Source organism: Microtus oregoni, unplaced genomic scaffold (assembly GCF_018167655.1).
Source record: "Microtus oregoni isolate MIOR12 unplaced genomic scaffold, Mior012 000001F_ref0000356, whole genome shotgun sequence".
NCBI lineage: Eukaryota > Metazoa > Chordata > Mammalia > Rodentia > Cricetidae > Microtus > Microtus oregoni.
In genome coordinates, this window is record NW_024543060.1 from 6,562,783 (window position 1) to 6,706,961 (window position 144,179).

The window sequence follows — 144,179 nt, forward strand, 5'->3', positions numbered from 1 at the left end:
ACCAACAAAATCCGATTCTTTACCCTGCACTGAACACTGAATTTTGTGCAACTCCACCACATTTCAGATTCAAATTCTAACCACAGTCCCATGCTTATGTGGGGGTGAGGGGGTGCTGTGGTTGAATCCAGGACTTAACAGAACAAGCAAACTCCCTTACAGTGAGCTAGATCTCTGGTTCCATAGTCCCATGTGTAATGTTGGGTCAGCCCTAATCATATTACAAAACCCAAATGATCACCCACTACCCTTTGGCTTGCTACCACTCGAATGCAAACTTCCCAACAGGAAGGCTTCAACAGCACCACTTCTTACCCAGTCAGAGACTCTGGTCCTAGTAAGTTCTCCATGGGAAGGGCTTCATGCAGAAATAGAAGGGAATTTCAGGCAACAAGAGTGACGTCAAAGTGATATTCCAACAGGCAGTTTTTGTGAGAGCTTTAATGGCACAAAATGTTTATAGCTACAAGTTACACGTGTTCTGTAAACTGTAAGGAATGACGCAAGTGCTGACGAGACAGACGAGGGATGTGTATCACTCTGGCTCAGTTAATGCCAGGAGCTCCACCAACTGGTTCACTGTGCGGTTCGTCTCATGGCCGAGTCCCCACTTCACTCTCTACTGTAATCGAGTGACTGCCGTACTGTTCTCTGTGCCGCTTTCCTCTTGACTTACAAACATCTGAGCCAGTTTTCAAACTTAAAACGAAGCTTGCTTCTCATTCCAAATTGTAAACAGGAATAAAGCTTTTTAAACATTATCTTAAATTTCAACTCGTGGTTGAATTCTGCTTTGCAATAGGACAATCTGTTTTCATTCAACAAGAATCTGTGTAGGAGCATAAACATCCCGTATGTCAGGGCTGCAAATCAACACCTTACAAGCTCCCTGATGGACAGTTGTGCTGTGACATGTTCCATGATCTTACTGATACTTTCAAAAATGGCGAAATTAAATTTACTTTTAATGTTGAAATAAAATCATACATCCCAGTTCAATGGCACTGCTGACAGGCTGCTCCTGAATTTATCAAGGAGGTGTCTGCCTGGGAGATCACTTAGTGAACGACTCTGCTGCTCGTTCACACAGGAGCACTCAACTGTGCTACAGTTTAGCCTCAGTAGTCTGGCCAATTTGATTCAGGCTTTTCAAAAACAAACAAACAAATAGGCCATCAGATTTACTTTCTTCCTAACGAAATTCAAATACAAACACTTGAAATAAATAAGCGATAAGGTAAATCAAGCGTCACCAGGTTTAAGAGCAAGATAGGAAAAGGGCAAAAGACGCCCATAATCATTTAGACATTAAATGCCAGAAAGAAAATAACTCACAAAAACTACTTTGGATATATTATCTTTCTTAAAGATAAACAGCTATGTTCTTGAAAAATGATAGAAATGTCTTCCTATCTGTGTTACTTTCCATTTCCATGTAACACCAATTTTATAACCCTTTATGTGAGAGAGGAGTTAGTTTCTGCAGACTAGCAAACCCGGTTGCCATATTTATTCAAGTCAACTTGGTACACCATGTAGGTTGCTAGCTTTGAAATTCACAATGGTTCTGCAACTATAGCACAGTCTATATCATAAACAGTAATTATATATAAAACATAGAATCCTTCAGAGTTATGCTATGTTCTGAAATCCAACAGAATCTACTTGAGATAATCTGCAATCCTGATGCCGTCTAACAGTTTGGTCCTAAAGCTTCACATTGTAGAAACAGACAAACAATGTCTGCCATTCAAAGGCTTTTCTGAGTATTGCGGATCATCAGGAGTTTGACAGAACTGAAAAGACAACTGCATGAGAAAGTCACCAGGGCCTGGGAGATCCTAGGGACACACTGGGAAGACCATAGCCAACAACAGGAAGTAAGGGACCACAGAGAATGAATGGCATCTTTCCAGAACTTTGTCAACTGTTTCCACACCCCAGATCTGCTGTGTGAAGTTACACAAGTGTTTGAAATAACTCTGAAGTTACTCTTCAGAGTGTAAAGGCTCCAGGGTGTAAGCAAAGCTTCCTAAAACAAGAAGCCTCTATTAACACCATGAATCAGACTCGTTCCAAGTCTCTTCTGAGAAAAAAAAAAAAAGAAAGAAACTAGAAAGACAAGTAAAGAAAGTCATGAGAAATTCACATGCAGGTAACACATGAAAATACCAAACGCACAAAAATCTCAAAAACAATTTTGTGTATGTCTAGATCTGAGGCATTCCTTAGAAATAAAGATTTTCTATCATAGAAAAGAGAGCATTGCAACATCCTAATGTTAAAATCTGCCAGCATGTTCTATTCTTCTATATCCTATCTGTCACTCATACAGGCTGCCTCCTACGAACTGAAGGCGGAACAGGAGGCTTAGGAAAAGAGCGGCTCCACAGCTGGTTTAAAGTAATTTTTATTGCCCAGGATATATTTTTCCTTATGTCTTGCTTTTTTTTTTTTTTTTGGTTTGGTTTTCTTTTGTTTTTAATAACTATAAATTCAAGCTTAGGGAAGCTTATTTTTGTTCTGGAAAACAAAAACTAAACAAAGCTTTTATAGTACTGTTTGCAAACCTGACCTCATTTAGAAAGAGATGTAGTTGCATGGCTAGAATTCAGCTTCTAGCATGAATGATGTAGGTGTGATTCTGGTGGTACTAAGAGGAAATGATGGTATTGTTGACAAGGTTATAATCTGCTGGTGGCATTGCTGAAAAAAGCCCTTGCAAATTTCTAAACGACAGGAAATTCTGTTAGGAATCTCTAAAGTGTCTTACAGGCCAAAAAGGGAAGAAGGTTAGTAAAATGCCTCAATAGAGTTTGAGTAAAATACTGGATTTGAGAGTTACTGGGATTGGGTATGTAAAAATAGGGTTGTAGGTTGGGGATCATGCTTACAATAGGTCTCAAATTCAAACTACAATACACCACTTCACAGGCCACGCGCATTTCCAGGTGCTTTTCGTTTCCCTCAGTAGGTGCTGGCAGAAGGTGTGCTCAGTCGTTTTCCAATATAGATGCTGAAAGGAAGCAGAGTGTATCATGTTCCATCTATCTCCACAATTACACCAGCCTGGTCCATAGGGTGATCTCTAGTTGGTAAGCATCTGAGAGCCTCAGCGCACTCTTCCCAGACTCCCTGAGCCACCACTCTTTTCTCCCTTCTATCTGTTAAACAAGCATTCTCCCACTGAGCTACAGCCCACTGACTAGCTCAGTCCAGATGATTTCATAGGATTCTGTCTACTCATTAAGTCAGGATTGGAATCACAAGGGCAGTGATGTCAAGACCAGGTAAAGCTAGGAAAAAGAAGCCCTTTCAAAGCCCAAAGCAGTCTTCTCCAGCCCCCACATGTTTCTATTTGGATAAAAGGTTCTATTGCTAGTTCAGATTGAGAGAGAAGGTCATAGACAGTGTTTTTAAGATGGGATCTAACATGACTTTCCAACACCAAGCAAGAAAATGACCCCTTTCACAGCAAAAGCAGAGTGCCAAGGGTAACAAGCAGCAAAATCCTCAATTAGTAGTAGCAATTTTTAAGCCCCTTAAAAACATTCACCTGTAGCAAGAGTTAAACTTAAAGCAACAAAAACAGTTTAAAGATACATGAAAGCAAGAAACACTGCGAGGCCCCCAAACCAAGCTTTCTAAGGTAGATGAAGTGAACAGGTGGCAGATAGTAAGAGTCCTCCCAAGCTCCACAGTGCCTTTCACTCCACTGTCCCGTCTTTACCAGCAGATCCTCTACCAAGGAGACAGGAAAAGATGCCCACACGCCCATGCTCCAGAGCAGGCACTTCCCTCTGCTATGCTGAGCCACTCACAGCAAGATCAGGAATGATCCACTTTCCATGCACCAGACACAGAAAACGACTCACTGGGCATGCTCAGAGTGCATGCAGCAGGTAAGCTAATGCTTATAAACTGAAATCTTTCAGAAGTATATTTTCTTAAATACTCAAATCAAGGGAGAAAAGCCATTAATTGAAAAGACATGCCACAAGTTAATGAATTAAGTAAACATGAGGCTGACTTTAGAATATAAATGCCACAAAGTTAAAAAAAAAAAAAAAAAGGACAGTACCTACAGTAGCCTACCAGCATATTCAAGAATCATCCTCCACAATAGTGTGTTTTACCATCTGGGGGGGAAACCATTTTGCATTTATTCCTACATTTGTATTTAATAACAAATTACAATTAGCTAAATTTTAAATAACTCAGAAAAGTAATCCTGGGCAGTAGTGCCCAAGGAAGGACGCAGGGCAGACGGCTCTTTTCTCCTCAACACCTTGCCACCCACCACCATTAAGTAATGCACTGTCAACAGGGTACTTACCCCAGCCCCAAAGCCAACACATGAGAAAGAAAGAGAGACGGGATGAAGACCTTCAGGAACTCTGCAGAGAAAATGCCCCCTTTCTTCATGGCTCCACTCTTCCTCATGCTTAGAGAGACAGCACGTTTAGGGTGTCTGAAATGGAACTCTCTGGGGAAGAAGACAGGCTGGTTTCAGGACACAAGTGCTGCACGTGTCCTGGGGACTACACAGTCCCACAGACAGGCACATAAAACCCACCGCCAAGACAAAGCAGGACTTACTTGGGTGGGATGTTTTCGGGTCTACTGGACCAGTCTGATACCCAGTCTGCACTTTTCTTCAAAGCCTCAACTTCTTTCTCTCCTTCTACAACTTCTTCTTCTGACTAAAAAGAATTCAAACAATGAGAAGGGAGGAACAAGAGAAAAGCAGGAAAGGATAAACAATTCTTTTAAATACAAAACAAACTAAAGTCATGCGTCTTTATTTAGGAAGCAGCCTATTTTCGGAATGGGCTCAAAACTGCCCTAAGAGCATCCCAGGATGAGAAGTGAGCACGATGGAGGCCGCACTGAAGGACAGGCTGTGCCCTGCAAAAGCCCCCTTCAGAGATGTGAGGAAGCCATGGAGTTGCTGCTGCTGAACCTGAGGATGCACAGTGGGGTTTCACTACGTCCCTCTCAACATTATATTTCCCACACTGTACATAGTTTCAATTGCATTTAATTTTTTAGAACTAGAAAAAAATAAAGAAAACACACCAAAAAAGACATGGAAATAAGTCGATAAAAAAGTTGGCAGAGATGTGGTAAATCATGATGCTGCCAAACACCTGCAAGAGCAGCATCTACTCAAGCTGCTCACATGCCCTGATCTTGACCTTGGTCAATCCCCAAACAGAAACTGCTGCACTCCATTCTACTGAAGAGGGCAGGGTTTATGTGACTTGCTGAGGGCCTCACAGCTGAAGGTAGAGGCCACTGGTTTCCAGCCCAGGTAAGCTGCCCCAAAGGTCCCACTCATAGAACCATGTTTCTCACTTTCTGAAAGGAGATTGCTTTTAAAGAGGAATTAATGAATGTTTCTCAAGATTCTAAAACTAATTTTTTATTGGGGGGAATAATCTATTTTGAAGTGAGTCAGAAGTTAACATCTAATAAATGAAAAATATTCTTTCTATTGCTAGTGAAAACCTGAGATGTCAGGCTAGAAAAAATTGTATTTCCACAAGCTTTTTCTTGTTTTTGGTTCTTTAAGACAGTGTCTTATTCTGTAGCCTAGGCTGACCTGTAATTCACTATGTAGCCCAGGCTGGCCTTTGACCTCCCAAGTGCTGGGGTTCTACACTCAAGCCCGGCAAACTCTCTTTTAAGAGAAACTAAAGGGGTGAGAAATTCCTAAAAATGACACATTAGCTGTATTTATTCAGTCTTGAGACTGTAAGGCTGTGACTCCACAGTGGAGTCACACTACTGAACACTCTGATTCTGACCAACAGGTCAAACACCTGGCCCACTCACGGATACTTTCCACAGCTCCACCTCCTAGTGACTCAGCTGTCTGGGAAGGGAGCTTAAGCCTGGCTCTACACATAACACCCGTTTACTACCAAATCCAGGTCAAAGCTCAGGGGATGTTTGTGTCCCTTTGTCAGCATGGCCCTTATCTAGTTCTGCTGAAGTTGGCAAATTCCACCGAATAGCACAATGCTGCATTTAGGACTGAGCTCTTTCCAGCAGGCACTGAGATTACTCAGAATCATGAGCTGGCTCTCTGGAGTAACCCTGAAGTCATCTCAGGCAGAAACGAATCAGCAGACACAGGGCAAGCGCTGAGCAGCAGCGTTTCTGAGTCTTCAGCCTGCTACAGTCATTCCTTGGATGTTAACTCTGTATCTGTATTTATTATGAGGGGTGGTGCCTGTGTAGAAGCTGTTTTTCTCCTTCCACCATGGGGTGCCAGGGCTCCAATGTGGGGTTGCAACTGAGGTGGTTAGGCCACCTTGATGGCCCTCTGATTCTTTTGGTTTGGTTTCAGCAATGTGGAGACTTAAGCCTAGGGCCTCTGACATGCTAGAAAGACTCTGCCTCAGTAACTGCACGCCAGTCTTATAACAGTATGTTCTGCTTAGTTCCTCCTTGGGCCTCCTAGGATTCTAAGTGCTTCTGGTTTAGTTCAGATTTTTTTGAACAAGTTCATACTTTATCCTTTTCAGAGAAAACAATGTGAGATTTGTGCTCTGAATTTTTCAAGATAATGGAATTTTCTCCAGAGGACTAAAGCAAAGTTACCTTTGGATTCATACAGTTGTTTTAATCCACAAATATATTTCTCAACTTACTTTAATGTTTACTATAGTTCATTTTCTTTATTAATCTTAAACTTGCCAATCCCAGGGTTTTGGGAGAGAGATGGTTAGCAGCCTCACCAAACACTCCATGTTGGCCTCAGGCTTCTTTATAGCCTTGGCTGGCCTTCAGATCTTACAATTCTCAGCCTCCTGAATTCAGAAACTACAATAAAGATCTGAACACATCATGTTTGGCCCATTTTGAGGTTTTGAATCATCTTCCTATAATTAAAAAAATATGGCAAAAGGGCGCCTCATCTAACCATGTACAACTCTGTTCTTCCCTCAACCACCTCAAACAGTCCTGGGAGGTGGGGTGGGTTGCAGCGAGCTGCATGGAATCACACCTGATGGAGATGTATAATCAACTCCTGAGATGGCTAAGGCCTGACCTATGCTATGATCACGCAATGATTATCAGCTGCCTGCATATGCGTGACCCTATGGGCACTGCCCACCTGGCAATCCGGGATTGGCAGCCCATGCCTACTTAAGGGCTGGGAGAGGGTTTGCCCAAGGAGAGAGGAAAAAGGAGAGGTCAAAGAGAGAGAGAGAGAGAGAGAGAGAGAGAGGGGAGAGAGAAAGTGAATAAAGTCCTGGAATAAACTGCAGCAAGAAGAGCTCCGGTGGTCGCGTCATTCCTTGCGGGTCGAGGGTGGCCGTGACAGTGGGTGGGTCTTTATTTTATTACCATTTAATTCTTCATTATCTGGCCCACCTCCAGTTCTCTTTAGGTCTCTAAATAGGGGTATTAAACTGCATGCCTGTATCCATGTACAGATAAACCAGCCTCACAAGACAGAAAGGAGGCTATTTCCAAACACAGCAACTCCATGCTGGGCCCATCCTAAAAAACAATGCCTTCATGGACTATAAGTCTGCATGAGAATGAGTCTATTTCTTGCTACACAGTGGAGTCGCATGGGTCCCATCACCTTTAAGGAAGAGGGACACTGCACTGGTGAGCCTGCTTAGGAATCGCCACACTGGGGCTCTGCAGACCCGTCAGCTCATTCACATGCCTAGTCTCCTGACTAGGGACTGACTCCCCTCAGAGGTCAGCTTCAGTGAAGGACTGGACCACAGGCTCAGGTTTGCTTTCAGTCATGGCTCTAACACTGACTTGCTTAGTCATCATAGGTGATAACCACATGAGGACAAAGTGTCTGTCTCCCCATCTCCCCAGCAGAGTAACATTACCCTGTCCCTCCGCTGGACTGAGAAACTTATTAGCATCAGAACATATTAGTAAGTTCTGGTGTCTTTCCTAACTTCTCTGGGTAAAGCTGGATCATGACATCTCATTTATCACCTCACAGACACACATAAAGAAAATGGACAGCCTCAGCCAGTTCTTCTTAACTTTCTAACAAAAAACTTTCTCATTCATGAAACTCATTTTCCTAAACCCTAGTGACTAGCTTTTCAATTACTTCTTCAGTCTTAAAAATATAAATGCTTTATATACAATATAAAGCATCTACTAATATATCTCCTTTATTTTAAAATTTTTACCCCACAGACCCAACTTTGTCTTTATAGGCATCCAACTACTTGCAAAAACCCATGCTTGTCCCCACTGGTCAGTCTAATAATAACATGGCTTATCCCCTGCTTAAAATCAACCTCAGACTATCAGAATCTCACAAGCTCGCTCTCTCTCGCAGATTTCTTTCCAGTTTTATAATGGCTGCATTCAGTCCTAAGACTGCAGTTAAATTCAGTGACCTCATGGGCCTGATCACACTCATTTTCTTGAGTCAGGGCTGCACACCTAGCTTTCACTGAGCTAGGAGGAGAAATACCCATGGGGGGTGGGGGAAAACGGAGCTCTGAAGGAAAATGAACTCAGGAAAGACTTGGCTCCAGCTGGTGTCTTTCTTTGGACTCCGCACAGCCTGAAACAGCAACTCATGGAGCAAGGATGCAAGGCGCCACTTATCTGACTTCAGAATAAGTTCATAGAGAGCCAGGCGGTGGTGGCGCACGCCTTTAATCCCAGCACTCGGGAGGCAGAGGCGGGCGGATCTCTGGGAGTTCGAGGCCAGCCTGGTCTACAAGAGCTAGTTCCAGGACAGGCTCCAAAGCCACAGAGAATCCCTGTCTCGAAAAACAAAAACAAACAAAAAAGAATAAGTTCATAGAGCTTCCCAACTGAGTAGTACTCTTGAAGACACTCTTTGGAAAATGTCTAAATAAAATCAATCAGACCAAAGACCCCCTACAACAGAGTATCAATTCCCTCCTCTCTTCTGTCCAGGGGATACCTACTTGCCATGAACTTCATGTGCCTTTTTCAAACCAGTTACAGCATCCTGCATATGGCCAAACTCACACACACAAGCCAGAATTTAAACATTTCAGCCATTTATCACCAAGCTTCTTTAGACAACAAAGTGCATCACACAGAGTAAACTAGTATTGCAAGTCTCAGCATGTGAGCAGCTAAAGTGAGCTTAAGTGAGCCAGTGTGGACTGCATGGATTTCCCAGCTTCAGAAAATAGCAAAAGGCAGAGTAGTGAGGTGTGGAGAAGCGGTGCTGTCTTCTGGCAGAAGAGTAGAAGCATGGCACCAGACACACAGCTCCAGCACGGCAGCCTATGCTTATGCCGTGAGGGAACACCACAAATAAGGCATCATCAGTAACTTTCTAAGAGTTGACACAATAGAAAATTCAAGAAACAAGGAATTCCCGTCTTCACTTATTGCCTGTATGCTTGCTGTAGCATCAAGAAGCAGCCTTATACAACTGGTACCAGGCCCAACAGTCAAAGGTCCATGAGCTCACAGACAGAGCTGCACTCTGGGCTACAGACACCGATCTTGTTAGAAAAACACTCCATTGTTAAAATGCAATCAGGCTTGGAGCCCAGCACCCTATTTTAGCCAACAAACTTTAGAGACTCTTGTGTGTTTTCCAAACCAAAACAAAACCCACACCCACCTGAGAGCTATGGTCCCTGCTGGTGTGCATCTCAACATCAAACATGATCTGTCCATCTTCTTGTGGTGAAGGGCTAGGAGAGAAAAAACTTAACATTATTTTTTGTTTTTTATACTTTATTCTTTTGGGCATATATGTTTGTGTGTGCAAGTATTTCCTGGTGCACATGTGAAGGTCAGTGGACAACAACTGGCAGTCTATTCTCCCCTCCCCCCACATAGGCTCCTGGGACTAGAACTCAGGTCATCAGGCTTGGCGCAATCACCTTTACCAACTGAGCCATCTAGCCAGCCTAGTTCAGTAGTTTTAATTCTTGTTTTGTCACATCTTAAGAATGTACTGAAAAACAGAAAATGAAAGTTACAGCAAGATAGCTTTGAAACAGGAGCAAATCTTAAAGTCTATCGAATACCAAAGAAGCAAATCCTATGTTGAAAGTAAGTAGCACAATGTAACGGAGTAATCTTACAGAGAGCTCAGACTCTGTCAGTGGTAATGGTGCCTTCATAGTGACAAGCCACAATATATAACCTGAAGATGTAGAAGCACCACATGTTCTTGTTGTAGTGCTGTCCAATGACGGTGACATGATCTTCAAAATCCAGACTGAGTTCTTTTGTAACAAGTTCCCAAACCTTAGTACAACTGACGACATGCTGGAGGCACCATTCTGACCTTAAAATCCAGCACACAGGCCCCAACACCCACCAAAACAGGAGCAAAGACCTAAGCCATCAAAAACCTAAAGCATATTAATTCCAGGAGCCAAGAAAGTCCCTAAATGTACTAATCTTGCTTTCTAGCTCCTACAGTTTCAATTCTTGTTAACTGAAATGTGCCAACCAGAATGTGGGTTTTGTGCATAAAAGACAAATGGTGAAGGTTGGGGCTGCATGATTTTTGCTAGCTCCCTGTGCGGCCGCTGTCTTTGTGCTGGTAACACGATGTCATCAAGGGCCAGTCTCATATACCGATGACCAGGCCTGACAGTCAAATTGATAGGTCGATAAGCCCACAGAAGTGCTGTTTTCCCTCTGTACTGTGCTGTTGATACCAATCTTGTTAGAGAAAAGCTCCCTTCTTCACTGGTAAGCAGTTCACACCTGAAGATTAGGAATGCCATCAAGCCTGGAGCCCAGCTCCTCTCAGGTTCAGCTGGGGAGCCTGTTAAACCACAGTGATGTATTTGTCCTGCACTGACAGGCAAAGGAGGAGCTCTAGGAATAGGTCCACACTGCGCTTTTAGAAACTGCTTGGGACGGCAGGATACAACACAAAGTAAGGCATGCTGGGATATCTTTTAACCACCACGGCAGTGTCTGTCCTAGAACTCAAAGTCCCAAGTGCCTCTCTGGAGTGCTGGGATTAAAGGTTTGTACCATCACACCTGACACGGGATAACTTTTAAACAAAACATCTTTAAAACAGGCTAGGCCTGGTGGTGTAGTCTGAAATCCTAGCTATTCTAGACCCTGGGGCAGAGAATTTTCAAGTTCATTGCCCAGGCTATAGGGCAAGTTTAAACCCAGCCTGTGCAACTCAACAGGACAGTTCCAAAACCAGAGTCACAAGAGGGCTGGAGATGCAGTCAGCAAAGCAGCTCTTGCCCAGCACGCTAGAGGCACTGTGTTCAGTACTCAGCACCAAGACCAGAAAGTAGGGGGGAAGAGAAGACAAAAAGGAAAGGGGAGAGAAGAGAACATGTCCATCAGCTGAGGTTATATCTAACAATCCTAGGAACTCCTCCACTGATAAGAAACACTTCCCATCACTTCAAACACAAGTCAAATCACACGAATCTTGAAGCCCCTTTTCTGTTGTACTGGAATGCTATGCATGTCTGGTGTATACATGTGTGTGCAGGTGTAAGTGCATGTCCTTGTGGAGTTAAAAGTGACTCTCATTTACTTTCCTCTATTGTTCTCCATCTTATTTTGTGAGGTAGTGTCTCTAGCTGGACCTGGAACCCACTGTCTCACTGAGATTAGATGGCCAGGAAGTCCCTCTGCTATTCCTCTTCACATTCAGGAACCAGAACTAAGCTGACCCCGGGAAGATGAAGTCATAGTTCATCACACACATCATTGTCATCACAAGCTAAACAGGATGCCCAACAAGCAAACGACTTCTTAGCACCCTGGGAACAACAGACTCATGTACACACAGTACCAATGATCAGGCTCATGCATGCACATGTACAAAAATAGGCTACAGAGGACAGAAACACCAGAAACTCAGAGAAAGCTCTAGAAATCCTTCAGCAAGTCCCTAGATATAAAACTTTATTCTGGCTGGGCATGGTGGCACACACCTTTAATTGCAGCACTCAGGAAGCAGAGGCAGGCAGATCTCTGTGAGTTCGAGGGCAGCCAGGACTATGTACAGACTAACAAGCAAACAAAACTACTGAAAAACAGCCTAATGCTGCAGCCTCCAGAACTGATGGCAACTGTCCAGAAAGAACCATGTGCTCACTTCTGCTTGTGACAGGAGACATGGCAACAAGGCAGAGATAACACGGAGGTGGGGCAGGATGCTCACTGTGCCCAAAAGCCATCGGACCTGTCTTCCAGCTGCCTTAGAGACAGAACTGGGTCATAAGGCATGCGGGAAGGTCAGATGTGGTTTAACTTCTTCCTCTATTTTCTCAGACGCTAACCATGTGCTATAGACAAAATTACTCCTGTAGATATAACCTACCCTGCTTCTCCCATTTTTAAATGCCCCTCAATCTTCCCATGCACGCGCAACTTCACCATGGTGAATCATCAGCCAGCTACAAATGAGCCAGACCATTGTGGCATCGAGCATCCTATGAGGCTATCACCCTGCAGGGAACTTCTCACTACTTTTGGAGATGGGTTATCATTATGTATTGTTATGTAGCCCAGGTAGACCTTCAACCTATGGCAATCCTCCTGCTCAGCCTCTTGAGTGACGAGACCATAGGCATGTCTTACCTATATTCAGCATTACAATTGTTTTTTTTTAAATATTTGTTTATTTATTATGTATACAACATTCTGTCTGTGTGTATGCCTGCAAGCCAGAAGAGGGCACCAGACCTCATTACAGATGGTTGTGAGCCAGCATGTGGTTGCTGGGAATTGAACTCAGGACCTCTGGAAGAGCAGTCAGTGCTCTTAACCTCTGAGCCATCTCTCCAGCCCCCAGCCTTATAATTGTTAATGTTATTTAATACCTAGTCTCTCAGGAAGTTACAGGGAAAAAAAGGCTCGGATGAAAGTTAATGAACCACTTGTTATCCTTTCCTTTCTACATCTTTCTGTATATTTACTCCTCAGTTTTCCAGAGGCAAAGAGCCATGCAGTGAGATGTAAGTAACATTTTCTCAGAGGGAATGCATGGACCTCACTCAGCACACTGCTTATTGAGAGCCACACAGACATGGCTGGAACCTCCATCAACTTGCAGGTCCTGTGAGCAGAGCATTTACTGAGTGCCCCATGTGTGCCAGCCTGTTACTGTGAAGGGTGCAAAAAGGCCACATGGCTCTACCTCTGGCTGCCTAGAGAGGGAGAGAGAATGTTACTGTGACTCACGACCTCAAAAACAAAGGAAAATGGGAAACTCAGATTAACTCTGTAAGTTTACATTAATGATGCTAAATTTCATTTTGATTTTGAAATTGCATTTAGTTTGTGTGTGTGGATGTGCATGTGGAGGCCAGGAGACAATTTGAGGAAGTCAGTTCTCTCCTTGCTCCAAGTGAGACCCAGGATGAAATGCAGGTCTACAGAACTTAGCAGCAAGTGCCTTTATCAGCTTAGCCATCTGTTGGCCTGCTACTCAATTTGAAACTGATCAACATCTGAAAACAATTCAGTCTGAGAATAAAAATGACAATGGGGGAAGGGTGACAGTGAGCACTCAGGTGCCTATCCATTAGCTATTGGGTTTTTAATTTTTCTTGAGACATGATCTCACCATAAGGTCCTGACTGGCCTGTAACTCGAGATGTAGACCATGTTGGTCTTGAACTCACAAGTCTCTGGCCTAGCTATAGTTTAAACATGCATGGTACAATAAATCTGGAGGCCTATTCTCTTAATGACTACTTAAGCAAATGAGCCTTCTCCTCATGAAAATTACCTTCCTACCCACTTAACTCCTGAGTTACACCATCAGCCTTCACATACCTGTCACAGTGAGAGCTGCCTCTTGAGCTGCTCTGTCCCGACTCATGCTGTGCGTCCAGAAGGATCTTCTCCATGTCTCCATTGTGGATTGAGGAAGAGGAAGGGACGTGCTCCAGCCCCCCATTCTTCCCGTTGCCATTATCATTGCCATTGCTGCTGTTCATAGGTAGCTCCACCCAGGAACCTGTTGGACAGGTCAGATAACAAGTCATAACCACAGTGGGGCTGAAATCCCTCCTGTGCACACAGATGTCCATATGCTGAGTTCAGATAAGAATTCTGACTCGACTCAAACTGAAGCCAAAGTATTCTGAAGAAAATAAACACACAGAAAGTCAGAATCCATGTTGTTCTGCTCCCAAAGGAACTCATGCATTAAACCTGCCCAGAAGGTAGAAATCTAAAATTATAGAAGACGGGCTTTCCTGCCAATTTTTTTTTTTCTGGTTAAAGCTTAATTTGTGTCCAATCAACACTTTGGTGAAAACTCGGGCTCTTCTTCAAAAACGATATGCCTCTTCCTTTACTAGACAGGCATCACCTTTAACACCTCAGTTACACACACACGACTTGCCATGGGTGCCACAGGATTTGCACCTAATTAAATCACCAGATGACTTAGCAATGTCGTACAGCCCATCTTAACAGGATGACAGCTGTCTCCTAACTAACACAAACTGAAAAGTTCCTAAAGTAAAACCAAAATTTAATCAAAAAGTTCTCAATTTGTTCCCAAACCCAGAGCATGCATTAATACAGCTGGTCCTTGAAGAAACCAAATAAAATTAAAAATTGGGGTGGAGGGAGACCACCAATGTGTCTCCCCTTCCCCCACTACACTTTTAAGTTTTCTCTTCCACGCTGAACATACCTTATCAGGTTGTTCCTTCCCTTTTCTCTCCCAGGACCTCTACTTCCTAGGGTTTTCATTAAGTCCTGAGTGTGTGGAGGAGGGAGAAGCCACTGCAGATGGGCTACAGAGAAGTTTGGGATAAATAGTTGAAGGGGGTGGGACCATAGGAAAAGGGGGCGGGCCTTTCTAAGACGCATGTTCTTGAAGATTCTTATTGGTCCAATAAGCTCAATAAGCATCAGTAACACTGGCCAATTAATCAACTTCTCAGAAAAGACATCCTCTACATCCCTTCTGCACAGCACTTCACTTTAGGAAGTGTGACCAACAGCCAGGCAGTGCTCAGACCTGCACTTGGGAGTGGAGGCAGGATGACTGATGATCAAGAGCCAGTCTGAGTCTGACTTGGGCTATGAAAAAACATACAAAATCCCTCCCAAACCAAAACCTTACACCTCCAAAATGTAACCAAGCAGGTGAGCATGGCCAAATCTCTAAATCCTTAGCAGATTCGTCAGAATGGCCAAACAACACCTCAAACCCTAATGCACTCTAAACGAGGCAGTGACACCAGATCCAGCAGGAGGGTGAGCTCACCTGAGGGACAAGTTCACATGCCTAGCTAGGAATGGGACTCCCGGCACTTTAACCCTTCTCGTCCTCCATCTCATCAGTCAACAGAGCTGGTAACAAGAGGGGATCTACTCCCCAGAGCTGTCAGAACTACCCAGCAACATCAACAACCAGCAAACAGCAGACACTCACTTATATGTTATGGAGTTAGTATCTGTTGCTAAAGAGTTGCCCTGTCCTCTCCATTAAAGGCAGCCCACCCCCCAGCAGTCCTGAAATCACCAATTAATTCCAAACAACAAAGGCACACAACAGCACCTGGCCTCATTCTACACCTACGTGAAGATGGGCATGGCTGAGAACACAGGAAGAAGAGCAAATAAAACCAGAATCACTAGAGAGATCTAGTTTAATTAAATATTCAGAGTGCTCCTGGAGTGGGTACAAATGTGCCAGAGCACATCTAAATTTAGAGATCTGTAAAATATTCTAGATGGAGGGACAGAGAGAATAAACAATCTTTCCCTATTCCCACTGCTTCTAGGGTTTTCAAATGTCTATTAAAACCAATGGGCTTGGTTCTTGTAGACAGACAGCCCAATGCACAAAATAAACAAAACCAAAGCCCAGGGCTGCTCTGGCAGGAGCACTAAGGACCAAGGGTTCCAGACAGGACAACCAACATGTGCTTAGAGAATCTAATCAAAGAATGGTGCCCACAGAACCTGGGTTTGTGCTCCTCACTTCACTGAAGGAATTCCAAGCCCACACCAACTCTATTTTCTGCATTAAACGTAAACAGTTGCTACCCTAACATTAGGAACTTGAGAAGACACACCTAGAAAGGCTTAAAAGTGACTCCTGCTGTGCCTGCAACAGTGGGGAATACAATGCCCCCATTCCCACCATAAAGTAGAATGTATTGGAGTGGCATATACCAGCGCCACAGTTAACAGCGCAGCTGAAGTTACACCCCATACTAATGCTTACAGCTTATACCCAGTCAGGTGCCTTAGCCTCTGTGTCTTAGTTGCCTTATCTGTAAACAGGGATAACAGCTATATCTATTTTAAAAAATTACAGCTGGGTGGTGGTGGTGCACACCTTTAATCCCAGCGTTCTGGAGGCAGAGGCAGGCGGATCTCTGTAAATTCGAGGCCAGCCTGGTCTACAAGAGCTAGTTCCAGGACAGGCTACAAAGCTACAGAGAAACCCTGTCTCGAAAAAAAAAAAATTAAAATAAGAAAATATAAAAAATAATTAAGATGGTACAAATAACGCACACAGAAAACTACAGAGAATTAATTGCCACATACAGATCAGTCACTATGGTAAGTATTCTTCAAAATCACTGGATTACGAAAGTATGTTCCTTGAACACAGAAATGTCAGCACATAAAACTAAGACTCAGGGCAGGAGGGGTGGCTCAGCAGTTCAAAGCACGGGCTGCTCTTGGAGAGGATCCAGGTTCAGTTACCAGCACCCACATGGAGGCTCACAGCCATCTGTAACTCCAGTTCCAGAGGATCCCATACCTTCTTTCTGGAACCCTTGGGCACCAGGCACATGCAAACAAAACACTCACACATAACTCTTTTTTTAATCTTAAAAGCAAAATCCTAATAATTATTCTCTCCTTCCTATTTCTAGTGCCTTGTTTTGTTGTTTTTCTGGTGCCGTGGACTTGAACACAGGTGCAGCAGGCCTATTAAACAGGTACTCTAACTCTGTGTATATAAGCAAAGCTTTGATTTTGATTTTCTGGGAATGTCTCATGTAGCCCAGGGATATTTCAGCATCCCACATTGTGTCTGCTGGGAGTATAGGACTGCACACCACTACACCTGGTTCCCATTCCTATGTCCAGAGGAAATCACTTTGAATAGTTGTACACGGAAATTTCTGCAAGTTTATTGTTTTTCTTATGAAATATTTTTTGGGGGCTGGAGAGATGGCTCAGCAGTCAAGAACATTGGCTGCTCTTCCAGAGGATCTGGGTTCCCAGCACCCACATGACAGCTTATAACTTTCTATAATACCAGTTCCCGGTATTACAGACATACATACATACAGACAGACATATATACAGGCAGAACACCAACGTACATAAAATAAAAATTAAAAAAATTAAAGAAAATTTATTTATTTATTTATTTATAGTTTTCTGAGACAGGATTTCTCTATGTATCCCGGGTTGTCCTACAACTCACTCTGTAGACAAGGCTGGTCTCAAAAGAAAAAATTGTTTTGTTTTTCGAAGACAAGGTTTCTCTGTGCAACTGTCCTGGCTGTCCTGGAATTCACTTTGTAGAGCAAGATGGCCTGAAACTCACAGAGATTCACTTGCCTCTGCCTCCTGAGTGCTGGGATAAAATAATTGTGCCATTACTGCCCAGCTGAAAAAAATTCAAATAAACAACTGGAATTGTACTGTATATATGGTCCTCTGTGTCATGGTTCTCAACCTGTGGGTCATGACCCCATTGGGGCCGTATATCAGGCAGCCTGCATACCAGATATTTACACTATGATTCATAACAGTAGCAACATTACAGTAATGAAGTAGCAAGAAAGGATTTTATGGTTGGGGTTCACCACAACACGAGAAACTGTGTTAAAAGGTCACCATTTTAGAAAAGTTGAGAACCACTGACCGACCAAATATCGATTTGCACTTAAAATTCTGATGTGCCTTTCAAATGTTAGTATGTGCGCATTCCTTTGAATATTCTGAATCTCATTTTAAAATTTTCTTTTACAATTTCATGTGTATGGGTGTTTGGTCTGCATGATGTCTGCACCACATGGATGCCTGGTGCCTGTGAAGGGTGTCAGAGCCCCTGTGAACTGGAGTTAACAGTCACGAACCCCATATGGGTGCTAGGAATCAAACCTGAGCCTCTTAAGAGCAGTCAATGCTCTTAACCATTGAGAATTCACTCTCCAGCTACTTAGAATCTCACTTTCCATAAAGACAGCACATTTTTAACCATTATCTAATGACAATGCTTAGTAGTTAGCCAGAAGACTATATTCCAAATATTTTATTATGCTGAGGGCTTGAGGAAACATTCTGAAAGGTTATCTGGCTATATGTAACAAAAGTCTTTAAAAGTTATTCTTAACTCAGCAGCAGTCTTTTAGAGACAATTTAAGTATGTGTGCATGTGTATCTGTATGATTGCGTGTATGTATGGAGGTCAAAGGTCACCCTCAGGCAGTTCCTCCTTGTTTTCTGGGACCGGATTTCTCACTGACTTAAAAGTTGATAATTAGATAATGCTGGCTAGCCAGCAGGCCTTCTTGCTGGGATCTACCCATCTCTGCCTCCCCAAAGCCAAGATCTCAAGTGTGGAGCATCATGCCTGGTATAGGCTCTCGGGAACTCAAATCCTCATGCTTGCAAGCATTTCAATGATGGAGCCATCTCCCTGACCCCAGAAATACTCTCTATGGAAGCATGCATAGTCACAGGGAAAGTTAGGTACACATTCCTTATAAGGAATCCTGTAATCTTGGCTGCAGGATCCAAGGCAGAAGGGTTGCTACAAACTCAAGGTCATCCTTGGCTGCACAAGAAGACCAAGTCTTAAAGCAAAACTAAATAATCTGGTGTTGATAACAGAAATAAAAACTTTGTTTGTTTGTTTGTTTGTTTTGGTTTTTCGAGACAGGGTTTCTCTGTAGCTTTGGAGCCTGTCCTGGAACTAGCTCTTGTAGACAAGGCTGGCCTCAAACTCACAGAGATCCTCCTGCCTCTTCCTCCTGAGTGCTAGGATTAAAGGAATACACCACCATGCCCAGCTAGAAATAGAAACTTTTAAAACATTAACTTTATCTTCTGAATATGAGACAAAAAAAGGAAACAGGTGGAGGGGCTCGTTTCTTTTATTACTGTCTTTCACTACAAGCCTAGGCTGCCCTGGAACCTCACTCTAGGTTACCTTAGGCCACGATCTTGCTTCAGCCTTCCCAGTGCTAGGATTATGTCTTAACAGACAAACAACACACATTCTCTCCACCTAAATTGCTCATTTACAATCAGGTCCTCTTAATGTGCTAACTCGGCCCAAATCCTCACAAAGTCCCCTCTTACTTGGAAAAGAAACACTGTAAAGATTTCATGTCATCCAAGAAACACACAAAGGAAACCACCTCCAGTCAGTACTCTTCTTGGCATGCAAGCTTTTAAGAAAGAGCCAAAGCTATCATTGTCAAAGAACTGTTTACATGTTGGAAGTGCACAAAGCCATGCTGACTTATTTTCTAGTTGAAATCTTCTAGAATGGCAGAAGTGGGCACACAAGTTCCTGACCAGTAACTGATCGGCTTGCAGACCCTAAGTGTCCACCAACAATTAAATCCTTACATATCACAGGAAACAGTTATTTTCTTCCAACTTTTCAAGGCTTCTGATGTCACTGGAACAGTTAGGGGTCCTCCAAGCCTTTCTTCTGCCTGCTTGTTTCAGGTACTTAATGCTAGGACCCCAGGTAACCCTGTAACAGTCCCCAGCATTCTTCTGCGCTGTAGGCACAACACACTACAGACTGGAAAGGCAGTACCACAGCCCAAACTTCTTACCAGGGGAACAGCAAGGGCACTGTCTGTGAAGAGTTGTCAAAAGGAAAGGCAGTAACTCCAATTACACAAGAATTACAATACTCTGATGTTCCTTATGACATTTCTGTAGTGTGTCTCACTCATCCCCTGAGAAACTTGACAGTTTTCTTAATCAGAAAAGTGACTGGAAACATTCTTTTAACTTTGGGAGAAGTTTGGGTTTTGTCTTCCAATTTGTAATAAAACTGAACAGTCCCGCCACAGCAGTAAACAACAGAATCGGAGAAAAGTTTCGCTGTTCCATATGCATCAACAATTTGGGCTGGAAAGATAGCTCAGCTGATAGGAGCATACACTGCTCTTACAGAGGACCAGAAGTTTTTTTTCGAGACAGGGTTTCTCTGTGTTAACAGCCCTAGCTGTCCTAGAACTAGCTCTGTAGACCAGGCTGGCCTCGAACTCACAGAGATCCTCCTGCCTCTGCCTCCAGAGTGCTAGGATTAAAGGCATGTGACACCACCACCCAGCCTAGAGAACCAGAGTTTGAGTCCCAAACCCTCAGTTTGTATTCTAGCTCCCAAGGATCCAACGCCCTCTTCTGGCCTCTATGGGTATCTGTACTTGATACATAGGTAATTTAAAATAATCTTTAAGAAATTTCAATATTTGCTATTAAAACTCTGCTGTGGGGCCAGGTGGTGGTTAGCGCACGCCTTTAATCCCAGCACTCGGGAGGCAGAGATAGATGGATCTCTGAATTCGAGGCCAACCTGGTCTACAAGAGCTAGTTCCAGGACAAGCTCCAAAAGCTAGAGAGAAACCCTGCCTCGAAAAACAAAACAAAAAAAACCCTCTGCTGTGGGGCTGGAGAGATGACTCAACAGTTAGTTAAGAGAAGAGTCTGCTCTTCCAGAGGACCTGGGTTTGATTTCCAGCATGACATAGAGCTGACTACAACCATCTGCAACTCCAGTACCAAGAATCTGATGCCCTCTCCTGGCCCCGGTGGGCACCAGGCAAGAACACGGAGTACATGCATACATGCAGGCACATCCATACAAAAATCCCTCTGCCATGACCCTTAAACTAAAGACAAAAATCTCAAGCCAGAAATAATCTGCATTCATTTCAGCTCCTGTTTTCGACAATTGTGGAACTGCAGCCAGCAAAATACTTGGACTTATCAGGAATTCAGATAGTATTAGATGCCTGAATAAGTTGTTTCACTTAGCGCCTTAAAAAAAAAAATCACTCAGCGAAATCAATAAAGCTTGTTTTGTTCAACTCAGGGCTATGTGATGAGCTTTAGAAGGCAGACAAAAGAAGAGGCAAGGCCAATAGTTAAACCTGGCATCGCTCAGCAGACCTCTGATGACTCTGAGAAGTGCAGCCTGGCCCCGGTATAATATTTTCTGTCTAGCAGACTTCTCAAAGAACATCTGGTATCACATGGAGGCTGGGGCTTCACCTGCTTCTGTAAGAACCACTAAAAAAGAAGCAGAAATGAGCATGCCCAACACAAGAGAAGGATCCTGAAAGCTTCATGGGGACTCAAAACAAGAGCCACCGCTTCTACAAGTAACACAGACCAGGGATCTCTTTAGCCTAACCATTTCTAAAAATGTACGCTAAAGATGGGTAAAAAAAAATCTAAATCCTGTATTATGTGATATGAGTAACATTTGATTACACATTGACTAACTCTTTTTTAAAGTCAGCATTTAGAGACGAGGCCTATCAAAAAGATGGGACAGGGCAGAACACCTTAAAATATCTTATTTCTTTTTATTTACTTTTTTTTTTTTTTTTGGTTTTGTTGCTTCCTGAGACAGTCTTACTCTGGGGCCCATGACAGTGCTGGAATGACAGATACGTGCCACTACAATGGGCGAAGATAAATGTTCTTCCCATCCTGGAGGCTGAGCAACAGCTCTTACCAAACTGTTCTGGCTACGCCTGAAGCACCCCTCTTATGAAAGACACTGCCTGACCTTTAAGTTTCCAAATGGCTTTTAAACTTCGTCTCGCCATATGCCAACCCCCCCACTACCTCTTTCATAAGACACGAAGCACATACAGAAAGGTTGGGCAAGAAGGACAGTCGATCTCCCAACAGGGGACACTCTGGGGACAAGATGTCTGTTAAAGGGCACTACACTTGACTGCAACTCCATCCTGACCGGCAGCCTTCAACTGCCAGTGCCTCTGCCCTGCGTCTGTTGTGTTGTTTACTGTATTTCCTGAAGTCCACTGCCGACACCTGATGGTGTGATCTGAGGGGATGTGCTGGGCACTCAATCCATTTAACACAAAAGCAGCACTCGAAAAGTCCCTGATATGGTGGCTGTCGTGCCAGAACTTGGGAGGTGGAAGGCAGGAGGATCAGGAGTTCAGAGCATCACCAGCCACACAGCGAGTTCGAGGCCAGCCTGGGCTACATGAGACTGTCTCAAAACAGAAAAGTAGTAAAATAAACTAAAAATTCATGGTTAACCACAACAATAAAAAAATTAACTTAAGAAACTTTGGAAATTTTCAGGAAAAAAAGGGGGGGGGCGGAACAAGCACCCTACACAAAACTTCAGTGACCCCTGGACTGGCGTGGGGAAGCAGGCGAGCCCCGCACACCTGCGCTGTCGCACGTCCACCCGCCACGCCCGGCCGGCCGCGTCCATCTCCTGGCGTCCCCGCCGCACGTCCCCAGACCCGCTCCGCCCGCCAGCTCCAGCCCGCCGCCCTCAGCTGCGCGCGCCGCCCGCCCGCTTCCGACGCCCGCCGCGACCCTAAGCCTCAGCGCCCAGAGCGCAGGCCGCGAGCCAGCGCCGAGCGCCTGCTCCTGAGCGGAGCACGCCGCTGTCAGTCACACGCGCAGCCTCGGCCTCGACCAATGGCGCTGCCGTCTGCTCCCGCCCCCTCCCGTCCCGCACGGCGGCGGCGGCGACCGAACGGCTCCTCCTCCCCCATCCCTCCGCCGAGCCCGGCGGCCCCGCGCTCACTGTTGAGGCCGGCGGGCGGCGGCAGGGGCTGCTCCCCTTCCTCGCAGTTGTTGTTGTTGTTGTGCAGGGGTGGCGGCGGCTCAACTAAGTGAGACATGGTCAGGAGACTGGGAGCGCCGCGGCCGCAGCACGACAGTATCCGGCTCTCGGGCAGCAGCAACACAACAAGTCGAGTCCCCCCGCCCCCTTTTCTGCGCCTGCGCAGTCCCTCCCCGCGTGACATCAGGACCCTCCCGGACCACGTGATGACAACACAGGGGGCGGAGTCTGGGCGGGAGGGGGCGTGTCCGGTTCGGGCTGGGGCGGGGCATTCGAGGGCTGGTCCGGACCTGCGGGTGTGGGAGTAGCGCTGACACCTGCGCCGGGAACGAATTCCTGACAGTCGCACTAAGTAAGCCAGGAGGGCTGAGCTAAGCAGTTGGCGTCTTGTCGAGCAGAGGGAGGGAAGTGCACCCCGGAAGCGCGGGGCATGAATGGAGCCCCTCCCACGCCTGCAGCGTATACGTAAGAACTCAAGCCTGGCTTTAAAGAAGCAGAAAACCCTAGTTCCTCCCCTTGGTGAAACATCTATCCCTGCCTCCCACAGGACACCACGTGAAGTACCTTGGAGCGAATCACCTTGCTGGAATTTCTGAAATTTTAATTGCAAAGATAACATACGATCCTAGTGACGAAGAATCAATAATAGCTGGGCGTGGTGCACACCTGTCATTCCAACCCTCCAGCAGGCTGAGGCAGGAGGATAGCGAGTTCCCGGCAGCCTAGGCTATACACCAAGCCCTTACCTTCTCAGTGGTGGCGCACGCCTTTAATCCCAGCACTCGGGAGGCAGAGGCAGGTGGATCTCTGTGAGTTCGAGACCAGCCTGGTCTACAAGAGCTAGTTCCAGGACAGGCTCCAAAACCACAGAGAAACCCTGTCTCGAAAAACAAAAACAAACAAACAAACAAACAAAACAAAGACAAATTAAAAAGCAAACAAAACAAACAAACAAAAAGATTTACCCAAACCCTGACGCTGGCCGGTCTGTGAAGGTGCTTGCCTCTAACCCCAGCACCCGGGAGGCAGAGGCAGGTAGATCTCTGTGAGTTCGAGGAGGCCAGCCTGGTTTACAAGAGCTAATTCCAAGACAGGCACCAAAACTACAGAGAAACCTTGTCTCTAAAAAAAACAAAAACAAAAAACCCTGACACCTATCTCTGGAAATGACCTACATCTTATATGCTCCCGACTCTGTTACTTAATGTTCCTAAATACTCCAACATTGTATCTTTGCCAAGTTTCCTTGATCCTATTTTTGTATAGGAAAATTTCTCTCAATAGGTACTTGTCTTTTGTTTCAGTCTGCAGGAGTTGAGATTTTTCAAGTACTTGTCTTTTTTTTTTTTTTAAATGGTCTGGGAATATCCACACACCATTTTTTTTCCCCCAAGACAGGGTTACTCTGCTGTGGAGCCTATCCTGGAACTAGCTCTTGTAGACCAGGCTGGCCTCCAACTCACAGAGATCCGCCCGCCTCTGCCTCACAAGTGCTGGGATTAAAGGCGTGCGCCACCACCGCCCCTCCACACACCAAGTTATTAAAGCTAAGACTAACCAGAGAGATGGCTCAGCTGATAAAGGTGCTTGCTGTACAAACTTGGTACTGAGTTCTTTCCCCCAGAACTCAGGGTAAACGGAAAGCTAACTCCACAAAGTTGTCCTGTGACCTCCACATATGCCCCATAGCATGTGCCCTCCCCCTATGATCACACACACACACACACACACACACACACACAATTTAAGATTTTTTTCAAATTATACAAGTGTGTGTGTGTTGGAGTGGAGGTACTTTTAGAGGTCAGAGGTATCAGATCGTGCTACCACTAGACTTCCTGGAAGCTATGAGCCACCCCACTGGGGTGCTGAAATCAAATTCAGCTCCTAAGAGTGGTACATGCTCTAAACTGCTTCATCATCTCCTGCCCCATTAGTAATAACTTTTTGTTTATTTGTTTGTTTTTCAAGACAGGGTTTCTCTATAATTTTGGAGTCTGTCCTGGAAGTCCCTCTGTAGACCAGGCTGGCCTCGAACTCAGAGAGATCCACCTACATCTGCCTCCCAAGTGCTGAGATTAAAGGTGTGCGCCACCACTGTCCCACTAATAATAACTTTTTAAAGATTATGAATTTATTGTAAAACCCTAATTCTCTCTTAGGCTTAGTTTTTCATTAGATGCTCTCTCAATTCTCCTGAAATTAAGTTGTAAACTGTCTTTGATTTTTCTCAACTTCATAGCCAACTGACCCAATAACATCTATCTATTGATCTATTTCATTTGCTGGCCTTTGTGAGACAAGGTCTCACTTTGTAACCCATTCTGGTTTGGAACTCACTATGAAGTCCAGGCTGATCTCCAGCCTTGACAGCTCTCCCTCGGCCCCCTACTCACCAGTATTACAAGTGTGAGCCACCATGCCTCTGTGTACCCTGGCTGTCCCAGAATTTGCTCTGTAGAGCAGGCTGCCTCAAATTCAAAGATCCACCTGCCTGTCTCCTAAATGCTGGTATTAAAGTGTGTCACAACTGGAGCTGAGACATGGCCTCTTGAACGAATGCACACGACTTCCCCTCATATTTCTCAGCATTTGTTAATTTTTTAAAGTGCTCTATCACTTTAGTTATATTGCCAGCCATATTTCTTTTAGATACTTCTCATTAATGATTTATTTTTAGCCAGGCATGGTGGAGCATGCCTATATTCCCACCAGAAGCTAGCCAGATCTACGGAGCCAGTCCCAGGACAACCAGGACTACACAGAGAAACCATCTCAAAACAACAAAAACGAACAACAACAACAACAACAACAAAAAAGACTTATCTTTTTAAATTATGTTTGCCTGTGTGGGGATGTACACTGGTGCAGGTACTGTGGAAGTCAGAGACATCAATGGCATCCACCTTGAACTGGAGTTAAAAGTGGCTTGTGATCATACCCCGTTATGTGTGCTGGGACCACAACGCATGTCCTCCGCACGGAGGGCTGCTGCAAGAGCACTGTGCACTCTGCCACTGAGCCATCTTTCCAGCCCCCTTTTAGATGCTTCCTTTAAAAAGTTTAAAGTATTTTTAAATGTTTTGTTTTTTACTACCCACTTAACTACCAAACCACGATTTTCAGTTGTTAAAAAAATTACGTTATTTTGATCAGAGGACATATTCACAGATCAATTCTAGTCTATTGGAGCTTGTCCTACCATTTTAGTAAGTGTTCTGTGTGAGGACTTGACTTTTTGTAGAAAGAAAAGTGGGAATAGAACGAGAGTGAGCTTTCTCTTTCTTACATACACAAGACTGAATACGACACTCCAGCTTACTAACCACTCAGTTCTTCATTATTTGAGATAATTCCATTACCAAGTAAAGTAGTGTACAACAATTCAATTTAGATAAGAAAGCAAAGTATCACCAGGTATGGTGGCACACGCCTTTAATTCCAGAACCTAAGAAGCACAGGCAGGTAGATCTCCGTGAGTTCGAGGCCATTCTGGTCAATATAGTGAGTTCCAGGAAAGCTAGAGTTACATAGTGAGACCCTGTCTCAAAACAAATAAAAAAATATTTGCATGAAGACAATCGTAGGTTTGTTCCTCAGCGTTGTGGGAAAAAAAAAACTCAAAATAATGCTAATATAAATTTTTTAAAGCTGTGTATAAAAATATGTAAAGAAACTTACACAGTTGGATACTTTTCTGAGTGCTTCTCTCTTTGGTGCCTATGTCTAAATCTACTGAAACCTCTGTTTTAAAAAATGACGACTATATATGCATATCTGAATATGGGTTTGCGCATGTAAAAGCAGTACCTGTGGGAACCAGAAGGCATCAGATGCCGTGGATCTGGAATTACAGGCAGCTTCAAGCCATCCCACCTGGGTGTTGAGAACTGAACATGGTCCCCTACAAAAGCAACCAGCGTGCTCAACTTCTAAACCCTTTCTCTAGCCTCCATGAAAAAAAAATTATGAACCACCTCCAACTCGGCAAAGAAAAAAAAAAGCCTAAAATAGCAAAACAATTTTTTAAAAAAATTATTCATATATATTTTATTTCCAGATTTATTTACTACAGTAATCAAGACAATATAGTGTTGGGGAAGACATAGACCTATCTATATATTAATGGAATATTTCAGGTGTTCTCACAGGTGAATAGTTAATTGAATTTCAAAACATTGTGAAGAAAAATGATCCTCCATCACTTTTCTCAACTTTCATGTTTTATACAACATGTCAAAAAAAAATCTCAAATGAGTCATAGACCTAAATGTAAAATCTAGTCTTTCAAATCTTGAATTGGGCAAAAATTTTAAAAGACATCAAAAAAAAATAGTCCATATGAAAAAAAAAACAACAAAAAAACGAATGAACCATGAGATTTAAGAACTCCTTTTCAGGACCTGGCGGGACGGTTCAGGAGTTAAGCAGGCTAGATGATCTTGTAGAGGACTCAGATAAACATCCACACAATGGCTCATAGGGGATTCAATGCTGTCTTCTGGGGATGAGACACCCACACGGTACACAGACATACATGCAGACAAACACTTATATTTATAAAGGAATACAAGCATAAGAACATTTCTCTAGTTTTTCTCATTGTGAGCTAATCTCACTGTTTAAATTGTTTATGCATTTGAGACTTACTTAGTATGTATTTCAGGACACCCGCATCTTGTATTCTTTACTCCACAGACATGCCTCTTTCCTCAAATAAATAAATAAATATAAAATTAGCATAAAGGCCCATTTTTTCCCTTCTTTATTTTTATTTATTTATTTATTTTTATTTATTTATTTTTTTTTTTGAGACAGGGTTTCTCTGTGTAGCTTTGGAGCCTATCCTGGCACTAGCATGGCCTCAAACTCACGGAGATATGCCTGCCTCTCCCTCCCAAGTGCTGAGATTAAAGGTGTGTACCACCACCACCACCCGGCTAACCGTTTTTTAAAATTTATTTATCTATTTATTTATTATGTATATACTATCCTGTCTGCTTGTATGCCTGCAGGCCAGAAGAGGGCACCAGACTTCATTACAGATGGTTGTGAGCCACCATGTGGTTGCTGGGAATTGAACTCAGGACCTCTGGAAGAGCAGGCAATGGTCTTAACCTCTGAGGCATCTCTCCAGCCCACTAAGGTCCATTTTTTCAAAAGACCTCATTAGGGATGAAAAGAAACAAACCTCATACAGAGAGAATGTACTTTATGAAGCACATCCTATAAAGGTCTATTCAACACACAAGAGTTACATTGTTTTCTTTCTGCCTTCTTATGATTTTTTTGTAAATGAGTGTTTTGCTTATATGTATGTATGTGTACCATGTGCATGCTCTGTCTCAAAGGCAAGAGGACACTGGCTCCTCTACAACTGGGATCACAGATGGCTACGATCCACCACGTAGGTGGCAGAAGCTGCACCAGGCCCTCTGCAAAAGCAACAAATACTCTACAGCTGAGCCATCATTCCAGCCTTCGCCCAACCTTTTTGATAGTGGCTCATGTAGTCCAGGCTGGTCTGAAACCTACATACCCGAGGAAGACTTTGAACTCCTGATTCTTCCTCTTTCCAAGGCTACTGTGATTATAGATGATACTGAGTTTGTCACTATTTTCTCAGATTGATAAAAATAAAAACACAGGTGTGTGCAGTTAATAGGTATGAAAACATGGGTGATATAATTATGGTCCAAATTTTGGTATCTTGAAAAGTATTTTTAACATGTTCCAGATCTTAAATGGCTGTTTCCTGTAAGGTACTAATTCCGTCTCTAGCACCGTACACTAATTTAACATTTAATTTCAACACTGAGACTGGCATACATATTATTCTAGTATTTTCTACCTGCAAAATAAAAACAAAATTCAATTAACAGGAACTGGCCATGGAGCATGCACACAAGTGAGGTTATGTCGACAAGAAAAGTGTTTACAGAAAGTACTTGAAAGTCAGGCATGATGGCACACACCTGTAATTCCAGCACTTGGAAGACAAAGAAACAAGATCATGAGTTCAAAACAAAATTCTCAGCATGGGAATCTGCTCAAGAGGTCAGGTGGAGAAATAAGAAGATAATATGATTATATTGGATGATTCCAGTTCCTATAGAAGGACAAGTCTAAGAACATGTGAGTGAATGGCCTCTCTGCTAAGGGATTTTAACTATCCAAGGAAATCATATTTACACATATTGCTTCTAACACAGTGCAAGGGACAAATACTAAGTTCTTTCCCCGTGAGGCTGGTACATTCCAGCAATCAGATGGCTTCAGGGTCTCCACTCACTACAGGGTAGCAGTGAAGAGGGCATTCATCTGGACACAAGCACCCTTTAGATTTGCCCTTCATTTCCTCTTACTTGTGATTTGTTTTAATGGGTCTTTCCTAGATCAGAAACCTAACTCTCCTCTCTATAGTTTCAAAACCATACCACAAATACCACTATTGCCCCCTAGTGGGAAATTACCCAAATAACCTGCTGCTGGTCTTATTTCTTAAGTCTTTTTATGCTTGGAGAATTCTTTGTAGAATTCGAAGTTTTGTGGTTTAATATTTGAGAAGTGAGGTGTTAGGGACATTTTATGTTAACTTCAAGTCTGTAAAGTGTCTAATTCAAACACAGACAGGGCTAGTGGGTCACACAGCCTCATACCACCATAAGAAACTGAAACCCAAATTACTCAGTATCTTGAGAACACCGCCAGGCTCTATGGATTCACTAGACACCGCACCTAACTGCTCAGTGCAATGTTTCTATTCACATGCACAGATATAAGATGAAGTAGGGCAGTTGCCAAGAGTTGACTCAGAGTGCTATATAAGAAACTCGGTTACATGGTTTCAACTCTCCATGCTGACAGATTAAGGCACCTGAGACAGATTCTCACATAGTGAGGAAAATTGTAAGATTCATTACTTAGAACACACTTCATTTAAAAGACAAAAGAGAGGGTCTCCATATGTAGCTCTGGAACCTGCTATGTAGACTAAGCTGACCTTGAATCGAGAGATTACCTAGTGTCTTTCTTGTAGTGGAACTGAAGGTGTGCACCACATCAGACCCAATATATATGTAAATGTGTATGAAGGAGTGTACATGCAGGTGTGGAGGTCATAGGACAAGCGAGTCACTTGTCTGTTCCTAGCTGGAATGAATGCAAATCATCACGTTTGATTCTGAATGTCTTTACCCACTGAGACAGCAGGCAATTTTCTTTATGGGGGCTAGGGTGACAGTGGATATTGTTTTCATTTGAAATCATGTTAGGTAGAAAAGATGGGTATTTCTAAATAACCGGATGGTTTAAATTGCTTTTGTCAGTAGTACTTAGCTCTACAGGCACACAATTTTCTAAAAAGAAAGTCATAAAAGTTACAAATGATCGTTTTGCATTTCTCTAGGTTTGGTGAGATGGTCTGTGAAAGCCTGATGACCTGCAGTTTGGTCCCAAAATGCACAGTGGAAGGAGAGCCAATTCCGGCAAGCTATCCTATGACCTCCACACGTATTCTGTGTGAAATGTGCACCCACTTCATACATAAAATTAAAACAAAAAACTCTAGCCATGATCAAGTCTCATGTGTAAGAAAGATTTGGGGATTAAAAACCCTCAAGAGAAATTTAATTTTAAGAAGGGCTATACCAATTAATACCTACAAGTTAGTTATCTAAGTATACTGTAGGTTAATAAACTACCTCTTCTTACTGCCCAGCCACCACGTGAATTGTCGTAACAGAATGAGCTCTCCCATTCTAGCATCAAAAACACTGAAAGGAGCCGGGCGGTGGTGGCGCACGCCTTTAATCCCAGCACTTGGGAGGCAGAGGCAGGCGGATCTCTGTGAGTTCGAGGCCAGCCTGGTCTACAAGAGCTAGTTCCAGGACAGGCTCAAAAACCAGAGAAACCCTGTCTCGAAAAAACAAAACAAAATAAAACAAAACCACTAAAAGGATAAAATGTGTCTTGGTTTTAAAAGAGCAGGAAAATACAAACAAGTTGACAAGACTAGGTTTATTCTGTAATTTTTATTAATAAAAGTTGACGATATAAAATGAGTGGCTGGGCTTATAGTTTGCTACACCAAAGAAATTAAAAAGCCACTTAAGATGTTACAATAGTTTATGATAGCAATCCTGATAGAGGCATCTTAAGTTTGGCAAGTAGGTTTCCTTTGACTATATAAAACTAACCCTTACAGTTATGAATGAGAATCACAAAACTACCATTTGAATAATAATAAAAAAAAAGTTCCTAAGAACTGCTTGGTGGTTTCAAGGCCAAACTGTAGGGAAACCGCCATCCCGAAAGATCCGGAAAGTTGCCCAACCAAAAATGAGTAAAGCTGATCCTTCTGGGTGGACAACTATCTACTTGAAAGCCAAAGGAATAAGTAACAAGACTAGGACTCCACCCAAGATCCCAAAATAAATTAGTAAAAGTGCCATTAAGAATCATCAGACATATCATCATTGTTTAAATACAAATTCAAATTTAAGTCCAAAAGATACAGTAACTTTATTACATAAAATTTCTCCTGTGTGCTAAAAATGTTAACGTACAAGACATATTTGTGTAAGTGTAGAGGGAACTGTGGTGAAGTTGTTTATAATCATTTTTCATTACTGAAGAACAATAGGCAGTGGAAATATATAAGCACGCAGAGTCCTCTAAATTCAACATTGTTATATTACTGTTCAACCAAAATATACTACCATTCTCATATAAACGCCTGCTCATTCATCTTTTAAAAATAAAGTCCATTCTCTCTCCATAAAGCTTCCTGCAGGACTGACCAAGGGCAGTTCCACACTAACTGGGGCACTCTCCATCTTTGGCTAGGGCCTCAGCACTGGGACAATGTGGGCAGACACCCATCTGGTACTATGCAGCTGAGGCAGTCCGTGCAGCACTGTACCTTTAAAAGCTTGTCCCGAGTATACCTTTGGAAAACCAAAGAAAAGGTGTATCTATGGCAAAGTACAAACAATTCCTTCTGATTCCATAGCAAGCAGTACAAAACAGCTCTTCAGTGCAGCATGGGGCTTCATCTACCAAGTTACTTCCAGATGGAATTCCACTCTGCTGTGCCACAACAGCGAGAAAAGTCAGCTTGTCTACTTGGTATTTCCTAAGGCAAAATGAAATTAAGCGCTGGAAGAAGACTTCAAAGTGAAGCTCTACAACCGTGGTTCTCATTTACAGCAACTTCATGAACAGAAGAATTAAGCAGACACAAAACACAGAACCCTCCAGCATCTCTAGACTGTGAACCCTTAACAATAATGTATGTTCAACATATGGGTGAACAGAACCACACCTCTCTCTGAGGCTCCACGGAAAAGAACACTTGTTAAAAATAGTTCATAAAAATACCAAGGAAACAATAGAAACCCATTTCATTTCACTGCACCCAAGGATATGACACAAAATATTGGTGGTTTAAAGAGGTAGAAGAAAAAGAAAAAGAAAACCAGATTCTCCATTCTTTGTCACTTTTATTCAGTAGTAGGTTTTTTTCCTTATTTTCAGTGCCAGACATGGCAAGGAGTGATTACAGCCAACTGTTATTAAAACATTTGTTCGCAACATATACCCCCATTACCACTGACCCCAGACTGACTCATTTTGTGTGCTTTCTTTAGTTCTTCCTTTTTTTTGATATGCCACCACCGAGACCAGGTGGAAAGGGCAAGGATAAGAGATGGAGGGGGAAGAGTCCAGGAGGCCAGAGAGGAGGAATGCTACAAGCCACAGTAAGAATGAGCTGTATTTAATTTAAAAAAGAGGGGTGTACCCCACAAATGATACAGTAATGAGGATACACAAATCCCATAGCATGACTGAAGGCGTTCACTGTGTTCGACGTCATCACAATGGAAGGCATAAAAAGTGGAGTACAACAATGCTGACACAGTCCAGTCCAGTCCACCAGGCAAGATGGTGCAAGAAGTCATTAAATTAAAAGTGCCCTTCCCTTCCCTAAATGGCTAGCAGACATGGAGAACAGCCTGGAACGCATCCACACGGCTTTCTCCATGAGGCTATCAAATGTGTTGTCGAATGGCACACTGTCAAACACTGGAAAGGGGCGCCACAATGGACCGCTCTCTTATAGGTATGAATGCTAGATTCAACTATCTCACTAAGCAGGAAGTGGCTCCCTCTGCTAGGAATGCCAGCCTAATTCACTTTGTCTTGAAATATGTACAGATTGTTTGTAGTCGCTACGGCAATGATGTTCTCCTTGGGGTGCCAAGCTGTATGAAGGATTTTCTTGTTGAAATCTAGGCTGTCAACACTTATTTCATCTTTCTTTCGTTTGCCACTCGCACAGACTTTGCGTGGCTTCAAAACTGTGCGAGGCTTATTGTTTTCTCGTGATGCTTCTAGAGTTATATCCCGCTTTGTGTTCCGGTCGAACATTCTGAAGAAATTATTGTAGGATCCAGTCATGACAACGCTGTAAGGTAGAATACCCAATCAAACTGTTAACAAGAGATTGTTTACTTTAACAAATCAGTGAACATAGTGGACTAGCACTCTGCAGGAAGCAACTTCTTTAAACTTATCTGAATTAAGACAATCAATCAAATTCAGGATGGTGCGTGTCACTGACAACCCTAAAACTGTCTTTTTTTAAATATGTATTATATATACAAGGGGCTGGAGAGATGGCTCAGTAGTTAAGAGCACTGACTGCTCTTCCAGAGGTCCTGAATTCAATTCCCAGCAACCACATGGTGGCTCACAGCCATCTATAATGAGACCTGGCGCCCCCTTCTGGCTTGTGGGCACACACGGAAGGAATGCTGTACACATAATAAATAAATATTAAAAAATAAAAAAATATTATATATACAATATTCTGTCTGCATGTATGCCTGTAGTCCAGAAGAGAGCACCAGACCTCATTACAGATGGCTGTGAGCCATGATGTGGTTGCTGGGAATTGAACTTAGGACCTTTGGAAGAGCAGGCAATGCTCTTAACCACTGAGCCATCTCTCCAGCACTAAGATGGTGGTGGCCCCTCGGTCCAGGTTTGTAAAGTTTGTATATAATCTTTATTTAATGAGCAAATGCAATGCTCACACTAAGAAACAACCTATAAAATAACTGTTATTTTATAACACAAAATGCCCAGATTATGAAAATCAAGAAACTGAAGAACTCTTTTTAGAATAAAGAGAGCAAGTTATGACGCCATGTCACTTTAAGACATGAGCAGGTTTTACTCTGCCACAAAAGGACTGAGACCACTTGGTGAGTCTCTGAGCTCTGGACAGCACTGACCAAAGCTGTTTTTGAAGCCATGATTGTGGCGGATGGGGGGTCTCTGTCCTTTAGGAAGTGGTGAGGGAGTTGGGAAGGGTTTAGTAGTTAAGGACACTTTCTGCTTTTATAGATGCCCAGGTATCTGTTCCCAGCAACCCTTGGTTGCTCACGACCATCTATTACTCCAGTTCCAGTAAAGTTCCTGCCCTGTTTTGGCCTCCATGGGCACCAAGCACAAACATGCTACACAGACATACAGGCAAACATTCATACACATAAAATTAAGATAAACATCAGAAGAAATAGTTTGAAAAATAATTTTTCAATACGTAATTTGATAGGAATTAATTCAAAAGCCTTTCATGTGAGCGTGTGTGACACATGGAGTCAGAAGACAAGCTGTACAAGTTGGTTCTTCCTTCTACTATGAGCACCAGGAATCCAACTCAGGTCGTTGTTTAGAAGCCTTTCTGCTACATCCATCACCCTGTCTGCCCTCAGAAAGTATTCTTAATGTTGAGAATCACCATACAGCTACCAGACATGGGGAAAACTGGCTGTATAAAATGCCATACCTACACATCACTACGTTTTCTTGACATCTGTCCTTACTGGCCTCACATTTAGCAATGACATCACAGGTGCTTACCCTGAAGCAGGCATCTGAGTAGTGTAGCGTGACCAGCCTATTATTGGGCTTCATGTAAAACTCGGGTACTTATAACTTAAAAACCAGATAAAAGACAAGCATCCCAAGTTCCAGGGCTCGCTGTAACATCTAACACCAAGAAATCTGAATCATATCAAGTGTTTTAAATTCAACTAATGCCAAATAAAGCACCTGTAATTGCTTTAGATATGGCCTACAGTAATTTCAAAACTATGCTATGCTTTAGTCGGAATAGAGTAAGGAGTAAGTGCTTACAAGATCACTTGCAATAACTTCTGTGAAGTGGGCGGAGGGGTAAGAGACACTGAAGTACAACACTGCATGAAGTACCTGCTGCCCAAACAGTTCTCCAAACACTAGAGTAGCAATCAAAAACAAAATCCACCACTTTAGTTAACTGCTGGCATATCAGGGTTGTGATTTTTGATTTAAATGTTTCTTGAAACATGGTCTGAGTTACTCAGGCTGGCCTTGGACTCCTGAGTGCAAACATTCCTCCTGCCTCAGCTAGGACTATACAGGCACACACTGTCCTAGCTAGCAATGTCATTTATCTGGCTCATAAAAAATGGGGAAAGATTTTAAAATGATAACCCCGGTATAGATTTCTTATGATTTGCATTTACTTTGAAAATCAATACTTTGTTTTTGTCATTATAGCTCTATCCATGATTACTAGGTTTATTTTACAAGTACCTGGGTGAAAATAACTTATAAGTTCTGTTTTTTTAAAAAAAAGTCATATTTTTACCTAGTGTGACAAGAGGGATGAACACATAACAAAGTTTCTTTCCTTACCTGTCAGACCCATTCCAACAACATTCAAATTTGTCAAATATGCAGTCATTTTCATACAGTGAGCAAAGTTTACTTCTGAGGTATTCATGTACCTGGGGAGAAAACATACTTAGTTTATTTCAATCTCTTTTCAAATCAGAAAAATAACTAAAGCTCCATTTAGAGAGTGTGTATACAGAATCACACACCCTCTATTCTTACTTCTAGTCCTTACATACTCTTAGGCAGGCATATTTTCCATGGCACAACTAAGGAAAACCACCTTTCCAGGCAGTGTAATATACCCTGACAATCTAAACTCAAGCATCTGTGATTATTCAAATAAGAACGTACACCCCACCACAGGTTCATATATTTGATGTTTGGTCCACAATTGGTGCCTATTTGGGAAGGATTAGGTGGTATTGCCTTTGTTTGTTTATTGTGGCTACTGTTCCAACACCATGCTTGACTGCTTGCTGCCCATATTCCCCACCAAGAAACTGTAAGCAAGACCCCAATTAAATGCCCTCCTCCATTTTTCCCCCAGAGACAGGGTTTGCTCTGTGTAGCTCTGGCTGTCCTGGGACTCCCTCTGTAAACCAGGTTGCCCTCAAACTCAAGACATCCACCTGCCACTGCCTCCCAAGTACTGGGATTAAAGGTGTGTGCAACCACGACCCATTTTAAATGCTCTCTTTTGTAAATTGCCTTGGTCATGGTGCCTCTTCACATGAATCAAACAGTAACTGAGACATCTAAGTCAGAAGGTATTTGAAAATGGCAGATAAGACACTAACAAAAGAATGTTGCAGAGAAATTTAATTTTCACTTCTTGACACTCATTACATTCCTGCTGACCTGCTTCCTCCCCTTTAAGTACTATTTTATTTTAAATTGAATAGACAGCACAGCAAGGCTTTGGCTTGACACACTGATTTCTCTTGGCTGTCTGTCCCCATCTCCTCACTCTCACTTACCAATATCATTTAAAAATTCAATAATGGGCTATGAGATATGCTTGTCATCAAGCCTGAGTTTGAATCCCAGGATATGCACATTAAAGAGAACTGAATCCTCAAAGTCATTCTCTGACGCCCACATGTGCGCCCTGCATGCACACACCACTCACTCCGACACACACACACACACGATAAAACATGAGAGTCACTTCCTATTTTTATTCAATAAAAATGTATCTCTTTTTTGAGTTATAGTATTTCACAAAAGGCCAATATTGGAAACTATGATGGCTAAACTACAAAGTAAATCTGCTAGTTAAAAGGTAATCAGAAAGCATAGCACATCTCCACAAGATGGTACCAACAACAAAGACATTTCCCACGCCGGGCGGTGGTGGAGCTCGCCTTTAATCCCAGCACTCAGGAGGCAGAGGGAGGCGGATCTCTGTGAGTTCGAGACCAGCCTGGTCTACAAGAGCTAGTTGCAGGACAGGCTCCAAAACCACAGAGAAACCCTGTCTCAAAAAACCACACACACACACACACACACACACACACACACACACACACACAAAGACATTTCTCAGTGTTTGCTGAGATCAGAGGAAAAACAAGTGTTCATCAGCCATTCCCTTTTTGCAGAATGAGAACCTTAAGAAGTGACAGTCACCAGGTTGGTATCAAACTTGGGGACTCTATAACAAACCTCTGCATCATGTTTCAGAGTTCTGGGATTTTATGTGTATATTAGCACACTCGGATCTAAGTTCATTGCAAATGTCCACCTTACTTCAAGTATTGATAGATTTGAGTCATGTCTATGACAGTAAGTATTTTAACTCTCGGAATTGAAACTGATGAAGGGCCAGGACAGGATTAGTAGACAGAAAGCAATCAGAAATAGCCTCCAGTCTCGGAGGCCAGCAAGATGACCATACAAATTCAAATGATCTGTTATTATGTGACTTCATCCTCAATGGTTAATCCAATTCTATAGGCAGAACAGCAAGTCAAGTAACATGTAAGGTAGGAACCAAATCGAGCATTCACAATGGTGCAGGGTCTCTCCCCCAAACAAAAAGAGACTGTGAAACTAGCATCTCAGTGTCAGGCATGGGGAAGACAACCAGTAGCTCTCCTGGATATCGCCAACACTTTGAAAATAAAACACTATTTCACTCACATTTATTTTGAGAGTTGAAAAATCAGACTCTTGAGATGTGTGTTTGCCCTACTTTTGTAAGCACCACACATTTCCTAAGGATGCTCCAGATCACTGCTTTCTACACCCTGGTCCACAGGCTCTGCTGGCCTGTGCTGAACTGTGTACCTCAGTCCCACCTATCTCTGACATTGGAGACATGGGTCAAGGAAAGTAGCTCTCTGACAAGGAGAGAATACTGAACTTACATTCTGCACTGAAGAAACAAATCCAAAAGCCATCAGTCAAGAATTCAGGCCTTTTTAAACTTGAAAATGAGGCAGGAGGTAGATGAGTCATGTTTGGTGGGTCAAATTTAAGCTCTGGCTCACTGTCATTCTACACTACACACTACCTGGTGTACATTCTCTGCTGAGAGTGTTAGCTAGCTCTGCTCCAGCCCACACTTCTTCTGTATACAAAGCAGCATACCAAGTGGCCAGTATTAAAATTAAGTAACGAAATTAAGTTCCCCTGCAATCCTAAACGGACATCATACACTTTACACAGGCAGGAAGAATAACACATCCATACACTTAACACAGGCAACAGCAACATCTTCATGGCTCTCTGAGAGAAATGTACCACTCCAAACAACCTGCAAGAAGGACCTCTATACACGGCCCACAGACACACACCCTTCAAAAGAAACAAACTGAATACCTGGTATGTCTCCACAGGCCTGTCTTCCATATTCAAGTCCCAAATTTTGACTGACAAATAGTCTCTAGTCATCATATAGCGACCACTATGGCTGAATTTTACATCAGAAATAGAGGAGATGATTTCAGAAAAAAATGACCTGTTGCTGGGATCTTCAGGTTCTTCAAACACTGAAAACAAAGGGGAAAAGGTTTAATATTTGGGATTGGATAAAATCATTTTCTAAAATAATCATTCAAGAGAGGGGGAAAATAAAAATCACAGGCTAATTAAAAAAAAATTCTGCCAGCTTTGGGGACACATTTCCTTTCAAAATTTCTTAAGAAAATGAATGATTACTACAAAGTGCAGAACTCTGATGATGTAGGGTCTGATTTTGCACAAGAAGACTCATGTGGGACATTTTACCTCAGTGCACAATCTGCCTCACTGTCTCTATTATTGTCACTCTTGAAAACCACCTCCCACCTCACCCATCCAAACTTCCAGTTGCCTTATAAAAGGATGTTATTGACTGGTATATATATCTGAGCTTTATTTTTTTTTTAATGTAACCAAAGACAAGAAAATAGTTCTGTAACTCCATCCCTTCTTATTTTATGTGTATGGTGTTTTTATATATCATGTGTGTGCAGTGTCAAAGAATGCCAGAAAAGGATGTTGGATTCCCTAGAACTGGGGCAAACATTTAGACAGTTGTGAGCTGCCATGCTCTTAACTGCTGAGCCATCTCTCCAGCTTCACCCATTTTAATGCCACTGTTTTCCCAACATTTTATAAAGAGAACCTTTCATGAGGAGAAGGGGGCTTCCTAGTAAGTTCCAAAGGTTGAGGAAAGAGGGATGAAAAAGGAGGGAAAAAAGAAAGAAAGCTCTGCTTGAATACACAGTTGGAGAACTTAGCCACACCTCCACCTCCAGACACTCCAACCCCATGTGCTTCCTGTAGAATAAGTCTCATGGGTCGGGAAGCTACCCACAGACACACAAGCCTGGCAGAGTCTGAGTAGACCATTTTAAAGAAAGGGCAGACACAGACTTACATTTAGAATGCCTGTCACAGAGTGCAGATGCCCTCATGTCACATAACCGAATAGTTCCTTTACTGCTGCTGTACACAAATGTATTACAGCTGTTGGGATGGAATTCTGCTGCTGTAATCACCTCTGTGAGCTCTTCCATATTGGCAGGCTTGATATCCACAATATCTATACAGCATTTCATTAAGGAATCTCCACTCAGAAAAGACCAAATAACTAAGACCAAGTATTTCTTCTTAATGACACTCTACTCTTATACAAGCAAACCCAGAAATGTTAAAAAGTGTTTTGTATTTTTTTTTCTTTTTATTGAGAGGCCTCATCAATTATATAGCCTATGTTGGCCTGGAACTCCTGGTCTGCCAGCCTCAGTCTGCTTAATGTTGAGACTGTTAAACAGTACTATCGCACACAAGCAGTAACAAATCTTTAGATCAGTTTCAGGTTTCAATGTTAATATTTTGGTAATTAAAGCCTTAAATATCTTACAGGTATAGCAAAACACTCAGATTCAATATTCAGGGCACAAAAGAAATTCCCTAGAATTCTATAAATCTATTTTGGGATCAGCTCATATGATACTTATTTCTATTTTCTCATGAAGGTAACTTTTTCTCAGTTTTAATTACTTAAATTAAGAGGGACTGGGGAGATGCCACAAAGATGGAGAGATATTACAAAGCAAAGAACTCAAATACATTAAGGAGAGAGAAGATAAATCTAACATGACACAGTGATTTCTTTACCAAACACCAAACTAAACAAGTCAAATGGATACTAAAACTCCTGTCTGTAATTTCCAGATGCCAGAGATTAATCCGCAAATCATCCGCTGATAAGTAGGTTTCATAATCACTATTGATAGAAATTGAGTTGATGTGGTAGGTATGGGCATTGGCAAATATTCTCCGTGGACTGGCCTCCACCATTAGATCCATGGGTCTAAACACTGGCACCTGTCAACAAAATATGAAAAACCAGATTCACAAGAAAACAAAATGTAGGGGAATAGATTAAGAATGAGTTTTTTTTAAGCCACTGTTGTTGGTTCTGTGTAAGCACCAATCTGAATTCCCCTATATCCAAAACCAAACAAACAGTACTAGGTTATAAGCAGTATTTCTGGTATATACCAGTACATTTATGGTTTGAATTAACAAGGCTAAGAAGGAAATGAAAACCCAGTTTCTTATTCTTAGGATCTTTAGCATAAAACTGTAAGATTCTGTCCATTTCTACTCTCTGAGCTCCAAAGAAAATTACTTTGCAATGACTAAGATTCCAATTCTGAAAGCCAAAACCAGTGATAGACTAGTGTTAAACAGTCTATGTGTGTCCTAGCTCTGCCTCTAGTAGTGGTAAGACCTCGGCAGAGCTGTTTCAATGAGAAACATGCAATGTCCCATAAGGAACTGTCCACCAGTGGGGCCAGGAACAGAGGCCTTAATGGTATCTGTTTGGAAGCCAGGTTATACAAATACTGACAAAAATCCCATCAAAGGCATTTTCCTTTCTTCAAATTCAGGGTTTCTTTATAGGCCTGGCTGCCTTCAAACACACACCATGTAGATCAGGTCGGACTCAAACTCACAGAGATCCACCTTCCTCTGCCTTGCTGTGCTAGGATTGAGAGTCATTTTTATTAAGTGCTTACCCGTAGTGTAGTGACTGTAGTAGGATCTCTATACCTTCCATCTTCCTCTTTCAAGTTATAGCCTTCTGGTCTTTTGTCTCTTTCACTGATTTTCCATAATTTTATTGTTTTATCTGGGGAAAGAATTAAGAAAGTCTTCAAAAATCCAGAAATTACTTTAATTCTGATAGAAAAGCTATTTTAAGTATGCTATTTAATAATCCACATAAAGGAATTTTTAACTTTCCTGCCTACCCCCTTTCTTTAGTGAGACAATGTTTCAGTAGGTACCCCTGACCATCCCAGAACTTGCTATACAGATTAAGCTGGCTTCAAACTCAAAATGTTTTTCCTATCTCTGTCTCCCAGCTGCTGGAATGAAAGGCATGGGTCATCGTGGCAGGCTCTTTTGTTTGTAAACAGGGTTTCACTCTGTAAACCAGATTTCCAAGAACTCTTATGAGGTTCGGGTGCTCAGATTAAAAGAGCACCCCCCACCCCCCAAACACACACCAACTACTCTTAACAACACCAAAAGAATCCATGTGCCTTTTCATCTTTATCAAGCTGAAGTCAGGTCTCTCGAAAATAGAACTGTTTCATGTGTAAAATAAAGCTTGTGTGCATACTTGCCCAGTATTCAATGTTAAATCTAGAAAATACACAATGGACTCAGCACTGTCTATTCCTGAGCTCCCTGGATCTCAACCCAATATATCTTATGGAAGACCAGAATCCCTGATGGTATGGAATGATTTCTTTAAATTTGCCTTTTCTCCTCTCGAATCAGTGATTACCAAAATACAAATGGAGGCCTGGAAAACAGTGTTTAAATGCAAATCCTCACCAGGTAATAGTGCGATAATCCCAGCTCTTGGGAGGCAGAAACAAGCATATCTCTGTGTGTTTGAGGCCAGCCTGGTCTACAAAGCTAATTCCAGGACAGCCAGAGCTTCACAGAAAAACCCTGCCTTGTTATATGCGTGCATGCAAATCCTCTACCCCTTCAAGATAAAAATTCCTATAATTCAAGGATGTATACAATAGCCCATTTAAAAAATTTTTCATCTTGGAATTAAGTTTAGACAGATAGAAAGTTTCAAAGATAGGTGTCTTCTCATATACACTTTACCCAGTCTCTCTAATGTCAACGTCTTAAGCAACAATGACATCCTTAGATTTAACTAAGTTTCCTACTAACTCCCTTTTTCTGTTCTAGGATTCAAACACCACACAGCATTTAGCCATCAAGCCTCCTCAGTATTTAAATATGCCCCTTAATTTTGATCGTTTGTCTTTAGATAGCTGTGAGCAGTGGTCCCTCAATGTTCCTCTTTGGATGTTTGGAAGAACACAATGGTAAGCTCTTATACAAAGGTCTTATAGACTCTGTCAGCATAACTTATGGTTGGTAGCTCATGTTACCAAGCTTCTTCTCCATGACACAGTGGCACACCTGCTCACTATATTCTTTGGAAATAAAATCTACCCATGTATTATTTGTAATTATTTACTATGATATGATTATACTTTATTATAATTCTAAAATCATATTTTTATTCAAAAGCAAGACATCTCTAATGTCTTACATAAGCAAAATTGAATATCCTAGCTTTAAAATAGCTCAGAAGCCATTTAAAAGCAGTGCAAGTCAATTGCTAAAAGGGAGATATCAGTGACAGTGTGGCCATTTCTACTGCCTGCTTATAAACTCGATACGAAATGAAATGTAAATAGAAACTGCTAGCTTCAGTAACCTACAATCCTACGCTCTAGTGTAGATCTTGTTTGCAATTCTCTTGTATCTGTTATGTGTTTCCAATGCACTATTATTTAGTTCATAAACCGACAGTTAAGAAATAGATGCTCAGATACAAGTCATATATATACATACTTTCTTTTCTTCAGAAGATGTAGACATCTGCTTAGAAATCCCCTTCTGAAGATGAGGATGACAAATCTGCCCCACCCCCTCAGCTGTCTTCCGCCTATTGAAATCCATCAACTGTATAAAAGGTCCAGAAAGGAAACTTGCCAAACTTTCAGATGAGATGAATTAGTTAGTGTTCTTTTTTTTTACATTTACAAGGGAAAACAAAACAATATGAAAAAGCCCTCTAAAGCAAACAAACCACCCTGAAAAAGTTGGATATTCTTTTTAGGCATATTTTTTCTTAACTGTGAAGCTTGTGACTCAGAATGTAACTATTTTTATTGTCTCAGGAAAAAGACACACAAAACTGAAGTCCTATGGTATGGGACAACCAAACAGGAAGTAGAGGTGGGTCAATGAGAACAGGAGAATTCTGGGAAGAGGGAAGCTTCCTCTGCAGTCCTGTCCAGACACAGAGGCAAGATATGACTTCACCGCTGAAAAAGGTACTGAGCCACGTGGCTAACACAGATAAGAATAATGGGCTAATGTAAGTTATAAGAGTTAATAAGAAGCCTGAGCTAATGGGCCAATCAGCTTATGATTAATGTAGACCTCTGTGTGATTTCTTCGGGAATCGGGCAGGACAGAAACCTCAGACAACAATCCTAGGATAACTACATGGTCTCAGTGTAGTGCTCTGGGGAGCAAGCAGACAGGAAATAAATCACCACAGAAAATCCACTTTTACCTAGCATTTCTGCCCCATAGCACGTGCTGTGAGAAGGACCAAGTCCACAGAAGTACACAATGGAGCATGATGTTATAGCTCTTAGCAAATGACCATTCATCTCTCAAGCTTTTTTCTTTCTAAAATGTCTCCTCTTGCTATTTTCCTAAACTGCCAACAAATAACTCAAGGTCTCTATAACTTTCCTGCTACAAGCAGAGGGTCAGAATAAGGAAAACCATGTGGCAAAGTTCCTTTTGTGGAAATGTAGCTTTACCTGCAGTTTAAAACTTCATTCTTGCCAAAGGCTGTGAGAACAACCTATTTACTAGGGGCTCTTGTTCATCATGGTAATCAGGTATCCTGGGTGTAGAAGAATTAGCAGGACTCAGTAGAGGCAAACAAAGTTTGCTTTTAAATTTATGCTTCATTTTATGTGTATGAGCTTTGTCTGCACTGTGTATACACCGGATGCCCATAGAATTCAGAAGAGGGTGTTGGATCCCATGGGACTGGAGTTAGAGATGGTGAGACACCATGTGGGTGCTAGGAATCAAACAGTGGTGCTCTTTAATCACCGAGCCATCTTTCAGAGTCAAGGATTTTTTTTTTTAAAGAACACTCAAAGAATATAAACAAAATGCAGTTATCCCAAGTAATGTCTTTTTATTGGTATAAAGACCCATGTTGGGCGAGGGTTAATGCTGTATGCCACATTAAACAAGGACCATACAATGTATGGATGCTGACATCTTCAAAGCATTGGATGTAACTCTTTCTATACCTCCCCTATCCCTTCATACTCAAACACAAATGTTTATAAAATGCTAACCTTTTTAATACTGTCATAGTATAAATATAAACACTTAACTCCCTGAGGTTATCTTAGTTCTCTTAGAAATCAGCAGTAATGCCCCCCAAAAAGCAAACACAAATAAACTGTTCTATCAGGCCTATAGTAGTCTGAACTGAATAATCATGGCCCCCATAGGCTCGTATATTTGAATGCTTAATCACTAGGAAATGTTAGTGTTGAAAGGATTAGAAAGTGTGGCCTTCTTGGGGGAAGTGTTTCGCTGGAGGTAAGCTCTGAAGTTTCAAAATCCCATGCTCAGTCTGTTTCTCTTCCATTCACCCACAAACCCCAGCTTGCTGATCAGGGTGTAGCTTTCAAATACTTCTCCAGCACCATACCTGCTGCCACGCTTCCCTCCATGGTAACAGACTAAATCTCTGAAACTATAAACAAATTAAATGCTTTCTTTTTAAGAATTACCTTGGTCTTGGCATCTCTTCACACAATAGAGCAGTGACTAAAAAGGCCGTTAAATAATATGTAAAAGTAGTATTTTCAAATGTAGGCATCCAGTATTTAGAGATATTCTCCACTGTCTACAGATACAGAATACAGACCCCTGGACAAGCCACGGGAGTTCCTATTAGCCTCAACCTCAAATGGTCCCCTAAATTAAGGGTCATCAGAGTTGAGCACCTATAACCCTCATCTCAAAGCCAAACAAAGAAAATGCTTATTCGGTGACACTTTTGCTAGAAGAGCAAAAAAGGCAGTCTATGGAAGCTGCGTGTGGACATAGTGAATGATAACTAATGATCTGCAATGAGGTAGGGAGGGAGTCCTGAGCACTCACTACGCCCCATTACACTACCCTCTCTGCTTGAACTCTTGAAGGCCTGTACTTGATCCCTAACTTTAGAAAAAGTAAAAAATCCAAACTGCCATGAGGTAGGCCTTGTGGCCCAAGCTTGCAACCTCAGCCTGGGAAAGCTAAGCCCAGCCTAGGCTAAAATGCAAGACTGTCTCATTATCTCCCTTGCCTTGTACGTGCAAAGAACCATTCACATGAAAAGACAGGAAAACTAGTGTGTGTGTGTGTGTATTGAATTGGGAGAAAAATAGGTTCCCAAGGACACAAATGGAATCATGAGTGGTAGTATTTTATGTGCTGCATTCCCCAAAATTAATATAGTAGACTACAGGGTATAATGTGGATAATCTAAATCATCACTAATGATCTAAATATTTCCCACTGTTATCCTAAGAAGTCATGAGTCTACACTCCACAAATAGAAAGGTATAAGTGCTAAAGGTTTGCTTCTATTAATAGTTAGATGAGAAAACATGAGATTTCTGCTAACGTGTGTCAGTCTCAAAAAAAGTTTTAATCTAAATTTTTATAGGCCATGCTACCCAGATCTCCAACCACCATCCTCATCTCTTTAATCCGAAGGTCCTAGTATAAACCAAGTCACATTTTAAGTGGTGGAGAGGGGGGAGAGAGAATCACTCAACTTTGTCATACAGGGCTTCAAATTTTTGCCTCCATTTCACCTAACTCTAAACCTCATTAACAACTTTCCTTGCAGTTAATACGAGAAGATACTTCTTCCAGGCATGTGGTTTTGTGAGAAGAAAGTGATATGCTAATGTAAGCCAAGGAAAGAAACTCTCCCAGAGATCATCCTGGCACAGAAACCATCCTTTGCCCAGTTTAGCAAGGAAGAGTAAGGAAATGAACATTTTCTGAACCCTGGTTCTGCGTGCCAAGGTACCACATTACTATGTATTCATAACAGTACTGCAACAGACACTGCTCTCTCTACTCTACAGGTAAGGAATAGTCAATTCAGTATTCTGGATCAGCCCAAGGCCACAAGGCTGAAAGGAGGCAGAAAACAAAACAACAAAAAACCTAACAGGCTAAATAAAAATTGGTACTCTAGAATCTAAAACTTGCTAGTAAACAATAAAAGAAGCTAACATAGACTTTACGTTCTGTACAGGGAAGGGTTCTGCTAGCGTTTCTTCACAAAGATCTCAAGCAGAAGTCTTCTTGGAAGGGCCTGTATCCTCTACAGGACACGGCCACTGAGTGCCTAAAAACAATAGGTGTACACTTACCATTGGTAGACAATAAAAACTGGGCAGCATTTTTCTGGGGTAACCACCTAATTTTGTTGATCTTCTCTTCTATTTCTAAGCTTTTCAAGTAGTCAAATTCTGGCTCATGGCTCTGGAAGGTGCTGTAAACATTGTATTCTCCTCTGCTATGAGACTGGATTTTGTTCTACAACAGAAAGAAAAATATTTGGACTATATTGAGAAATATATTTAACCATAATCAACTCCAACAGACTCTGAAATTGTCGATTAGCTTACTAGGCGGCTCTATCTTATACGTTATTACACCACTTTCTGCATTTAAAATCCTTTAAGAAATAAAAAGGCTTTACAAAGAATAGAAACACTTCATAAGTTCATTCAATAGGCAAAGAGTGGACCAAATAAATACAGACTGGTTTGATTAACTTGCCTACTAAATAGCACAGTTATACTATTAAGAAATATGAACACCCACAATAATGGATCCCATGTAAAATGTAAAAATTAGGAAGACAATGCTCAAAAACAGTTGGTGTTACCTAATGTGATAATTGGTCTTGTCTTTTTTTTGTTGTTGCTTTTGTTTTTGTTTTGTTTTTCGAGACAGGGTTTCTCTGTGGTTTTGGAGCCTGTCCTGGAACTAGCTCTTGTAGACCAGGCTGGTCTCAAACTCACAGAGATCCGCCTGCCTCTGCCTCCCGAGTGCTGGGATTAAAGGAGTGCGCCACCACCTCCCGGCTGGTCTTGTCTTTTCTGAAGCCTCCTTGCTGTATTTCAGTGCTGAAAGGGCCTTTAAAAAAGATGCTCTCATAAATCCACAATGTGACCCTTACATAATGCCTAACCTAAGAACACTGTTAGGGACAAATCTGCTACCAATCCTGTCTGTCTGTATCAGTACCCTGGCAATGCCTGCCCGAACCTCTGCTACACTCTCCTGATCTCATCACAGGAACCCTACACCCTGACACTTATAGTTCACTTAGTGTCAGTCTGCTGGCATATCAACTGAAGAGATTAATATGAACACTACTTGAGAAGGGTTTCAGTTAACACCAGCAGTCCAGCAAAAGTGAAAATTATAACCACACAATTAGAAACACTTTCATGAAAACCTTTGTTTTTTTAATCTTATTCAAAAAAGAACTATTGGAAACGTATAATTTTACAAAGAGACAATCGTTTTAATGAAAACCAGGACTACTTAGTCAGTCATTCTTGCACACATCAATTATTAGTGAGTGGGCTGACCAATGTTAAGAATGCAGAGCATACCACTAACATGCCCAGCTCTGGAAGTATGTTGATGTAAAAGTCAATTTTAGTGTGTGCCCCACTGTCATATTCATATGCCAAATTCCATACGGTGAATCATTTATTTTGTATACTCAAATATCACGTTAGAAAGAATGCTGTCAAACTTCCACCTAAATTTATCCAACCAGCATCATATGAAATAATAAATGAGACTATAATTACAGTAGTGAATATTTAGTTTTTATAGCATATTTAAAAAAGAAACAGTGGTATATAGTATTACGACTATCTAAAGCTTAAAGGGGATAGTTAGCAGAATCCGGAGTGTTAGAAGTATACACTTCAAGTACAAAATGTACAGATTAAGGAGAAATTACAAACTGCATTAAAAAATGCAAACCTATGAAATCAAAATTATCAGAAACAGAACCAAAATACTATTCTACAGATTGTTCAAGAATCACACAAGGTCCACAGAGAAGACCCTGTCCTAACAAGACTCAGAGTGGAGTAAGGAAGGAGGCGGCACACTGAACAAGGACAAGAACTTATGCCAGGAGGCAGGCTTGGACTCTGACCATAGCAGACTTGCTGTGTAGCACCAGGTCTACTGGTAACTCAGTCCCTATCACGAGTCATAAGACATATATTGCAGAGACAAAAATAAGCAAGTATACCATAATTCTAGAACAACTCTGTTTTCTACCTGCCACACATTAACCACTGGCCTCACACTGAGCATCTACAATACAGATACTAAAATCAAAGGGAAATTCATTCACTTACTTCTTCATTCACTCCAGTTTTGCTAATACAAACCAGGAGAGCCTCAAACCTGAAATTCTCCCACACCAGCCTTCCATGTGGTGGATTACAGGTTCGCACTTCAACTCTTGGATGGGATTAATGTCTTGCTAGTTCGTTCATTCATTCATTCATTCATTCATTCATTTTCTAGCTTTTTAAAATGGATTTATTGTTTGTTTGCATGAACAACTATACCACTGAAAAATCCAAGCCCATCCACTTCTACATCTTACATACTCGAGCATTTCTAAGACCACATCCCCATTGGAGCAGGAGAACACAGTGCTGAGAATCTCAGGAAGAGGCCTTGGGAATATTAGCAGCCTCATTACCACAGCCCTAGCTATCATATGTTATTTTCACTTTATTTCATCGCCATGACGACAGGGAATTTATCTATTCTTTAATAAACTTAACTGAAAATGGCCACATAACCAGTGGCTATATACTGAATACAGCCATACTTAAAGAGAAGAATCTTGTTCTAAAGGCACAGAAAATATTCTCAAAAGAGAAAAAAATTTCAGTTAGGAAGAGATGATACAGGAGACATTCACAACAGACAGACAACCAGAAAAGAAAATCCCTCATCAAACCATAATTCAAATAGCAAATAAAGAAAATAAAGAATCTCAGTAGCAAGAACAAAAACATAAAGTCACTTATGAAGGCAGGCCCATCAGAGTAACAGCAGAACAGCAACTGACACTTGCAAAGCCAGGTCTCAGTTCTGAAAGTAACAAATGCCAACCCAGACTACTATATCCAGCAAAACAATCTGTCATAACAGAAGGAAAAATAAATTTTTTTCCCACAATTAAAATAAACTAAGCTGAGCTGGAGAGATCGGGTTATGAGCACTTCTAGAGGTCCTGAGTTCTAGTTCCAGTAACCACATGGTGGCTTGAAACCATCTGTTGAGATCTGGGACCCTCTTCTGGTGTGCAGGCATACACACAGACAGAAGGAAAAAAGGGAAGGAGGAAAGGAAGGAGGAAGAAATAAGGGAGAGAGGGAGGAAGGCAAGCTAAAGCAATGTATGACCACAAGGTCAGCTTTACAGAAGATATCTAAAGGGAGAGAAAAAGCAAACCCATCTACAAGGCCATAGGAAGAATAAGCAACACTAGAGTAACGGTTAAAACAAGATGAAAAAAGCACTACACACACCAAAATATATGCATTTTCATAACGATTCTGAATATTAATGATCTCAATTCTCCCATCAAAAGCCACAGAATATGACTGAATCAAAAAAAAAAAATCAGGTGTCATCTATTTGTTGACCCCAAGACATGAAACTCACCACAAAAAAAAAAATCACCTTAAGGTGAAACAATGGTAAAAGGTATTCCAAGCAAGTACAAGCAGGTGTCACTAAAGCTGATAAAAACTGGCTTCAAGCTAGGTGGTGGTGGCATATGACTTTAATCCCAGCACTTGGGAGGCAGGGGAAGGCAGGTATCTGAGTTCGAGGCCAGCCTGGTCTACAAGAGCTAGTTCCAGGACAGGCTCCAAAGTTACAGAGAAACCCTGTCTCGAAAAACAAACAAAAAGGCCAGGCTTCAAACCACAGCTGAGAAAAGATAAAAGGCCACTTCACACTGACTGGGAGACAATCCATCAAGTGGACAGTGTGATTCTAAAATCATATGGCCAAACACAATTGCACACCCAACTTCCTACAACTACTGACGTGAAGTCACAGAATAACCCCAGCACAACAGTCATTACTTCAATGCCCCACTTTCCCCAACTGAAAACAGAAAAACAGCACAGATCAAATGAACTCAATAGACACCTATAGAACATTCAGTCCATACAAACACTGTAGGATATAGTTTCTTAGGAGCTGATCACCTCTCTGTTTCAGACAGGAAGCAAGTCTTAACAAACACAGGAAAACAAAAACAACTCATTGCTTTCTATTTGATCACAATGGAGTAAGGTACAAAGTTAACAGCAAAAGAAACTCATGAGGGGCTGGCGAAATGGCTCAGCAGTTAAGAGCACTGACTGCTCTTCCAGAGGACCAGGGTTCGATTCCCAGCACCCACACGGCAGCTCACAACTGTCTGAAAATCCAGTTCCAGGGGATCTGACACCTTCACACCAATGCACATAAAGATAAATCATAAAAAAAAAATTTAAAAAAAAAGAAACTCATGAGCATAGACAACCTCATGAAAATTAAGTAGCACACAAAAATCAAGAAGAAAAGCATTTCTGGGGTCAAATAAAAATTGTGGCATAATGTCCTGCAAGCCTTGCGCCAGAGAGATGGCAAACAACCTCCACTAGCCATGAAACCCCACTAGGCCATATCTGGAGTTAGCCTTATATAAGCCTTAATCCATCATTTGTGTTACAGATATCTTTCGTTGCCCTCTGTGAATCTTGTCTGGATACAAAGCCAATGCAAAACTTGGTTTAGAGGGAACCAGAAAGACCGTGTTACCTCATGAATCAGGTATTTGCACTTGGCATTGTATTTTTGTAAGCTTCATTCAGTATGTTTTGAGATATGGAAATCTACTAGTTAAAGTGTAAACACAAGGAAAAATAAAAATTCCAAAGGGCTAGGGAAAGTGCTTCCATTCACCGAGTATAAGCCCCCTATAGCTGCAGAAGCTAAGTTAATTCTCAAGAGCCTGAATCTTCATTTCATGGACCCGCATGAACCCACACCCCCGTGGCAAAAAAATGAAAACATTAATACATCCAAACTTATGTGATATGATGAAGACGGTCTCAGGAGGTTAAGTTTAGAGATCTAGGCACCTGCATTAACAAGTGGAGAAATGGCTCAATAATGCTGGAAAAAGAACAAGTCAGCAGGTGGAAAGAAATGGTGATGATCAGGGCATAAATCAGCAAAATGAAAACAACCAATCAACTAAAGAGCTAGTTCTTTAAAAGATAGACAGACATACCCCTAGCCAAACTAACCAAAAGAAGACCCAAATTAATAAAGTTAGAAATGAAAAAGGAATCCATTACAGTGATACCAATGAAATTCAGAACCTTTTAAGTCTTACCTTATAGTAAAACATATAGTCAATAACTTAGAAAAGTCTCAAAGAAATGGAAGAATTATTAGGTGACTGACTGTTCTACCAAATAGATGAGATAAACAAGTTTAAACACATCTACGAGGAGCAGTGAGACTGAAGCAAGTAATTGAAAATCCCAACGAGGGACAAGGAGAGAACTCCCAAGTTGTCCCTTGATCTCCACAAGTGCATACGGCATATGCACACACACCCAGAAACATATATAAATGAACGAAAAATATCTGTCAAGATTGTTGGCACATACCTTTCAGTAGGCAGAGATAGCCAGATTACACAGTGATACCCATTTTGTGTCAAGGTGCTAAAAAAAAAAGTCTCCCAACCAAAATATGCCCAGGGCCAGATGGATTCATTGGAGAATTTTGCTTCTCTATCTATTCCATAAAATAGAAAAGGAAGGCACAGTACCTAAATCTTTTTATTATATTAGTATCGCCTTGACACCAAAACTGTAACTCAGACCAACTACCCTGATGATATAAGTCAGTAAATGTTATTAACTGGATTAAAGGACAGATATCCTAAGGCCACCAAAAGAGATACAGAAAGGGCGTTTGACAACACCCCTTCATTCTAAAAATCCTGATGATAACTGGAACAGAAAGAATCTATCTCAACATAATACAGGCTATATAATACACACTTATAACCAACATTAAATGGGGGAAAACCTCAAAGTATTTACAATAAAATCAGGAATAAGACACTCCTATTCAATATAGAGATGGAATTCTTAGCTAGGGCAATATGACAGGAGAACCTGGGGCTCAGTGGTTAAAAGCACTGGCTGCTCTTCTAAAGGATCCACATCCAATGCCCAGCTCTGTAACTCCAGATCCAGAAGATCTAATGCCCTCTTCTAAGCTCCACAGGCATCACACATATATATGATGCATAGACAAACCACTCATAAACAGGGGCTGGTGAGATGGCTCAGTGGTTAAGAGCACTGGCTGTTCTTCCAGAAGTCCTGAGTTCAATTCCCAGCAACCACATGGTGGCTCACAACCACCTGTAATGGGATCTGGTGCCATGCAGGTATACCTGATAGAGCACTCATAAATAACCCCCCCTCAATTGCTAACACCAAAGATGTCTGAAAAAGTTCCAGGACTACCTTGCAAGCTAATTTAAAAATGTAATTTTAATCAAGAATGAGTTTGAAGGATAGTGCCATGCATAAATGGACAATGATGCTTCCAGAAAATATAAGTTATGAAATGAAAATCTCAATTAAAAAACTGGGTTATCTCCCTACACGTCATTAGTTGGGGAGTTCCCAGAAGCACCCAAAACAACACGGGCAATGGTTACTGCTCTTTATTATCCACCATAACTAGATGCCAAAACACCACTGACTAATTGCAGGACACAGAAATGAACAGGAACTGATAGAGAAACTTCCCTGCTTCCTTACAGGAGAGGTACTGCACAGGCTGCTGGGGAATAAAAGATATCAGTGTTTTGGGTTTTTTTGGTTGTTGTTGTTGCTGTTGTTGTTTTTGATTTTTCGAGACAGGGTTTCTCTGTAGTGTTGGTGACTGTCCTGGAACTAGTCTTGTAGACCAGGCCTGCCTCTGCCTCCTGAGTGCTGGGATTAAAGGCATGAGCCACCAGCGCCCGAGGACATCAATGTTCTTAACCAGCACTGGGCCTTGCATGCTATACCACCAACCTTAACAAACAAGATATGCCTACTTACCACAGTGTCATGGCTGTTACACAGGTAACCAACTACTTTGCAGTTGAATTTAAGGTCTGTGCCACAGGAGGTAATTCATGCCTGGTGCTGTAAACTTGGTCAGAGGCCCATAGTTTGGAAGGTTATAGGTTGAAGGTGGGAGGTCAGGGGGTGGTTCTACTATGCTGTTTGGCTAAATGCTCATGCTGTCAAACAGCCTTCTAAATGTTTGTGCTTACACCCATAGATCTGTTACACTCTCAACTTTGGTCAGAGAAGCTTTTTGCAATGGGCAGAATATAGACTAGCTGTTGTGAAATATTATTTTAAGATGTGTTACATTTGTTTATGCTGTGGAACATGTTTAATAATGCAAAGATGTGTTGCATTCTTTTATACTGCATTTGTTTAACTCTGAAGCAGTGTTATTTTGCCTGTTTAAAACACCAGATTAGTCCAATAAAGAGCTGAATGGCCAATACCTTGGCAGGAAAGGATAGGTGGGGCTGGCAGGCAGAGAGAAATCTGAAAGAGGAAGGGAGAGGAGGAGGATCGCTGGGTGATGGACTCTTACATGGAGTAAGAAGTAAAGAAAGGTATACAGAAACAAAGTAAGATAAAAGCCCATAGGCAAAAGGTACATGGGATAATTTATGTTAAGAAAAGTTGGCAAGACACAGCTAAGCTAAGGCCAGGCATTAATAAGTAAGAATAAGACTCTGTGTGTGATTTATTTGGGAGCTGTATAGCGGGTCCCAAGAGAAAAGAGTAAAAGAACAATTTATTACAATTAGTAACTGATTAAAGGGACTGTGAGTTTCAGCCATAAATATATTAACTCCCTACACCTACCCTCGCCTTAATAAACATCCCAGAAAAGATGGAAGAAAATGTAAGAGCCAGAAATTGGGGAAGAATGCCATGAAATGTTTTCTGGACATGATCAGACCACTGTACCAAGTAAATACACAGGAGAAGTGGTGGTTACCTGCACAAGATTTAAACAAAGCAATCAGCATTCCAGCACAGATGAGAGAGGACACCTCTCTCCACCTCTAGCTGAAGATCTACTGGCAGCTGGTGAATGCTGGAGGAGGGAGGAATCAGTTTTCTTTCTGGATATAGCCAGGTAGTTTGCACAGAATTCAGTGGATGGCCCCACGCACTAACTGGACTTTGGGCTTATAAAATAAGAAGAGAAAGAAGGTGACAGACAGGACAGGTCAGAGGGAGCTTGAGGGAAGGGTGCAAAGTAGAAATGTTCAAAAATATGTGCGCAAGAATGAAATTCAAGAAATAAACAAAAAACATTGGTTAAAAAGAAAGAAACCAATAAGGTGTGATGGTGCACACCTTTAATCCCAGCACTTGGGGCGCAGAGGCAGGAGAATTTCTGTGACTTCAAGGCCAGCCTGGTCTACAGCTAGGTCAGCTAGAGTGTCAGTTAAGACGAGACCCTGTCTCAAAAGAAAACAAGGAACCCAGTTACTCCAACTGCTCACCACCTCACCTGAGCATCCATAGAAACAACAAACCCATTACAAATCAAAAGGCAGCTAGCTGTCCAGTCTTCTAAACCTATACTGTTAGCATCAGGAAAGGAAACTTTCAGATTTCTTTGATGTCAAAACCTATTTAAACTTGTAAAAACAGATTAGGAAGATGTTTCATCTGTATCAGGATACACCCAAGAATTTGTTGAACACACCATGGCTGTGATTGCCTCAAGGAAAGCTCTTTGCTTTTGTGCCTCAATTTCCCTACTAAAATAAGCAATATGACCTTTTTACAGAACTTTTGAGGATTTAACTTAAAAATTAGGAAAAGATTATCTTACTTTATATGAATCCCTCAGATCTTGCGCACTCATAAACAGAGACCCAAATTTATCTCTTAAGACACAGCTTAAAGTATGCAAAATTAATTAGCAGGAGTATCTCGATTAATACCAACAAGATAAAGTTTCAGATGGAAAATCACCACTGTTACATAACCTATAACTTAAAAACATGTTTCATACTAAGTAATTCTGAAAATGCATATTAACCAACAAATTATTTTCTTATCATGGGGTAATTACCAAAAGTTAGCAATTCTGCTTATTTATTTGTACAACAGTACTTAATTTCAAAAAGCACTTTAGAATCTTGACAGAATTTTTAGAAAATTTCTTTTCTTAAAAGAACATCAGTCAGCTGGGCAGCGGCGGCACACGTCTTTAATCCCAGCACTCAGGAGGCAGAGGCAGGCAGATCTCCGTGATTTCAAGAACAGCCAGGTCTACAAGAGCTAACTAGGGCAGGCTCCAAAAACTCCAGAGAAACCCTGTCTCAAAAATCCAAAAAAATATTAAATAAATAAATAAACAAACAAAAAATTTTAAAAATTAGTCATTTCTTTCTATTGTGGGTGTGCCACATAAAAAACCTAGAGGAACCTGTCTGTGTCTCTTCTCCTCCTGCCATGTGAGTCCTGAGGATCAAGCTTGGCTGAAGGACCTCTACTCACTAAGATGTCTCACCAGGCTGAAACTACTCTCTAACATGGATTTCTGGGCCATTTCCTAACAGACTATTTAAACAATTTCCTGTAAGTATGTCGTGTTTTCAACACCCATCACTATCACTGGGGCTTTTAGAAAGATTTTAGAATACTTTGAAAACTAACAAACTCACATAAAAGCAATCATTTGCCCCACTTTGTCCTAAATTCTCACCTTTTTATATCTGATTTGACTTCTATAACAATTTAACACTTACAGAAGGTGGAAATGACTTCACGCAAAATATTTCCCAGTCAGCTTTTAGCTGACAACTTCCACTTTAAAATAGCAGCGACACAGTGACCTCAGTGAGGAACCTAAACCCCAGAAAAGCCTATATACATTACCCTTTGCCATCTAGATCAAATATAGTAATCATAATTGATTTTGAAGTTTCTCTTTAGACTAGCTGTAGTGGCACACATGCATAATCCCAGGACTTAGAAACTTAGAAAAGTCAGAAGACCCAAGGTCAAATTCTCTGCCAAATTCATCTTTGACCTCAGCTGTATGATATACCATCTCATTAATAATAACAAGAGTTTCTTAAGGGCAAAGAATGCCTACTATAAAGTCTTAAAGTAATAAAAGTAACATTCACATTTTGGGGGATCTACCACAAAAGGCAAAGGAGGAGGGAATGAAAAGATATGCCAGAAGTACTGGACACTGGATATTCTTATTTCTAACTTGACAATTTAATTTGTGAAAAATAAAAGAAGCAAGTTCCATTACACCTCAGTATTTAAAGATAAGTATGGTCAAATCTCTAGCTGTTTGCAACTACAACAATGGGCTGGGGGGTGTGGCTCAGTTGGCACACTGCTTGCCTAGCATAAAGTCCTGGGTTCAATCCCCGCCACAAATAGAACTGGGCACAGTGGCATAGACCTACAATCCCAGCACCCCAGAAGTGCAGGCAAGGTCATCAGAAGTTCTTAGTCATCCTTGGATAAATTTAAGGCCAGTCAGAGCTATCTGACACTCGGCCTCAAAACAAAACCAGAAACAGAAAATTGATAAGCCTCCCTTCCCACCAAAATCACTCTCTGTCAGGCAAAGGCTCTTGAGTCTCATTTTTCTTACTTTCTTCCAACCAAGAAAAAAAAAAAAGATTAAATTTAAAAATAAATAAAAGGAGACATTTAGTGTTTGTGCATCTTCTATTCAGACACTATTAATCATTTCTTTTAAAATTAAATTACCTACCTCACGGGGGTGGTTGTGAGGATTAATTCATTAGTGTTTCTAAAGCACTTTGAGATCCTCAGGTCAAAGGCGCTATAGAAGTGCAAAGTAGTAGTATTATTACTAGATTCTTTGCTTATTTAAGGAATTTCACAATCCTTTAAAACCTTACCCTGAGTTTTGATTTAGACATTTATTTGTAAAATCCTGTAATTTATCAACATTAAATTCTTTGAGTATGTTATAGACAGACAGGGACAGATGTTTCAAAGCCAATTTTCTTAAATGTTACACCTTGACCTAAAATGGCTGGAGCAAGCTTGGAAATACCCAGTATGACAAACTATGAGAAACCCTGTCAGGAAGATTTATAAGTGTGCATAAGTTGTGACAAAAACAAAACTGAAATGTACTTAACTACAGAGTCTGTTTTAAATTTTCATTCATAAAAGAGAAAAAGAAACAGTATCCAACTTTTAAAAGCTAGCACTGTGATGATACATTGATTACATTCACATATGTGGAAGTGCAATGCAGACATTTAAGACCCAGTAACAGTTTTTCTATGAACTGAGTAAAATAATTTGGCTCAATTTCTTCCAGTCAACCTCACTCTCAATCACACAAAACAGCTAATCCTTGAGAGAAGGTCAATTTATCACTGAGGGTAAAGCCTTTAAATCTAGTTCAATCTTGGAATAATGAACCACTTCCTACCTTTCTGTTCTCTAACCAAAGGCTTTTTACAATTAAAGTGGGTTTTCAAATAAAAGCAACAAAAGCATATATACACACACACACACACACAAAAAAAAAAAAAAAAGCTAAGAGACACCACGAGCTATGTGCACACAGAATATTTACTCAGGGCTTTAAAGTGTCACTTCCCTGAAGGATTTATTTCTACAACATAAACTCCAGTCTCAAGATCCAACTGAAAAGGGGACAGTGAACTTTCACCACTTACCTCCTGCTCTTGTTGAAAGATGACAACTCTCCCACCTTTATCTCCTGTCGCTAGCAATTCTCCAGAATGATTAAACTCTACTGTAGAAATTATATCTGCTGTATAATTGAAACAAAACAAAAAGACATCAGTTTTTGTCCCCCAACTCGCTGAGGGTGTTCCTAACAACACTCTAGATCTATGCATCAGCCTGGTATCACCAAAAATGAGATCCGAGGTTCTTTTGCAACCACTTTCATTTGGGGGGCAGAAATCCCCAAAATAAACCAACACAAAACCATTCCACCAATCAAGAACACATTAATAAATGCCAGACGTGTAGCCATTTCTCTTAATTTGTGAATACAAAGAAATCAACCACATATTTGTGGGACTGTGTTTTGTTGGTCGGGTTTATTATCACCATGTGTTTGGTGACTTGTAGAGGAATGAACATGCCAAATTGTGCATGTGGAAGTCAGAGGATAACTTTGTGGAACAGGTTCTCCCCTTCCATCTTCACACAGGTTCCAGGGACTGGATTTAGGTCTCCAGGCTTGCACTACAAGCGCTCTACCCACGGAGCCATCCAGTTGGAGAGGGTTTTTTTTTGGTGGTGGTGTTTTTTTTTTTCTTTTTCTTCTTCTTCTTTTTTTTTTTTTGGTTAACACCATTTGAACAATGATTATTTTGTGACAAAATGTTGTTTGTTGGTTTTGTCAAGACTAGACAAGCAGCTCAAGCTGGCCTCAAACTTGCTATCCTACTCCCTGAGCCTCTTGAATGCTGGAGTTACAGATATGTGCCATCACACATGGCTTATTTAAATGTTTTTGATGAGCATGAGAACTTTTTTTTTTTGGTTTTGAGACCGGTTTTCTCAGTATAGCCTTGACTGTTCTGGAACTTGCTCTGTAGACCAGACTGGCCTTGAACTCAGAGATCGACCTGGCTCTGCCTCCCAAAAGAGTGCTGGAATTAAAGGTGAGCGTCACCATCTTTTTCTTTTTCTTTATTATATATACAGTGTTCTGCCTGCAGGCCAGAAGAGGGCACCAGATCTCATTACAGAGGGTTGTAAACCACGATGTGGTTGCTGGGAATTGAACTCAGGATCTCTAGAAGAGCAGTCAATGCTCTTAAAAACTGAGCCATCTCTCCAGTACCCCATTTTTGCTGTTATGTTGGAGGGGTTACTATGGATCAAACTTTCAAGACTCAAGTATGCTAGGCAAGTGCCTATCTCTGCTGCTAGACTTGTTTACACAAATCCAAAGCCTCCAAAATTGAGGCAGAAAGAGGTCAATGTGGCCTACATGTCTCAAAAACAAAAAATCAACAAAAATCTAAGATACATATGGGGGAGGGAACATTTTCAATGCAAAATTAATTTCAGATGGAATTCTAAAAGACATAAATGCAAATAGTATTCTCAAATATCAGTAATACATTCTTGGATACAAAGAAAATAAACATGTTTATTAAAATACACAACATTATGACAAAGAATTAGATCATGAAAGCTACCAACATGAGGAATACCTTTAAGATTTTTAAACTATTCCATGTTTTATAAAAACAAAAACAACAGCATTGTCAGAATCATTACATTAAATGTGATATATGGTCCAGCACAGAACATTGAGTTATGTTCTCATAAATAAGAAATGGCAAAGACCATAATACTCTTTTTAAAGGGAAGGAATCTAAGGACAATAAAAATGTCACTTTACAACAAAGACTGTCTTGTTTTACTAATCTTACAACATTCTAATATGGTTAAAGGTGAGTCCCCAAAACATTCATTAACTTCACAGAAAATTTTAGACAGTGATTTTCAAATTATGCAACCAAAGTCTTTAAAAGACATCATTGGGTGGGAGGAGGTGAAAGGAATCGAAGGGGGGAAGAAGTGGGAACCGAGATTTGATATCTTAAAAAAAAAAAAGGAAGGAAGGAAGGAAGGAAGGAAGGAAGGAAAGAAAAAAGGCATCATCAGTTTGTACACCAACTCAAACTGAGGAGTTTATAATTCTATGAACAACCAACTCCTTTCTAAACTCATCATCCAGGTTTGCCCTTTGCACATGGAATAGTCACATTTTTGAGGGTGGTTTGCAGATGGTGAGACTGACAGTAGCAGTAGTTGCTATATTAGTGGCCTGTTTTGACCTTGCTTGTTCTTGCTTTGTCATCTACTTCTCTGAAGGTCTTATGTGGTATAATAAACAAAACACAATGATCAGATAGCCAAGAATTCAAAATTTTAACGCTTGGTTTAAAACCCAAGGGGAAACATCCCCTTGTAGCATATGTAAGCTATAATGATTAGTGACAACTGCTGCACAGTAATGGACCAAATTATCAGCCTTATCATTTTTTTAGTATTTCAGTTCTGAGTTGTGAGGCAATACAGGTTTTAAAATTTTAAATGAGGATGACTTTCCAAAGAAGTAATCTGAAAGAAACCAACAAGTACAGACATGTAAGATTTCTGAAATGGAAGAAAGCTGAACATATTTTAAATACCCAATACCTAAAAGATAAAAAAGGCACTTCTATAGTCACAGGTTGGAAAGTATGGCCTACCAATGTCTTTATAAGCATATATAAAAACTGTAGTCCAGCAGCAAATTAAAACCAAAAGCTATTTACCAGTTAGCCATTTTCAGAGAATGTCTGACAACTCTAGTTCTTATATAAAAATAACTGGATACGTATTAATAAAATAAACAGCTTGTTGATACAAAATATTATTAAACACATTAATAGACAGAGATGTGGAACTACCACGTGCCAAGTGAGCATGAAATATGTCAATTTCCTATTTATAGCACCACTGTATTTTTTATTTTCCATGTACAGATGAACAATGGGAAACTAGAGATAATTAAGTGAGGGAGTGGTGCTATATACAAGCATCAAATGCCAAAGCCAGGATTCAAATTTAACAGCCATATGGTTACAGTAGCAGCATAGGATTCTGTAAATCATGGAATGAAAGTAAAAGAATACTGGGTATTTATTCATTTGTTTCCTCCCCTCACACTAAAGTGCCTATATTCAAAGCACCTAGAACCAAACAAATCAACTTTGTACCTTTGTAATGACTAAGTAATAACTAAGCACCCAATGTAGCACCTGCTACAGAGTCAAGGTACTGAGGGCACAGAGTACTTAAACATCCTAAATTCTACCTCTGCAAGAAAGTAGAATACAAGAATGTATCCACAAGGAAGAAAACAAAGAGAGGCAGGCAGGTGCGCATGCACACACAAACACACCAACCAAGGAGTTAGATAGACAGTTCAGTGGGTCAAGTGCCAGTATAAATGAGTTCAAGGTTCAGTGAGAAGTCCCATCTCAAAAAAGATAGAGTGACAAGACTAACAGCATTGACCTCTGGCTTACACATGCATATGCTACATATATGCACACACACCACATACATGAGTACACACAAATAAATATAGCATACACAAAATAGGAGCCACGCATGGTAGAACAAATCTATGATTCCAGCCCTCAGAAGGTAAAGGCAGGAGGACTGTCCTGTTTGAGGTCAGCTTGGTCTACCACAGGGAGCTCTAGGCTAGCAAGTTAAATGGCTACCCTGCTAAAAATACATAAATGAAGCCAAAGGAGAAATATAAAAGGCAAAATGAATCCTACCACATGAAGACTAAGAGGGGCAGAGCACATTCATAACACACAGGAGCCTGTGACCCCCAAAAGCAACAGGTAAAAAGTACAAATGGCCAGGCAATAGTGGCACACACCTTTAATCCCAGCACTCAGGAGGCGGAAGCAGGTGGATCTCTTCCGAGTTCGAGTACAGCCTGGTCTACAGAGTTCCAGAACAGACAGGGCTGCATAAGAGAAACCCTGTCTTGAAAACCTAAATATTAAAAAGTACAAATAAAAGGAAGAAAACTCAACTTGGATAAATTGCTGAAGTGTCTAACCATCTGGGTTGTAGGGTCCCACAAACTGCATTTCAAAGTAGAAAAGAAGGCCAAGTTCATGTTGAGCTATGTTTCCAGCTATTTTTGCTTCTTTAATTGTACTTTTAAATCTCATAAACTTCAGGGAAGATAATTTTTAATCCTACTTCTGAGAACTATTATTATTTTAGTATCTCAGCAAAGGACACTGTGTGATTGTGTACGCTCAATACCAAAAGGCAGATATATACCCTAACCCTGCCTATAATACCAGTTGTTCTAAAAAGTAACAAAGCAGGTTTGATGCTTTTTGGACAAAATAAAGACAATCAAGAAACTGGAAACAAATGACCAGAGCTTAGACAAGGAGTTAGGTAATAGATATGAAAGCCATTACTATACCATTTCCATGGAAACACCAGAATACTGCTACATACTACTCAAATGACCAAAATGAGAAAGAAATCAAAAAGTTCTCTGCTGACAAAGCAATCAGCACTTATAGATACTGCACAGATGCACAACACTGCAAACCCACAGGGGGTACAGAATTTTTGGCACAGTGATTGTGAACCTTCAGTGATAACCTGACCAAATTTGGAAACATTACCTCCCAATATCTGTGTTTTAAGATTAGTTTAACTGAAGAGGTAAAACCCACAGGTGACAACCATCTCAGGGGCTGTGGTCCCAAGCAAAATAAAACCAAGGGAGAGGAAATGTGGACTTTGATTCCTGCCTGTGGACACAGGATTAACTGTCACCATTGCCTTCCCCAGCAGGAGACTATACACCATAAGCCAAAGCAAGCAAGTCAGTAACCAATAGGAATGACAAGACACTGAGGATATGGTCACTCTTCTGCTCTACCAATAGGCAATGTTTCAGTGTTCAGGACTGAATCTTTCTTTCACAGAGCATGTGCTTTGATAAACAAAGAGGTAATTTAATTCATCTAGGAGAAACAAGAATACAATGACTGGAGAAAAACATCATTTCATTAGGAAACTTCTAATACAGAAAATTAAAGTCTTAAAAGACCACACATCTGCAAAACTGCCCAATTTTTCCTGGGACCTTCAGCTAGAGAGGCTGGAGTTTAACTACACTGATCTAGGGTCTCACATGACCTTGGTTAGCCTCTTCCAAGAGTGTGACAATAATGACCCATACTCCAAGGTCCTCTTTTCCCACGGTCATACTTGGGTACCATGTAGCCAGAGCATGAACCCCTGGAAGACAAACTATATTCAAACTACCACAGGCTTTCCCCTACGTTGCTACAGAGCAGCCTGCTGTTGTTGCTCAACTGTAAGTAATAATATAAAGACTTCTAATAGCAGTGATTCACTCTTCAAACATTTAACAATAACTAACCACATAAAGCCTCTTCGGAAACTGCTTCTAGTTTTGAATGTACAGAAGGTCACAGATGCTATGTGGAGAGATCCTAGAGACACCTTACCAAGCTCCCACCACTGCACACTGCTAGGGTGGATTTGTCACCGATAAGGAAGCAGCTTTGCGCATTTCAAATGAACTTGATAGTGCTGTTATTCAGAATTTCCCTCTTGTGCCTTTTCAGTTCAATACATCCTTTGGGTTACCCTATTACAGTGTTGTGTCTCTCTAGCTTCCTCGACCTACGAGTTTCTCAAACTACCTTATCTTTGATGAACTTGACAATTCCTTGGCAGTATACAACAGGTACCCCTCAATCTAAAATTGAAATGTATTTTTTTTTCATGGTAAGGCTACAATTGTGGGCTTCTGGCATGAAGATCAGAGATGTTAGTATACCATTCATGCCACAGTGTTACTATGGTACATCCTCTTTGTGGTCAGAAAATGTCCCTAACAAGTATTTGAAAATATAGTCCCCAATTGGTAGCATTGTTTAGTAAGGGGGTATATTTTGTTGGACAAAGTATGCCACTGTGGGTGGGATTTGACAGCTTACAGTCTCATATCACTTCATTCTCTCTACTGGAGGTAGTATTGGAAGCTGAGGACATGCATTTGATACCATGCCTCCCACACCATTACAACTCTCCCTTTGGAAATGAGATCAAAAATAAATTTTTCTTCTTCTAAGTTACATTGTATGGTGTTTGTCACAACAACAGAAAAGGAACCAACCAATCCTATTAGCATGAATTACTGATGATAGTTCATGTGAACTATCATCAAGTGAACATGATAGACACCTGTAATTCCAGCACTGGGAGATAAAGAGTGGAAGGTTCTGGGGACTCACTGGCCAGCCAGTCTAGCCAAATTGGGAAACTCTACATCAAAAACTAAGGTGGGGAGCAACAGATGAGGATACTTGACCTCAATCACTGGCCTTCCTAAGCATAAGCATGCACATACAAACACAAGCATGTATACATGGCATACACACAGTTTTGTAAGAGACTGTTCTTTCCTGCTGCCCAGACTCAAAATAACCACACAGAAGCTATATTAATTAAATCACTGCTTGGCCTATTAGCTCTAACTTCTTATTGACTAGCTCTTACATCTTAATTTCACCCATTTCTATTAATCTGTGTATCACCACATGGCTGTGGCTTACCGGTGTCTGTCCCCGCGAGGGGCTACATGGCTTCTCCCTGACTCCACCTTCTTTCTCCCAGCATTCAGTTTAGTTTTCCCTGCCTACCTCTGTTCTGTCCTGCTATAGGCTCAAAGCAGTTTCTTAAGCAACACATATATAGAATTTCCCACACCAACAGGAAATTTTTTATTCAACCATCAGTACAAAATTAACTTCATTTTATTATAGCTGCATTTTTTTTAAAGAACTGAATCCATAAAAGTTCAGCAAAGAGGAATAGAAAAAGAATAAAAAGGTAGACTACAATAAAAACTATAAAGCTATGCACCTCAGAACATCTGACCATTGCTAACACTTCTGTACTGGAACAACAGCTCAGTAGTCAGCTAGGCTCTAAAGCTTAGGCAGGTAAGTGTCAGATCATTCACATGTTAGACATAAGCCTATACCTTGCTCATCATCTTGTTAATCTTCCAGTACTTGTTCTTTCCAGATGTTGGAAAGATGGAGTAAAAACATCGGGTGAACAAATGATCTGTTTCTCTGTTCATTTTTACTAGGTCCACTTAAAACACAAATCTGATTCTTGATCTGCTGTTACATACTCATATTCACCAGCTTTTCATTGGCCCCACATAACTATTTAGACACGATTAACCCAAAATTTTTCAGAACAACTCTTTTCTCCCTAATGTAAGCAAACACTCAGAATGGGGTGAAGTTAAGTTAGCATTTGTGATGCTTTTTGTCCTGTTTGCTTCCTAACACCAGAAGGGGAGGATAATATAATTATAAAACAGTAGCTTCTTACCTAAAGGGAAGGCTAATCAGGTTCTTTCCCTAAAGAACTTTAGGAGGCTCTATTTTGACTGTTGTCCTCTAGAGGGAGCTCAAAGTCCTCAATAATTTTTCCAAGGTAGGCAATGTCTCCTATGCCTTGGAGAGCAAATTAAATACTGTCCTTTGGAAAACTCTTCCCTTCAAAAATAAAAAGGGACCTACTCAGAGGTCCCGTCCCCCCCCCCCCCCCGAGAAACAGGCCACAGCATTTCATTCTTTCTCTTTCTTTTCCCTGCTTGGCACTGACTAAAACATTCCTCTTATACTTGAGAGGCTGAGGGAAGACTGTGGTAGTAATCAAATAGGAGATAACTGCCTCCCCCACAGATGACCCCCTGTTGTATCCAGGGAAGCATAAGCCACTGTGTTCCCATTGTCTTCATGTCAAGGCATGGACAGGATGAGATGGTTGGCATACTTTTCCAAGACAAAGTTGCTCCTGTCTTCCTAGGAAACCACTCAAGGGCTGGAGATATCCTCATCTGTAATATCTTCTCAGGTTCACTCATAGGGAGCATACGCCTTTGGGACATAGGAAATACCGCCAAAGTAAGACTAATTCCTACTTTGCCATTATCTGAATGACCTAGAGGCCCCGGTAGCTTAACCTCTTTCAGACTCTTTAACCTCAGCACTCACAAGATAAGGCAGGCAGGCAGGCAGACATGAGTTCCAGTCCAGCTTGCTCTACCTAGAGAATTCCAGCCCAGTCAAGGTTACACAGTGAGACCTTTTATAAAATAGTAAAATAAAGCAAAATATAACTGTTCCTAGGGTGTTAAGGTCTACTTTAGCTCACTAAAATAAAGTCTGAGAGAGTCTAAAGCCCAAGCAAGTAACAGTATTAAAACTGCCTTTAAAAACAAAAACAAGCCGGGCGATGGTGGCGCACGCCTTTAATCCCAGCACTCGGGAGGCAGAGGCTGGGAGTTCGAGGCCAGCCTTGTCTACAAGAGCTAGTTCCAGGACAGGAACCAAAAAGCTACAGAGAAACGCTGTCTCGAAAAATCCAAAAACAACAACAACAAAAAAAACACAACTATCTTGTCTGGTGCCTCTTGGTATACACGCACAAGCCTGAAACTATACCAAGACGGTCATGGTTGGGATTCAAACTATCTTTTGGCTAAAATATCACCCCAAATTCTCTGTGATTTCCAACTAGATTATACAGAACAAAGTGTCCAGAGCTTTCCTCAACTCAACTTAGTGAAAAGGACTGTTTTATTTTAAGTGCAACAAAAACCACTGGCTGTCTATGCTCAGAGAAAACCTACATTGTAATGTTCCCATGAGAATTAGGGTCCAGACTGTCTCTTCCAGAGATGTAAACTGGAACCAGTCTCCCTTTATAACTTGTTCCTGCATAATCTGGTATCATGTTTGGATAAACAGAATGCAACTACATATCCTCCTGCAACAGAGAGACATAAACAATACGTTAGTCTCTGGGTATGATTTTTAACAGGCATGCTTCAGTGTGAAATTGTTGTGTAAGTACAAGGAGAGCTATAAGCTGACCATTCTTAACCTAAAATAAGATACTAACTTCACTAGATGCCTAGTAACTTTTAACTGGTACATAATTAGTTCCACACATTAAATTAGTCCAGTTGTCTAACGCAAAACCGTAAGTGATGGTTTGTTCGTACCTTAATCTCAGCACCAAAAATGAGTGCTCCAAGTTGGCATCCAGCCTGGTCTACAAAACAAATGCCAGGTCAGCAAGTGAGACCCAGTCCCAAATCACCAGTAATATCGATGATGGTTGTGCAAACAGTTCTGGTATCTATGCAAACAAACCACACTCCACATTTATGGCTATCTTAGCCACCAGTCAAGAACTTTTCCACTTTCACCTTTGAGATAGGGTCTTGGTGTGCAGTCTTGGCTGGTCTGGAACTCACTGAACAGACCAGACTGGTATTGAGCACAAGGAATCTGCTTCTGCCAGGATTAAAGCCATGTGCCACCACATCTGGCAGGTTTTACATTTTTAAATGCTTTAAAACTCAAATAACATTTCATGACACTAAAACACAGCTATACAAGTTTAAAATTTGAAATTAAAAACAGGAAGCTCTTTTAAGGCTGGAGAGATAGCTCTGAGGACCCATAACCATGTATAATTCGTCGATTTCAAAGGATGCAACACTCAATTTAGACTTCCACTACACTCAAGCACACACATAAAATAGTTTTTTTCTTTTTTCTTTTTTTTTGGGGGGGGGGGTTCGAGACAGGATTTCTCTGTTGCTTTGGAGCCTCTCCTGGAACCAGGTCGGCCTCGAACTCACAAAGATACAACTGCCTCTGCCTCCTGAGTGCTGGGATTAAAGGCATGCGCCACCAGCACCCAGCCTAAAATATTTTTTCAATGGGCAATGGTGGTACATGCCTTTAATCCTAGCGGATCAGAGGAAGAGGCAAGCAGATCTCCAAGTTTGCAGCCAAACTGATATACAGGGTGAGTTCCAGAACAATGAAGGCTACACAGAAAACTGGGGGTGGGGGGGTGGGGGTGGTGGTGACATTATTTTCAAAGTCTTTTTTTATTCGGAATTGATTTTTACTGATGTCTATATAGAAGCTTTACAAACTACAGATCATCATATCCATGCCATATGAATCAGAACACAATACACTACCCAGTTGTCTTGATGGTTATTTGTAATTCAAATTTTATTTCTCGTAGGTTACAGACAAGATATTTAGATGAAAACACTAAAGAGATTTTTAGACATGTTATAAAAATTTTACAGGTTTTATTCTAATGCCCAAAGACAGCTCATTGAATTTTAACTAAAAAACAACCCAATCAGCTGTGAGCCCGGGATTACTCAAGCTGCAACAAAAAAGATTGGGAATAAGGAGAAAGGTGAGCAAATAGGAAAATTGGAGACCAAAGCAGAGATGCTTCAGAAATACTGGTAAGCAACCCTGGAGTTGGAACCAGGGCAGAGCAGTGCAGCACTGGTGCTGCTGTAAGCCACATGCAACGTACTAGCATTTAGTCCTCACCACAAACACGTAAACTTGTTTACATTAACACACAGGCTCAACATATGAGAAAACTAAAGCCAAGAGAGCAGAACAAATCTTCAATCAAACATAAAAATAAAGATAAATGTCAAGAAAAATGTCCAGGTCTTCCTGCAGGTTCGGTGGACCTCATCACTAATAGGCAGGTATGTTAATCTCCACTTAACAGGATCTAAAGGGAAAACTTGAAAGGGAATAAAAACCCATTGGATAACTAATCCAAAAGATTACACCACTCATTTCCTCAAAACCCCTTAACTAAAAGGAACACCACACATACTTTTATAGGAAGAACAATTTAAGAATAACAAAGTGGTAATCTACAATCCCAACACTTAGAGAGGTGGAGGCAGGGGATCAGATCAACATCAACTTTAAAGGAGTGTACGGGATGTTCTAGGCTAGCCTGAGACATTCAAGAGCCAAATGTTAAGGGGAAAATAGCAAATCACATTCATTCTGTGAATTCTTTCTGCTTATATCTTTTCTAAAATCCCCCTTCTTCCCAATTTTGATAGACAAAACATCAGGTAGTCATTTCCTGGCCTGTTCTGCAGCCATATTTAAAATTCAATTCCTCATCTCCGTTACACTTTTTTCAAGGGATGATAAACTGTAAATGTGTTCTGACTAAAAAAGTGATGAGAAGGGTCAGAGCTGGCTGGCAGTAAAGGCAGCACTGCCAGAAACAGAAGGATGGACCAAAATCAGCACGAAGACAGTAAAAACATACCCAGCAGGAGAAAAACAAAAAAGCAAAACAACTGTAATCCATTGTACATCTTTGATTGGACATTCAAGTAGAATGTCATGTAAGCAGTTAGACTGATTTGGCAGCAAGAGTTTTCAGAAGACTTTTAAAGTCATGTAACATTTCAAGGTGATGTCCTTGTGGGTAGGCACAAAGAAAATCAGGGTTGTGGGCTGAAAGCCTTGAGGATCTCCTATCCTTGGCAGCTAAGCAGAAACCATGTAAAAAAACAAGATGAAGGGCTGCTGATGAAGTGGGATGTTTTTCCAGGAGCCAGGCAGCATTTGAAAATGCAGTAGTGATGGATTGCATGTAAAAGAACGTAAAAAGATACGAGGAGTGAGGGGTGTAAATAACTGTAGGCTTAGTGGTATCTTCAAAATAAAAACTGTTGTTTCCTGCAGCTTTATTTATTTTTTTTAATTTTTGGTTATCAGGTGAGAGGATGCTCCAGAGGTAAAACTATGCATGTGTCAGCACAGATACCCACTCCCATGGCTACTATCAGACATCAGTTTTCCTGGAAGCTGGCCTGAGATACCAGTTTTTTGCCACATCGATTCCAGAAAAGTTCACAATAGTGGTAGCTGGTTTCCCTCAAAGAAAACGAAAGAGAGCAGCCTAAACCTTTTTGGTAGTCTCATCTCCAAGTGTTTATCGTCACTTCTGCCATGCCTGTAAGAGCCAGTTGCTAGGTCTGTCATATTCAAGGGGAGGAGCTTACACAAGGACAAGAACACCAGAGAACAGTATTCATTGGAGCCATTTTGGGGGCTGCCCAGTACAGTTCCTTTGTCAGTACAGAAAAATTGATAAAAACTGCTTGGCCAGGTCGTAATGCTGAGCCAAAGAGAGAAGCCTAGAACAGTTTCAGCTGAGCTTCAAGGTTAAGATTCTTTCCTAGCTGTCTCTGCAGCCCTCACCCCCACCCCCAGGCAGTGTGCGCGCGCGCGCACACACACACACACACACACACACGTATGTGCAAGTGTGCAGGAGGGGCAGACTTGCGTATGTATTGCTGCTGTTTGTAGTACTGAAGAGCTAACACAGGACCTGTGCAGCAGACATGCTACCCTTTAGTTATAACCTCAGATCTCAAGCTATTTAGTTTTTACTCCCTGCTTCAAAATATGAAATATCCCATTAACCTAACTACCTGCCACTAGTCATTTCTACTCAAGCCACTCAACACAGGTTCCTTCTCTTACTCTCCAGGAGGCTCTCAATCCTGTAAACAAACACTAAGGCAGTCAGCAATGTCATCTCTAGCAACTGCTGGTTTGTACCTGCTTGTTTCCTGCCAAGTGCTTCTCACAGCTTAGTTAGGGCACTCTTCCAGGGTTTCCAAGGATACTGAACTCCCCCCATTATGCTTGCTGGACATTTCAGAGTGCTTGTCTGTTTGTTTTAACACATGAGTTTAGATCACCATTCACCATGGCAAGTCAACACAGCTATTTGCTAAAATAAGGTACTTTGCACATTCTTTCAAAGCCTCTTTTGATAAAAAGTGATAGAAATGTGTATTGGCTTCCTACCTGGATCATCTAATCCTACTGTCAACAAAATACCAATAATTCCCAGGAAAGTTACTTCTATGGTACAACTGCTACTGAATTCTAAAAAAACCTTCAGCGTCAAACTCAATTTAAAACATTAGTTTAGACCAGATGTGGCAGCACAGAGGTATAACCTTAGTACCCAACAGTCTAAGGCAGAATTACAAAACACAGGTAGCCTAGGTAGCTACATAGTTACTTCTATCTAGCCTACAAAACCACCAGAAAAAAAACCTACAAAACAATTTAAACTTGGTTTGTTTTTTATTTTAGGGTTTTTTGTATATTTTTTTTCTGAGACAGAGTTTTACATTGTAGCCCTGGCTGGACGGTACTACCTCCCCAGATAACCTTGAACTTTGCAGCATAGTTCCAGGTTATATGAGCTAGTTCCAGGACAGGCTCCAAAGCTACAGAGAAACCTTGTCTTGGAAAAAAATAAAATTTTTTTTTTAAAAATTGTGAGCCAGGCCTATACTGTGAAACTTTGTCTCGGGAAAAATGATGATGGTAATGATAATAGTGTGTATCAGTATGTTGCCTGCATGTACGTACGTCTGTGCTCCTCATGTATGCAGTTCCTTCCCTCGGAAGCCAGAAAAGGGCATCAAATCCCTGGGACTGGAGTTTCAGATTGTTGCATGCTACACTGCTGATACTGAGTAGGGATCCAATGCTCCTAACCACTGAGCTATCACTGTAGCCCTCATAAACTGAACTGTAAAATTGCAAACTACAAAACTCAGTAAGCTCAGTCACACTCACAATATACCTTCAGTCATAGAGACAAAAGTGCTCAGCAAGGTGCATAAATCACCTATTGCTGTACACAAGTCCTAGCAATGATATGGTCAGTGATGAGCACACCTAGTGCTATACAGTGGACAAATACTTATCAGAGACAAATCTTTACCAACAGTATTTTAGTTCACAAAACATTTGGGGTTTAATAAATAAAAAGCTTCCCTATAGTATACATAATTCCTCTACCTCAGGCTTCAATATCCTAAAGATAATTTAGATACACATTCCACCTTCTGAGAAGAGAGATTAAGAAGAGAAGGTGAGGCAAGGTATGGTGGTGCACACCTTTGATCCTAGCGTTCTAGAGGCAGAGGCAGGTGGATCCCTGTGAGTTCAAGGCCAGCCTGGTCTAAGTAGTGAGTTCTAGGAAAGCCAGAGCCACTGAGATCCTGCTTCAAATAAAAGGAAGGTCCTGCGGTGGTGTGGGGGTGTTCCACTGAAAGTCAGAGTCAGTCAAGCAGAGATACAAATGTACCACCTACTGGGTAACAAGTTTTAGATTCTTTGTCTTCTGAAGGTGAATATTTAGGAAACAGAATTAAGAAGGATGTTAATACAGAGACACTAAGCTCGAACAGAACTATCTAACAACCTAACTCCACAAGCAGCTACCCTGTACTGCACAGTACAGTGCCGAAGAGATCAGTTCATCACTCAAGCCCTGGGTTCTTAAAGGAATTTTCAAATATCCTAACACAACACTTAAGCAGCAACAGTGCTGCTCCATGAAGTTACAGAATACAAAATAAGTACACACACAAAAAAAGGCATGTTCCTACAGAGTAACAATGAACAACCAGAAAAGGACATTAGAACAACTCCATTCACAACAGCACAAAAAGAAAATAAGAACTTAGGAAAGAGCTTGTGCAAGGAAGTAGACAATTTCAACACCGACAGCTATAAAGTGCATAAAGGGAAGACAGTCAGACATGGGAGCACATGTCTTTAATCCCAGCACTCAGCAGAAGCAGGGGGATATCTACAGCCTGGTCCACACAGTAAGTTCCAGGACAGTCAACGTTACACAGTAAAAAAAAACTATCTCAAAAACAAAACCAAACAAACCTCATATATATTTTTACCTCACATATATAAAAAAAAAAAAACCAAAGTAAATGCAGGCTACTTCACTAGCTTCACACTACCAAATATCCAGATTCTGTTTACATTCTAACAAAGACAGCACAGGGCTGATAGGCATTTCTAGAAGAGAAAGCTATAAACAGACTAGGAAGGGAAAGGTAGGACCATGTGAATCTAGATCTAACTAAATCAGCATAAACTTCCATTTTAAATTTTGTATTAAAGAGCACTTCAACTACTTGAAAAAGCAGGAAGAGGAGCAGAGAACAAGGAATCCCCATGTAGTTGTGCCGGTTGAGTTTTGTCAGCTTGACACAAATCTCTAGATCTACAAAGTCCACTCAACAACCACACACAACAAAAATCTCTGTGGTGGGGTCCCATTCACAGCCGAGGACATGACTGGCTAGCTTCCAGTTTAGTGTGGTACACAGCCAGGCTTGGCTTCTTGAAGACACTGCTTTTGACTGCATACTGCTGCAATGCATTTGAGGAGCTGGGGATCTTGGTGCTATTCTGCTGCCAGTTTCTTCCCTTCTGAGGGGTATGCCTTAGTTATTCTGTGTAATTTATTGAGATGGTGGTCCATGTTGAACCGTCTCAACTTGTAAGGTGAATCAATCGTCTGTTTTCTCCTTTCGCTCACACTTCTTTCTGGAGCCCCTCTGACATGGCTGTTATATCTGATCCCCCTCCCACTTCCCCTTTTCCTGTTCTACATTTTGGAAGAATTTTTAAAACTTAGAACTATTAATTCATTTGGTGTTTGCTTCCTGTTTCTGCAAATAGAGTGGATTAATAATATAAATAATACAATTAATGTATTTATTATTCATACTATGTTTAATATATGATTACTTATATTAATTCACACTATTCAAACAAAAATATTTTTATTATGTGAAACAATCAGGAATTTGACTTTCAACTTAAATATGTTCATGAGAGTCCTTTAGTAGTAGTCCCCATGAAGAATTTGTGGGTGAATAATCCAATGTCTGAGTGTGAATGAAGTATGACAGTCTATAAATGAAAGACTTTAAAATGTTAAAAGTTCCTATCTTTGCAATGGCACAGGAGACCACTTCCTAAATATAACTCCAGTAGCAGATACTAAGAGCAACAGTTAATAAATGGGACCTCCTGAAACGGAAAAGCTTCAGTAAAGCAAAGGACATGGTCAACAAGACAAAACGGCAGCCTATATAGAATGGAAAAAGAGCTTCACCAATCCCACGTCTGACAGAGGACTGATCTCCAAAATATACAAAGAACTCAAGAAACTAGACATCAAAAGAACAAATAATCCAATTAAAAAAAAATGGGGTACAGACCTAAACAGAGAATTCTTAAAAGAGAAATCTCAAAGTGGCTGAAAGACTCTTAAGGAAATGCTCCAACATTCTTAGCCATCAGAGAAATGCCAATCAAAACAACTCTGAGATTCCATCTTACACATGTAAAAATGGCCAAGATCAAAAATACCAATGATAACTTATGCTGGAGAGGATGTGGAGTAAGAGGAACACTACCCCATTGCTGGTGGGAGTGCAAACTTGTACAGCCACTTTGGAAATCAATATGGCAATTTTTCAGAAAATTAGGAATCAATCTACCTCAAGACCCAGCAATACCATTGTTGGGCATATACCCAAAGGATGCTCAATCATACCACAAGGACATTTGCTCAATGATGCTCAGAGCAGCATTATTCATAACAGCCAGAGAACCTGGAAACAACTTAGATGACTCTCAACCAAAGAATGGATAAGGAAAATGTGGTACATTTACACAAGGGAGTACTACTCAGTGGTAAAAAATAATGACATCTTGAAATTCACAAGCAAAGGGATGGAACTAGAAAAAAAACATAGTGAGTGAGGTAACCCAGATCCAGAAAGACAACTACAATATGTACTCACTCATAAATAGCTTTTAGACATAAAGCAAAGGATACCAGTCTATATAGTTCACAAAACCAGAGAACATAAGACAACAAAGAAAACCCTAAGAAACACATACATGAATCCGCATAGGAAGGAGAAAAAGACAAGATCTCCTAAGGAAATTAGAAGTATGGAGGACAGGGAGAGAGAATGAAAGGGGAGAGTGGAGGAAGGAAGGGAAGTGGGGGAAAATGTATAGCTGAATTAAAAAGTACGAAGTATAAAAAAGACCGAGAAAAGTTCCTTATTTTACTTTATTCAATAACATACCATCACTGATAGTGAAAAGGAGTTGTTATGGCACATACTTCACAAATATGAAAACAAAGAGGCAAACACTTTAGAAATATGAGGACAATCAAGATAAGGAGAAGTCAAAACCAGAAAATTTCATTTCAAACTATGTACAACAACAACAAAAACCAAAACTAAATCCAAAATTAAAAGCTCTGAGAGAGAAACTCTGATCAAAGAAAGAGTTCCTAATTAACAAAGCAACAGAAAATCATCAAGATGTAAATAAACCAGGTATTGTGGCTTATACCTGTAATTAATTCAAGGACTTAAGATGCCGAGGAAGGAAGATTGCCAAAAGAGCCAGGACAACCTGAGTAAGTTCCAGGCTACACTGGGCTACAAGGAAATTCCGTCTTTTCTTTTGTTTTGGTTTTCAAGACAGGGTTTGTGTATAATAGCCCTAGCTGTCCTGGAACTTGCTCTATAGACCAGACTGGTGTCGAACTCACAAGTATCCTCCTGCCTTTGCCCCCCAAGTGCTGGGATTAAAGGCGTATGTACCACCCAGCAAATAAAAATTCTTACTCTAAATGTCTAAATTACATATACTAGCTAGAAATACAACTATAGCTACTTTATCACTTCAGACATAACTAGAAAAAGCATAGTACAAAGCATACATTTTATTAAATAAGTGTCCATAGCAGAAAAACCCAGACCCATACATTAACAGTGTTAAAAACAGTGAGATTACATTTCTGGTTTTCCTCAACTATAAAATGAAGGTATCAAGTTATCCTCAGAGGTTGGCTGAGTGGATTATAGAAGCTCATACATAAAAGTGCTATTGGGAGGTGGGAGACAGGCTAAAGTTAGCAGTTTCCTCGACACAGCAGGCATTTTATGCTTATTAAATTTTATTTAGTGTACATATATGTGACACTTGTGTGCCACAGACTGAGTGGAGGCCAAAGGACAACCTTCCAGAGTCTGTTCTCTCTCCCTACCAGGTCCCAGGATTGAACTATGGTCTTCATGCATGGCGATAAGAGCCTTTACTAACCAACCCACTTCAGTAGTCCTATTTTATGCTTACAGGAGAGCACGACCCACAGACATTACCTAAGCAGGGCTCACATAGACTGAAGCAACAATCACAGACCCTAAATGGGTCTGAGTTAGGTCCTCTATATATGTTATGGTTGTGGTTGAATAACTTAGTGGGGATCCTAACAGTGGGAATGGAGTGTGTGGGTGGGTGTGGGTGTGTGTCTAATTCTTTTGCCTGCTCTTGGAACCCCTTTTCTCCTACTGGGTTGCCCTGCCCAGCCTTGATATGCAGGTATGTGCCTAGCATTATTTTAACTTGTTGTGCTGATTGGGGGTGAGGGATGAGGACTAAGAGGAATAAAGGAAGGGGAAATTCAATTGGGGTATAATATATGAGGGAAGAATAAATTAATAAATCAGAAAATTATTTTTTTTTTTTAGGTAAAGTGACATACGCCTTTATTTTCAGTACTCTCCAAGATAAGGAAAGAGGATCCTGAGTCCACGAACCTGTGCTCAAAATAATATAAGAAGGAAGAAAGGAGATTGTTTTCCTTCTGTTTCATGTTTTGGGGTCAGGGTCTCATTATGAAAGTTGATCTCAGGGCTGGAGAGATGGTCAGAGGTTAAGAGCATTGCCTGCTCTTCCAAAGGTACTGAGTTCAATTCCCAGCAACCAGATGGTGGCTCACAACCATCTGTAATGGGGTCTGATGCCTTCTTTCTGGTCTGAAAGCATACACACAGACAGAATATTGTATACATAATAAATAAATAGATATTTTAAAATAAAAAAAAGAAAGTTGACCTCAAACCTGAAGAGATTTTCCTGCCTCTGCCTCTACTTCAAGACACTGCCTCAAAAAATAAATCAAAAAGAAAAAAAGTGTTTTATTTTAAAAGATTTATTTTCTTTACATTTGAGTGTTTTGTACATGTGTACATGAGTGCTACTGCACAAGGAGGTCAAACAAAAGCGTTGGATCTCCTGAAATTTGAGTTACAGATGGTCGTGAGCCACCTTGTGGCTACGGAGAACTGAACCCTTGTTCAAGAACAATTGCTCTTAACTCCAGAGCCATCTATCTCTCTAGCCTCACTTAGGAGGAAAAAAATTATTAGCATTAACGAATTACTATGTGGCGTGAATTTAATGTAGATTTATGCTCAGCTACCCAAGAAGTATATACATTTCAGCATTTTTAACAATGCTTTAGAAACTGACCAAAGCCAGGCCGAGGCACACACCTTTAATCCCAGCACTCGGGAGGCAGAGGCAGGTGGATCTCTGTGAGTTCAAGGACAACCTGGTCTACAAGAGCTAGTTCCAGAACAAGCTCCAAAGCTACAGAGAAACCCTATTTCAAAAAATGAAAAATGCTGGAATGATGGTTCAACCATAAACAGAACGTAACTCTTCCTGCAGAGGTTGCAAGCACCTACAAGGCAGCTCACAACTGTCTGGACTCCGATTTCAGGGCATCTGACAACCTCTTCTGACCTTCACAGGCACCAATGCATACGCTTGCTGTGAAGGCAAAACATTTATAAATATTTAGGATAAGTTTAATGATACAGAAATGAAGACAATAGCAGGGCGGTGGTGGCACACGCCTTTAATCCCAGCACTGGGAGGCAGAGGCAGATCTCTGTGAGTTCGAGGCCAGCCTGGTCTACAGAGCTAGTTCCAAGACAGGCTCCAAAGCCACAGAGAAACCCTGTCTCGAAAAACCAAAAAAAAAAGAGAAAGAAATAAAGGCAATATCATGATGATTTGGACATGTTAGTCCGTGCTTATAATCCCAGAATTTAGAGGTACAAAAACAGGAGGATCATGAATTGAAGGCCAACCTGATCTAAGTTTAGTACTGGAGAGTGAAGCTGGGGTCTTAATGCTTGCTAGCACTTGTACTGAGTTTAAGCTTAGCACCATGACAGTTTTAAATGTGTAACGTCCAACTTCCATGAGAGACCCTAAGAGTAAAGTGGAGTGATTCTGAATACCTTTAAGCAGGAAGGTCTTTTGCTTTGCAGGCCAACCTGATCAGAATAAAGCATTGTGAGACCTGTATTTAAGTAACTAAATAAATGATAAAAATAAGGTGGAGGGTGACTGAGCCAAAAAAAAGGAAACAAACAAACATACACAACAACAACAAAAAACATCATCAAGCTATGAAGCTCAGGTCTCTATGAATACAGGCACAGGTTCCTGTGTACACTCATACACTATACACACTCCACCTTAAGAGACTAAGCAAAAGCTGGGCAAATTTTATGAGCAGCAGTTTCCTTTATAGTATCTGCAACCAAAAAAGCTTCACATTTTAAAGTATTTTTTTTCATGGTAATAAGCTCTACATAGTAACAAAAATGTTATGGAAACTCTACAGGGCTGAGGACGTAGCTCAGTTGGCAGAGTGCCTGCCTAGCAAACATGAAGCCCTGGGTTCAATACCCAGCATGTCATAAACAAGGTATGGTGGAACACACCCGTAATACCAATATTTGGTAGTTTGAAGCAAGAGGATCAAGAGTTCATGACCAGTCTCAAAAAGAAAAAAAGGAGGGAGGGAGACTAATTTTAGGGGTGATATATACTGCTGCAAAACTCTCCAATGCCTGCCCTAACAAGATTCTCTTAACAAGACATGACAAATCAGCATTGAGGCTAAAGAGGAGGAGAATATTTAATAGTTTTGAAGCAGTCAAACTTGACAGCCCGTAGTTTCTTAAAGCTCTGCAACCTGTACAGAGAGTAATGGTTTGAACCTTCAGTTCCAAAGTTCTTGCTTACACTTGTTCCAACAGTTTCTATAACATCTCATGCACTGGTCATCTATACAGTACCACTTCATTCAGGCACTGATTTCCCAAAATGTCGACACAGTTATTACAAAGCACAAAATCTACATTCATTAGTGCTACTGATTTCATCTAAAAGACCTTTGAAAACCCAGAACTGTTGAGTCCACTAATAGCATACAAGTCTAGAATTACCGACCTGCACCATTAATCAGCTCTTTACTTATTTACAAAACCAGATCTTACTATGTAGCCCTGACCGGTATAAAACTCACTATGTAGACCAGGCAAGATTCAAACTCAGAGATCCAAATGTCTGCCTCCTGAGTTTTGGAAATAAAGTATGTACTAACACACCTGGCCTCATCTGTCAGTTCTTGAAATGAAATGAAGACAATAGCTAGCTCAGTAAAGAGCCTTACAAAAGTTCTTCCTTAAAAAACAAAACAAGCCAGGCGGTGGTGGTACACACCTTTAATCCCAGCACTCAAGAGACAGAGGCAGGTGGATCTCTGTGAGTCTGAGGCCAACCTGTTCTACAAGAGCTAGTTCCAGGACAGGTTTTCCAAAGCTACCGAGAAACCCTGTCTCAAAAAACACACAATACAAATTTACAGACATTAAAACCTTTATAAAGCATTCTAACTCATCTATAGTTCATATCTCAGCTTCAAAATAGCATTTTCTGAAAATTCAGTAAAATCTCCAAACTGAAATAATATCTAAACAAAAATTAGGGCTAGTGGGTCAGCAGTAGAATGCTTGCCTAGTACATGCAAGGTCCTCGATTCTAGGTTCCATTACTGGCACCATCTCCTAAACTAAACCATATTGTAAACATAAAGCAAAAAGACCAGTTGTGGTCATGGTGGCCTATAAATCCCAGTATTTGATGGACTTCAAAGTCTACCTCTTCCTTGACCAAAAAAAAAAAAAAAAAAAAAAATCAATCAATCAAATAAATGCGAAACACTTTCTGAATTAAAACAAGATCAACTTATCTTTTTTGAAATAGGATCTTACTCTGTATCCCACACTGGCATCAAACTCATGGTCCTCTTGCCTCAGCCTCTAGGATGCTATGATTACAGGTAGAGCCAGAGCTCAGGTTGGAGATCAGTATTTGAAATAAAATTACATTAGGAAAATGAAGGCAAGATAAGCATCTTAGTAGTTCTACTTGCACAAGATTACAGCTAATACATTAACCTTCTCAACAAGGTCTGCTTACTTCACAGGGGTTTGAGAAGATTAATGAACAAACACACACAAAGTAATGATCCAGGAGTAGTGGCTCTTTGGGAGGCTGAGGCAGGAGGCAGGCTGTTCTGAGTTCTAGGCCAGCCTGGGAAGCACAGTAAGACAGTATCCCTACATACAAGAAAAATAAGACAGACTAGTGAGATGGCTTAGCGGTTAAGACTTCTGACTGATAATATGTGTTCAATCCCCAGGGACCCACAAAGGACACTGACTCAAAGTTCTCTGATCTCCACCATTTGGGTCATCACACAATATATACATAAATGTAATTTCTTAAAATTTATTTATTTTTACTTTATGTTTATTGGTGTTTTGACATGAATGTCAGTTCCCCTGGAACTGGAGTTACAGAGAGAGTTGTGGACTGCTATGTGGGTGCAGGGAATTGAACCCGGGTCCCCTGGAAGAACAGTCAATGTGCTCTTAACTGCTGAGCCATTTCTCCAGCCCACATAAATATAATTTTAAAAATAAAAAATAAAATGAAACAAAGTATACCACATGAAAGAGTATGTATTATATAAATGCTCAATAATGCTAGCAGCTGTTATTACTTAACAGCCAGGCCAACTCTTCTACACACTTGGCATAGAAAATTCTAATCTATGTCCAGGTTTATAATTTCTTTCCTTCTATTAAGGAAGCAACTTGGGACTCCTTAATGATTCAATTATAATCTCTGTCTTCACCTCAGGTAAGACACAGAAAACATCAAAACTGAGGATATTAGCCAAATTATCTTCAACATTTTAATTTCCCATTAAAGAGCTAACTTTCAACAGTTATCTTCTTGTAACTAAACCTGAAAATGAACCAGACAAGCACACACTGGAAAATAAGGAAATCTGTCTACTCATTCAAGCAATTTTTCATCTCTCACCATTCTAATTACTCCACTATTTTCAAGGACTTGACTGATTTTAAATTGATTATAAAATTACTATTAGAGTATTAAATAATGTTTAATTTCCAATTTATTTTCAAAGCTTGAGACAAATGCCAGTTAACTCACTTAATAGTGACTACTTCTTATAGGTTTTTATCACTAAATGTATAAAAGAAAACAACATATCATCTTAAAACACAACAGAGAAATTGTCTGATACCAGACACCACCGAGACTATTTACTGGGCAAATCTACACTGCGTGACAGTGACAGCACTTCCCATGAATGTGACTACATCCAGTCAGTAGCAAAGTTAGTGCCGAAAGGTATCTCATGTCAAAGGAAAAATGCCAAATAAGACCATTTTGTTATTGGTCTGCTGGTTTTAGAATATGGCCCATTTGTCAATCAATGCTTTGAAACCTGCAAAACAGGCTTCTACCATTTTTTATCTAACTTACCTTCAAGCCTAAACCTAAACACATACACTACACTCTAAGGAACAGAGACTATATTAAATTTGGTTTATATTCTACGATTAACCATATAGAATAGATTTTTAAAATACGTTTTGGTATACTCTAAAGATTTTGGTTATTTCTCAAAAGATTTTTTATGTGCTTATTTGCAATATATTTAGACTACCATTTAAGAAATATTTTCCAAGAACCAGTCCAAAAGTCTAAACCCTACCAAAACAGGAAGCAAAAACCTGAAAAGATGCAATGCTTTTGATTCAGGCTTCATAAAATTAGATGTTAGTAACAAAATCCTATCCTAAAATAATTTCCTATGAAACAAAACTTAAGACTGTCAAATATGCAAATCAGAAAAATACACTTAGGAAAGTGAAAACTTATACTTAAAAAATAAGTATGGTGTAGTAGTGCACTCCTGAGGTCCTACGACTTGTGAGGCTGAAATCAGCGGATCACAAGTTCCAAGGGAGTCTCTGATGCACAGGGAGTTTGGGATTTTGAGTTTAGGAATGCTACAAGGCATTTGAGGCCAGCCTGAGCTACATGAGATCTTGTCTCAAAGAATGAATGGAAGGAGGGGAATCCCTGTTGCCTCATTTTTTCTATTTTGTAGAATTCATACTTTAAAAGCAATAGATGGGAAAAGATATAGTGGTGGGAGTATAAAAATGGACAGCTTGTGGCCCTCTGTTGATGCCATGGGTGGTACAAGCTCATCATACTACTCCATACACTTTCTATAGAGTTCAGAAGCTCTGTAATCACATTTTAAGATGCAAAAAGATGCAGACAGATAAATAAAAAATGGGCAGTCAATAATTAGGAAAATTAAAGCAAGTGATAGCATAGAGCCCCCCCACACACACACACTGGTTCAACAGTAAACATGAACAAGCTGCTAACAATGGAAGCAGATGTCCCAACGAACCAGATGTGCTATAACATCATGGCACTATCATGGCACTAAGGGCAAAGAGATGAGGCTGATGATAATGTAAACAGCTTAGTCTTCATCTGCTAGAGAGAACTGAGTTGGAAGCATGCAAAATTAATATAGATCTATCATTTTACTATACATACCTATTATTTTACTCCTCCCCAAATGCAAATAAGAACAAGGAACATAGAAGCACTAGCAAGAAGAGTGCTTGACTTCAGGATAACATACCAGGGAGAGGCCGGTATTACCACATTTCATCCTAAAGCCATTAGCAGAGCACTGGTTTCAAAAATAAACAAAGAAACCTGTATGTACATGCCACCTTCCCCAAAACACTATGTTTTAAAATCAAAACAAAAATGTCCAAGTTAACAAAAAATGACAAACATCTATCTATCCATCTTAACCTACGCATGCAGGTCAAGATGCTTGAGGCACCCTGACCTCTTAAGAACTCCCTCCCACCTGCTTAGAGGGCTGCTTTTATGCCAATTAGTACCTTCCTTTTGCGATCTTACCAGCTTCATATTTTTCTCTACAGTTCAGTCGTCTGTTTGTTTAGACTTTGCTAGTGCACTCAAAGAATGTGTATAGTGAGAGGAGCAAATAAAAACAAAGTACAATGTTACATACATTGAAGATGTCATAAACTCATTACACTAAAGACTTTTTTAAAAGCCCAAGCATGGTGGCACTGGCCTATAATCCCAGCATTCAGGAGGTGGAAGCAAGAGGATTAGAAGTTTAAGACCATACACAGCTGTATAGAGTTTGAGGTTCCACACATAATATTCACCATGCCTTCACTTTGGCCAACAAAGCTTTAGTAGCTATTTTAAAGACTATACATACTCTATGAGCTATAGAGATGGCTCAGGAGATATGAACACTAGCTACTCTTCCAGAGAACCCCAGTCCAATTACCAGCACCCATATAGCAACTCACAATTGTCTACAACTACAAGTCTAGATTGTCTGGCCTTCACTGACTAAAAGCACACACATAGTACAAAGACGTATGTGCAGGCAAAACAGTCACACACATAATCAAATAGTAAGACAATCCCCCAGTTTCCTCACACTCTAAATATGCCTTACTTGTACAAACACTGAAGTAATAATAAATCTTTACAAGGCGCTCAAGAAGGGCACGTTCATGGACACCTGTAATACCAGCAATACCAGCACTGAGGCAGGAAGATCTTGAGTTCCACACCTGTATAGACTACACCACAGAAGAATTTAAAGTCACAAGAGACCCCAGTCTCAAAACAAACAAACAGGCCAGTAGGTGGAGGTGGATCTCTGTAAGTTCAAGGCCAGCAAGTTCCACGTCAGCCAGACCTGCGCGTGAGATCACATCTCAAAAACAAGTCTGCCTATTCTTATAGGCCAAGATAGTGTTCTGTTTTATAGGTATAAGCTCATTTACATATCAAAATAGCACTAAGGCAGGGTTTACAGTAAGTCTTTTATAATGGAGGAAGAAGCACAGGTGAATTGATGTGCCCAACACCACAGTGGTGTTACAGGTCAAGGAAAATCAAAGACTTAAATAAAGTGCAGTAGTGTTACAGTGACCTTAAAGACTACCAGAAATCCACAACATGAGAAAACCAGAACAGAGTTTAGTGCCTCAACTGCCTCTCAAATAAGGAGCTATTCCAAAGGTAAAACACATACGTATGCAAAAGTAGACAGAACAGTATTGTAGCATGGGTTGAAGACCTAAGTGGGTCAAAGATAGCAAGAGCCCGTGGGTGAGTGTCAAGCTCTGTTCTGTACTAAAATTCCTGGGCCTCGAGAAGTCAGTCCAGTTAGAACTTATTAATTAAGGTCCCTATCGAGTCAGCATCTTAGGACTTATCAGTAGTAATAATATGGGGTTACCTCTTTTCAGACATTGTTGGAAACTAACAAGAGCAGAAAGAAAACAGCAGAAATCACTTCATCCAGTCCTTGTCTTTTTAATGTCTAAGTACAGGAACTCAGAAGGGCCCTGATCCAGAGCAACAGACTCCTGACTTCTCTGTATTACAAAGCTGTAAACCAGAAACAGTAAATAAAATGTTCACCCCCAACTATCCTACATTCTACACCTTTTCCTCTCAAAAACCTAGCAAAAGTAGCCGAGCAGTGGTGGTGCATACCTTTAACCCCAGCACTTGAAGGCAGAGACAGGCAGGTCTGTGAGTTTGAGGCCAGCCTGGGCTACAGAGCAAGTTCCAGGACAGGCACCAAACCTGCACAAAGAAACCCTGTTTCGAAAAAAACAAACAGGGCTGGAGAGGTGGCTCAGAGGTTAAGAGAACTGTCTGTTCCAGAGGTCCTCAGTTCAATTCCCAGCAACCACATGATGGCTCACACCCATCTATAATGAGATCTGGTGCCCACAACACTATATACATAATAAATAAATTTAAAAAAAAAATAACTAGCAAAAGTGACACTGACTTTTACTCGATAGTCAATTCCTACTGTGTGCCAGGCATTGTTCTAAGCAGAGCAGTTTAAATAGGACATTTGCAGAGAAGCAAAGATCAGTCTAGATCTAGGCTTACAGTGTAACAGTAAAGGTTCAAGGCACTAAATATAGTATTTACTTAACAAAATGCTATAAAAGAGATTTTAAAAAATGATTTCCGCAAGAGGTAATTAAAAGGTTATAGGTGTGACTGAGGATGAGTAGGATTCTGATAAGAGAACAATTGTAGGAGGATGTCAGACACATCAGTATGGGATCAGCAAACTGGGGATGTACCTGAGTGGTACAGCAATTGCCTAACATGCACAGGGCTCTGGTTCAATCCCCAGGACAGCAAAAACAATCACAAGTACAGTGCATAGGGTTTGCTTATACAGTATCAGTTCGGTGGTGTCCTTAGCTTAAGAGAAACCATACTGAAGAAATGTCACATTTTACCAGCCGAAATTTAGTTTCTAATCCAATGGATTCAATGATCCACTAAAGATTTCTGAGAAAAGGATTGTGTTTCAAATTAACTTAGAAGTAAAACACATGAAAAAAAATGAGACTTATTTAAGAGTACGACTGTGGGCACGGTAGCCACACCTTTAATCCCAGCTCTGGGGAGGAAAAAACAAGTAGATCTGTGTACAAACAGCCCTGTCTATGGAGATAGTTCAAGGACAACCAGGACTATGGAGAAACCTCATCTCAAAAAAACAAAACTATAATCCACCCAGAGCGGATCAAAACTGGACAAAGGTGAAGGCAGGTATAGAAGATGAAAGCATTACAGGTAAATCAGCATGCCCTGGCAGATGCCTGGCTGCAAGGGGACAGTCACTCATCATAAGCCACTGACAGCTAAGACATTAGAAGGTATTGTTAGCAGAAAGAGGCTACCTAAAGGTGGAGCTAAAGGCAGTCATATAAAGATTATAATCTAGATCTATGGGCCCTGTATAACAATCATATTCTATGTTAGAAAAGCAAAACTTCCTTTTGATAAACATAGTAGACAAAGATATACAAACTACAGTTTCCAAGAATCTGCAAATCAAAGCAGAATAACTTGAAACAATGCTATTTATGTACTTAAGACATGGTACTAAAACAAGTCCTGTTCTTCCCGAAGCACACACTCCAAGTATTGACATTTTAAGATATTAAGAATGTGTTGGCCGGGCGATGGTGGCGCACGCCTTTAATCCCAGCACTCGGGAGGCAGAGGCAGGCGGATCTCTGTGAGTTTGAGACCAGCCTGGTCTACAAGAGCTAGTTCCAGGACAGGCTCCAAAACCACAGAGAAACCCTGTCTCGAAAAACCAAAAAAAAAAAAAAAAACCAAAAAAAAAAAAAAAAAAAAAAGAATGTGTTGTCATTACAGTATGTAACTTAGAAAGCTACTTAATGAATCAAGAGTAAAGTGAAGCTATTAAGTACTAACAAACAAGAATTAGAACTGATCTGTCATATATATTGTGTGTACGATCACAAACTATCACTTGTTTCAGTTAGGTGACTGATGTTCAGCTTAGAAAATCAATTTGTGCGGGGCAGTGGTGGCGCATGCCTTTAATCCCAGCACTTGGGAGGCAGAGACAGGCGGATCTCTGTGAGTTCGAGGCCAGCCTGATCTACAAGAGCTAGTTCCAGGACAGGCTCCAAAGCCACAGAGAATCCCTGTCTCAAAAAACCAAAAAAAAAAAAAAAAAAATCAATTTGTGCTGATTAAGTGAGGTCTTCTGCCCTATGATTAACAAGCAAACTGAGTTTCTTAAGGGTAGACAGCACACACCCCAGCTCTCAGTATTCAAGAGACCTTTGATAAGGGGAATAAACAATGCAACCAAGGACTGTTTTCCAAGTACGAAGCACTTTCATAATGTGGTGAGTATTACACAACACAGAATTGAAGATCCAATATCTGAGTGCCTACTCCTCAACAGGTAATGGAGTTACAAAATCAGTAATACTCGACTCCTCCCTTGAACATGGGATTTATTTCTTTAAATGAGTTCAAAAGAAAAACCAGTACACACTGATTGTTGTGATCATCACTGAGTCACTCTATCAAATTCTTTAATTTTTCCAAGTTTCTGGTTTCTCATGTGATAAAGGGATGAGGAACTACCAAAAAAACAAAGGAGGGAGACTCCGTAAAATATGCTAAGTACGTCAGTGACTTTCTATAGGACTCACAGCAGTGAACACACACCAATGACAAATGTCACCACACAAACATCTGGTTAGTCAACAGTCTTCGCCCTACCACCACTTAAAAAAAAAAAATCCTCACAAAAGCTCTCAGTGGATAGCAGGAAGGAACCACCTCACCAAAGAAAGATACAATCTAGAGAAACGGTCATATATTTTCACAGACAACCTTCTAAAACCAGAAGTCCAGCTTTAACTTTTCTGACTTCTGTTTAGAAAAAGTCCACAACTGGGCAGAGATCTTTGAGTTCAAGGCCACTCAGGGATACTGTCACACTGTCTGTCTCTCTGTCTCTCACACACACTCCAATCCTACAAACTTCATAAATATTTCTGAAGAAATAATGCAACCATTCTTTTGCAGATTATCTGTCTCTACCACAAAAGATCATCTCAAAACGAGAGCAAGACCTTCACACTCCAAAACTTCAGAGTTCTGAAATAAATTAGTAAGCTTCTATCTCAAAAAGTCCCCTAGAAAAGTGATTTTCTATTCTATCTTATCGATCTTAACCACACATACAATCCCTGCAAGATAATAAAGTGAATAATTTGAGCCAGCATTTTCTCAGCAAACATGTAACCAACACTACAATCCCAAAGTATTTAAGTTCAAAAGAACCTCAGTCTCCCCACAGAATAAAGGATGCTGTCGGAATATTTCTGAGTTAAGTGTTGTTGGCATCTATTTCTACTTAATTATCCAGAGACAAAACACAAACATGAAAGTCCAGTTATCTGCACGTACTATTTATGTAGCAGGGAAACCTTAATTACACGAACCTAAGAGCACTTACTGCACACCATTTACTTCATTAACTCAATGAAAAAAATAAACAAAACGACATAAAAATATATAAATACTTTTCCAAAAAGGTGATTTTTTTTTTTCAAAAAGGTGATTTTTTTAAAAGTGTTGTCCCACCTCTTAGACAACAAACAGAAAACATTCTTCCAGTGTAACAAGCTCAGTTTAGTTCGCATTCCTTCAATGCCCAGAATGCCCAAGTCAGTACTCAGCTGTCATTGTTAAACTTTCTTACCTTCTGCTACATCATCATCTACGGCTCCTTTCACCTGAGAAAAACACCACTGAATGTCATTCCCTCCTCCAGCTCCTGAAGAAGAAAACACAGCAATTAAAGCGGAGTTCTGTTCTGTTTACTCTCATAAGCACAGAGATGCCATCTGAAACTAGCGTGACACTCCCCACATACACAGCCACCAAGGAACCCACGGACTTGGAACCAAATTAGGCTCCAGTAGTCGGTAGAGCATTAAAAACAACACGGCAGGTATGAAATATTCAAAGACGATCTATCAAACATTATCATCGTACGGATATTCAAAACCTCACTTTCTCTGCCCCTTTAAGACAGTCAGAGCCTTTTAAGTAAGGCCCACCAGAAAAAATTAAACACCAAAAGTTAGATCTCCTTCTAAATGTACAAAAGGCCTACAGAAGAGTTATAAGGCTAAGCTACCATGAAAAATAGAACGAAGAGAAAACTTCGGGAACATTACTGCCTGAGAGGAAGAATGATTCATGTGAACCCTACCACCGCAGCATACACACAGCAAACACAACACCCATTTCTTTACATTCATTAGTAGCAAATCACTGGCTGCACACACAGGAAAAGGGGTGGCAATGAAGGCTTAGGAAGAGCTGGTCAGAGGATGCTGCTTCAGCCTCCCTTCACCTAGCAGACAACCCAAAGGGCCCGGAAAGACCAACTTTGGCCATTTGTCATCTCCTACAAAACAGTTCCAATTTTCATTTCATTGTTCTGCAAGGTCAAAGGGCAACTTGTTTGTATGGCAAACTGTAAATCAGCCCAACATAACTTCTTTAAAACTCCTAATACCTAAATAAGTATTGAAAAGACGGGGAAGATTGGTTTAATCTCAGAGACTGCCCATAACTGAAGAGGAAATAAAATGGGGGGGGGGGGATACTTCTGGATTTCTAGAAAAAAAACTGAATCTCAATCTAGAATTACTCTACTAGGTGAAGGACTTCAAGACAAAAACGCACAAAGATAACTGCCTCTCAAAGGCCATTTACCCTCACTTTTCCTTTACCTAGTCCTTCCAAAATTATTCCCAACCGGGTAGTCTCCATGCTTTTTCCCCCCTGCAAGCTTTTATGAAATCCCTCTCTCTTTGGCTATTTATATCACTGAACTCCACAACTATTTTAACTCCGTGCAACCCTTCTGGGAAAAGGACGTCTGCACAAACGATCCCGTGCAAAATGCAAAGTTTAAATTACCTGTTTGCCCCCACCCCACCCCAATCCTTAGAACTTCTATTAAAGGCCTAGCACCCGGGAGTGGCAGCGAGGAAGTCATGGAAGGGAGCACAATCGCCACGAAATTCAAGCTTACACCCTCAAAACCTCACCTACCCAGAATGGGGAGGGGGGTGAGTAGAGGGAGGGGGCCCGTATGCCTCCATTGTATTTTAACTTGCAAAGCGCTCTTACCAGCGCCGAATGTGTTTCTACGGAAAGGCACGCAGCAGACGGGGACGAAGGGAACGGCTGTGCGCGGAGGAGCGGAGGGAGCAGGGTGCAGAGGGGATCCATCTGCACGCCGGCACCCGCCCCACCCACGCAGGCTCCCACCCCCACCACACCCGTACCCGGCTTCGTGCGGTGCCAGGTCCCGGGCCCAGCCCCCAGGCCCCACCGTCCCAGCCCAGTGCCAGGCCCGCCCGCCCGCCCCGCACTCGGCCAGCGCCCCAGGCCAAGGCCCCAGCCGCCACGGTCGCTAGGGGGTGACGGAGAGCGCGCAGAGGAAGCGGCACCCTGTCAGCCGGCCGAGGGCCGTTTCTTCTTTACCTGCCATGTCGCGCTGCAAATGATGACCCTGCCGGGCTCCTCGGGGTCTCCGCGACCGGGGCTCAGCCCCCTCACCTGGGGATGGGGGGATCGAGGGCGCGGATGGAGGCGGATGGCACCTGAGGGGGGAGGGGACGGGGACCGGGGCGGAAGGGAAGCGGCCCGGGTGGAGAGGCCGGCAGGATGGTGGCTTTCACTCGGGGGCGTCCCCTCTCGTGCTCCTTCTCCCGCGGTGTTGGCGGCAGCAGTAGCGGCGGCGGCGGCGGCGGCGGCGGCTACGGCAGCGACGGCGGCCGCGGCGGCAGGGGCAGGCGACTCCACTTTCAAAATGGCGCCCGCTGGCAGGCCGGTGACGTCACTCCAGGGGGCGGAGCGCCTTTGGGACGGGCCGCGTTGTGTTGGCCACGCCTCCTTCCTGCCGCGCTCCGGGGAGAGCCCTGCGCTGAGTCTGGGCGGTGGTTAGTTGCTCTGGCGGTGGGCTGTGCCTACTTGGCCCACGGTGCCCACGTGGGCCACGGCCTGGCCTGTCTGCTCCTCACTCTGTCCCAAGCCCTTGCCCCAGGGCCGGGACTGGGGGATGGTCTTATCTCTCCGCTTATTCTGGGGGATGGTCTCATCTCTCCGCTTATTCTCACCCACGGGGTGAGCTCTCTCTGGAGAATACCCCTTTTGATGGCTCCAGTGACACTGTCGGTGAGCCCCAGGGACTCACCCACAAAATAAAGGGACAGTGATGCATATTCGCTGCCTGGCCAAGGTGAGAGTTCACAGAGCCCAGAAGGACACAACTGGGCTGGTTCCATCTGGGTGAATTAGGTTACCTTCCCGTGGATGAGAGTTCTTGGCTGCTGCAAGCAGTTAAGAATGGCTCCAGACAGGAAGCTGAATGTGTTGTGAATGGCGCAAAAAAGGCAGCCCGGGTTGGTTTAGATAAAAGTGGTAAAATCAATGATTAAGAAGCTATGTTCTGCTGACTGTGGTCATACATGCCTACAATCTCAGCTGCGCTTGAGAGGCGAATGTCGGAGGCTCCAAATGTCAAGGAGGGCTGACCTGTGTAATGAGTTTGAGGCTAGCCTAGGCTATCAATGAGACCCTACCTCACATACAATCATCAAACAACAACAACAACAACAACAAAATTAAACTAAATCTACTTAAATGTAGCCTCTTCCAATCAGACTTCTCTGACAGTTTCTCCCATTTCCTACTCACCGTTAACTAGGTTGGATGCCCTCGTTTGATACTGTCAGGGTGGTCAGGAGGCAGAAGCAAGGGGATCTCTGTGAGTTTGAGGCCAGCGTGGTCCACGGAGCGAGTTCCAGGACAGTCAAAAATACACAGAGACACCCTGTCTCATCTGGAGGTGGGGGGGCGGGGGGGGGGGCGAGGATGGGGGAGGAAGGACAGAGTGAGGAGAGAGACTGTCAGGTCCAAAGGAAACTCCAATTCCCCAAACTCCAAAAGGCAGCCCAAATATCCAGAAATGAGCTTAACCTGGACTATAGGAGGATTTCTGGCAATTCAATAAAAAAAATCAAACAGGCAGCATTCCTAAGGAACTTATAAATTATAGAGTCAGTTCACCTCTACCAAAAAGGTCATTTACCTCACCTCTGGCAGAAAAGACATATGGCTACCTGTGGTGCCTATCAGCATAGCAGGGCGCATGCTGGTATCACGGGTACATCTTACCCAATTTCAGAGTCCATGCTACCAACCTAGCCCTTCTCACCTCTCCCCTACCCTCAATCCCTCCAGCGCCCAGGGTCTCCTTGCCCAGCTATTCTCTTCATAACCCTGCTAGTCTTACCAGGCTCTCTCTAATCTCTATCCCCTATTGTTCTCCCCTCTCTGACCTTGTTCAGTCTACTTCTTTCTCCTTCCGCTCCGGGTTCTTCCAGATGCTTCTGGCTGTGCTCTCTCTCTCTCTCATCTACAATAAAACCCTCCCCTTAACCATACTGTGAAGTGGTCATGTTGTCAATTTATACAAATAGTCTCATAAAGTATACGGCGCTTTTCTGTTTTTGTAAACCACATTAAAATGATCTCAGTCTGTGTCTGTTATTGCACTGAATACTTTGAGGCTAGGAAGTATGTTCTTCGCCTCCCTATCACCAGCCACATAATTCGTGGGATTAATGGATGAATAAATAAAGTCTTTATGACTTGGGAAGAAAAACCACTTAAATGTCAGCTCCTTGAGGTTTACTATATTGTGAAAGTTTTCACTCACTCACCTATTTTTAATTTTTTTTAGATATTATTTTATGTGTCTGAGTGTTTTGTATTTTTTTTTTTTTTTTTTTTTTTTACTTTTTCGAGACAGGGTTTCTCTGTGGTTTTGGAGCCTGTCCTGGAACTAGCTCTGTAGACCAGGCTGGTCTCGAACTCACAGAGATCCGCCTGCCTCTGCCTCCCGAGTGCTGGGATTAAAGGCATGTACCACCACCGCCGGGCGTGTCTGAGTGTTTTGATGGAGGTGGGTCATTTGTCTATCTGTTGCTTTCATTGGTTAATTAATAAAGAAACTGCTTGGCCTTTGATTGGACAAAAAATTAGGTAGGCGGAGTAAACCGAGTCAGGCAGTCGCCATGATTCTTCCACCCAACACAGATGTAGGTTAAGATCTTCCCTGGTAAGCCACCTCGTGGGCTACACAGATTATTAGAAATGGGTTAGATCAATATGTAAGAGCTAGCCAATAAGAGGTTAAAACTAATGGGCCATGCAGTGTTTAAAAGAATACAGTTTCCGTGTAATTATTTCGGGTAAAGCTAGCCGTGCAGGTGGCCAGGTGCCAGGAACGTAGCCTGCTGCTCCAAGTACTACAGTGTTTTTCCCTCATGTATGCATGTGCACCTTGTACATGCCTGGTGCCCTCAAAAGTCAGAAGGGAGGGCCAGACTCCCTGGAACTGGAGTTACAGACAGTTGTGAACTGCCATGGGGATGCTGGGAACCGAGTCCTGTTCCTCTGCAAAAGCAGTAATTGCTATTATCTGCTGAGACAACTCTAACTCCTAACTCTGGAAAGAAGAGCTATATTATAAATTGTCTTGGTGATCTCACCTTCATTTATTTGTTTTGGGGGGGTTGTTGTTGGTGGTGGTTTGTTTTGTTGGTTTTTTGAGACAGGGTTTCTCTGTATAGCTTTGGAACCTGCCCTGGAACTAGCTCTGTAGATCAGGCTGGCCTTGTACTCACCTGACTCTGCCTCCGGAGTACTGAGAGTAAAGGTACTTGTGCCATCATGCAGACCTTTTAAGAGACTCCGGTCTCTTAATCATGGCTAATTTCTCAGCTATAGCTGACAAGCCCCTGTAGGGCCAGGGTCTACCCCTGCTCCTGGGGTTACTTGAGGACAGTTTCTGGTCAGCCAGCTAAAACATTCTGTTTGTTTTTGTGCTCCCTCTGCCCCGCCTGGTGATTAGCTGTAGGGCATAGTTTACTCCATCTTGGGTGTGGCAATTTCCCACCTGCCTGGGGGTAATTCCTTGTGCAGCAGCTTGGTACCTAAGGATTTCCCCAAGTTTGAATAAACGGCCTTTGGCTGCTCTCCTTTAGAATGACCCAGGTCTCTTGTGTGTTCTTTTAATCTCCTGGCACTTGTCCGACTCACGTATTGTACTGTGGCGCTTGAACTGTACCAAGAGGGTAACATAGAATTGGGTGTTTCAAGCCCCGAGGACCCCAACAAAACAAAGGTTTCACCTTAATGGTTCTTGCGAAGCACAGCCGATTCCTCAGCCCCAGAAGAATTCGGTTCCCAAAGAAACCAGAACCACAGATTCTTCACAAAATGGCAGTAGAGACTTCGCTTCCCTCTGAAATGTCACAAGCCAGCCTTCCATTGTCTACACTGCTCTCAACTCTTGTATCTTCCAGGCTCCTACACAACAGCTCCCTGAGCTCTCAACACACAATGGCTTTTTCCAAAACTCCAAAGTCTTTCTACAATCCTCCCCACACGGTCAGGTCTGTCCCAGGAATACCCCCACTATGATGCCACCAGTTTGTTTTAGTTGGGGTTTTAATTGCTGTAACAAAAAAACATGATAACTAAAAAGCAAGTTGGAGAGACAAAGGTTTATTTGGCTTACACTTCCCACATCACAGTTCATGACCAAGGGAAGCCAGGACAGGAACTCAAGCAGGGCAAGATAAATAAAAGAGGCAGGAACTAATAAACTGGCCACGGAGGGGTGCTGCTTACTGACTTGTTCCACATGGCTGGCTCAGCCTGCTTTCTTATAGAACCCAGAACTGTTCACCAGTTCAGGGGTGGCACTGCCCACAATGGGCTGGACCCTCCCTCATCAATCACTAATTAAGAAAATGCCCTACAAGCTTGCCTACAACCTAATTCTTTTTTAATATTTATTTATTATGTATACAATATTCTGTCTGTGTGTATACCTGCAGCCCAGAAGAGGGCACCAGTCCCCATTACAGATGGTTGTGAGCCACCATGTGGTTGCTGGGAATTGAACTCAGGACCTTTGGTAGAGCAGGCAGTGCTCTTAACCTCTGAGCCATCTCTCCAGCTCCTACAACTTAATTCTTATGAAGGTCTTTTCTCAATTGAGGGTCCTTCCTTGGTGATGACTCTAGCTTGTGTCAAGTTCACATAAAACTATCCAGCATATATGACCAGAGGAGAATCACTTCTGAGTTATTACTTTACCTGATGAAACAGATTTGGATTGGGACTAATGCAAACCATTCCTAAAAAAAAAAAAAAAAAAAAAAAAAAAAAAAAAAAAAAAAAAAAAAGCAAGCCAGGGTGGTACTGGCTGCTCTTCCTAAAGACCTGGGTTCAATTCCTAGCACCCACATGGCAACTCACAACTGTCTGTTACTCCCATTCCAGCGATTGGACACCATCACACTGACATACATGAAGGCAAAACACCAATACACATAAATAAAATATCAAAAAAGAGAGAGAGAGAAGTGTATTCTTTGGAGGCTTCTGTCCTCCAGGTGGTTAAAAAAAGAGTGTTCAAGTAAGACCGTGAATGTAAGGCTAACAGCTGACATCCCAGACAGCTACTAGGACAATCTTGAGCTCCAGACCAGCCTAAGCAACGTGTGAAAGCCTGTATCTCAAAAATAAAAATAAAAAAAAAACAATAGAAAATAAAGACATTAATCTGTTTTAAAGCCAAACACAGCAGGGCATACTTGTAATCCTAATACTTGGTAGGTGGAAGCAGGAGGATCAGGAGTTCAGAATCATCTTTGACTACACAGTGAGTTAGAAGCCAGCATGGACTCCATGAGATCCTGTCTATTAGAAAAATAAATTTAAAGAGAGGGTGAGGGGGAAAAGGAAAAAAAAGAAGAGGAAAGAGGGAGGGAGGGAGGGAGGCAGGGAGGAAAGGATAAGAAGAAAGACAAGGGGAAGGGTGGGGAGTGAAGAAATTACCAGAACCAGGGAGACAGCTCGGTGAATAAAGTGTTTGTCAAGCAGGCATGACAACCTGAGCCTACATCCCCATCATCTACCTTTACAAAAGCCAGGCCTGGCAGCAGCTTACATGTATCTATAACTGAGCACTGGAGGGGAGAAACAAACAGAAGCTTACTGGCCAGCCTGTCTAGCTGTATTGGTGAGTCTAGGTTCAGTGAGGAAAGCCGGTCCCAAAAAAAGAGAGGACAATTGAGAAAGATACCCAATGTCTACCGAGGGTCATTGTCCCTCCATTCCTCCCTTCCTCCTTTTTTCCCCTCTCTCCTCCACAGGCACACAAATTAACAAAGCTCAGAATACTGGCCAAGCCAAACCGAATGCTTTGAAGGCCTGAAACAGTTGCTAGGTCTTTACAGGAAACAGTATCAACTTTTCACATCTTTGTTACAAACTTGGCCTGGCAGCTGCTCTCCTAAAGCTAGGAGGAGTCTGCACTGTAACAGTAATCCATACAGAGGTATTCAAAACATAAGATTTGCTTTTTCAAAATCACTGGTATTCTACCCAGAAAAGTGTTTCACAAAAACAACAGTGAATCTACCAGGTTATAGTCAAATGCTTGTTTAAAAAAACAAATAAGGAAGTTGCTGAGACTCAGAAACAGGATACAGAACTCGTATACAATATGACTTCCCCTGTATGCACAACCAACTCAAAATCTGTAGATTCCTTACAGGAAGGAAATCCACGACCGTGCTCACAACAACATCTCTAGGCGCAGACACGATGGGTGGTCATTTCCTCCTTAGCCAGTCTGGTTTCTTGAAATAGCGCATATTTAATATGTATCAATGAGAAAGAAGGATCTTAATTTTAAAGTTCGTTCTAGGAAAGTCAGATGGCTCCTGCAGTTTATGTCCTTGCCACCTAGGCTGAGGACCCCACTTCTATCCCTCAGACACACATGGTGGAAAGAAGGCAGGTCCTGTGAGTTAACTGTTGACCTCCATACATGTATCATGCCATGAGCAAGAACACACACACGCACATACAGATTTTAATAAGCATTTAAAACATAAAAGTTCATTCTACCCAGACATGGTGGCATGTCTCTGAAATCTCAGCATTTGGGAGGTGGAGACAGGAAGATAAGCAGGGATGTATGTGCAAGAGTGTATTTGGGTTTTTGTATGTGTGTGTCTATGGCATGTAGGTGGTATGTGCACCCACACTCCGTTGCTCAAGTGTGTACGCACTTGAGTGTGATGGTCCGAGAACTCTTTTCAGGAGTTGGTTTTCTCCTACCATTGTGATCAAACTCAGGGCATCAGGCTTGGAATCAAGCTCCTTTGCCTGCTAAGCTATGTTGCTGCTCTTCCTTTATTGTTTATATTATTATTATTTCATGTGTATGAGGGTTTCGCCTGTGTGTATGTATGTGCACCGCATGCATGCCTGGCATATGCCAAGGTCAGAAGAAAGTTTTAGATTCCCCAGAACTGTAGTTAATGGATGGTTGTGAGCCTCCACATGGGTGCTGGAAATCAAACCTGGGTCCTCTGCAAGAGCAACAAGTGTTCTTAACCGCTAGACCCCTAAGATGTTTTTTGAAAAGAGGATTTTAGAAGCTGGAGAGACAGCTCTGTGGCTTAGAATGTACACAGCCTTATAAAGGACTTGAATTCTGTTGCCAGCACTTACATCAGGTAACTTACAACCACCTGTAATTCCTGTGCCAGGGGAGCCAAAGACCACTTCTGGCTTCCGAGGGCACCACACTCACATGGTACACACACACACACACACACACACACACACACACACTTTAAAATAAAAAATAAATTTGTTTTTTGTTTTTCAAGTCCGGGTTTCTCTGTAGCTTTGGAATGTGTCCTGGAACTAGCTCTTGTAGACCAGGCTGGCCCCGAACTCACAGAGATCCACTTGCCTCTACCTCCTGAGTGCTGGGATTAAAGCTATGCGCCCACCACCGCCTGGCTGAGGCAGCCTATTCTTGTAGTCATAATATTTCTATTGACCTGCCAATATGGTGTCCGCTTTCAGCATAATGAGTTCAAAAGTCCTATTTTAGACTACTTACTAAAATAGACCGAAAGACAGGCAGTGGTGGCACACGCCTTTAATCCCAGCACTTGGGAGGCAGAGGCAGGCGGATCTTTGTGAGTTCGAGACCAGCCTGATCTATAAGAGCTACTTCCAGGACAGCCTCCAAAACCACAGAGAAACCCTGTCTCGAAAAACCAAAAAATAAATAAATAAATAAATAAAAATAGACCGATACATTGGTTGGGAGCATTTTTCTTATTGGGATGACAAACTAGCCGTGCTGGGATGGATGTGGATAGGAGAGATCGATTAGCATGGAAACAAAGCTGTGCTCCCTAACAAAGGTTATCTCTGAGCTGTGGTCAAGAGTGATTAAAACATGCTGAAGGCCACTGCCTATTATTTCCCTCTAACTGCTAGACAGCCCTTGCTGCCACGTCTTCCCCAGAAGGCAGTCTACAGTTCAGCTCCAGTGGCTAACGCCTCACAGGACTGACTTTAACTATTGTTTGTGTTTGACCTCTTTTCAGACATTCGCCGCATTAGGCCTATTTTCACTCATATCTAGCTTGGGGTATTCTGTAGCTTCTATACATCCAAATAGCTTGTCCTAAGCCCCATGGCGGGAGAGTCTGCTTTATTCTTCACAGTCCTATTAGGTTGATTGAGAAGCACTGATAAAGCAAAAATATTTCTGTGAGTCCTAAGATATTATCTCTTCACATTCATAGCCATGGGGCACTTGGCCTAAATACTGGGTTTTTACAGTGGTAAATTTCTTTACAGTGGTTCTTGTGTCTTGTGGTCTCAAGAATTCAGGAATATGACTGAGGATGTGGCTCAGCTGGTAGAGTGCTTGCCTAGCATATACAAAGCCCTGAGTTCTAACCCCAGCACCTTATAAACCATGTACAATGGTGCCTACCAGAATCCCAGGCAGGACCTGGAGGTGGAGACAGGAGAATCAGGAGTTCAAAGTCATCCTTGGCTTCCTAGCAAGTTTGAGACCGACCAGGGCTATATGAGACTCATTCTAAAAAAAAAAAAAAAAAAAAAAAAAAAAAAGGCAAAACAAAACAAGGGGCTGAAGAACTGGTCCAGCGGTTAAGGGCACTTACTGCTTTTGCAGAGGACCCAAGTTTGGTTCCCAGCACCCACATGAGGCAGCTCGCCACAACCTGTAACTTCAGTTCCAAGGATGGAAGAACCTTTGACCTCTGAGTACGCCTTAATTCATGTGGTACACAGGCACTCATACACACATGCAGGCACACATGAATACACACACACATGCAGGCACACACGAATACACACAAATAAAAAAACAAAACCTTAGAAATATTAAAAATAACAAGCAAACAAGAGCCCTTGAACATTGATGACTATGTTCTGGTTACCTTATCCTTGAGACTTCAAGTCGCTTTTTTACACTCAAAAGTTTAGAGTAACAAGCTGTTTGCTTTTCATTTGTCCAAACAGAAAGGAGCCCCTAGTATTGGCTCACGTTTTTGTGGGAGACAGGAGGAGACTGGGGAGACTTTGAACTCTGTATTACAAAAACACAATTGCCCTTCATATTATTTAGTGGAATCTGCGTGTGGATCTTAATACTAGCTTACTACATGTGTGCTATTTATGGTTTGTTTGTTCTGAGTTAACCCCTTCCCAGCCAGTGTGGCCTGGAGTATTACAAGGTTGATAGTTAGGTGCAAAGGAAACTCCTTTTCCACAAATTCCAAACAGCAGAAGGGACAAATGGCTGTCTGTGGTGTCCATCAGTGTACCAAAAGCTGGCCTCCAGGCTCCCTCAAGGTCACACCTCCGTCCCTCCCCTAAAACTCCTTCCAGCTCACCCCCCTCCCCCCAATTCTCCTTACAACACTGCTACTTTGGATATGTTTGATCTCTCTCTCTCTCTCTCTCTCTCTCTCTCTCTATTTCTCCTCCCCCCCTCATGTCTCTCTGCTCTGCCCCTGCTTCTCTCAAGGTCGGGTCCAGTCTGCTGGCCATGGTCAATCTACCACTTTCTCTGCTTCAGACTCTTCCAGACTCCTCTGGCTGTTCTTTCTCTCCCATTTACAATAAAAACCTTCCCCTCATGCCGGGTGGTGGGGGCACCTTTAATCCCAGTACTCCGGAGGCAGAGGCAGGTGGATCTCTGTGGTTTACAGAGTAAAGTCTAGGACAGGCTCCAAAAAGCTACAGAGAAACCCCTTAACCAGCCGGGCGATAGTGGCACACGCCTTTAATCCCAGCACTCGGGAGGCAGAGACAGGCGGATCTCTGTGAGTTCGAGACAAGCTGGTCTACAGAGCTAGTTCCAGGACAGGCTCCAAAGCCACAGAGAAACCCTGTCTCAAAAAACCAAAAAAAAAAAGAAAGAAAAAAAAAAGAAAAAAGAAACCCCTTAACCATACCGTGGAGTGGTCATGTCGTCAGTTTATACAGATCCCAGCACCTGAGCTCAGATATCCGCAGAATAAGAATAGAGCTCAGGAGATGAGAACCATGGAAACACAAGACACCACAGAGTCTCAGAAAGTGGCTAACCACCACTTGACCAGAGAGGCAAGAATGGTTGACTCCCTTTGTCCCCACCCCACCCTCACTCCCTTCAAAGCCTGCTGGCTAGAGAAGAGATGAAAGGTGGGGTTTGGGGGTTTTTGTAGGATACATATTGGCTGCCTTCTGAGATCACTGGCTCTCAGAGATCACACAGCTTTAAAGATTCGGTTCATGTCTCTCAGCTCCTTGACCTTTGTGGTGACAGGCACCAGGAAGTCCTGAACTCTGGATGCAACTTCACAAAGTATCTCTCAGCAATAGAACCTCTGAAGGCAAACCCTGGTCTACTACTGAGCACTGAGCGCTAAGCACTGGTTCAGAGAGCACAGGATATGTGGGGGTGGAGGGATGGGGGTGGAGGGCACACGGGGGAGGGGCAGTCTTTCTCTACTTCTGAGATTTCAAAGAAGCCAAAGCCTGCTCTTTTTTTTTGGTTTTTTTAAGACAGGGTTTCTCTGTATATCTTTGGCTGTCCTAGAACTCACTCTGTAGCCCAGGCTGGCCTCAAACTCACGGAGATCCACCTGCCTCTGCCTTCCAGTGCTGGGATTAAAGGCTGGGATTAAAGGCGTGCGCCACCGCACCTGGCCTCGCTGATTTCCATTATCACAGTTTGCGATTCAAGGATCATCAGCTTATTTCAGACAACAAAGCCAGCTAGCATATTCTGCATTTGGATACAAATTTGTCAGGATGCTTGTTATCCTGGTTTACAAAGGGAGTTCCAGGACAGGCTCCAAAGTTACAGAGAAACCCTGTCTTGAAAAACCAAAAAAAAAAAAAAAAAAAAAATCTTCCCAAAGTAAAGGAGCAAACTAGGGTTTGAAGAGGTAAGTAAGGCATTTCTTGCTTAGTGGGGATAGATAGTTGAAGGGTACCCAGCTAGTTAGAAGCTTGAGAGCAAGGGCCTGTTTGGGACTCCCCATCCACTCAGCTAAGTGCTCCCTTTATTGTCCACCATTGCGCTTCTGTCGCCTTTGTCGTTGCATTCCCTAATGAGCCAGAGCACTTAAAGGAGATGCATGCTTAAAACACATTTTAAAATAATAATGAAGGCCAGCACAATGGCTCAGTGGTTTGAGGTGCTTACTACCGAGGTCAGCAACTTGAGTTCAATTCCCCCAGAAGCCCTGGGTTCTGAGCCCCCATATATGTGCACCTGCATTTGCGTGCACATACATACATACATATATATATATATATATATATATATATATATATACCAAATAAATAAACATTTTATTTATTAAAAAAAATTACTGAGCAACTTAGCAGGACCCTGCCTCACGACAGGAAACTAGGCTGGTGATGCAGAGTGTTTGCCCAGCCTTCCTGAGGCCCTGTGTCTCACTTTCAGCACCTGATCAACTGCGCGTGGTGACACTCGCCTGTATTCCAGTATTCCAGAGGTGGAGGCAGGAGGATAAGGAGTTCAAAGTCGTCCTCCGCTTTGACTACACTGGGTTCCCTGGAAACCCCACCTGAAAACAAACAATAAATAGATACAAGAGTAAATAAATTAAGGAGCCGTGGCTAGAGAGAGCTCTGTGGTACCACCCTTGGCTAGTAAAACACAGGGCTCTAAATTCAGTCCCCAGCACTACCAAGAAGAAAACAATCCATCAACAGTTGTCAGTATAAAAAAAAAAAATCTTTGAGACTAAAACAAGAAAACTCATTTATGAGCCACAGCTATGTAATGGTATGGCTTGACCGTATGCCTCGTCTTTGGAGCAGAATCCCCAGTCACAGAGGGGAAAAGTGATAGATGGATGTACAAGCATTTCAAAATGACTTTATGGAAAGTCGAAACTTTAATGAATCAAGTTCGGCTTACGTTTAAGAGCCCAGCAAAAAATAAAAACCTCTGCTGCGGTCGCTTATGCTGGTAGCGTTGCAAGAAGAAAAATGGAATTTAATAGCTTCTAATTCGGAGGCCAAGAAAGCCGTAACAAAAGTGAAACTTCAAATTGCTTTTGGTAAGGAGAATGAGCCGAGGCAAAACCTGCAGACTCTATTTGCAGCGCCGCCTCCACCATCTAACCTCCTCCACCGTGTCAAAGTTCGAAGCCCCTACTAAGTAACGTGTGACTTCTTTGGGAGGTCACATGAGGACACTAAGGAGTCTCTGGCTGAGCTCTTTCCAAACCTAAAGTTTCCCTCAGGCATAGGTGCCCACCCCCACGGTGCATCTTTTTTTGTCACTGCAGGCTTTGTGGCCTCAAGCGAGTTGCCGAGGGGAAGCTGTGCTTTGCCCCTGGGAGACTCATAAAAATCAGGATACCACAGTTGAGAGAGGAGTGTGTCCAAGGTCCTGACTCACAAAACACTAAAAGGATATAAGCAAGAACCTTAAAGTAACAGCCAACCAACCAAGACCAAGCTGGTGAGCCTGTGGGATGTCAGGTAACTGGATTAACCAATTGGCCTGTAAGGAAACCCAAAAGAAGGCAGAAGCACCAGAGAGGACAGTGGGGCACTAATAACACACACACTCACCCACCCCCACACACATATATGTATATATATATATACATATATACATATATATACACTCATATATATATACTCATATATATACTCATGTATATATATATACATGAGTATATATATATACTCATTTATTTATTTAGTGTTTCTTTTGATGCAGGGTCTCTCTGTGTAATGCTGGTTGTCTTTTTTAGGGTTCTCCACGTAGACCAGGTTAACCTTGAATTTCCAGAGATCCACCTGCCTCTGCCTCCTGAGTGCTGGAATTAAAGGTGTCTACCATCAGGCCCTGTATATGCATTTAGTAATGCTTGGGTAACTCTAACTGTATCCTGTTCTCTCGCTGTCTCTGTCTACATATGTCAATGTCTGTAACCTAAGTTGGTCTTCAATTTACAGTCCTCCTGCCTCCGCTTCCCAGTTCCCCAACATTGTATTGTGTTGAAATGGAGTTTGGGCTAGGAGTTTAGCTTAGTTGGTGATATTTGCATGAGGCCTTGGGTTCGATTCCCAGGACCATGTAAACTCGGGGCATGAAGGCACAGGATTCTAATCCTTGGACTTGGGAGTTGGGGTAGCCAGAAGTTTAAGGCCATTCTAGGCTACTTAGTGAGTCCAAGGTCAGCCTGGACTTCATGAGACCCTGTTTCAAACAAAAAAGAAAAAAGTGCCAAGAGCTTATAGTAAGAATTCAACGTGGAGAGACTGAGATGGGATTTCTCCTATCTCACAGCCTGGAAAGCAACATTCTGTTCATGGACATTGCTTGTTCAACCTGCTTTCTAAAAGAACCCAGGCCTACCAACCCAGCGTTGGTAGCCTTCCCCACAATGAACTAGGCCCAACTACATCAATCACTAATTAAGAAAATGCTACAGGCTTGCCTACAGTCCAATCTTATGGAGGCATTTTCTCAATTGGGGTTCCCTCCTCTCTGATTATCCTAATCTGGGTCAATTTGATATAAAATTAGCCAGCAATAGAGGCATCAGTTCCCCCCCCCCCCCCGCCCCCGGAGCTAGAGTTATAGGCAGTTGTGAACTGAGACGTGGGTGCTAAGAACAAAACTCAAGTCCTCTGCAAGAGTATATATGCTTTTAATTGCTGACCCATCTCTCTAGCCTGACTTCATTGTTATTGTATGATGGAGAGGGTTATTTAACTGTACAATGTCCCCCATGGGCTCCTGTGTTTAAACACTTGGTCCTTTGTTGATGGGGTTGTCTCTGAAAACTTTTGGAGATATGGATTTGGTTTGGTTAATCTTAGTTGGCAATTTAATCGAATTTAGAATCACCATGGAAACAAGTCTGGGGATGTTTATGAAGACGTATTAAGATTGAAGTAGGGAGACCAGCTCTAAATGTAGGTTTTACCCTTCTGTGAGCAAGTCCCCAGTTATGGATAGAAGGGAAAAGGTGAGCTGAGCACCAGCATTTGTCTCTCTCACCTTCTTGACTTGGGAGGCAGTGTGACCAGAGACATCAAGTCCCTGCACTCATGACTTCTTTGTTATGATGAACTATAGTAAGAAAAAAAAAATAAAACTTTTCTTCCTTTTAAAAATAGTATTTATTTTATGTGTGTGCATGTGTACCTGAGTGTATGTTCGCCATATACATGCAGGAATCTGTGGAGGCCAGACGAAGCATCAGGTTTCCTAGAACTTATGTTACAGGTAGCTGTAGGCCACAGTGGGGATGTTGGGTACCAAATCCAGGTCCTTTGCAAACGCACTCAGTGCTCTTAACCATCGAGCCATGTCTCCAGTTCCAGACCTCTCCTTTCTTAAATTGCTTTTCCCAAGTAATTTGTCCCAGAAACGAAACAAGTAACAAATACAGAGACTTGGCTGTTAGGTAACGGGTCATAGAGGTGGGGTTAGAGGTTATTAACCCAGCCTGGTTTCTGCCAGGGTTCTCTGTTTCCTGGTCATCCAAGATATGAGTAATCTCACGCTACAATCTCACATGAACTCTTACAATTTTTCCTCACTGACTCTACCCTTTCAAACCTTGAGCCAAAATAAACCGTCCTCCCTGAAGTTATTTCCGGTCAGTGCTTGGTCTCAGCAATGAGAAGATAATAACCACAGAGGGGGTCCCAGTCATTTGGGGAGCTCCAAATGCTAAGGATAGTTTGAAATGCTAAAGATGGCTTTCTCCCACCCTCTAGAAATTCTGATAGAGTCGACCAGGGTGTGGTTTGGGCCTGACGAGTTTTGAAAACCTTCATGTGATCCTAGTATATGAGCCAAGACAGGGAAATACTGCAAGAGGAGAAGTTAAAAATAATAATGAGAATAATTGGATCCCGAAGTTCATCAAACCAAGACGTGGCCCTGGAACTTGGCATTTGAAACCGTCACCATGGAGACAAGCCTCAAAGAATTTTGGAAAGAAGCTTCTGTTCCAGAACTTTCTTTTTTTAATTTTCTCATGTCTACAAGCAGGGGAAATCTTAAATTGAGGTCAGTGAAATATATTACATACAGTGTGTGTGTGTGTGTGTGTGTGTGTGTGTGTGTGTGTAAATGCGGTCTGTGGTCTGTTCCACCAGGTAGCTGGTATGCATCTGACTTTTGAAGGACTCCGTGTCCATAACCCAAAATTTTAGGACTCACTGACTGATTGGTAAGGAAGGTACAGCGTGAGATGATTTATCTGACATACAGTACTAACCTTGTAAGGTCCTTTGAAATCAGTTCTCACAGCTACAAGTACTCTTGTCGTTTGAACCGGAAGTATACCCTGTAGGCTCATGTTTTGAGTGCTTGCTCTCCAGTTCAGGGTGCTTTCTGAGTTTTGTTGTTTTGTTTCTGAGATAACGTTTTACTGTTGTAGCCCTGGCTGGCCTGGAACTCATGGAGATTTTCCTACAGGGATTAGAGGCATGTGACACCTCACCCGTCTGTGGTGCTATTTTGGAGTTTTTGGAACCTTTAGGAGTTTAGGCCTTGCTGGAGGAAGTAGCCACTTCTTCTCGTTTAACAGGAACATCTGTTGCTGTTGTGAGCATCACTGTATCGCCTCTATCCTACCGTGATGGACTGAAATCCCTTTGAAACTGCGAGCCAAAGCAGGCCTTTCCTGCCATAGAGTGTTCCTGCCAGGAGGTTGTGTCACAGATGTGGAAAACAGAATCCTAACGAGTGCCATCTGCCTCGGGCTGTCTCGGTTTTACGAGATGTGGAGCCAGTCTGCCCCTCAATGTGTCTCATCTGTCAGCATCACCGGTTTCTATTCCAAGGCCAAATGAGTCAGTGTTTTCAGAGGGAATGGTGATGACCACGGCACTAAGAGCACTTGCTAATGGTGCCAGACACCCAAGTGAACCCTGGACAGCGACAGTTAAGTGTGGTTTAATAAGGGGAAGCTTTCTGAGAAGGGCGGTGTTCGGTGCTTCTGTGTTCATATCAATATCAGTGAGTGCACTTATGCAAGCCTCGATGCTACTGATCAACCAACTGATTGGGTGCAATCAAGAGATTCATCCTCCAGGTACGGTGATGCAGGCCTGTAATCTCAGCCACTTGGGGTGTTGATATATGGAGGATCTTTTTCTTTCTTTCTTTCTTTCTTTCTTTCTTTCTTCCTTCCTTCCTTCCTTCCTTTCTTTCTTTCTTCTCTTTCTCTCTCTTTTTTTTCTTTCTTTCTTTTTGGTTTTTTGAGACAGGGTTTCTCTGCAGCTTTGGAGCCTGCCCTGGAACTAGCTCCTGTAGACCAGGTTAGCCTCAAACTCACAGAGATCCACCTGCCTCTGCCTCCCAAGTGCTGGGATTAAAGGCGTGAGCCACCACCGCCTGGCTGATGTGGAGGATCTTATGTTCAAAGGCTGCCTAGGCTATAAAGTAGGTTCCAAGTTGATTTTAGCATATTAATGAGGCCTGATCTTAAAGTGAAAAATATGATGATATAGCTCAGTGGTAGAGATTAGTACATGTGAAGACTGAGTTTCCATCCCCAGCAACACACACACACACACACACACACACACACACACACACACGTGATGTAGTAAACATGAAAGGTGGATAAGGCCACTGGGGGGTAGGTCATGTCATGCTGCTTTATTGTCATTTCAATTTTCTCTGTGTGTGTAATTTTGTTTGTTTTGTTTTGTTTTTGTTTTTCGAGACCAGGTTTCTCTGTAACTTTGGAGCCTGTCCTGGAACTAGCTCTTGTAGACCAAACTGACCCCAAACTCACAGAGATCTGCCTGCCTCTGCCTCCCAAGTACTGGGATTAAAGGTGTATGCCACCACCATCTGGCTGTCATTTAAATTTTTAAAAAATAATTTATTCTAAAAATGCTTATTTTACTTTATGGGCATGACTGTTTCGCCTGCATATATGTACGTGCACCATGTATGTGCCTGTTTGACCCCTGAAACTGTGGTTACAGCTGGTTGTGAGCTCCATGTAGATGTTGGGAATTGAACTCAGGTCCTCTTCCAGAGAAACAAGTGCTCTTAACCTCAGAGTCATCTCTCCAGCCCCGTTTTTATTTATTTATTCTTTTAACAAATAGGAGTACAGTCTAATACAGAGATAAAAATATAACAAATGCGTAGACCAGTTACGTAGTCCTTTATAAACATTATCAACTATTATATACTATGCATAACTGCGTGCACTATGCTTCATAAAGCTTAATTTTATTTGTGTGGTGTGTGTGTGAATATAGGCACATACATGTCACAACACATGTGTGGAGGTTCCAGGGATTAAGATATGTACAGCAAGTACTTATTTTTTTTACCTCTGAGCCACGTTGCTGGTCCGGAGTTATACAGCTAGGCACAAGGAAATAGTCTTGCACCAACATTGCTACAAATAAGAGAGGAATGTATTGTGTTCATTTGTTTGGGACAGAGTCTCACTCTATAGTGCAGGTTGACATAGAACCCACTATGTAGCCCAGTCTGGTCTCATTCTGAGATCCTCCTGCCTCAGCCTCCTGAGTGCTGGGATTTTAAGAGTCACAACTCCTGGCTGAGTAAGGAGTTGTGCCTGGAAGTTGCCAAGGCCCCACTGTCGTTAGGTGATAGAAACTTGTCAGCTGTTTTAACTATCATGTGGTCTATGTCTGAATTAACTCTTTCATGCCTCTCAATAGTCTTAAGGTAGATAGATACACTGTTGCCCTCTATACACGTCTGAATTCATTCATGCCTCTCAATATCCCAGGGTAGATAGATACTCTGTTACCCTCTATGTACGTCTGAATTCATTCATGCCTCTCAGTATCCCTAAGGTAGATAGATACTCTGTTACCCTCTATGCATGTCTGAATTCATTCATGCCTCTCAGTATCCCTAGGGTAGATAGATACACTGTTACCCTCTATGTCACAAGCAAGTTCTCTCTGTTAATGAGTAGCAAAGTTAGACTCAAACCCAGACATTGCAAGTCCAGGGTTCATCTTCAACTGAGCACTCTGAAAAGAGGAGGCAGGCTGGCCAAGGACTAGTGAGTGTCCCGAAGGCAATGTCTTTGAGTATCATTTTTTCATCCTCATTCTAGTCATCAGGGTGGGAACTTCAGGACAACAAAAATAACCGAATGTGTTAGAACAATAGAGGGAACGGGGATCAGGCGCAATGCCACATGCTTTTGCTCTTTCCCTCGCAGACGGTTTCAGCGCACTAAAAATTGCTGCTGAGAACACACATTCTCTCTTGAAACACCCCTGGAAGAAACTTTTAAATATAATATTTTATTTTTCTTTATCTTCTGAGAATGTCATACATGTATGCAATGTATTTTGGTTAAATCCACTCCCACTCCCCACCAAAAAAATCTCCTCCTGGATCCCCTCACTCCCACATCATAAGAAATGTTTTTTTAAATTATATTTATTTATTTACCTATGTAATGTGAGTGTGTGTGTGTGTCTGCACACATGTCCCTGTGATTCTGTGGACATCAAAGGACAACAACTTATTCTTGTTCCACTATGTGTGTCCTGGGGATTGAACTCTGGCGGGTCATGAGGCTTGGCAGCAAGCGCCTTTACCCATGGAGTCATCTTCTTGTCTCCCTAGACATGGTTTTGAAGAAAAGCAGTACTGAGACAGGAGTTTTCTCCTCAAAGGAAGTAAGAGCAGGGCCCATGGTGGATCAGGAACCAGTCACGAACACTTGGCATGTTACCATTCTTTGACTGGATGAGTAGAGACCAAACATCACCTCTCTTGGTGGTCATTACTCACCCAGCGTCCCAGCTCGCTGGTTACATTCACCAAGAGCAAAGAACAGCTCACTTACTATTGAATAATTCATCTCAGTATTGCTGCCTCAAACCCTGAAGATGACAGGCAGGCTTTTCTGGCTTACCTAGAAGATCCGTCCCCACCTTTGTGACTCCACTGAGTCTCTCTGTAGAAGTCGGAAAGAAGCTTGGGGCAGTTGTTTATCTCGGCCTCATCAGTACATCAGTAGACACCACTCTAAGCATGTGGCTTCCTCCTTTGGTTAGTCTTTGTTTCCAGGATTTTGAAACAAGGTCTCCATCACTGGATAGATTGGAACTCTCTTTGTGAACCAGTCAGGGTCTCACGCTTGCAGTACTCTTCCTGCCACTGCCTTGGGAGTATTGGGTCTGTGAGAGAGCTTGTGTTACCATGCCCACCTTGTTGTGAAGCTTTGCCTCTCTAAGGACTTTGTCCTTTGGGGTAAATATCAGAAATATATTCTGTGACCAAATTCACAAGAACCTCTACTGCTATCATGTTACTCAGGTTCCTAAAAACAGATAGCTGGGTCCACTGTAGCTTTGCGTTTCAACACTTGGTGGTTTAAATCCAGAACCTTCTTCAGCTGAAGGCTACCATTTGCTTTGCCAGTGACTTAGTAGAGTCCTCTCTCTAGGACCCTGTTTGGGTGGTGTGAAAGGATGCACTCTTCCCAGTTACCCAGCACAATCTCCTTTCAGTTCCATCATCATCATCATCATCATCATCATCATCATTTTTGTTTTTTGAGACAGGGTTTCTCTGTGTATCAACCCTAGATCTCCTGTTATTGATTTTGTATGGCTGCATTGGCAACAGAAGCCACATGGTAACATGGATAAAGCATAGTGATGTGGGAGAGTCTTCTGTTTTGTGTTCCGCCGCTCCCACTACAGCATAGGGGATGGAAAGACAGACATACAGCACCTCGCTGTCTCAGAGGGCTTAGGCGTGTGTCTGAAAGCAACAGACACATGCCGAAGCAGTCCGTTTATTTAACTTGCTGTGCTGTGAAACACCACAGTCTTATCCGTGTTCAGTGACAATGTCCAAGCTACAAAATTTTTCGTCAAAAATTGAGGGGACAAATGCAAACAAGCACTCTGGATACAGTAGCTCAGTTGGTAGACTGCTTGTGTAGCACACACGAGGCCTTGAGTTCGATCCCCAGCACAGCCCACACTGTGGTGGCTCAGGTCTATCATCCCAGTACCCCAGTACCGGGAGGTGGAGGCAAAGGAATCAGAAATTCAAGGGCATCCTTAGACTTGCAGCAAGTTTAAGGCCAGACTGGGCTACATGAGATCCTGTCAGAGAGAGAGAGAGAAAGACCGGCAAGATGGCTTCAAGGGTTGAGGCGCTTGCTGCCAGGCCCCAGGACCTGAATCCAATCCTTGGACACCACATCATGGAAACAGAGAACTGATTGTTTAAAGCTGTCACTACTGTCTGTCTGACTTTCATACACGTGCACATAGGAAAGGTAAGAACCAGAAGAGGAGAGAAAGGGAGAACAAAGGCTAACGGAATATACTGGCAGAAAGCCCCAACAGCTGTGCCACCGTCACCAAACCTCCACTTGGACGGTATTGGACTTGGCCCTCTGGTATCCATGTGTTTGGTGACAAATCTGCACACCGGCTTTGTATATGTTTTTTACCCTCCTTCTTGTCTCCTTTGCAAGGAATGGTAGAAAATCTACAGGTTCTCCACTGAGCACTTCCCAGTTTATTTGGGGGGTGGGGTGGGGGGGGAGAAGCACTTCTTACTGGAGGCTCTGGTTAGTGATTGAGTGGGTAGGGGGTCAGACTGATAACCATGCAGAATAGATCTGCTTCTCTCCTCTCCTCTACACTTTTGGATTACACAATAGGTGAAGTTCCAAACAGTGTCCTAGGAGAGATAGAAAAGAATATAATGATGGAGGGAAAGTGACTGCTTGTCATCTAACTAGCTTGTTCCAAGATCAGAGAGAACTGACGGTGTGTACTTGCACACACCTGTGATAGCATGAACACACACACATATGCAGGGGCTTTTGCAGAGGACCTGGGTTCAATTCCCAGTACCCACATCTTTAGTTCACAGCCATCTGTAGCCCCGGTTCCCAAGGGTCCGACACTGTGATCACAAAACAGGCTCATGGTGCACATACATATGTGCAAACAAACACTCATACACATAAAAGAAATAAGTCCTTTATAAACTTGAAAAGTTGGCATATGAGTGAAACAGGTGGCAAAGAGAAAGACCACAAACTCAGCCCTGAGTCTGATTAAATCTGGCCCCAGACATGGACACAGAAGCACGCCAGGGTCTGGAGGAGACTTGTGACTTGCTGTGATTCTAAAGGGATCACCTCTGGGTGGAGATTTAAGATGCTGATGAGGCATTATCTATATGAAATTGTATGTAGAACTAAACATAGTAAAGCGTGCCCAGAAAAGCCAGCACTATATAAGTAAGCCCAAAGGCGTGAACTACACAAATGGCCACCAGAGACCCTGTCCCAGGACATGAAAGCCCAGTGTGTGTTATAGCAGGAGTACTGGAGCGCTTTAACCTGCTTTCTGCTCCGGCCCACTTCCTGCCTTGGAAATGTCTCTTTTCTAAACAGCAGTCCCCTTCTGCCAGATTCTCAAGCCTTTGTTTCTCAACACAGGAGAATTGTCTGGGCAACATGCAGTGAGATTCTTTTTTTCTTACTTAGTTTTTATTCATAATCATAAACTTAACTCCGCAATCCAGCTAGACTTGAAGGGGAACCCAAATATGGAACCCAAAGAACTTCAGTGAGAGCAGAGATTACAGGGTACTGCGAGCAGATGGGGCTGGGGTGCTCTCCTGAGCTACAGAAGGAATGATCTGGTGGGTAAAAAGCCTGCAAGTCAAAAGAATTAGAGTTGTCCACAGTCGGAAATGGTGATCTTCTTGCTGGTCTTGCCATTCCTGGACCCAAAACGCTCCATGGCTTCCACAATGTTCATGCCTTCTTTCACCTTCCCAAAGACCACATGTTTGCCATCCAGCCTCTCAGTCTTGGTAGTGCAGATAAAAAACTGGGAACCGTTTGTGTTTGGTCCAGCATTTGCCATGGACAAGATGCCAGTACCCGTATGCTTCAGGATGAAGTTCTCATCCTCAAATTTTTCTCCGTAGATGGATCTGCTGCCAGTGCCATTATGGCATGTGAAGTCACCACCCTGGCACATAAATCCTGGAATAATCCTGTGAAAGGAAGAACCCTTATATCCAAATCCTTTCTCTCCGGTGCTCAGAGCACGAAAGTTTTCTGCTGTCTTTGGAACTTTGTCTGCAAACAGCTCAAAGGAGACGCGGTCCAAGGGCTCGCCATCGACCGCGATGTCGAAGAACATGGTGGGGTTGACCATGGCTGCAGCAAGCGGCGAGAGGGGACAGTGGCGTCTGCAAAGCGGGCTACAGGGAGATTTTTATGATTAAAAAAAAAACGCAAGTGTAGTTACTTACACCTCTAATCCTCACACTTGGGAGATGGAAACAGAGAGATCAAGAGTTCAAGACTAGTTTTGGATCTACAACAAATTTGAGGCTAGCTTAGACCCAGGACACCTTGTCTCAAACAAACAAACAAAATAGAAGAAGAAGAAGAAGAAGAAGAAGAAGAAGAAGAAGAAGAAGAAGAAAGAGCGAGCCAGGTGGTGATGGTGAAGGCCTTTAATCATTAATCCCAGCACTCGGGAGGCAGGGCAGGCAAATCTCTGTGAATTCGAGGCTAGCCTGGTCCTCAGAGCTAGTTCCAGAATAGCTGGGGCTCTTTTGTGAAATCCTGTCTCAAAAAACCAAAACAACCTCCCTCCCCCCCAAAAAAAACCCAAAAAGATAGTTCGAGGACAGGCTCCAAAGCTACAAAGAAACCCTGTCTCGAAAACCCCCCCCCAAAAAAAAGAAAAGAAAAGAAATAAATAAATAAATTTAAACCACCAGGTCCCCACTAACACTACTAAGTACACAACTGGGCTTGTTGTTTCTCATATTTTAATTCTTTAAAATTACATTTATTTGTGTGTGTGAGTGCATGCATGCATGCATGTGCATGTGTGTGCAATACAAACATGTGTATGTTGTGTCACACACGTGGAAGTCAGAAAACATCTTTCAGGAACTGGTTCTCTCTTTCCACCCTATGGGTTCTGGGAAGGGAACATTGGTTATCAGACTAGCAAGCACTTTTACAAGAGGAGCCGTTTCCATAACCCTATTGTTTCTTACTGTTTTGTTTCTTTTTTTTTTTTTTTAAGACAGGATATGGAGCTCTGTCTGGAATCTGATACATTTAGTGATACTCTCGTGTCACTGAACCTGGAGCTCACTGATTGGTTAGATTGGTTGGCCAATGAACCATGGGCATCCTGTGTCTTAGCTGCCCAGCACCAGCCTGGGACTCACAGAGATCTGCCTACCTTCTGCCTCCTGAATGTCAGGACTAAAAGAGCATGCTATTATATTTGGATCATATGAAGTTTTCACATGGGTACTGGGATCCAAACTCAGGTGTTCATGTTTGCAGAGTAAGCATTTCACCCACTGAGCTTTCTCCCTGCCCCCCCCCCCCCCCCATTTTGCCTGTGGGGACTAAGTACATCATTGGTCAAAAGAGAGCCACGTTTGCTAGTTCAGTGACTGGTCCAAGTAATTCAATAGGCATTATAAAGCTATATTCTGGAGATACACATACATTGGATCTAACTTCAAGAAGCATCTAGTTCTATGTGTGATGGTACAACTCTTTAATCCCAGCATTCAGGAGGCTGAGGAGGGAGAATCTCTGTGAGTTCAAGGCCAGCCTGACCTACATAGTGAGTTCCAGGACAACTACGGTTATGGAGTAAAAGCCTGTCTCAGAAGAAGAGGAAGATGAAACAGCAGCCAGCAGCATTTGTAGTAAAAACACATGGCTTGCAGCTGTAACGGCACTCTAGAGGCTAAGGTGGGAGAACTTCCCTAACTTCAGAGGCTAGCTTGGACCACACAGTGAGCTTCAGGCAAGTATGGGCTACAGAGTGAGACATTGTCTCAAAAATCAAACTAAAATAATCACAACAAACCTTAAAAAAAAAAAAGGCTTCTATGCTAGTAGACCATAGAAACATAATTACAATCCGAACCGGGCCTGGGCAGGTTAGAGAGATAGCAGTGGAACCCTGCTCTGGGCTGATCATGTGCTTTGAACCACCTTCTTTTTGTTTGATTTTGCTTTGTTTTTCATGACAGGGCTTCTCTTGGCTGTCCTGGAACTCACTCTGTAGACCAGGCTGGCCTCCAATTCACAGAGATCTGCCTGCCTCTGTCTCCTGAGTGCTGGGATTAAAGGCATGCACCACCACCACCCGGCATGAATCTTATTCTTTATTTTACTAAGTTTTATTATCTTGTTAGTATTGCATCTAGTGATTCTGAGAGCTACCAAAAAAGACTGAAACAATTTTAGCATTTGATGCCAATGAAAGGCATACAACAAACAGCATGAAGATTAGGAAATGGGGGCTGGGGAGAGAGAACTTGCTCTTCCCACACAGTACCCACATGGCAGCCCAAATCACCTATGACTCCAGTTCCAAGGGATCCAATGTCCTTTTCTGACCTCCACAGGCACCGGGTATGCATGTGCAATACAAACATACATGCAGATAAACCATACATGTAGAATAAAAATAATAAATCTGAAAAGTAAATAAAACAAGCTGGGCAATGTTGTCACACAACTTTAATCCCAACACTTGGGAGGCAGAGGCAGGAGGATCTCTATGAGTTCAAAGCCAGCCTGGTCTACAGAGTGAGTTCCAGGACTGCCAGGGCTGTAACACAGAGAAACCCGATCTCAAGAAACAAAAACAAAACATTAATTAATTAATTAAGGTGTTCCTGTTGTTTTCTAGCTGGCACTGGCATTTCCTGGTTCTTGTCATCTTTATTAAAAAACAAAAACAAAAACCAAAAAAAAAACCCCAAAGGGGCAGGAGCAGTGTCTCAGCAGTCATGAGTGTGTTGTGTGCTACTTTGCAGAGGACCAGGGTTCAGCTTCCAGAACCCATGGCAGGGGGTTTACAATTGAGATCTGACACCCTCTTTTGGTCTCTGAGACCCCTCCCCCCATTCCCAGATACACTTAAAAAAAAAAAAAAACCAAGAAGTGCACACACATGGAGCAAAGAAACCAGGCTAACGGGCTAACTCCAGCTCCATGGTATGTACTCTGAATGTGATGCCTGAGTAGAACGTGCACTTGAGGGCAACTTGAACCATGCAGCACCCCCTAAGCCTTACGCCCTGGCCAAGGCACACTGGACAGCAGAGTTCAGACGAGACTCTTCCACAAGGAGTCTAGCTCCTGCAGCAAGATTGCCGAGGAAGGACAAGTAGCTGCTGCAGAGGCTTGCTCCATTCAAGCAGGAACCATGTGTCACTTCCTCCCTGGCTCCTATATAATTTCTCTCCAGAGGAAGAGGGGGTGGAAGGGATGGGAGCCTTGAAAGAATTTAGAATGGGTCTGGGTGGGGGAGGGAAAGGGCAGGCCAATGTGAAAAGCCAGTCTGAGTGGAAGAGGAGGATTTACCCAGCTGCGGCTACACCCAGTTTAAAATCCCCAGCATATTTTTATTTCTTGGCTCCTTCTCAGCCTCCCTTTTAACTGCACCCTCATCCTTTTTTAATTCAGCGCCGAGAGCTTGGCTCACTCGCTCCTCCCCCACTGCCTTCTCCTCCGAAATCTCACCCTTCTCTTGATTGCATGGGTTTTTGGTGGTTTTTTTTTTTTTCCTGCAAAGCTGAGAAACATCAAGAGCAGGCTGAATACTTTCCTCTCTCTACCCACCGAAGACAGAGTCCTTGCCTCATCTCATAGCAAGGCACACTCATGCGTGAGCACACATACATACACCCCCCCCCACACACACACACACACTGCATAATTCCCAGGGGGTGGCTATTTTAGAGCACTGATTTATCCAGCAGCTTTCTCCCTTGTAGTCTCGGGAGAGCAACGGAGAGCAAGGGGAAAGTGGGGTCTACGGTTCATCTGCCGGTCTTAGAAGGGGGAAAGGCCCTTGCGTTCAGTGCTTCCTTGTTGTAGATGAGAAGACAGAGGGTCTGCAGAGATTAGGGTCCTGCTACTTAGGAGCAGCACCCAGGCTAGAGATGTCAGTGGGCTTGGCTGGCTGTCAAGGATCTGCCACGATTGGCTCTCTGGGCCCCCTACGTTCATCTCGGTACTGTCGGGGCTTATGTGACATTCAAAGGTCTTCCTTGAAAGCCACTTCAGGTGAGAGCTGTGTTCCAGCTTTTCCGGGAGCTGGTGTGTGACTCAAGTGCATTCCGAGGGTCACACTTAGACACCCCTTTGACCTTGTGCCTTTGACGCCGCCTAGGCATGGGCAGTTTCCTTATTTGTCCTGTTCCTTATCTGGAAGCAGCCGAGCTTTCCCCACAAGTCGTGACAACTCTAATTGGCAAGGTGTGTGTCAACAATTCTAACCTCACAGGCCAGGCAGTGTGAGCTGCATTGTTCACCTCTCACAGTGGTTCCAGAAAAGAGAGCAACTCCCTTCCCATGGCTCACTCGATACCACACACACCCAGCCCAGGGGAGCAGAAGAACTTGAGCAAGGACAATTTCCTTTTGTGCTGATTCATCTCCGGCCGCGAGATGGGAGGCAAGCTTGTATTTTCTTTTCCAGCTTTCGGGAGACTTTTAAATTCAGGTCTCTCTGAGGAGAGGCCAAGCGTGGGCAGCTGCCTGGCACTTAGTAGGGCCACATGAAATAATAGTAAAGGCACTGAGGATGCCCCAGCTAGCAGTGAACATGTGGGTGGAAGTCACGGGGCTGCCTGAAAGTGGAGTAGTGCTGGCCGGGAGGGTGGCATCCAAGGATGTACTTTTTGGGCCAGCTGTGACACAGCAATCCTGCCCTGATCTCACATCTGCTCTCCTGGCCAGCCCTGAGTCTAGGGAAACCTGATTCAGATGAGGAAAGACTACATCAGTTAGTAGTCTTGTATTTTGGGGGTCATGGAGCCAGACTTCTGTTACAAAGATGGAAATTTAGAAATTTAGAAAGATTAAAAAACAAAACTACAGCTAGGCGGTGGTGGGACACGCCTTTAATCCCAGCACTCAGGAAGCAGAGACAGGAGGATTTTTGTGAGTTCAAGGCCAGCCTGGTCTACACAGTGTTTGAGAACAGCCAGGCTACAAATCCTGCCTCAAAAAAAAAAAAAAAAAAAAAAAAAAAAAAAAAAAGCCAAACTGTATGTTAAACAAGATTTCAACCAATTTAGTTTTGTTGTTGTTGTTTGGTTTTTCAAGACAGGGTTTCTCTGTAGCTTTGGAGCCTGTCCTGGAACTAGCTCTTGTAGACCAGGCTGGCCTCGAACTCACAGAGATCTGCCTGCCTCTGCCTCCCAAGTGCTGGGATTAAAGGCATGCACCACCACCACCCAGCTGTTATTTTAATCTTTTGTGACATTTTATCTATTTGTGTATGTGTGTGCACGTGCATCTGTGAGAGTGCTGTGGAGGTCAGAAGACAGCTTGCAAGATTCGGTGCTCTCCTTCCACCGTGGGGGTCCCAGGCATTAGACTCAGGCTGTCAGATTTGACAACAGATGCCTTGACTCACCGAGCCACCTTTCTGAACGTCTTGTCTTATTTTTATTTTTTATTTACTTAGATGTTGGTATGTAACCCAGGTTTCCTTTGAACTCGCTATCACTATGTTGCCCAGGCTGGCCTCATTTCCCATCTTCTCCCTCATCTACTCGGTGCTGAGATTGCAAGTGTGGATGACCACCCTTGGGTTTGAGACAGCCAATTCTTCTCTGGGCTTCTTGTCTCGCCACCGCAAGACCGGAATGGAGGGCTACCAAAGGGTAAACGAGCCGGGAGGCTTTGATTTACAGGGACGCCAAGATCTGGACGTGACAGTGGGTACTCTGAAACCCTCAGTGGCAGCCAGTTTGCCAGCCGAGGGGCTGGGAAGATGGCTCATGCTTTGCCACCATGCTTCACCACCTGAGTTCAATCCCAAGAAACCACGGAGTGGGAGGAAAGAACAGGTTTTCTCCGGTTGACCTTTGACCCAAAGGTACCACTGGGAGGTCCTGTTTTTGCAGCAAGGTGCAGTCCTTTGTTTTTCTGCTTTATTGTTGCACTCTGAGACAAGCTGATTCCATGAGATCTTTGGAACTTTTCATTTCAGCCTTTGTAGGCAAAGTTCTACATACTGTATCCCTTCGTGGGGATCATAGAGGCTCATCTCTCTCTCTCTCTCTCTCTCTCTCTCTCACACACACACACACACACACACACACACACACCACACCACACCACACACACGCATATACACATTAACTGGAAAATTTGGAAAATAGTTGCTTTTTTTTTTCTTTTTAGTTCCCTTTTAAGACGGGGGTTTACATAGCTCAGGCTGGCCTTAGACTCACTATTTAGTAGAATCTGGACTTGAACTTTTGACCCTCCTGCCTCAACATCCTGAGTGCTCGGGTTCCAAGCCTGTGTAGTGCTCCCAGCTGGTATAGCTGCATGTTTTTGAGGTTTCTGTCTCCCCTGTCAGTGCTGGTATTCTGGTATTTCTCCTTCAGTCAGGTTTTTGTGACTCATGTCATTTTACTTCACACTGTTCCTGTGAAGTCATGAAGCTAAAATAAATACAGAAGCTGGGAATGGTGGTGCACGCTGAGAACCACAGCAGTCAGGGAGGCAGAAGCAGGAGGATCAGGAGGATCGGAGTTCAAGGTCGTTTTAGCTACGGAGTGAGTTTGAGGCCAGCCTGGGCTACGCGAGGCCATATTAAGAACAAACCCCAAACAGAGGCTAGAGAGGTTGCTCAGGAGGTAAAGGCATTTGGCACCAACCCTGACTGCGTGCATGCAATGCTTCTTTCCTTCAGCTTACTGCTGCAGCTACAGTAAGATCTTAGTAGGATCCTTGAGTGGGCTGGCCAAGACTTTCTAAGCTTTTGTGGTATTGTTCTGTGGCCACAGTGTCCAGGTCCCTGACGTCCTCTCGAGTCTCAGGTTGGTACATGACCATGGAGGAGACTGTCTGCATAGCTGAAGATCCACGTTCCACAGGCTCAGGGCAGTGGCATCATCTCCGTGAGTAAGGACACAGTCATGTCCTTGGCTTTCCCCCAAATGTCCTTTCACTCCCTCCAGAAGGAACCAAGAATAAACGAGGCTTTTTCCAGAGAATTCTCTCATTTGTCAGTCTGAATGTTGATTCTCTGAGGGGACTAGGCCAGAGGTCCTGGAGAGAGAGAGCGAGAGAGAGAGAGAGAGAAAGAGCACGAGAGCCCTTACACACACACTTGCATGGAGGCAGAGGAACAGTCCAGAGCTTGATCAAGCCTGGCTCACGTTCTGGCTGGAACCCTTTCTTGCTGACACCCTGGGGGAGGACGTGCCAGACACGTCGTAGACACTCACTAGCCAGTTGTGAAGAAAGCAGCGTGTTTTCCCGTGTGGCCTTGGACAGCCCAGTTGACCTCGCCAGGCTTTCTATTTCCTTTGCTGCGAGATGCCAGAGCGGGCCAGCATGGGCTCTGGTTTTCCTCTCAGCTTGAGTATTTTTTGGGTCGAGAAGGAACTTTCTAAATTTAACTGTTGCCGCTTCCATGTCAGCATGTTCTGGATAGGGATAAGTTCCAAGAGAACAGCCTTAAGAATTTTTTCTTTCCCAGAGAAATAGGACTTTGTTTTCTCAGGGTAGCATTTAAGAGCCAAGGGCTGGGGAGGGAAACCACAGAGTCATAGAGATTGCTCACCACCTCGAATTAGTCTACGGATGACTGCCTGTCACAGCGTCAGGTAACCGTGACATTAGGAATATCTTGGGGAGGAAGACAGAAATATGCACTGGAAAAAACAAAACAAAACAAAATAAAACCTGGTGCTGGCGAGGTGGATCCTCAGGTAAAGGCACTTTTGGCAGAGCCTGAGGACCAGAGGTCAATCCCCAAGACATCTGTGGTAAAGCGAGGACTGAAGGTGCCAAGCTGTCCCCTGACTTCTACATGCACGCTGTGGCAGGCACGCGCCCATACAGAATTTTGATCCCTTTGTGCCTAAAAGGCAAAACTTAAATCCCAAAGTGGCTCTGTGACAGGGAGTTTTTCTTCTCGGATAAGTGAGACTGTCCTGTGGAGTGCCTGGGTCCCTTAATAACTCCTTGCTTACCGCTGCCTTCCAGGAGACAACCTGTTGTGGTCAAGTTTGATGGGAGGGGGGTATTCCTGGGAGGGGTGGGTTTGGTGGAAAAATTAAAGCATCAGAGTAGCACTGTTGTTTTCATCCCCAGAAAGGGCCTGTGCTTCTTATGAACTCTAAGAAAGATCCAAGGAGCCAGGAGTAAAATTTAGACAGCCAGGAGTACTGATTTGAGCGGATTTTCTTTTCTGCTTGACAGAGGTGGGACAGATGTTAAGATAGTTGGTACTTAAAAGTACACAGATGTTGTACTGGGAACAAAGTCTGGTGAAGGGGAGATAATTATATATTTATTATATGTTTCTGTATATATATATGTAATATGGTTTTTTAGTGATTTATTTTTATTTTGTGTACACTGGTGTTTTGCCTGCATGCATGTCTGTATGATGGTGCCCAATCCCCTGCAACTGGAGTTACAGAATTGAACCCCCATCCTTTGGAGGTTCTGTCAGTGTTCTTAACCACTGAGCTATCTCTCCAGCTCCCTGAATATATATTTTTGTGGTGGTAGTGTATGATTTTAATTCCAGTTCTTGGGAGGGAGAAGCAGGTAGAAACTTTGTGAGTTCAAGGCTAGGCTGGTCTGCATAGAGACTTCCAGGCCAGCTTGTTTATGTGTTTGACTTCTAATCTTACTTTGGGATTAGCTATTTCTGTAAGCTTATAGGGTATTTTTTAAAGGCTATTTTTGTCCTTAGTATTTATATAATAGTAATGTTACTGATTAAAAATTATAGCTGAGCATGGTGAGCTAGCCTATAATTCCCAGGACTTGAGAGGCAGAGGCAGGAAAGTTGCCTGTGAGTTCAAGGGTCGTCTTGTTTACCTGGAGAATTCCAGGCCACCACTCTGCCTGTCTGGCACTCACTCTCTAGTTGGGTTTCACTATGTAGCTCTGGCTAGGCTTGGAACTCAGATATGTAGTCCAAGTTGGCCTCAAGCTCACAGAGATCCACCTGCCTCTCAGCCTCCTGAGTGCTGAGATCAAAGGTGTGCACCACTATTTCCCGCTAGTTTTATTTTCTCCTCCTCCTCCTCCTCCTCCTCTTCTTCTTCTTTTTCTTCTTCTTCTTCTTCTTTGAGATTGGGTCTCATGTAGTCCAGGCTGGCTTCAAATTTGGTACTTGGCTGAGGATGTTCTTAAACTCTTCATCCTCTCTTTCTGCCATAGTGCTAGGCTGACGGGTAGGTACCACCGCATCAGGTCTCTTGGGTGCGAGTGATGGAGCCCAGGGCTTTACACCCAGTTAGCAAGCACTGTACCAGTTGAGTTTCATCCCTGACTTCTATTTCTTCACTTTTTATTTATTTACCTATTTTGGTTTTCCGAGACAGGGTTTCTCTGTAGCTTTGAAGCCTGTCCTGGAACTCACTCTATAGACCAAGCTGGCCTCAAACTCACAGAGATCTGCCTGCCCTGCCTCCCAAGTGCTGGGATTAAAGGCGTGTGCCACCACCATCCAGCCACACACCAAGTTAAAAAGGAAGCAACAATAATAGGAACAAACCTGAACACTCAGCTTTGGGGGTGAGCAAAGGTCTTGTAAGAGACTGAACTAATCACATTGATTTGATGAGCAGTTAACTAATAATAGATCATTAGGAGGTAGAAGCAATAAAGAAAGTAGAGGTGGGGCTCCCTGCAATTTGGTATCAGAGTGGAGCATTCAAAAGGTGTGGAAAGAGAACTGGGGGTGGAAATACCTGCATAGAAGAAACCTTAGCCAGGACCTGCAAGTGAACCTACAAGAGAGGAGTTTCTCCTATCCATGTTTTTTTGTTTTGTTTTGTTTTGTTTTTCGAGATGGGGTTTCTCTGTGTAACAGCCCTAGCTGTCCTGGAACTAGCTCTTGTAGACCAGGCTGACGTCAAACTCACAGAGATCCGCCTGCCTCTGCCTCCCGAGTGCTGGGATTAAAGGTATGCACTACCACTGCCCGGCTCTCTCCTATCGATTTTTGTTTTTTTAAGAGCCCTCGCTAGAGTTGGTTCTGACTCACAGCAGGATTTAGAAGGGCTACTACCAAGTGATAGTCCACAGAGACTTCACGGCAGGTGCATCCAGGAAATGCAGCTATTCTCGGGGCGAAATGTGACATCTGCTGGCAGTGACATCAGCACCTTCCTGGGTGTGGTGATACATACTTGTAATCCCAGCACTTGGGAGTAGAAGTAGGATAACAGGGGTTAAAGGTCATCTTTGACTATCTAGGGAAGTCAAGGTCAGCCCAGGGTACTTGACAGCTTGATTTAAGAAAAAAGTATGGTCCTTAAGGTGGGACACCAGGTGTTAACTCTAAGATGGTTCAAGTGGGGCAAAAGGCCTTTCTAGACAGGCCAACTAAGGCAAGAGGGGCTGCATTATCATATATTGGGCAGAGGGAATTTATGAGAACTCAAACACTTTTCTTTGAAGATAGTCTAATCTCACACATCTCATGCTGACCTCAAGCTTCTATGAAGTTGAGAATGACTTTAAACTTCTGATCAGGATCCTCCTTCCATCTGCAAGTTCCCCATTGTGACCACAGGCTCTCTCTCTCTCTCTCTCTCTCTCTCTCTCTCTCTCTCTCTCTCTCTTTTTAATGTATACAGATGCTTTGTCTGTATGCCCACAGACCAGAAGAGGCCATCAGATTGTGAGCTGCCATGTGGGTACTGAGAATTGAACCCAGGACCTCTGGAAGAGCAGCCAGTGCTCCTAACCTCTGAGTCATCTCTCCAGCCCCGACCAGAGGCTCTTGAGTACTTCATTTGGCTGCCATTGCCTTGTGCTGATGTACAGGTTATTTGCCTTGAAGTCCTTCTTATGGGGCCTTGCACATAATAACAATAAAACCAACAGCCTTTGGCATTTGTATAGCAGTTTGTAGTTTCTTATGGGCCTTCATAGCCCTTAACTGTTTGACTTTCCCAGGGCAACCCTGTGATAAAATTCTGATTATTATATCATTTTGAGGCACGCCATCTCTGCTCAAGGCTCTTGTCCCTAAGAGACTCCCATACAGAAGGCCAGCACCCTGACTCTGCCCGAAAGCTCCACACTTTTTTGTTGAATTAGAGAGATGCTGTTAGCCTTGGCCAGTTCTATCAATGTTTATGGGCAGAAGGAGGGAGGAGCCAGCCTGGTCGGTTGATACATCTTGTAGCTTTTATTTTTTGCTCATTAAGTATTAATCAGTTCATTCTTAAAACAGACAACCACTAAGGGCTGGCTCTGTTCCAGGACTAGGCTCTAGGAATGCACGGGAAAGGGAAGAATGCCACCCCTCAGTTAGTTACAAAGTGGGAAATATAAAGGCTACATTTTCTTTTTTTCTGTTTAAATTGATTTATTCATTTCATGTATGAGGGTGGACTAGCATGTGTATACACACACTATATGTATGTGTACTGCCCTCGGAAGTCAGAAGAGGGCACTGGATCTCTTGGATCTAGAGTGATGGACGGTTGTGAACCACCCTGTGTGTGCTGGGCATTGAACCTGGGTCCTCTACAAGAGCAACAAGTGCTCTTTCCCACTGACCCATCTCTTTGACCCCAAAGACTACACTTTCAAGAGTCATTCTTAGAGTTTGCAGGAAAGAATTTGTTATGGAGAGCAAACGGGCTGTGACATATGTCTGGGATGTCACCTAAGCCTTCCTTTCTATTACATGTGTTATTCATTTGCTTATTGTGTGTGTGTGTGCGTGTGCGTGCGTGCGTGCGTGCGTGTGTGTGTGTGTGTGTGTGTGTGTGTGTGTAAGTCAGGACCATGTGGGTCCCCAGTTGTCAGACTTGGAAGCAAACACCTTTACCTGCTGAGCCTCCCGTCTGGCCACATCAGTAAAGTTTTCTGAACGCATACACATTCTGAACAGTCTTGAAATGCAGCGGGAGGTAGCTAGGGATTCTCCTTTTCTCTTCCTTATGTAGGCCATGCTGGAGAACTTGGCGCATAGCCAAGGATGACCTTGACGTCCTCTCCTCCTGTGTCTACCTTGAGTGCTGGAATTACAGGTATGGACCACTACACCTGTAATTATGGAGAGCCGGGGATGGAATCCGGGGCTTTGTGCATGCCAGGCAAGCACTTCATCAATTGAACTACATTCCTAGATTCCAGTCAGGGTTTCTTGAGGGAGGGCTGATAGTCTCACGAAGTCTTGAAGCTTGTGGGACAGTAGGACTGAGAATGGGATAGACAGTGAAGGGTCATATTTGCTCAACTATATTTTAGGAGAATGGGTGACAGTGTCCACTAGCTCAGGGCCCCTAAATCTGAATCGCTAGTCTGCCCTTAATGAGTGTGTGACTTTGAGCAAGTAACTTACATTCTTTTTTTTTTTTTTTTGTGGTTTGTGGTGCTGGAGAGGTAGCTTAGCATGGCCTGACATGCATGAGAGCCTGGTCCATTCCCAGCACCGTAGAATTGTGTGTGATGATGCATGACTGTAATCCCAGCACTCCCGAGGTGGAGGCAGGAGGGCCAGGTCATCCTTGCTACATAGTGAGTTCAAATCCTACCAGAGCCAGAGCAAGTCCAGTGACTCTCTGTTTGTGATTTCAATTTCTCTGGTACATTCATCCCACAAAGCCTGGCCCACGTGTCTTCTCCAAACCTTAAGCCAGTCTTGGCATGATGCCACCAGACGAGGAAGGCTGCTGCCCATGTCACAGGTGCAGAAGCAAATTCAGCCAAAACCCCAAACAGAGCTGTGTTTGTGACCAGTTGTCTGTGATCCCAGGATTCAGGAGGCTGACAAGCATGCTGGGTAGGATGAGGTCTGTCTGGTTAGATGTGAGTACCAGACCAACCAGAGCTACCCAAAGCAAGACCTTGTCTCCAAAAGCCAACCAAAGAGTAACTGTTGTAGCTCATTCCTTCAATCCCAGCACTCCAGAGGCAAAGGCAGGTGGATCTCTATAAGTGTGACGCCAGGTTCATCTGCACAGTGACCAACATAATGTGTCCCAGGTTTGCTAGAGCTACTCAGTGAGGCCCGTCTCAAAAACAAAACAAAACCAAAGAAAAACCCTAGAAGCAACAACAAAAAGACAACGAAAAACACCCCACAATAAATGGACTCAGGAAGGTAAAGAGGGGCACTGCCGGCTGTTTATACTCACAACAGTTGAGTCATTTCCATGCAGAGCTTCCCACTCTAATATCTGAGGTGGGTACACCAGACAGCATGTTGGCAGATCCTATCAGGGGAGGTTCCTCTCATCGGGAGGAGGAAAGCAAACGTGCTCCCCATCTGTCATCGCGGCGTTTCCAGCTCTCTAAACACATCTGCTGCTAAAGGCGGCAGCCGAGGAAACAGTGTGGGAACGAAAGGGGAGAGCCCCGAGCCAACGCTGACCACAAGTATGTGGGCTCGAAAAGCCTGTCTTGGTGGAAATGCTCCGGCGTGCATCCCTTCAGCTGGTCCGAAGGTGCTTCCAGACTATGATTAAAGACAGTTCCAAAGCATCATGTCCGCAGACCTCCACTGGGGTCAAAACCACTGACAGGGTCCTTTCAGGTGCACGTAGTGACTGCCTATTTCTGGGGCCCTCGTTTATGTTCAATGCTAGCCACAGTGCGGAAAATGTGTGTCTCACCAAGTCCTCATTGCAAATTTGGGTGTTCAAGAATTCTTCTTTTGAGACAAGATCTTTGTTTGTTCGGTTTGGTTTGGTTTTTTTGTTTGATTTTTCAAGACATGGTTTCTCTGTGTAACAGTCCTAGTTGTCCTGGAACTAGCTCTGTAGACCAGGATGCTCTCGAACTCACAGAGATCCACTTGCCTCTTCAACACAAGGTCTTATCATGTAGCCCTGGCTGGCCAGATCTCTCTAGCTCTGCCTCTGCATTCTGAGTCCAGGGATTAAAGATTTGTGCCACCATGCCTGGCATAGGCTTCTTTTCCCCTTTTTAATTACTGCTGTTTATTTCAAGATAGTTTCTCTGTGTAACAACCTTGGCTGTCTTGGAACTCACTTTGTAGGCCAGGCTGGCCTCAAACTCACAGAAATCCGCCTGCTTCTGCCTCCAAGTGCTGGGATTAAATGTGTGTGTCACCACTGCCCGACTTCGGTTTAGGTTTCTTAAAATTATTATTATCTCAATTTACAGGTGAGGAAACTGAGCCTTGGAGAGAAAGGTTGGCTTCTTTAAGGTCTGTGCATGGCTATCTCTAGTCTACTTATTCAGAGCTATTTTTTTTGAGACATTTTTATTTATGTGGACCAGTTTGGCCTCAAACACACAGAGATCCGCCTGCTTCTGCCTCCTGGGTGCTGGGACTAACAGTGTGCACCGTGACTCTCAGCCAGTAATTTGTTTAACCATTCGGTAGGTAAAGGTGGTTTTTTGTTTGTTTGTTTGTTCATTTGTTTTTAGACAGGGAGTCTCTAATTCAGGCTGGCTTCCAACTTCCTATGCAACCAAGGATGTACTTGAATCCTGCTGACTCTACCTCCTGAGTGCTAGACTTAAAGACTCCTGCCTCCAAGCCTGATGACCTGAGTCACCAGGGACTCACACGGCAGAAGAACTGACTCCTACAAGTTGCTGTCTGGCCTTCATATTCATGTGTGGCACACAGGCACCTGCGCTCCTTGAAGGGACACAAGTTTGTAGCTCTGGAAAGCCTTGCTCTTCCCCCATTCCCTCTGCCTTGCTAAAGGTCATAAGATTACAGTCCTAAACTAATCGACAAGATTTGCTCCCGATTTTGGCCACTTCTTCCTCCTGAGGTTGACTACCAAGGTCCAGTTATCAAAAGCCCCCTTTGGTTTACCTAATTCACAGGTCTAATTAAAATTAGGCACCTCATCCTAACATGGGGTTTCCCCTTTTACCTTTATAAATTGCCATTTGCCTATGAGTCAAGTCTGTCTCCCCTCTATCCAGAGGGAGTCCTTTGTCCCTGCCCCCGCCCCCCAGAAACAAATACCCATTCCTCCTTTCCATTGCCCCTGCCCCTTCCCCTTCTCCCTGGTCCCTTGTCTCTTTTACCATTACATCCTAGCCCATTCTCACACAGACCTCCCCATCTTCTCTTAAAAATGACCCCTGCAAGGTCATTTACTACTGTTTTCCTGTTAAAGCGGTTACTTTAACGTCTCTTCCCTGCTTAATAAAGGATCTCTTGGGAAAACAGGTGCTTGGGTGAGGTTTGTGCCTAATCTGGAGTCCAGGAGGAAGCCCCACTGTGTGTGTGGGTCTCCTTCGTTCTCACACACATAATAAAAAATGCACATTTTTAAAACCCTGCACCTTCTTTCAGCCCCTCCACCCAGCCTTCTCTGCTAACCTCAGAGCCACTTGGAACATGACTTTTGGGTCCTTTACGTGCCGCTCACAGATGACAGATCTGTTTGAAAGGAAGCTAGTTGCCTGGGAGAGAGACTCTATGGACTTTTGTGAATTGGAATGTGGGGCTCAGCGAATGAAATAATGGTGGTTGGAGCAGGCAGCAGAGATTACACACGGATGGCAAAGTACAGTCCCCTCCCCTGCTCTCCTGTCTGTGGAGCAGGCAGCAGAGGGCACGGTGGGCGGGCGCTGTCCCTTACCCTGGTTCACTCACGAGGCCTTTCTTGGAAAGGAACGGGCACAGTTCTAGTGTTTCTCTCCAGCTGGCTTGTCCCGTGACCTTCAGAAGGTTCTCTCTCTGCTCCTTTGTTTCTCTCGGAGCAGTGAGAAACAGGGCTCCGGACACCACCTACGTCGTTCCTCAAAGGGAGATATTATAAGACAAGCCCCAGACAAGCGCCACCGCAGGGGCAATGACTCAGTTCTTAAGAGCCCTTACAGAGGAGCGGACCTTAGTAGGATTGCCAGCACCAACGTCTATCTAGTCTTTGACAGCTGCCTGCAGCAGCAAAGGGGACCTGAACATGGTGCAGGGACACATGAGTAAAGCCTAGCAAACCCATAGCAGCCCTGAAGCAGTGTGGGAGGGCTGGGGACGGCTAAGGCACCCTCTAGACAGGGTCAGACAGAGGCAAGAAAATGGCAGCTGACCCTGCTGAAGGGAGTGCAACTTAGCAGAGAAGGGTTCCTCAGAGGAAACAGAGGCAGGCTGTGGCCAGAATGGAATGCACTATGCAAACCAGGCTGGCCTTGATCATCAGCCACTATCTTCCAATTCTGGGATTAAAGATGTGCCCTACCACTGCAGGGTTTACCTGTGTATTTTTATTTGTTTGTTTGCTTGTTTGTTTACTTACTTACTTATTTATCTATTTATATATTATTTTGGTTTTTTGAGACTGGGTTTCTCTGTGAATCCTGGCTGTCTTGGAACTCGCTCCGCAGACCAGACTGGCCTTGAACTCACAGAGAGGCACCTGCATCTGCTTCTCAAGCGCTGGGATTAAAAGTGTGTGCCGTCACCAGGCGTATTTTTTTTTTATATTTATCTTTGCCCTTTCTTTCTCTGCTCCCCCCTTTTGAAACAGTGTCTCATGAAGCTTGAGCCAACCTCTAACTTGTTAAGCAGCTGAGGATGGCCTTAAACTCCTATTTCTCCTTCTACAGACTCCTGAGTCCTGAGACAACAGACATGTGTCATCATATCTGGCTTTCCAGGTGCATATATAGCTTTTAATAACATATTCTTACTAATTCTTTAAGAATTTCATACAATATTTTGATGATATTCATTACTGACTCCCACAATCTACCCCACCTCCTCCCATGTTTTCTTTTCTTTCTTTCCTTCTCCCCCCCCCCCCACCTTTTAAATTTTCTCTTACAACCTGCCAATTATCAACCTACCAGGACCACATTCTTAAACTGACTCGGGACAAGGCCAGCCTAGTCTACAGAGTGAGTTCCAGGACAGCCAGGCCTACAGAGAAAAACCCTGTCTCAAAAAAACAAAAACAAAAACAAAACAAAAAACCCAAACTCTGAGTTACAGAGTTTAAAAACACAGGCATGGTGGCAGAGCCTTTAATTCTAGCAATCATGAGGCAAAGGTAGGTGGATCTCTGTGAATTGCAGGCCAGCCTGATGTACAACTCGAGCTCCTAGACAGCGGCTACACAGAGAAACCCTGTCTCAAAAAACAAACAAGCAAGAAGAAGAAGAGAAAGAAGACGGAGAATTAAAGAAAACTGGTTCTTCCTTGCCTTTCTCTCTCTGTCTCGTGTGTGTGTGTGTGTGTGTGTTCATGTGTTTATATATGTGGAGGTCTGAGGGAGTCACTTCGCTCTTTACTGTGTGGGTCCTGGGACTTGAACTTGGGTAATGAGTCTTGGCCCCAAGATTTTACTGAATTATCTTGCCAGTCCCTACATATATATTTTTTAAGTTAAGGGATGCAGTGTATCATACCATCTAACCAAATAGAAATTTAGTCCTTTGGGAACCACAGAAGCTTAGCACGCTCAGTTTATGATACACGCTTGGGGAACAATATAGAATAATTATTTGTTACAGAGTTTTAAAACAATAGTGATAGGTTTCTGTAGCCTGATAATAGGTTTCTCTGCCAAATTAGTAAGCCAGATCAAGCCAAATTAAAAAGTAAAAGACCAGGTTTATTTGGGCAAAACACTCCCCAGGTGACGCTCTAGCCCACAGAGAGTGAGGTGGGGGAAGGGGGCAAGAGAAAAATCACAGCCCGTCTAAAGAAAAGGACTTAAATACCCTGCAGCCAAGGGATGTTGAATAACGTGTTTGCCATAGACTGAGTTTGTACTCAAGTATGGTACACTTTTAGGCAGGATCTCGAGCAGTTAAAGCACATTTGCGAGAAACATCTTAAGCGTTACTATAGATACCAGCTACTAAAATGACCTTATGACTTGGCCTTTTCTGGTTTTTAGAATTGTGTAGGAGCTTGTTGAGATGACTCAGTCATTAATGTTTTCATCTTATAGTGTGGGGATTTGAATGCACTTTTCAGAACCTGAGTGAAAACTCTTGGCACGGTGGCGTGCATTTGCAATGCCGGGGCTGGAGAAGTGGAGACAGGAGGATCTTTGGGGCTCACTGGACACTTAGTCCAGCACAACTGGTGAGTTCCAGGCCACTGAGAGATGCTGTCGCAAAGGATGGTGCTCGCCAGGCGGTGACACCTGGCCTTGTCCTCTGGCCTCCACTTACAGCAGGCAAACATGCACACACAAATGGAAAGGGAAAAAACAACTTTGTCCGGCATTATACTCTATATAAAATATGCATGCTATAATTGTGTTACGGCTTTATTTTTAGAATTGTTTCAAATATGTCTTCCCATATTTAGACTCTCTTGTTTTGTTCTGTTCTTATGTCTTAATAATGTTTCTTTTAAGAAAAACCAAAAAAAAAAAAATGAAATACCTTCCCAGGGTTTATTTATTACGTGTAAGAGCGTTTCGCCTGTATGTTTGTATATGTACCAGATGTGTGCCTGGTGCCTACAGAAGTAAGAGAATGGTGTCAGATCCATTGGAACTAGAGTTATAAGTGGTTGTGAGATACCATGTGGGTGCTGGGAATCGAACCCAGTTCCTCTGCACTCGCAACAAGTGCTCTTCAGCACTGAGCCATCTCTCCAGCCCCCTTGTATTGCTTTTTGTTTTATTTTGTTTGAACCACAATTTCTCTGTGTAGCCCTGGCTGACCTGTTTCTGTAGACCAAGCTACCCTTGAATTAAGAGATCTGCCTGCCTCTGACTCCCAAGTACTGGGGATCAAGGGTGTGTGCCACCATTGCCCAACTCAGCCCCCGTTTTTAAAAGAAAGTATACAAATTATTCATTTTTAAAAAAATTAACGTTTTCTTCATGTTTATACACACGTGTCTGTGCATGTATATTACCCGTGTGCTAATACCTGCCGTGGGTAGAAAAGGGTACCAGATCCCTTAGAGAGGGAGTCACAGCTTGTTGCCAACTATGCAACACGGGTGCTGGGAACTCTGGTCCTCTGTAAAGCAAGCAAGCTTAATGACTAAGCCATCTCCCTAGCTCACTAGTTCCGTTGATTGTTTAAAGCAAGGTCTCATTTGGAGCAGGCCGACCTGGAAGTTACTACGTAGCAGAGAATGACTGGACCCTTGGTCCTCCCGCTTCCCCACTGGCTCGCACCGACATATTTGAATTTGATGAGTGTTTGGGAATTTAATGTTGATGTTACTTACTTGTCCCACCTGTACAGTTTATTCAGCTGGTTTCCAATGGTTGGGACGTTTCAGTAAAATTCAATTCTTCACTACTACACAGGGCCTATTTTTAATCGCATGCAGATTCCTACCCGCCACAGAACCCGCTCTTGGCTTGGCTCCCTCTGCTGTCAGTTGATATATACCCAAGGAATGCCAACCCATTTTATTATTAGCTTGTGCGAGACCAAATTAAGAAGGGACCACAAATGTTTTATTTTTAAAACTAGGATGTGCATTTATTTCAAAAGGCGTTTGGGAGTGATTTCTGTAGGGAGTGACTGGAGTTGGGACCCTTGCACCGTGGCTTTCATAGAGGAGGCAATGCCAATGCCAGGGCATTGCCCATCTGTCTTAATTTTCTATGCTGTGAAGAGACACCATGACCAAAGCAATCTATAATGATTCCTGTGCGGCTGGAATGGTAGAATCTTGATGTGATGTCCCTGATCAGGGCTGCCACTAACCAGCTCAGAGGTCAGCCTGGGGACTCTGCGTTTGTAAAGATCACCTCTGCTGCTCAGATACTCAAAAACACGCCCTCTACAGGACTGAAAGGCTACTACACTCTGAAGGACCCAGCAGTGTCTTAACCTAAGTGGGTGGCTTCCAGGGTACTTGGGCAATCCTTTCCCACTCTTTTTTTTTAAATTTTATTTTTATTTTTTGAGACAGGGTTTCTCCGTAGCTTTTGGTTCCTGTCCTGGAACTAGCTCTTGTAGACCAGGCTGGCCTCGAACTCACAGAGATCCGCCTGCCTCTGCCTCCCGAGTGCTGAGATTAAAGGCGTGCGCCACCGCCGCCCGGCTCATCCTTTCCCACTCTTAAAAGCAGTATCAAGATTTGGAAACAAGGCAGAATTGGAGAAGCACCTTCTCACCAAATGGAAGAACGTGTTTCTTTGATGCTACTTGAATATGTTCCGATAATAAATTTTCATAAGCTAAGAGGCACGTAGGAGCCACTCTGTCTTACGGGGAACCTTTGGAAGATGTACTTCGGTAACAGTCCCGGGACCTGTGGGGTGTAGCCTGGAGATTATGGTGGAGGAAGAGCCAGCCTGGAGAAGGATGCGCCGTATGTAAAAGCCAAAAAGAAATTCCTTGGAGAGAGGTTGGGCCAAACTCCAGTACCTAGTCTGAGCTGGAGTAAAATTTAAGACAAAGATGGGAGTGCTGGCTGCACTCACCATTCAGAGGGGCCTGGCGACACCGGCTTTCCAGCTGGTGTTGGTGTTGTTTTGAGCTTTAACGTTGCCACTAAAGTTGAGCTTTAAGGACTGTGGCCAGACCCTGTTCTCCGATACCTACTTAGTGACTCTGATTAGCCATGCCTTTTTTTTTTCTCTCTATTTACTTTTATTTTACCTGCATGAATATCTGTGCACCACGTGTATACCTGGTGCCTATGGAAGCTAGAAGAGGGTAGAGGATCCCCTGGAACAGGTAAGCTCCTATGTGAGTGTTGGGAATCAAACCCAGGTCTTCTGGAAAAACAGACAGTGTTCTCAACCACTGAGCCATCCCTTCTGTTTTGCTTTTCTGTCAGCACAAGCTGAAGTCATCAACCTTTTTAAAATATTTATTTACTTATTATGTATACAATATTCTGTCTGTGTGTATGCCTGCAGGTCAGAAGAGGGCACCAGACCCCATTACAGATGGTTGTGAGCCACCATGTGGTTGCTGGGAATTGAACTCAGGACCTTTGGAAGAGCAGGCAATGCTCTTAACCTCTGAGCCATCTCTCCAGCCCTGAAGTCATCAACCTAAGTGGAGAAAATGCCTCCGTCAGATTGTTTATGGGCAAGGCTGTGGGATATTCTCTTGATTAGTGATGGAGACGGGAGACCCTAGATCACGTAGTTTGTGCCAACCCCGGATAGGTGATCCTGGGTGCAATAAGAAAGTAGGCTGAGCACGCCATGGAGAGAAAGGCAGTAAGCAGTATTCCGCCACAGCCCCTGCATCAGTTCTTGGCTTGAGTTTCTTTTGTTTTTGTTTTGTTTGAAACAGGGTTTCTCTCTGTACCTCTGGCTGTCGTGGAACTCACTGTGTAGACCAGAATGGCTTCAAATTCACAGAGATTCAAATTCACAGCCTGCCTCTGCCTCCCAAGTGCTGAAATTAAAGATATGTGCCATCACCACCTGGCCTTACCTTGATTTCTTTTGGTGATGAACGGTGACATGGAAGTGTAAGCCAAACAAACCCTTTCCCCCCAAAGTTGCTTCTAGTCATGATGTTTTGTTATAACAGTGGGGACGGAAGACAGACCAGCTGCCTCACACTCAGGTTACCATGCTTTCTCACCAAAATACTGAAATCCCTTGAAACCATGAACCAAAATACACCCTTCCTTCCCTACACTGCTCCTGTCGGGCACTGTGCCAGCATACTTAGAAAGGTAATCTAGAAGTTGAGGGAATCTGGCTCAGCAAGTGAAACTCTTCCTGCACCATCTTGAAGATGTGCATTCAGATCTCCCGCCCCCATATAACACCACGAGAGTATGGCCTATCTGTAATCCCAGTGCCTGGGGGACAAGAACAGGAGGTCATCTCCAGTGCCATCTGGATAATATGGCTAGTCAAATTGATGAGCTCTGGATTCAAGTGGGAGACCGTGTATCAGTGCAAAAGGTGGAGAATGATCGAGGAAGCCATCTCAATATTCAATATTCAGCATTAACCCGTGGGCTCCACATGCATGCCCGTTCATGTGCATGTGCGTTTACACGTATTTTGAACGTATATACTCATGTGCACATCACACACACACACACACACACACACACACACACACACACACACACGGTGATGGAAAGTTTAGGACTCACAGCAGTTAGAAAAAGCTAATACAGAAGCTCGGAGGTAGTGGCGCAAGCCTTTAATCCCAGCACTCGGGAGGCAGAGGCAGGCGGATCTCTGTGAGTTCGAGGCCAGCCTGGTCTACAAGAGCTAGTTCCAGGACAGGCTCTAAAGCTACAGAGAAACCCTGTCTCAAAAAACAAAAACAAAAACAAAAAAAACAAAAAAAAAAGGATGTTCTTAAGCCACTGGGTGTGTGATCTTGAGAGAGATTGTTAAACAATTTTTGCTTCTTCCCTCTTTTCTTTGTGTTCTTCTCCTTTTTCCTAACCCTGAGGTAAGTGGTTTACTTGATCACACACTCTCCACCAGTACCCTCTCATGACACCTAAAGCAACGGGTGTATCTGATATGAGACTCAAACGCCCCCAAAGAACCTTTGCTCTTTCTAAGTTAGCTAGCTCCGGTTTTTGTTAAAATCATGAGAACGGAACACTATTTCTTGACTCAGGACAAGGTAAACTTCTGCAAAATATTTTACTATAGACAGTATTTGTGTAGCTCTAAAACAATCAAACTGCTTTAGAACTTAAATTAGGACTTGGGTTGAGGAGGTCGCTCAGTTGGTAGAATGCTTACCTAGCACAATAAAGTCCTGGGTTCAGTCCTTAGCACCCCATAAACTGGATGTGTTGGCATGTATCTGTAATCCCTGCCCTTGGGAGGCAGAGGCAGGAGGGTCAGAAATTAAAGATCATCTTGTTTATCTAGTGAGTTTGAGCTAGCCTGACCTACATGAGACCTTACCTCAAAAGAGAGAAGGGGGAGAAAGGTGGCTGGAGCGATGCCTCAGAGGTTAAGAGGGCTTGCTGCTCTTCCAGAGCACCTAAGTTCAGTTCCCAGCACCATATCAGGCAGCTCACAACTGTCTATACTCTAGCTTTGAGAGACTCCTCAGGCACCCCTGTATGACCTATTCTCCCTGCCTCCTCTCTCTCACCCAGGCTGGCTTCAAACTCACTAGGTACCAAGGATGACCTTGAACTCCTATCTTCCTGCCTCCACCTTCTCAGTACTGGGTCTACAGAGGTGCCCCAGCACAGCTGGCCATGTGTCTCTCCCGATAGTGTATACGCAAAGCCATCTTTGTGTCGATGTGGTCTGTACATCTAGTCTTGCAGCCAGTTAGACAGACAGATTGACAGCATTGCTGCTTACTTACACTGTGCTCTCCGGAAGTTACTGGCTCTCAGCTTGCCCACCTGGAAAATGACAGTAACTGTATTTACCAAGTGGTAAGATTACAGGTAAGAATTCTATAAAGTGCCTGACTGGGCGCAGGGGAGCACTCCATAAAGAATAGCTGTTATTCTGGGCATATTGTCTTAATTTTTACAGAGAGGTTTCTATAATGTCATAATGTCTCTCTAGAGCGTTTGGATCCTGTCTTTTGTATTGCCTTGTAGTTCTGAGAGCTAAACTAGCTGTGCAAGTCAACCCTGCCTCTTAGAGACTGTTATTTCTGACTAAGTATATTTCAAAGTCTGTTCCTTTAATGAATTGCATGAGTTTAAGAACTGACAGCTCTTTGATGTAATTTGCTGGCAGATTATGCAAGAAATAAACATTGTATTGAAATCCCAAAGCTAGTCAGTTCTTGCCTTTCTGCCTCCTCTCTCTTTCCCTCCTTCTCCTTGCCTTCTCACTGCACCTCAGCTCTGCCTGCTCAGAGGTGGAAGGCACCTACGAGGGAACCATGGTTTGTTTCGGATTCGGACCCAGAAGCCAGGATCTTCAAGACATCGGTGTACTTGTTGATCTTGGCCCTGGCTTCTCTACCTGTTTCTGTAGTGTCCTCTCTAGCAGCAAACTTCTTCTCTAGGGTGTCTGGCACTATGTGGAATTCCCAGTACACTCTGTGAGTCAGATGGCCCAGCAGGGCAAACTGGGGTCAAACTGGACACCACTCAGGGCAGAGGGAAGTGACTAGAGCTTCCTCCAGCTAGAAGCAGTGAGGCAGATGGGGGAGGGCTCTGGGATCCAATGGGCTTTGGCTAGCTTGGCAGGACTCTTTTTGTCCTCCCTCCAAAAGATGCTCCTGGGAGCCAACCGGCAAGCTCTCTGTGTTCACTTTGTATCCTGGGAGTGAGCACGGAGCCTTGGCAAGGGAACCCGGGACCTGTAATGCAGTTCTCGGACATTAAAGTGCAAAACTATTTTCCGTGACAGCTTAAAATTAATCAGCCCTGCTTGCTGCCATAGATACCTCTCCTTTATGCGGTGCCAGCAATAGGACAACTGTGGAGGCTGCCACATGGCTCTCAGGGAAAGACAGGAATTCCGCAGAGAGGTTCCACACAACTGATCTTCTCCACATCCGCTTTTGTTCTGGCGAGGGGTGCTTTATGCAAACACAGTGTGCTGAGACACTGGTAATTGATCACACGAACAAGCCGCCATTGACAGTCGCGGTGAGATTACAGATGCATCTGGAGTTCTTGGTGACATTGATGAACCACCAGAGACTCCTGCTGTGCCCCGGAATGCTCCGGAAGTTATTGCTCATGGTCTTTGAACTCACAGCGAGGGAGAAGAAAGGAGCCTCTGCATCCATCACCTTGTCTTGCTGACGGAAATGAATAATCAAACAAGCAAAGGCAACCAAGATAAGCTCAGTGCAATTATTCAGAGTAGAATTAGATTTAAACTTCTGTTAATATTGTTTTCAGTGCTGTGGATTGAAACAGGGCCTGCACACACCAGGCAAACCCTTCACCACTGAGTTACAGCCCCAGCCCCTGCTTATTTCCTTATTTCTCTTCCAAAATTAATTCATCTTTATGCTGATGAGTTCAAATTGTCTTGGAGGATAAGTGGTAGCTGTGGAAATCATCACTCACCCTTCTGATTTCTTAGTCCCTCTCTGGGGAAGGTAACCACTTTCCTGCATTCTGTAACTTTAGAGGAGTTATTCCTTTTTTTTTTTTTTTAATTTTTGAGGCAGGGTCTCTTTATGTGGCAATGGTTGTTCTGGAACTCACAATGCAGACCAGGCTTGCCTTGAACTCACAGTGACCCACCCTCCTGTCTCTGTTTCCCAAGTGTTGGGATTCAAGGCATATGCCACCACATCTGTCAGAAATTGTTCTTAAAATGGGCGTGATGCTCAGACCTGTGATCCCCAAACTTGAGAGGTGGAGGCAGAAGGACAAGTATTCAAGGTTATCCCTGGGTACATAGTAAGTTCGAGGCCAGCTGGGCTTCACGAGACCCTGTGTCACAAACAAAATAAGGGGCCTGCAGCAAGTAAAAGCACTTATCTCATGAGCCTGCCAACTTGAGGTCGGCGCCTGAAACCCAGGAAAGATGGAAGAGGAGGCTCAGCTCTACAAAGCCGTTGGCTGAACTCCACTTGAGTGTGGTGGAAATACACACAGAAACACATGCTCACACAAGAAAGAGTAAAAGTTAGAACCAAAGACATGACTTATGTGCATGCAGCTCATGTGTGTTTTGTGTTTCGCCATCCCTCTGTGTTACAGCTGGCTCTTCCAACTTCTCTACAGGATGTTACGGGCCATCTCCCCACAGCAGGACCCAGAGATCTGCGGTACAGTTTAGAATGGTACATGACATTTCCTGATGCTCACTCGTGTGTCTGTGCTGCTGACTCTGGCAATTTAGGGATTTCAGCTTGTTTGGTTTGCTATTCCAAGCCACACCAGCATCTGCGTGTTTGATACTTCCCTTTTTGTACACTTGTACAATCTTATCTGTAAGATAAGTTCCTAGAAGAGTACTATTCAGGTCAAAGGGTGTGTGACATTTAATTTTGGATGATCATTATGAAATTGCTTTCTCCATAATAAATGTACCAAATGCTTTGCTCTGTATAAACAATAAACATAACAAATCCATGTCTCATATGTGTAAGTATGAAGGCTAGAAGCTTCTGTGTAATCCTTGGGGCCTAGAGATACAGCTCAGTGGTTAAGAGTACTTGGCTTTTTGCCTGAAGACCTGGGTTCAATTCCCAGCACCCACGTATCAATGTAAAAACGTCAATAACTCCAGTTCCAGGGGATCTGGTGCCTTTTCTGACCTCTGAGGGCATCAGGAACATACATAGTACACATATATACATACATGCAGTTACCTAAACATATAAAATGAAAGTGTGTGTGGGGGGGGTGGCCCTGAAACAAGAAATATCATTGGTTGAGGAAAAACTTCTGTGTGTCTAAATTAGGAAGACACTGAGATCCTGGCTATGTGGGCTCAGTTCTACCATGGCTGCTCTACTTGGCACTGGAGTGAGGAGCAGCAAGTCGGTGACTCACGCTGCGTGGTAACAAGGCTGCACGGAGACTGAGTTCTAAGTGCTTTAATAGACAAAATCTTCGGAGCAAAAGTTAATGTGTGCAAGAGCACAAGAAATGCTTGATGACTTAGGGGGAAGGGGGCTCGGGAGACTGTAGCTCCTGCTGGGAATGGTAAGGCTTCGCACTGATGGAAGCTGGTCAGCAGGGGCTAGAACTGCTTGTTCCCAGTTCCTTTCTCTTCCCAGTTCCCTACCTAGCTCCTCTGATTAACTGGGGTCCCCTAGGATAGAAGGTTTATCTAGGCTATGGGTCAGAAGAACTAACAACACGTCTAGATGGGCCAAACTGTGCTGCGTGGCTGTAGAAGCTTGTGTGACCTGTGGCAACATCTTGCATGTGTACCTGTGACCTATCAATGCTCGGTTTTCAAAGTGTTGGTCGGGATCTGGTATGCCTGAGTTAGGTGGTACATGTTTTCCCTCTGGAGGTATCTTTGTTTGTCTCAGGGTACCAAACACCTGCTTAGTATAGTATGCCATTGAGCGCTGGTTACTGGGGGCAGGGAAAATGGTCGCTGAACTCATCCGCTGCCTCACTGCTGCTGGTGAAATCAGGCTCCCCCCCCCACCCCTGCAGATGCCTGTCATCTCTGCTGGTGGTGCTTGGACAGGGCTCTCTTAGGGGAGGGGTTGCCTCAGCTTTGGACTCTGCCTTTGCTGCTCTCCCCTGTCTTCTCTGAAATTTATTTAGTATTAAATGCAAATATTACATTTTACAAGCTTATGTATCCATCTATTTGTCTATGTATATGGGCATACATATGTCACATGTGTGTGTATGTCAGAGAAGGACTTGCAGGAGTCAGCTCTCTCCTTTCTCCATGTGAGCGCTAGAGATCAAACCCAGGTTGTGAGCCTTGGCAGCAAGCGCCTATACCTGCTGGGCCATCTCCTCTCCCTTTCCCTCCCTCCCCCTCCTGTGTGTGTGTGTGTGTGTGTGTGTGTGTGTATACATTTATGGAGGCCAGAGGAGGTATCGGGTGCCCTGATCTATCACTTGCCACCTTATTCCCTTGAGACCGTTTCTCACTGCACCTGGAGGTGAGCTGGCAGCCAGCTAGCCCCAGCAATTTTCCTCCCTCTATCCTGACACAGTGCTGGGGTTCCAGGCATGTGTACTGCCGTGCTCTGCTTTTTATATATGGGCTAGGGATTCGAACTCAGGTCTTCATCCTCTACCGAAAGCACTGTTATTCCCTGAGCAATAGCTCAGCTGCCAGAGCGCTCTTCACTGACACTTCAGTGCCATTCTGAAGCGTGACCGCCAAGCTGAGGAAGCTGGATCTGCAGGTGTTGCACAGTGTTAGCCACGTGCCTAGTGGGGCCCACGTGCAGCCTCACGGGCTTCGCTCCGCCTGGATCTGCCCCCACCTTTCTTCCCGGCATATTTAGTCACATCTGAGTCATTGATGGAGCGTAGCCTTGAAGGATGTTCTGTGGAGCCATGTATGGCTGGCTCCACAGTATGGGAAGTGCTAAAACTGAAAAGAACAAGGCAGCAGGGGAGAAAATAGCATTAGGTAACTACTCTAGATTTAGCAGTTAGGGTAAACCTCTCTAAGGAAGTGACATTTGAAAAATCTCAAACTTTATGGAAAGTTACAGGGATGCCACAGAACTCCAGGGTAGTCTTTTCCCTACTCAAGGGCCCTTCCTTTCTTCCTCCTCTGTTTTCCTTTTTTTGTTTTTGTTTGTTTGTGGTTTTTTGGTTTTTGTTTGTTTGTTTTAGGGGGATAAAGTATCTTATAGTCGAGACTGGTCTTGAACTCATTGTGTAGCTAGGCTGGCTTAGAACTCTTGATCCTCCTTTCTCTTCCTCCAAATACAGACCTAAGGCCTTTCTTTCTTTCTTTCTTTCTTTCTTTCTTTCTGTCTTCTCTCTCTCTCTCTTGCCTGCCTTCCCTCCCTCCCTTCCTCCCTCCCTCCATCTTTCTTTCTTCTTCCTTCCCTCCTTTATTCCTTTTCTTCCCTCCCCCCACTTCCTTTTCTGTGTGGGAATTGAATTCAGAGCCTTACACATGCTAGACTATTGTTCTAACAGTAAGCAACAGCCTCAGCTCCCCGATAGTGACTTTCAATGTTTTATATCATTTGCTTCCCTCTCCACCCCCTTCTTTCCTCCATAGCACACACAAATGATGCTTGGTTATTGTGTGTGTGTGTGTGTGTGTGTGTGTGTAGGGATAGAATGCACAAGCCATGAAGTGTGTTTGGAAGTCAGAGGGCAGCTTGCAGTAGTTGGTTCTCTCCTTCTGCTTTTACGAAGTCTAGCCTTGAACTAGTCAAGTAGCCAAGGCTGGCCAAGAACTCCTTATCCTCCTGCCTCTCCCTCCCCAGTGGATTACAGGAGTGCATCATCATGCCTGCCTTCTACAGTCACTTTAGAAATTAATGCAAATCAGGTGTGAAAGACAGAAGTCACTGGCACACTAGAGTCTTTGCAGGGGAATGGGGCCGAGAGAAGAGAGGGAAGAAGGAACAGTGATACACAGTCTGAAGGAACTTGAAGAGATGGTGGATTGAAGACTGTGGTTGGAAATAGCCCTAGGGGGTGAAGGGACTCTGTCTGCCTTACAGACATGGGTATTGCGGAAGATGGATAAAAGGGTTTGATAGTGGGAAAAGTGTGGTCTGGGGCTTCTGTGTTATGTATTAGGAGAAAGGAAGCTGACCAGGTGAGAATGGAGGGCGATGTGGAGAAGCTTACATAAAGCTCCCGTGGTGACAAAGAAGCTAAAAGTCACCTCAGAGTTGGGTGTGGGGGCTCACACCTGCCATCCCAGCACTTGGGAGGCAGAGGATGGATGGCCACAAGTTAAACGGCATCCTGGTCTACAAGTTAACTTCCAGGCCAGGGTTGTATGAAAAGACCCTCTCTTAGAACCAACTGATTAACCAAGCAACAAATAAACAAAAGCATACCCTTGTTGGTTTTTATTTCGACACATCTGTAAGACATGGTTTATTTTATTTGTGTGCATAAACAGGCTGTGCGTGTGCACATATAACAGTTCAAGTATGGACAGCAGAGGAGGACTTGTGGGGCTCGGTTCTCTCTTCCACTGCCATATGGGTCTGGGGTATTGAACTCAGGTAACCAGGCTTGGCAGAAAGTGCCATTACCAAATGAATATATATATAATTTATTTATTTATTTATTTATTTTGGTTTTTTGAGACAGGGTTTCTCTGTAGCTTTGGTGCCTGTCCTGGAACTAGCTCTTGTAGACCAGGCTGGCCTCGATCTCACAGAGATCCGCCTGCCTCTGCCTCCCGAGTACTGGGATTAAAGGCGTGCGCCACCACCGCCCGGCTATTATTATTATATTTTACGTGTATGGATATTTTCCTGCATATGCTGGTGCATCACGGGCATGCCTGGTGCCTGTGGAAGTCAGAAAAGGACACTGGATGCCCTGGATTGGAGTTATAAATAGCTCTGAGTTGCCATGTGGGTGCTGGAAATTGAACCCGAGTCCTTTGCAAGAGCATCCAGTGCTCTTAATCACTGAGCCATCCATTTGCCCAGCACCCCACATTTTTCTTAAAAGAGTTTAGAGTCTTCCCCAAGGGTGGTATTGTTCGTATTTGTCTATCAGTGAGTGAAGAAGGAGGATTAGTTACAATGGCAAAATTCACCCTTGCTCAGTGATCCAAGGAAAGCCATGGAAGAGACGAGGGAAAGGCCTGGACACTGGGTATTTCTGTTTCTATTTACCAGTTCATGTCTCCATGGAGAGAAGCTCAGAAAACTCCCATCAAACAGATGCCAAACCCATGCTCTATTCCTAAAGATTCACATGGCCCGCGTTCATTAAGGCTGGCAGTGCTTTCAGAGAGCCTGGCATGTTGTGGGTGGGGGCGTGAAAGACAAGATAATTTTAAAGTTGGAAAGCCTCTTATCCCACCTTGTGAGAGGCTGAATCCAGTGTAAGTTTGGAGCTTTCTTGAAGGGAATTTGTCTGCAAAATCTCTGGGCCTGGCTGGGTGCAATCCTTTTCTATCCCTCTGTTTTCTTTCTTGTGCTACAAACCAGACAAGATAACCTCAGCAGATCTTGGTGGTGCACGCCTCACCTGTAGTCTTGGCACTCAAGAGGTGGAAGTGGGAGTTCAAAGCCAGCCTGAACTACATAACAAGTTCAAAGCCAGTCTAGGCTACAGGAGATCCTGTCTCAAACAAAAACCAGACCTAGCTCTTTGCTGACTTGCCCTCACTCTCGATGGCAACATCACTTCTACTGTTGGTATGGCATTCATTCTTCGGTCAATAGTAGAACCAACTTCTTTGGGATTTCAATGTGCCCCAAAGACCATCAGCTCTCCAGGAATCCTCCTGGACTCTACACCTCTACTGCGGAGACACCCAGTCCTGATGTTCAACCTCTCTAGTGTGAGATAGACATTGTTGGACTATCCGGATTGCATCCTGTGAACCATCAATCCATGCACATGCGTGTGGTATGTGTGTACGCCCACATGCGTGTGGACATTTTATCAGTTCTGTTCCTTTAGAGAGCCCCAACTAATACAACGTGCATGGGTGTTTTTCCTTCAGTTACGTTTGTGTACCAAGGTGAGTGCCTGGTGCCCTCTGAGCCCTGGAGAAGGTGTTGATGCCTTGGAATTGGAGTTCCAGTTGGCTGGGAGCCATTGTGTGAGTGCTAGGAACCCAAATAGAGTTCTCTGCTGTCTCAGGGTTTTCATTGCTCTCAAGAGACAACATAACCATGGCAATTCATATAAAGGAAACCATTTAATTGGGTGGCTTACAATTCAGAGATGTAGTTCATTATCATCATGGTGGGACATGGCAGCACACAGGCAGACACGGTGCTGGAGAGGTGGCTGAGAGCTTGACATCTTGCTCACGTGACAGGAAGTGAACTGAGACAGACATGAGGCATGGCTTGAGCATATTCGATGTTCAAAGTCCACCCCTACAGGGACATACTTTCTCAACACGGCCATACCTACTCCAACAAAGCCCTACCCCCTAATAGTTCACTCCCTATGAATTTATGGGGTCTGTAAATGCATCAAGTGTTCTTAACAGTTAAGTCATATCTCCAGCTCTAATTCTGGAACATTTTTCTCAGTGTCCTGTTTAATGCTGTATCCCCAAATACATCAAGCAGTGATGTAAACATAATAGGTGTTCAATAAATATTTTGAATAAATGAATGAGTGTGTACGGTTTACTTACTCCACAGTGTGCACCCAGGGTAGTGCTGATAGCTCAGACTTACTAAATTATTTGTTATTATGTTTATATGTGAATATATACCATGTGCATGCAGGTGCCCATGGAGGCCAGAGGAGGACGTCAGATTCCCTGGAACTGGAGTTACAGGCAGATGTGAGCTGCCCACCATGGGTACTGGGAACAGGGCTCGGGTCCACTGCAAGAGCAGAGGGTGTTCTCTTGCCATTAAGCCGTCTCGTCAGTCCCTGACTAAGTCAGTTTTGACTAATGAACTTCTAAGAGGCTGAATAGGAAGTCATTGACAGCTAAAGTGGAAACAGACATTCTCCATTAGCCCCTGAAAATGCTCTTAGCAAGCAAGCAGCCGGGAAAACCAGAGCCCTCTCAGTATCTGAAAGCTCGACAAACATTTTCGCCCCCCTGTGTGATTAAAGTGTCATCTGGCCCCGCCCCCAGAATAGGAGAGCGAATTCATTAAGGTCTCATCAATTTGAATTTATTTTCAGCGTGCAAAACTCAATCCGTCATCCTTAGAGCTCGCCGGAGCTCACAGGCCCGAGCTGTTTGATTATGCAGCCTCTCCTGGCCCCTGATTCCTTCTAGTAATTGGTGTTGTTGAATCGGTCTCATACACAGCTCCAGCAGGAGAGTTCAGGAAGCCATGCCTAGCTTGAGGACGGGAGGGCTGTGTGGTCTCTATGTGAGGGGCCAGGAGAAGATGAAAGATGCCTGGAGAAAGAGCAAATGAAAAAAAAATCTCATTTTTAGGCTTAAATTTTTAAACATCACATTTATTTGTTTATTTTGTGTGTGTGTGGGGGGGGGACCACGCATGCGGAGTTCAGGGGACAACTCGCAGGAGT

The 144,179-nt window shown here is 42.9% G+C and overlaps 3 protein-coding genes across 7 annotated transcripts; all 3 read right to left on the bottom strand.

Moving 5' to 3' along the window:
- Window positions 1-425: 425 nt before the first annotated feature.
- Bnip3l (BCL2 interacting protein 3 like) lies at window positions 426-22,961 on the bottom strand. Of its 5 annotated transcripts, none has more exons than XR_005975978.1 (7): window positions 22,760-22,961; window positions 13,774-13,957; window positions 9,614-9,686; window positions 4,600-4,703; window positions 4,337-4,486; window positions 4,082-4,139; window positions 426-3,016 (listed from the first exon to the last, which is right to left on the bottom strand). XR_005975978.1 is itself a non-coding variant. In XM_041669849.1 (7 exons), exons 1-6 carry the CDS (start codon window positions 22,854-22,856, stop codon window positions 4,133-4,135), a joined length of 615 nt encoding a protein of 204 aa, XP_041525783.1. In that variant the 5' UTR covers window positions 22,857-22,961; the 3' UTR covers window positions 426-3,016; window positions 4,096-4,132. The 5 variants fall into 5 exon arrangements, 4 of the variants coding, with proteins under 4 accessions (XP_041525783.1, XP_041525776.1, XP_041525764.1 ...); XM_041669849.1 differs by having other exon boundaries at window positions 4,096-4,139; XM_041669842.1 differs by having other exon boundaries at window positions 4,086-4,139.
- Window positions 22,962-31,296: 8,335 nt separating this feature from the next.
- Window positions 31,297-90,096, bottom strand: Ppp2r2a (protein phosphatase 2 regulatory subunit Balpha). Its single transcript, XM_041666101.1, has 10 exons — window positions 89,751-90,096; window positions 87,949-88,023; window positions 58,047-58,144; window positions 46,549-46,714; window positions 41,047-41,159; window positions 40,171-40,348; window positions 39,396-39,560; window positions 38,354-38,523; window positions 35,549-35,640; window positions 31,297-33,266 (listed from the first exon to the last, which is right to left on the bottom strand). Exons 1-10 carry the CDS (start codon window positions 89,755-89,757, stop codon window positions 32,987-32,989), a joined length of 1,344 nt encoding a protein of 447 aa, XP_041522035.1. The 5' UTR covers window positions 89,758-90,096; the 3' UTR covers window positions 31,297-32,986.
- Window positions 90,097-111,325: 21,229 nt separating this feature from the next.
- On the bottom strand, window positions 111,326-111,917 carry LOC121462987 (peptidyl-prolyl cis-trans isomerase A-like). The gene has a single exon (XM_041674987.1). The coding sequence runs from the start codon at window positions 111,915-111,917 to the stop codon at window positions 111,423-111,425; it is 495 nt and encodes a 164-aa protein (XP_041530921.1). The 3' UTR covers window positions 111,326-111,422.
- Window positions 111,918-144,179: the final 32,262 nt, after the last annotated feature.

Coding starts and splice junctions, on each gene's coding strand:
- Bnip3l (XM_041669830.1), bottom strand. CDS start 22,856: ATGTCTCACTTAGTTGAGCCGCCGCCACCCCTGCACAACAACAACAAC. Junction 9,687..13,773: donor GGCAGCTCTCACTGTGACAG/GTATGTGAAGGC, acceptor TTTCTCTCCTAG/CCCTTCACCACAAGAAGATG. Junction 4,704..9,613: donor GCAGGGACCATAGCTCTCAG/GTGGGTGTGGGT, acceptor AATTCTTTTTAG/TCAGAAGAAGAAGTTGTAGA.
- Ppp2r2a (XM_041666101.1), bottom strand. Junction 46,715..58,046: donor TCTTTCAACAAGAGCAGGAG/GTAAGTGGTGAA, acceptor TTTCTGTTGTAG/AACAAAATCCAGTCTCATAG. Junction 39,561..40,170: donor AATTACAGACAGGAGTTTTA/GTATCCATTTGA, acceptor AATGCTGTATAG/ATATTGTGGATATCAAGCCT.
- LOC121462987 (XM_041674987.1), bottom strand. CDS start 111,917: ATGGTCAACCCCACCATGTTCTTCGACATCGCGGTCGATGGCGAGCCC.